The sequence below is a fragment of the Pholis gunnellus genome, assembly GCF_910591455.1.
Source record: "Pholis gunnellus genome assembly, chromosome: 13".
In the NCBI taxonomy this organism is placed as follows: Eukaryota; Metazoa; Chordata; class Actinopteri; order Perciformes; family Pholidae; genus Pholis; species Pholis gunnellus.
In genome coordinates, this window is record NC_136540.1 from 22236511 (window position 1) to 22380689 (window position 144179).

Here is a 144179-nt window from a genome sequence, read left to right on the forward strand (position 1 = left end):
GTTTATCAGTGGTGGGCCATCAGGGCCAGCAAAGCCTTCTCTAAACAGAATCACAAAATGATAGTTATTTTATAATGATTTGTACGAACGTTATTCCTGGCTAACAGCGTCGGAGAAGCGTTGCACATTTTATGGCTAAGAATGCGTTTTATTTACAACTGAGCGTCTTGGTGTTTGGTGCTGTTTGGAGCTACGCTACGCTAGCCTGAGGTGGCTAACCAAGCAACACCACACCACAGCACGACAGCACACTTACAAGCCATGGTGCTTTTGAAAACTTTTGCTCAGACCCGAGTGGATCTACAACTCAACGAACACGTTCGCAGGAGGACCTCTGGCTGGAACTGAACCGCAAGAAAGGAGGATGGATTTTGTCTTTAAGTGACCAGCATCTTTGGTAAGTGAAGTGCTTTTGTGTTATTACATCTGCAGTAGTGTTGCTGCTGTGTTAATTTGTCTATGGTGTCATTTTTATGATATGGTTAATATTGTTCCCTCTGATGTGAATAATATTTGAATGGCTCGTGCTCTTGAGTGTGCGGCAGAATATATTGATTTTGACTATATGCTTTGTCTGTTAATGACGAAGCATCCAGTCATGCGCGGGGTTAGGGTTGGACATTTGATTCTCTGTTTGGGCTGTTGTTTTCTTTTACAAAGCAGGAATTATGGTCTGAAGAAATGGGGATTGTATGGCGATTGCTTTAGCTCTGTTTGAATCAGTAGGGAACAGCTAAACGCTGCGGGGAGAGTTTGTAGCGTGTGTGCTGCTGTTGCTTTCCTGCTAAGCTAGTTTAGCGTCTCTTACGTGATGGGTTGTTTGAGCGAAGTCCACCGAAAACATATTTACCACAATTTAAGCTTCTGCATTTTCCAAATGCTCTAGTATTATTCAAACATATTGTTCGGTTTGTAAGCCTCGTACCGAACGGTTTAATACGAACAAATGTATTATTCGGTGGCGGGCCGTGCATTTTATACCTGGGCTTTCAGTGCTGTCCTACTACAGTTGAACCACCTCCTAATAACCTCATTATGACGCCACAGCTATTATTATTTGTTTCTAGGGGTGTAACAATACACGTATTCATATTACTTTTTGGGGCGACCGTGGCTCACTGTCACTGCCGTCTGACGGTTAGAGCCTTCGCTGGGACGTGTGTCCCTGAGCAAGACACTGAACCCCTAACGGCTCCCCGGGCGCCTGTCATTGGCATATCCTTAACGGGATAAATATAGTATAATAAAATAAAAAAAAAATAAAAAAATACTAAGTTCTGCTAGCCAGCTTTCTGCTTCACAAGAGTCACTGACCAATCCCGGTGCACGTTAATGCTGAGCTGCATGTAAATGCAGACGTACTTGTAGCAGGCTACTCTGACATGTCAAAGAATAATAGCTATAATTTTGTGATTCTGTTTAGGCCAGCAGAGAAGGCTTTGCTGGCCCTGACTGCCCATCACTGGTATTGTTACACCCCTAGAAACAAATAATAATAATAACCGTAGCTGTGGCATCATAATGAGGTTATTAGGAAGTGGTTCAACTGTAGTAGGACGGCACTAAAGGCCCAGGTATAAAATGCACGGCCCGCCACTGATAGATATAGATAAATATACTTAATGTCTAACAAAGAAAGTACAAACTGTTCTTTGGCTCCTTGTGAATGCAGAACTTTGCCAACCCACACAGAGGAATTCAAATGAAGTAAATCACATACATTTTCCACAACTACATTAAATTGTAAAGCATTATTTGGATGCTGTGGATGAAGATTCTTTCAAATAGTTTCCTCTTGAAGATAGATTATCTAAATGGAGAGATTCATCAGGAAAAACAATCCAAAAAATACTTAATGACATTAAAAGTCACGTTGCCGTACAGATCCAGAAGAACGTGGTTTAAGAAGAGGGTCACAAAGTAAGTATGTCCTTCTTTCCGCCTGTACAAGGAGACATGTCAGAATGAGCTTCATTACATGAGCAGTCACAGGACAGTCTCGGACAGTTTAATGATTGGGTTTTGAATGTCTTTTTGAGTAGGAATGGAGCCACAGAGTCCATTTTTTGTTGTTGTTTCAAACGCTCTGAATAGAAGTAGTGTTTTTTTCCTAAGATTGTTGAATGTGATTTGCACTTTCAATCCTGTCAGAGGGATAATCCCGCTGGGGGAAAATGGATTTCACACCAGTCATTTTATTGATGAAATCATTTGTGCTCATGCAAATCTGACTTTGAGTTGTGTAGGAACCTACAGGCAAAGAAAAGGCATCCATATAACCCACCTAGAGGTTTAGAGAGTAGCTAAGGTTTGGAGTTAGATACCGTGCTAAATCATATAAAATGACGTAAGAAGCTACTGTTGCTCAATAGCTGAGAAGCCAAATAGTTTACCCTTTTTAAGTATTTTCACATGTTAGTGCTGTTGTTATCTTACATTAGATTAAATTAAATGATAACGGTGAGGATGTGCTTTCTAGGAAAGAAGACTGGAGTTGGGTCAAAAATAGAAAAAAGATACCTGCTACACGCTGTCACAGCTGGTAAAAACTAATGAAAATGTCTGTTTTCCATTTAAAAAATTTAAATTTTCAGGAAGAACAAAAAACAACTTATTGTTTCTGATGATTAAAAATAAAAGTATTTCATGAAACTTAATTAAAGGAGAAAGTAGGAACGTTCAAGAAATGCTCTCCATTATTAAGTCGTTTTTCCAAAGTGACTTGTCATTTGCTTTCACGCTGCGTGTACATTTACATTAGATTATTCAATTTGCTGATTGCCTCACACAATCATGGATTAAAACCCTGTAGACTACAGCTTGATGCAGGTAAAACAGACCTTGACGTTATGGTGTTTGGGTTTTTCATTTTCCTTAACCACACGGTAAATATAAAGCCTGTTTGACTTACCAAACCGAACAAAACTAATCCATCTTCTTCTGACAGTTGGGGCTCAATCCTTTACCCTTATCATATTTTCTCCCTCAGTAATTGCCTTTTCTTTCTATTTCTCAGGCTTAGAAAAGGGAATTGATTAAATTGTGAGTCTCAGTGGCATAGAGGGGAAAAAAAGAAAAAGGATCATATAGTAAAGCCCCAGAGGCTAAGTAAGTCTGGCATATAATGTATCTTTATCTTTGACTAATGACACAACTTCTTTCTTTGGTGTTCTCATTACAGCTGAACCCCTCGCTGTCTCTCTCAGAGGACACTCGTTTGAATGAGATTGTATGAAAGACATCAGCTCAGGTCCAAAATTCATTTGACCTCAGGATGTCAAAGTTCAATCAGTGATGTTAATTGTCTGTCTTGTGACTGTGATGAAGCGGTTTCAAACAAATGAGGGAGGATATGGAAAACGAGAAACTGTCAGTTTCAGCTTCTTTACCGCGTTGTCCTCCTCTCTTCATCTTCCCTGACACCTTTCTTCAAACCCGACCCTCCTCCTCAGCCTCCTCTCCTCTGACACTTCACTGCCACCTTCTACTCTCAGAGGTTTTATAAACCAATTTCCCTGGGAAAAAATCAATTCATTAGAGGTGGACTCCCAAAGGGGCAGAAAATTAAATAATTAAAGTTGCAGCAGTGAAGCTATAGCTGCCGAAATGAGCCTGTCCAATCTGTTAACAAAGTGTCGTTTTAGGTGGCCTTAAAATGACTATTTACTTTTCACAATTATTGAGAACCACTGTATTAGCTGAATTACCATCTTTAAAGTGGACACGTTGGAAGAAAAGACATCTTACCTTTTTGCAATGAATCAGCCAAACTTTAAATTGGATAAGCAACAACTTCCTTGCAAAAATATTAATATTATTTAATCTCCTGTAAATCCAGACAGTGTTTGTTGAAACGACAATAAACAATTGTAACACACTGATATCTGTCGGACCAAATGATTTCATTTGAGTTAATCCTGTGAAATGAAAGCACTTCATTGGAAATGCCAGCAACTGACAGCATCTCAAAATCCATTCAGTGTGGGCTTGTATTTATTGACCTTTGAGTTAATAGGCAGGTGATTGTAGGAAAGGGGCACGTAGGCGTGTACATGCTGTCTGTGGGGCAGGTCGGCTTCTGAAATTGAAGTTCTCCTCCGTTTGTTGTATTATTAAGTACCTAGGTTGTGTCCAAAATCGCATACCATGCACTAAATACTCCAAATGTGTAAGTACGCAAAAAAGGATGTTGGTATATATAGATATAGATATCAACATCCTTTTTTGTGAATAAACACACTTCCTGCGAGCATCCTTGCCGGGGGACGGGTAACCATGGTAAGGCGTGCCAACTAATGATGAACTCAGAACTAATTTTAAAAAATATATTACGTCTAACAAAGTACTTACACTTATTGAAGCGTTATTGACATTACAGTGCTGTCTGCCATTGTCTGTTATAAACGTCTTCTTTACCGCATTGCATTGTGGGATATTAATGCCGGCATAGTGTCCTATGTTTGCATACTGTAATATTTGATAAGTGAAGCCAATGCGTCATGTCTTAATTAAAGCTACATTGTCTCTACTGTCCACCAGGGGGCGACTCCTCTGGTTGTATAGAAGTCTATGAGAAAATGACTCTACTTCTCTCTTGATTTATTACCTCAGTAAACATTGTAAACATGAGTTTATGATCTCCATCTCTAGTTTCAAGTCTTCTTCAATACAGCATGATGTTCATTTAGTAAATGATGGTCCATTTAGAGTCAAACAGACCATAAAGCAGGGTATGCTTTAGGGCGGGGCTACCTTGTGATTGACAGATCACCAGAGACGTCTACGGCATCTCTACGTCACTCCTCCTCAATCCAAATATGGTCACTTCTGTTCACCGGTTGCCAAGATGGCGACGAAAAAAATCCATAATGACGATGGCCAAAATGCCAAACTCGAGGCTTCAGAACGGCAGTCCACAAACCAATGGGTGATGTCACTGTAACTATGTCCACTTCTTCTAAACAGTCAATGCACGCGCCCCTCCACCTCCCCATCACCCACCCTGCCCCTCGATTGCAAATGTCCCCATAGAGTCTAAGTGCCAAAGACTTTCTGTCATTACTTTATTATCACACATATAATAAACAATTATCTTCCTTCATTCACTTGTCTCTCCTGATCAAACGTTTCTTCTATACAGGTGGCAGGCCAAAGATGGATCAAAGATTTCCTAAAGATGTCTACAATCCATGGCACCTGAAACATGAGCGAGGGAAATGGCTGCGTCGTTGACATCAGCCATCTATTCTGCCTGGCATCTTGACTGATGATATTAGCGGGGACCTGGGGAGATGATATCCATCTTAACATTCTTCAGGTGAAACAGAAAAAAATCAGAAATCATTCTCTTTCGTGTATTTATGTCCACTTGTATTTGTCTGTAAACTAACCAATCCTTACCATATTGGTGCCCTAGCCAGGATTTTATATGGTGCACCTTTCATGTCAGCGGATTGCACCCCCAATCATTGTGTTTATACTCTCACAATTAAAACTGCTTAGCTTAATGTCTTGGACAATAATATCTTCACATATACGTCTATATATATCCATATATGGATATATTGTTAAAAGTCAAAGTACAAAACTTAAAGTTCCCATGTGGGAGTCCAGGGGTTCTCCAGAAACAACACTACTGCTACTAGCAATAATACTCCATATAACAAAGTTGTTTGATACATTTGATGAAGGTGTAAAGTTGCAGCTGTAATATCATGTAACATGAATACTTTATTAAAACAGCACACATTAACTGTGTGTCAAAACAAATTCAGTGCAGGCTCAGCATCCTGTTTGTACTGAAGCCAACTGGGATGTGGACAAATCAAAGACTAATGAGCGGAGCAGAGGGCCGACATGGACAAACCACAGCATGACACCAACACTGGAGCGAGGAGCTTTAGGGCAGGCAAATGGGATTTTCTTTTTGCCTACTTATTAGGCACTGGGGAGAAACAACATGTGTGTGTTTCTAACAACAGCTTAGCCCTGCATTAGTACAGCTTTCACCACAGCTTCCCACCAGTAGAACCAGTGGGGAGCCCGAAAGCTTGTCCTTTAAATATTTCCAATAAAAATCCAGGGCTTCTACGCAGTGAACGTGTACTGTACTGATGGCCCTGAGGGCTTAATACACTGTAACTAAAGAAAACACTCGGAAACAGATAAAACACAAGGAAGAAAATACCTTCACGCATTCAACAACACAGCAATATATGGAAACATATAGATAAAGAAACACAGGAAAATAGAAAAAGCAAACCAAATACACAAACAGGATGTTTTCAGCCTGTTTTTTATGATGTATATGTGATTGATGAATGTGTTACTTTTGCCTGTTTAATTTCTTCTCAGCATTTTCTCCAAATGCTCCTCGTGTTGTCAAATTGGTGAAGATGTTTCCCTCATTTGCATGTCTCCTAAAGTTGCGGTGCAGGTCTCACGGGTTATTCCTGAATTTCCACACTGTAGCCAATTCAATGTGCCAATTATTGCTGACAGTTATTTGTATCTTTTCGTATTCAAGCAGATGTTTTTGTTTCTTTTTAGCTGAGAGGGCTCAACACAGAGATCTAAGAAGCTCCAGTCTGGACGCAGACATTTTTGAAAGATGCCCCAGATGTTTTTCAGACGGTTGCAGTTTTTCCTTGCTTTCATGATGCAGGCTTAATTGGAACAGACTGTCCTCCAGAGCTGAGTTTGAGGAGGAATCAATGAGCAAGCTCAAGACAGCAAAGAAAAAGAAGAGGGGAGAGGATGACAATACGAAAAAGATGTGTACATACTGTATAAAAATACATAGCCAGCCCTGAACAAATAGACCAAACATGACACATTGTGCTTATCTGCGAGTGTGTGTAGTAAATATCATAAGACATGTGGGAGCCCCCCTGCTTATATCCTGCTGCAGAGGGCTTTCCATCTCCAAGCAGATGAACTCCTCCTACCGGCTAATGAAGAGATCCTGGATTTAATGAAAAGGCAAAGTCATGGGACTGAGACCAAATCAAAGCTAGAAGCTCCATCAGGCGTTCCTATTCATAAACCAGAGGCCTCTTCACCTGATCCCTGAGCCGGAGCCGCCTCCCTCTATTCCCAGCTTATCCCCGTGTGTCTGCAACCTCAATGTCAGTCAGCCGAGTTATCCGCGCTGGATTGGGAGACGTATTCCCTTTGTGCCCTTCTGCCGCTGACTGTCTGCTGAAGCTCCACTGCACACTTTACACGTCACGAGGTTATCTATTCCTTTGTTTTGCTATTCAAGGTGCTGGGGACAGGATAACGTATACCTTTCATCTACAGTAGTCTGTGCCACCGCGTTAGCACCCGCACTGCAGGTAACGGAGCGATGATCTGAAGGAAAACATCGCTCAGTGTGTTCACGTGAACCTTCAAATCCTGCTGCCATTAATGAGCCAGATAACCAGCGTTTCACCGGGAACAGCAACAGTACTATTTACTACTCTTGTTTTTTGTGTGATGCTAGTATTGAAATAGTTAGTCATCCTGCCCTCTTCTTCTGTTTCATAGCAACATCTCTGACATTGTAATGAAACAGACGTCTTACAGCTGGAGCTCAGGTCTGCATGGTTAATGGAACAAACCTTTCACTGTCCCCCTGTTAATTAGTGAGCACCTAAAGCTAAAGAAAGGGAACTGTGTATTTGGCCTATCCTCTTTCTGTTACTGTCTGTGCCCTCCAGTGTTGCTCAGTAGTATTTGGACGTTTTGGAAAACATCTCAGTCGTTTTCAGAAATCCCAGTACAGATTACTTTTAAGTTCCCAGATTGTTACCCCCTTTATTCTCTAACTTCACATCTCGTTCCCTTGTACCTATCAGTACGTACTGTACTGGCACACAGTTCATTCCAAAATATTATACTGCACATTTTGGAAGAAATACCGGTTTGTAATTAGAACTTCTTTAAACTAAAGACCAGCTTCTGTATACAGAAGCTGGTCTTTATATATACACAGTATATGTATGTGTATATATGTATATATATGATGTAATCTACAGCATTGTTTTTGCATCTAAGTTTTGTTTTACCTTATCTGACAGGAGATGTCGTTGTTGTTGTCCAGCAGAACATTCAAACAAAGCGTTTTCAGTTTGAGACAGACAGTGAAGGGAACATGTGTGACTAATTCAAAGAAATATTGTCACCATGGGAATAACAAAACGCTGAAAGTAGACAAAAACGGAATAGTAGGCTGCAATGTCTTTACCTGCCCAGACTTGGTATTGTAACATCAAATACGCTCTTGAAAACTTCAGCTGTTAAATCTCAACTGGAGACAGTTGTTTTGCATCATACAGTCCAGTGAGTTATTCATGACAATGACCTACAAAACAGATCTTTATGAAGGAATATAAAACACATTGTTTCTTGTATTTGTTTTTTTGGTGAATCCATGCATCCTGTCCACCAGTTATTCACTGAATAGCAGTGGAGCTCAGGCTCCTCATTTCTTCATCCTGCCTCCATCTAGAGTTCAGCAGTGGAACTGCTCTGTGAATCCAAACAGATCAATAAAACAAGCTGCGTCTTGTCTCATCTCAAGAAAAGGGCAGCGGTAACACTTCATGAATGATTGAGTGGGGCAGAAGTTTTCTACATGAAGACACTAAGATTCTTCAGCTTGTGAACCTTAAACTGTGGCTTGAGTGGGTGTTGACAACATTCCATGTCAGTATTCCTTTTACATGTGGATGTAATTCAGTGGGATCAGTAAGTAAAACATGTGTTAGTGTCACTCCATCAGTTGATAACTTTGAGTGGAATCATATTATGATTATGTTACTTTGACAAGTTGACAAGTTGTTGAGGGAGACAGGAAACGTGGGGAGACAGAATGGCACTGGTCCGTTGTAGTTCTATGGAATATCCCTGATCTGTGAGGCTACCAAGCAACACAATCCTCATGTCATTGCACTATTTTTTTGTTTCGGAGTAAGCTTTAAAAAAAAACGAACAAAAATGATTTATCCATTTTTTTGTATGACTCACATGAAGAGACTATTGTCATGAAATGCATTACAACCAGTGGTGGCTGGTGGAAAATGTTCTAAGTAGGGCCATCCAATCAATTTCAGCAAACATCCCAGTATGATTTAATGCAAAAGAATTAAGGTATCAAGCATGCATTACTACTTTGCAGTTAAATATTTAACATTTATTCCAACACGAAAAAAAGCAGTAAATAACACTTTGATAAACACGTCAGGACATCTTATTTTAGTCACCCTCACAGGCAATTCAGTATAATATAATAATATATATACACACAGTATGATATATATCAAATAATAATATTCAGTATAGTATAAAACACACATACATATAGACATATATAGATATAGGCTATGATGAGTTTTCACTGTTAATTTACCATCTCAATTAAATGTTGATGCCTCCATGACCAAGTTCAGCAGATGAGACTGAGGACAACTATGTAGAAGAAAAGATGTTCACTTTGGCTAACATGTAGCTTTATAGAGTTCTCATGTGTGCCCTGGTGTTCTCATGTTTCCTTACCTCCTCCTCCCTCACTCCCTACCCTGGTGTTCTCATGTTTCCTTACCTACTCATCCCTCACTCCCTACCCTGGCGTTCTCATGTTTCCTTACCTCCTCATCCCTCACTCCCTAACTGTCCATGCTGGATCTGTCCCCTTTGTTTTAAAAAGCTAAATAAGTTATTAGCATGACTGCATCCAGCTAGCCAAACCTGTCTGGTACAGCTAATAGAGAAACTTCACACGTACTGCTTCCCTTTCCCGCTAGTCTGCTGTCTGATTGTGGGGTCAGGCTGATCTGGGATCAGCTCTTTGGCCTGCAGAATCTCCGCCAAAGTTCTCCTCTCAAACGGGCCTTGGAGGAGTAGTGCTCGCGCTGGCGCTCGCCTGTAGAGATTTCTCCTGACGAGAACGCGCAGCGTTGGGCCAAACGACTTTGGCCCCGAGCTGAATCTATTTGAGGACGCTGATTGGCTAAATTGTATGTCACTCATTTATATCTTTAATCAGCAATTGGCTAAACTGCTTCATAGACCCGCCTCTTTTGGGCCAATCCTCGATGGCCCCAGCGCTGCTGTGACGAGCAGACAGGCGGAGAGAACGAGCAGGAAAAGCATATATTTTGCGCTGATATCATATTTTACACATATTACTGGGTACCATGGCCCTCTAATGGCCAGCCACCACTGATTACAATGCTCCAACAAGGGCATGTTATAGCTTTGTTTGTTGGTTTGTCAAAAACTGATGTTCGTGAAACTCAGTGGAAGGGTTTAGCAAGAACTTTGGAGTAGATCCCAATCACAGGGCAGATACTCGCATTATGTTTCACTTCCGGAAACGTCCTTGGTGGAGTTCTGCCCCTCTTGTTTGATATGTAGATTGGCCATATTGTGTGTTCTGTTAGAATTAAAATAACATTATTTTATTGCCAAAGTTCTGCCAAAGTCCTGTTGTGTCTCAGACAGGAAGCAATAATTCAGGTTTAATGTGCTTGTTTGGAAATGACATGGGAACAAACAAAGTCACATCGTGTCCTCTGGCACCTTCACTCCCTTTACCTTCACCACTGATGTCACAAAAGTGTGTGTGTGTGTGTGTGTGTGTGTGTGTGTGTGTGTGTGTGCTCAGGGAGCAAGGAGTGGGCACAGTATGTAGAGCATCAACATGCATCTTCACTCTGAAGGCTGACTCATCCCCATATATCACGCAAACACACCCTCGCGTCTTGGAATCATTTCTCTCATGTATGCTTGTTTTCTTTTCCATCAGCTTGGCAGCGGAGGGTGTCGAGGAGGCCGAGCAGTCTGAATAAAAGATGCATCACTGACGGGCTCGCATGTCGGAGAAGTGAGGTAAATCCTCGAGTGAGTCACAGTTCAGCATGAGCGTTGACCAGTGAAAGGTTGTTGGATAATCTTATGACTCAAACTGATTTGGGTAAACAGCCTATAACAGACTATTTAAAACAGACTATTTAAATGATTTCACAGTAGGGCTCATGATTATTTTCAATATCGATTCATCTTATTTTCTTAATTAATTGTTTCGTCAAACATTTTAGGAAATTGTGGAAAATGTCCGTCACGGGTTCCCCGAGCACAAAGTGAACGTGTCTTCGGCCACACAGTCCAAAATGCAAAAGACATTCAGTCTACATCATATTAGAAAACAAAAAGCAGCAAAAGCTCACATTTTGCTTTTCTGAATGAAGTCCCTCTCCTTGTGTGTGTAATCAGAGCTTCTCCTAGCTTGTTGACATAGCGTGGCCGACCATGTATTCCTTTTAGTGCACGTGAGCGTGCCCCGCTGGTGTGCTCACGGCCGCCGCTCTGCCCTGCGTTTACACGGTATTTACAGCTGATTCAGCAGCGTCGCAGCGTGTAGCTCCCACCCTCTGGTATCCCTCGGGTAAACACTGTTAGCTCTGTCAGCACTGTTAGTGCCGTTATCACCATTAGCTGCTAGCGGCCGGCTCAGATGTCGACATGTTGAGAGCCATTCGGAGGCGATAGAAATGCTCTTATTGAGCACCTTTGAGTTTCATGGTGCAGATGCTGAATATAAAGTGACATTCACTAAATGTGTAATGGTGTTGCTTTTATCTTAACGGAGATATTATCACTTAATGTGATAACAGTTCTAATAAAATGTTTTTTTGTAAATGGGTTTTGTTAGCACGTGCATAAGTTCACAGGGAAAATACTTGTATAATAATAATAATTGTGTTGCTAACTTTTTTCTCAAAGAGCCGAGTCTTATTTACCTGCTGTGGAGTCTGATTTTCTTTCTGTAAGACAAACTAGCGACAGAACTAGAAACCAGTGAGGTCTCATCCCGCAGTACTGGCAGCCCCACTTTCACTGTGGAGTCTCTTGAGGACCCAGACAAGTAGATAAAGTGTCTGCCAGAGAGGGAGGAGGAAGAGACATGCCGTCACTGAGCGCTGTCAGCCACACTCGTCTTTCGCTGGTGAGTCAAAGTCTTCTGGTGATTCACGTCTGCAAACGACTGCCTCAAAGTAAAGCCACTCTCCCCCTTTTTTCTCACCTCACACATCCTCCTCTTCCTATTATTTCACTCCTCCTCTCCATTCATCTCTTTGTCCGTATAGTCCCTTTCCTTCCTGCCTGCTAATTGTTGCGGTACCACACCATTTATTTCTCCACCAAAGCCTGCAGTAGCTCTCCGGGTCGACTCTTTCCTGCGGCGTCTCGGGGCCCTTGTTAGGAGACCTCCGGGGTGTTCAAAAAAACTCTGCACACACCCAATCCCACCTGCGGGCCAGTGCAGCCCGACAGGGGATTTCACCGCGCTGATGACGGGGCACAGTCTTCCTTCCTCAGCCCACATAAATCTGTCGGTGGGCTCCGTCCTATAGTCTAATATTAAAGCTGTTTTCCATGACACGCTGCTCAGCAGGGGGGAGGGGCTGTTATTGACATGAGCTGAAATGTACTTCAGTGCAGGAAGCAAATAAGTCGGAATATAGCAAATAGCTAAAGATGCACGATGCAATTTTCATACCCCTGCATTGCTTATCGATTTTTAGCACAAACACTGTCAGTGTTGGTCTTCTCCCAGTTGGCCCAGGCTTTTATTCTGCTGTGTGTAAATAGCACCTTGACATCTCTTCCCCCGGAAAAAATTGACAAGAATGGACTTGTAAGGACATTTTTCAACTGAGTGAAGGACCTCTGTCATCTCAGACTTAGAGTGGTAGAGGCTACTGACCTTAGGCTATAAACAGACACAGGCACGCACACACAGACAAGCGTGCACACTAAAGCTGAATGTTGTGCTAGTGCCATGTCGAAGTCCTCAGTCAGAACCAATTTATTACAACCAAACCTTGTTGTTATGAAAGGAAGCGTGACAGCTGTCATATCATATGAACATTTAATTTGGAAAATTATGTACAAACTCTTTACAATTTGACAAACATTATCTCGTATGCAAGAGTATATTAAATACATTAGCAAATGATGAACTTTAGATTCAAATCTTAGTCACATTTTCTTAAGATGCCCTGCTTGATAGAAAACACATTGTAAGAACAAGTTACATAACAGTGTAGCACATATGTAAGCCGTGCCATGTGTGTTGATCAGTCCACTAATGGCATTTTGTGGTCTTACTCTTATGTTTCCTTTTAATATCATGCACTAAGTAATGTCACATCATTTACAATATTTCAGCTTCTGCTTAAGACCAAACAATGACAATGAGACAATCAGAACACAATTCCGTAGGTGAATTATCTACAGCAGACAGTGACACATTGTTTATAGTTAACATTTTTGAAATGCCAGGTCAAAACACACTTTGCAATATATACAACATTCTGTAGTCTGGATTGCCATTGCACTTTTATTTATATCTGTTAATTACATCACAATGACTCTGCTCTAAAATAAGAGACTGTAATACTGAGTTGATTGCAACAGCAGGAACACAACAACCTTTCTCTCCCTGAGGTCATTCAGTAGTCCACTGGAGTGATCAGCAGTTCAGGGCTCACAGTGGTGGGCGTCTCCGGTCACAGTATGTCAGAGCCCAGAGAGAGGCTGTGCTCCGGGTAGCTCACCTGCCAGGGAAGCCCCAGAGCTGGAGGAGGCTCCACAAAAGCGTCCATGTATTTCTGAGTGCAGGAGGCCCACACGCCCTGCTGGTAGCCCAACCCCTCACCCACCTGGGGGTACCGCAGAGGGCTGGGCGGATGGTCGTGGGGGCTGCCACAATGTCCATACGAGGCGTAAAGCTGTCCCTCGGTGGGATAACAAGGGTAGTGTGGAGACGGGGGACACGATGACGCGGTGTTATCCATGTAGACATGCGGCTCCGTGGGCAGTCGGTGCTCATGAGGCCCTTGTTGTGGCTGCATCTGGTGAGAGATGGACGTGTGCCAGGGGCCATAGCTCATGTGCTCCAGGCGAGGCACCGTCGCTCTGGTCGGCTCTAGTCGAGATGCTCCCATCGCAGCCGGCCCCGCTGACGACCTGTTGCACTCCCGGTGGGTGCAGGGTTTGCTCGTGGGGTTGGAGCTCAGGAATACCGAGAGAGCGGAGATGCGGTTGATGGCCCTCTGCAGCGTGGCGATCTTGGAGAGCCGTTTGCCAGTGAGGTCATGGTTCAGAGTGACTCGCAGGGCATTGAAGGCCTGGTTGTAGTCCATGATGCGCTTCCGCTCGCGGACGTTGGCGGCCATTCTTCGCGCCTTTGAGCGGACGGGACGATTGCGCTTCTTGGTCTGGCCGTCTTCGGGGTCGCTTGGGCTGCACGTTGAGCTCTCGCTGTCTTCGAAAGACGCCTTGGGACTTCCCTCGTCCTCCCCTTGGCACAGCACGCCAAGCTCAAGCTCTTCCTCAGAGAACTCCGATCCTGCAACGCTACTGCAGCTCATTGTGTCAAAAACCCAGACACTGGATGAGTGCGGGTAAAGTCTTCCTGCTTGTATTGTTTTTGTAGCGAAGAGGCTGCGTTTGCAGACTACTCAACACGCTCCCCGGGTGTTCCCCGGTTTGTTTTGTGGGGCTGTCGGTATTTGCTGCTGCGCCGACAGCCCAGGTATTCTCCTCCTCTGACTCCTCCGTTGCCTCTTGATTACTTGTGCCTCGACAAGACAGGTTGGCCTGCTTTTTAAAGCTCTTGAAGTCACATGGTACAGTCACCTTTGAGGAATGGTGCACTCTCTCTCCCTCTCCAGGTTTATGGGCGCCCTCCAGGCAAATGGCACTGTCACCTCCTCCTCCTCTGACTCTCCCTCACATCCCTTGCAGGTTCTTACAGAGGAGTTTCAACATTTCACGTCAGTGTAAAACGCACACAAAACATACTAATTATTTGGATAGCAATTAAGTTCACACTTCCTTTAACACCTTTATGGAGGATTTGATGCCACTGTTTTTGGCTCCCATAATCCCCGACTCTAGTTGCATGTTTTTACTTGAGACTTTCCATGAAGCTGTGGAGTTTTGAACAGCCAAGTATAGTCACGTGATCCAATCCCTGTCATTACAAATGAACACTGTATCGTGCCAAGATTACTTCTTTCTCTGCACACTACCATGTGTGCCTCTTACTTTCAACCATTGGTGCTCCGTGACTATTAGTCTCAGGGACGTTCAGGACAAATTGCGCATTTATCCAAGTGGCCCAATCCGTTATCCACGTTTCCCCTTTTCTCAGGTCTGGGAAGGGAGGAACCTTCTTATCTGGCGCAGGTTAGATTTGCCCCAGCAATTAGTTGTCTCTGGAGTGGCGATCCTCCGCTCGCTCTGTATCTCACCGCTCAGGTTTAAGGGCCATGTAATTTAGAGTAGCTTCCCTGGAACCCATCCCCATAAATCAGGCCCGAGCAGCACCTGAGGACAAGAGTGGAGCGAGCCCTCGACTTCAAAGAGAGGGAAAAAATAAGGGCAAATATTTTACAATTAGAACCTGCAATTGCTGCTGGTTAGGCTATCCATCATTAATAACCTTTTGCTATTGAAGATGTGGTTATGTTTTAATGAAATTGAAACTGTGACAATACTAAAATATTTCAGAAACAGTCTTTATTAATAACCCTGTAAGGTACGAATTCCTACTAGATACAGAATAGAAACAGACTCCCTTGTGTTTCGTTTACACCTCTCTCCTCTTGACACAAAATGACTTGCATCCATCTTAAACATCTGTGTGTCAGATACTGTAGTGGACAGTGAAAGGTGGTTGCACTGAAACTTAGCAGGGCTTCTGACCAAGTGCACCAGATCAGGTAACTAAAGGGTAACTAAAGGTAGGCCCTCAGACACTGAACTGGGGGTCATTGAGAAGCATTGCTTCCTTCCTGTCCTCTTCTTTTTATTGTACGTGTTGCATCTCTGAGACGCCAACCTTTAAAACAATTACAGCCCAGAGTTTCAGCTCTAAAAGCACGACTGTTGATTTGAGGCGGGAACGTTTAGTCTCACCTTTCTACCATCGAGTCTGTGAGATCAGCACGGATTGGACTTGGATTATTCTTTTATTAGATAAATCCAAGATGCAGTTCTGTGTATCAAATATTTCTCACTGACACAATGAAGCCCCAATGACCGACTTAATAACTTGAACTTAAAAAAATAATGTTCTTCTTACTTGCTTCTTATAGAAAAAACATTGTGCAAAATTCCAAACTTGAATATTGAGATATTAAGTATATCACTGTGTAGCGTCCTATTGAGGCTAAAGACGCACAGATGATGAAACACGATGATCATGTTTGAGCATTTTTCTCTTTGTTTTTGTTACAGATCCCATAAAGTAACCACTTCAACCACTGTACTTACCACACCTATAACCCAGCTAATCCTGTGCATACCTTTATGGCTAAAACTGTTTGAAATGTTGAGCCCAGGCCGCTCAGCTCCAATGAGTACGTAGGCTTTATCACTAGCTGTGATTTATGGCTTCACAAACATGTCAGATTTACTGCTGTGATGTAAAGAGCATGACGACTACAGCCTCGGACTCTCCCTGTCCATTCATTTTTGACAGGTGACAAGACACCAGTAATTATCAGCCGCCAGGAATAAATCACGAGATTTTATCACGCAGCTTGCCATGCCCTCCATGGAATAACCATTTTCCAGCAAAGGGAACCCGTCCAACACCGCTGAACCTTAGATTTGTAAATCTCCTGCTCAAGCCCCCATAATGACTGGTTGTTAGCCGGTTGTTATTAGAGGTCTGTGTGCCAAACGTTATAGATGTATATTTCCAAAGGGGTAGTTAGGGGTAATAAGTGAGTAAGGTCCAGGTTCGCTAACCTTGGCTTTGCAGTGGTATGTTAATGCATGTTGTTGGTGTCTGCCATGGAATTTTCTCACCTCAATAAAAGTCTGCAGTCTCCAGTACACTATTTGTCACACCACAATCCCTTAGGATAATGTCTGTAAGAATCAATGTTATCAACTGTACACTGCCAATCTGTGGTCATTTCATTGCAGTTATTTATTTTGCCGTACTCTAATCTCTTGTATTGCAAAAACACTGTGTTGCGTCTTCGGTCAAAGGAAGAAATGAAAATGTCAAACTTTATCATCATCATTTTGATTCATGATAATGTGTTCATACTAGACATACCTGAGCACATGACCTCATCCTTCCTTCCTTGTAAAGGATATGCTGCCCATGTTTACCTGATGAAGTATGATGATTGATTTTTGGTGCACCGATAACTTAATAAATGCAGTTTAAAGGGCATTTATTTTCCTGGCTTTAGCAAAAAGCAGTGATGTAGGTAATAAATAGTAAGATAATCAATAGAGTGCTGTGGGGTAGACGCATTTTTGTGTGCCAAACAGGAAGTTAGCGTCACACTGGTTCCCTCCACAAAGAGCCAATGGGATTTTTCCTTTGGATTTTAGGTTTTGGCAGAGCAAACAAATGTTTATGATACTTACATATCTCGCTGAATTTATTCAGCAAGATCATCTTCATAAATTAACACCACTTTTATGATTTTGAAGTGTGAATACAATCGCCAGATTTCAAAAGCGAAGGTGAGGCCGTAAACAAGCTACACCACGGTCACATGAGTGTTCTATGAACACGACGAGGCTGTAAAGGTGGACGACTTAGATGACTTTTAGTCGTCTCATTTAGCCACTCGTTAGCAACCGCCTTTTGTAAAAGCTTCAAAATCTACCTGAGGGGTATTTATGATGTGTTTTATGTCGTATAACTGACTCCAGAGTTCTATCAGGGTGTGAATTATGTGAACGCTACCACTAGCTGAGTAAACATTAGCTTTGCTAACTTTGAAAATAATTAGGAATTATGTGTCACTGAAGTGTCACTGATTTTTTAAAGTGGGGTTATATGTGTACTTCTGTGTTTTTTGAGGTTAAATGACTGTTTTCATAGTAAAAATGGTCAGACGGACAGACAGACCATTGTTGGGCAGACGGTTGTATTAAGATATACCGTATATTAAATATATATTATTACTGACCCATTTACTCTTACACTACGCATTTTAATATCACAGCTTGTTGACGTGCAGCTAATTAGAATCATTTTCTTTACTGCTGGGAAAGAGTCCATCGTGTTTTAGAAATAGAAATGTTTTCAAAATCATGATCTTGATTTGTAAAGTAACCGTTGCTCTTAATCCTCCTGTTAATTTTGGGGTCAAAGAGCTTTAGGGCCCTAACCTAACATCACTATAACTGTAGTAGTGCGAGAACCACTGCTAGTTCACACGACCTGGGAGTGGAGCAAACACGTGCACAGCAGCCTTCTAAACCACTTCTCTTGGTGCTCTTTCTGCCCTCTCTAAACTGAAAATGAATTGTAAGGAAAGGTTTCCTGTCAATGAGGTGTTGTCTCATCTCTTTGACCATGAAAGAGGAGAATGTGTCTGAGACAGAGCATGATGTTGAGGAGGACCCTGATTATGAGGCATCCTCCTCTGATGAGGATGAGACCCTCAGTGTTGACCCTCCTGTTGTCTCTCAACCACCAGCAAACGCACTCCCTTCCAAAAATAGAAAGTTATTATGGTCTGTCTCCCCACTTGAACAACAGGGTAGACTTAGTGCTGCTAATGTCATCAAAATGGTTCCAGGCCTCAGCCGTGTCCAAGACATACAATCAGCATCTGAGCTCTTCGTAACACCGTCAATGGAAAAGGATATACTTGAGATGACAAACTTAGAGGGGAGGCGCGTGTATGGGGACAGTTGGAAAGACTTGGATGTGACCCACTTGCAGGCCTACATTGGGTTGCTCATGTTGGCAGGAGTGTACAAGTCAAAAGACGAAGCAACAGCGAGCCTTTGGGCTGCTGACCCTGGAAGGGCAATATTTCCAGCCACCATGTCTCTAAACACATTCCATGTTTTCTCCCGTGTCGTACGCTTTGATGACAGAGAAACAAGGCAGGCCCGACGAGAGCCTGACAAACTCGCAGCAATACGGGATGTAAGGGACAAGTGGGTTCAGCGATTACCCTTTCTTTACAATCCAGGCCCTCACGTGACTGTGGATGAATGTCTGGTTGCATTTCATTGTGCGCTGTCCATTCAGTTTGTTTTTCCTGGAGTCAAATTGACCCCGAACATAATACATGTTACTATTCTTTATAACAGAAATTGCTTTTCATTCCAAATGTCATAGATAACAAAAATATGTACTTAGTGTAGTAGTGTAACAGGTATTCTGGATGTATAAGGGGGGTGGGTCGGGGGGTTGGTTTATTTAAAGGGCTATTTAGGTAGTCAACAAACAAATATAAAGTACCTGACACATAAACTTGGGTAACAATTTTGATTATAATCATTTTCTGGAGGTTTGAATTACTGGGGTCACATTGACCCCAAGCATAAAAGATGTTCGTACATTTGAAGGTAACAGGAGGGTTAAAAACATAAATATGCCTGTTCTTAAGTGCTATACTTGATTAAATGCACTTACTTTCTACCACTAATTAAATGGCAGAATTAGAATTTATTCACTGTACCAGCAGGTTCACTGAGCACTGTAGAAATCCAGGAGCTCAGGAATCCTCCGTCCACACACGTGAAACACACTTCTTACGTTGTGGCGACACGGTGAGAGAGCGTCTACATGTAGTGAGAGATCTTATCCAGCTCGTAAAAAACAAAACGTGAAAACAGCGAGCCCGCCGACACGACTATTGTGAATCATTCAGTCTGAAATTACTGGCAATTACGCGTAGCTGCTGCTGTAATCCTCTCAGCAGCTATAAAACCTCAGTTGTCGGATTGAAACAGTGCCTCGGGTATTCACAGCTCAAACATTGAAAGTGTTATTCACAGATCTGTCAGTGTTGGCTATTAATCATACAGGTGTGCTTATGCTGCAGCATTAGAGATGTTTCCAGTAGTTTAGTGATGTATAGGGGGGGGACTAGTAAAGCTGGTGGCTGCTTATGAAGAGAAGAATGTTGTGATCGAGGCCAATAAATGTTGTCATCCTTTTTCATAAAGCAGTTAATCATACAGGACACATTTTGCTGGCATCTTTCTGATTCATTCAATAATGTCTTGACTATTTATTAATCAAGTTAATATCTAGTATTATGTAAATATCTGATTTAGTTTGTTTGATTTGAACCCTGCTTTATTTGAATGGTAACCAGTTGATTAATGAGACATTTCTGTTTCAGTCGGGTCATAAAGGAAAGCTGGCTGCCATGCAGAGAACTAAACAGCACATCTAATGTTTGGGTCACTAAAACATCCTGCACTCTCTAATTTAGCCATTACTACAGCCTCCCTTCCTCCTGATTTATACTTTAACAAAACCATTCAAATCTGTCAGTACTGATGTCATGACATGTCTAACAGTTTCCTCCACATAGGAATGTCAGCGCACTTCCTCCCCTGCCCTGAATACTTGAATCATGATATGAATCACTTGTTTTTAACAGGACAGGATTTACGGTGATCACACAAGCTGCAAACTGAAGGCATTGCTGAAAAAGAGTTGTTTGGTATTAAACTCTTCATTTAAACTGTTTCATTTATGCTCATGTTGCGGTCATTGTGGCATAAAAAGTGTATAGACTAAAAAAGACCCCCCCCCCTCTCCCCAAAAAAAAGAAAAGAAAAGAAAAAGGCAGCGGTGTATATTCATAGTGCATTCCTTCCAAAGAGAAGTCAGTAATTACGCCTGGTTATCATTACAGGGTCCTTTTTGGAGTGTTGGAACATGTGGTCAAGGTTAACTGTCTGTAGGCTAGTTCCCACACAAACTCTCAGCAGTTAAAGTGATGCCCTCTGACCGCAGAGTGGAACAAAGCAGCAGCACTCTGGATGTACATGGATGTGTGTCTCAGCTCACAGGTTGACAGACACTTGTAAGAAACCAGAGGTTTGATGAATGAATGAGTGAAATGAAAGACTGACCGCTGAAAACAAAGAGCGTATTTCTTTAACAGTAAAGGAAAGTCACGATCGTCACATGGTCATCGATAATTGTAGATTGTCTTCATGTTGCCGGATAAACATGATCTGGTAATGATTCACAAATCATTTGTGATAAAAAAAAAAATTCAAAAAAACATTCTTTTGTGTCTGGGACCGCCGCTATAAAATCCAACCTGAACAACCACGTCATAGCCATCAGTCATACGTCTGTGTTAGAATAAAACATGTGGAGCTCCAGAACACTCTTTGGCCTGACTCCTTAAAAAAAAGATGACGTGCGTACCGGTTACTCCGGTTACCCGGTGTTTTTGGATGGAGACACCAGCTGAAGACTGGCAGCAACAAGCGGTCCTGAGGGAGTTATTTGGGGAGAGAGAAGCATTAAGTGACCCACAATTTTTCGTGGAGCTGTTTTCAGTGTAGTCTATGACAAAGACTATTCAACCAGTGACATCATTACTCCATTGGAGACTGCAGATGAACAGATCAGGTGCTGTAAGGAGTCAGTAAGGACATAAAAGTTCATACGTGTTTTCATCAAATAAAGTCAAAATATTACAGCTCGTAGTGCGCTGAGCCGTCGACCTGCTCTGGGCATGCTGGGGCGGCCGAGACACGCTCATCCTTGGCACCAAGATTGCAGTGTGCTACTAGATTGGCATCGCCACACCTTCTACACCACCCTTCACCTCCCATGCTGACGCACAGCAAGTCCTGATACCAAACCGGCACAGGCGAGGAAATAATCTCAGTGCAGCCAAATAGAGCCCTGAGAGTCAGTTTCAACAAAATAAGAAAACACTGGATTTAGAGGATACAAATGTAGACGCGCTCTTCCTACTGGAAACTTTTCCTTTGAGCCCTTTGTTGGTTTTGAATATTTTAAGTGAAGAAATATGCTATTTTATGGTATTTGTGAGCCCTTCTTTTTGCTATAACCAGTTATGTTGAGCAGCTCCACTAAACTTGAGATGAAGCGACCAGTCAACTCAGGACAGTAGAAAACAATGTATGTTCATCCTTCAAATGTGCCATATTTGTCATAGGCTTACTTGAATCACAACAGAATAAATACATCCCCAAGCAACAGAAACTGTTAAAATGATGTAACTAGTGTCTCAATGTGGCCAGCAGGGGGAGCTGCAGCCCTACATCCCCATCTATCCACAATAATCAGTTCTGTTTAAAGTCTTACACACACTGTATATAGGTTAGTGAGGCTACATTCTTTCCTTTTCGCAATGATACAACCAGTTCAGTAGCATTTCCCCTCGTTTCACTATTAATAGAGATGTTAAATAAAATACAACAATTACCCATTTTGATTTAGTTTGGCAGCGGAAAAGTTTACATTTCTATATAAAAAAATCATATATTTTGTTTTTGATGAACAGACTGTAAGTCAACAAATCTAAAACCAGTCTTTGAGTTAGTTGACTTGTTCTCCAAAGTATCAAGTTATTCAGTATATTCCAGTAAATTCTACATCTGGACCCAAAGCTTACAATTCATTGATGTAAATCTAAGCAGGATACTTTGTTATAAAATGATTTAACAGCCTTTAGAATTACATCAAACTATATTGAATCATTAGCACCAAAACAAGAGCTCCTACTGTAAAACATGTCGAGTCATTAGAGGTGCTGTCCTCTGGTGGAGGGACACTTTTTCTTGGAGGTCATTGCAGGTCATTGCAGGCCTCCCTCTGGAATGTGTTAGCGATGGCTGTAGCCGTACACACTTGAATTATTCAGATGTTGAGAAATACTCAAGTCAAAGATGATATTCTAATGGATTTATCGAATCAGATAATACTGCTACAACTACTTTGACAACTATCAGTCAGTTATGAAAGAAAGAAAAATCGATTTAAATTCCCACTTCCATGGTGGACGGTGATTCAACTTTGTTTTCCTTTGCAGAGCCAGCGTATTGTTTACTAGTTTAATATGTTATTTATTAACATTTATCATTCTCTGGGAAGAAACTGGAGTCCATAAAGGAAAATGACTCATCCTCCCATTAATGTGATCCCTCTCAACAGTCACTTCATGGATATCACTGAATCCTTACACAAGTCCTCAGGAGGACACGATGAACTTAACGCTGATTTAGTTAAAGATGGATGCTATGATCTATCCTTTGACTCGTGTTTGGTGGCATGTATCCATTCTAATTACCATCCAGCTCAATTCTTCCTCCTTTTTCCAAAATCGTATTCATGATTGTCAATGTGGCTTTCAAAAATCTTCCTTGGCAATATTGCGACCCACTCATACAAATACTGCTGTTGATGAAAATGTGAACATAGACACTCCATGAGAGGGCAGCATGAGACCATGTATGATTTGGCGTATTTTAAAGTCATCTGGTTTGAATAACCTGTGCCTGATGTGGTTTTTCCATTGAAGAAAAGTAAAATGTTCTCAATAAAGATTCTAGATCTACTCCTGCTTCATTGAAAGATCCATCTATGAATTCATCTATGAACATGCAAATGTTTTTCATTTTTTCCAAATGTTTTTCTGTATGTATATATACCGTATATCAGTGGAGGGCCGTGCATTTTATACCTGGGCCTTCACTGCTGTCCTCATTATGACGCCACAGCTACGGTTATTATTTGTTTCCTGTAAAAATGAAGCTCAACAGCTACAAATGCACAAACTGCAGAGTGCAGACCCATGGCTCATGGCAGCACCCGCTGCTCGTTCACGGCAGTAACTGTAGAACGGTACGTGCTTTCATGTCCCCCCCATCCAGTCCCCAGTGCTGCTGCACCCCCTGTAGATTGCCCCCCCTCCCCCCTCCTCCTCCACACCCTTCCCCACAACACTCGGCTCCCCCCAGATTCCTCAAACACTACACTCCATGACCAGCGCCCCACCCCCCCTCCAACAACCTACAGCACACAGCCCCCACCCCCCAGCTTGTCCTTCACAACTTACCAGGTGAGAAAAGAACTGAGAAAGATCAAGGTGAGAAAGGCCACGGGTCCTGACGGCATCAGCTCAAGGCTCCTCAGGTCCAGCGCAGACCAGCTGTGCGGGATAGTGGACCCAAGGACTTCATCAGGCCGGTGGCGTTAACATCCCACCTAATGAAGACACTAGAGAGGCTGGTCCTTGTCCATCTCCGCCCCCAGTGAGCTCATCTCTGGACCCACTTCAGTTCGCTTACCAATCTGGCATCGGGGTGGACCACCACCTCACTGCATGCATCTTGGACTATCTCACCAACCGTCCACAATATGTGCGGATACGGGAGAGTGAGTCTGACCTGGTGTCCTGCAGCATGGGGGCCCCACAAGGAACCGTTCTAGCTCCATTCCTCTTTACCATCTACACCTCGGACTTTAAATACGATTCTGCCAACTGCCACCTGCAAATGTTCTCTGACGACTCTGCAATCGTCGGCCTCATTTCTGCTGGTGATGACATGAGAATACAGAGAACTGAACCAGGAGTTCATAGGATGGTGCCAGTGGAACCGCCTCCAGATCAACTCTGGTAAAACCAAAGAGCTGGTGGTGGACTTCCGCCGGGGTAAACGCTCTCCTCCGGTACCAGTGAACATCCAGGGAATGGACATTGAGATCGTGAGCTCTTATAAGTACCTGGGTGTTCACTTGAACAATAAACTGGACTGGACTGATCACACACATGCACTATATAAAAAGGGTCAGAGCAGACTATCTGCTGAGGAGACTGAGGTCTTCAGGAGTGCAGGGAGCTCTCCTGAAGACCTTCTTCGACTCTGTGGTGACATCAGGCATTTTCTATGGAGTGGTCTGCTGGGGCGGCAGCATCTCGGCAGCCGATGGGAAGAGACTGAACAAACTTATCAAGAAGGCAGCAGTGTGCTGGGGTGTCCACTGGATACGGTGGAGGTGGTGGGAGACAGGAGGATGATGGCTAAACTATCATCCCTGATGAACAACACCTCCCACCCCATGCGGGACGCCCTGGCAGCTCTGTGCAGCTCCTTCAGCCACCGGCTGATTCACCCCCAGTGTGTGAAGGAGAGGTACCGCAGAAACACACTGTGCAATAAAATACCCTGTCTGTATATATAATATTTTAGTATTTATTTATACTTAGTTACTGTGGATTTTTTTTACTTAGTTGATATTCTTACTGTTTATTACTTATGTACTTATTTATATTACTTGTTGCTCTTGTTTTTTTACTCTGTATCTTGTGAGCACCGTCCACTTTGCTGCTGTGATCCTGTGAATTTCCCCACTGTGGGACTAATAAAGGATTATCTTATCTTAACTCAAGACAAATATCATCAACATCTCAGTCCCAAACTGTGATGTAATGACCACAGTGGTTATTGTGTTAAATACAATCCATTTTTAAAAAAGGACTCATCAAAATTAAAGTAAATCTCTGTGAAAATCATCTCAGTTCTCTTGACCACAAAATCTACCCACAAACATTTGGTTCACATCAACGGACAGAAAGTATGTGAAAGCATTCACAGTGAATCCACATCTATGGTTACTAGTAAATCCTTCTCATCAACAATGAGATGCTGCTCTTTAGCAGCATCAGTGTGTCGTTCACCAGCTTCTTCATGTGTGAGTCCACAAAGATTTGAGACTCGAGGTGAATCCTCATGTTAAGCTCAACTGTTACGATTCAGTTTGGATACAACTTGTTGTATTCTTTATTTCAACCACAAGACGGCGCCATGATATGTGAAGCATACACAGGTGACACGTTAATGCAGGTGATACATGTGATGGTTTGATCGCTAGTGATGTGATTCTATTATAGGATGCCTTGTTATGTGTCAACATGTTTTTGGAAATGTATAAAAAGTTGTTTGTAACTTAGATTTCTTGCTCGACCTCTGAAGAAGACTCATGTGGAAACGCCCAACATTGTGTTGGGCTTTTGATTCAACACAATGTTGTTGAAATAAATAGAGATTGATGAAGTGAACAGGTGTGTGTGCGGTCCTCCTCCTTCAGCCAGAGAAGAGTTCCAGCAGCAGCAGCTGTTCGATGAGGTTGAGTTGTTTCTTCGTTCAAAAATAATATTTGATTTCTTGCAAGACAAAAGACAAGAGAACAAGAAGAGGACAGAGTCTACAGACCAGTTAACATCAGTCAGTGGATGAGAGAACAGCTTCATGTTGATTTGTGTGTTTCATTTCCTGGCAGAGCAAAGAGCCTCTGTGTGTGTGTGTGTGTGTGTGTGTGTGTGTGTGTGTGTGTGTGTGTGTGTGTGTGTGTGTGTGTGTGTGTGTGTGTGTGTGTGTGTCTTCTCTTTCTCTCTGTCTCCCCTGTTTTCTCTGCAGCTGCTATAACGAGATGATTGGTTTCCACCTGTGAGGTCCAGTCATGCTGCTCATTGGTTCCCACAGACTGGCAGCTGGCCAATCATCAGTCGGGACCCTCCATTAAAGGAGCAAACATGAGGAGGATGTAGTTTGAAACTTTGGAAACAACATAGAGAAAGTCGAGTTTTCTTTTTTTGGGGAGTGTATTTGGATCATAGAGTAACATCATGAGAGCTTATATGTAGTTAACAAATGTAAAAAAAAAGTGATAAATGTTCTAAGGTGTCTTGCAGGATGGGAGTTGGGAGCTGATTTACCATCTTCATTATATTTATTATATGCATATTTAAGTGCTCTTAATAACTTTGGGAGTGTTTGTTACTCAGCTGTACGCTCTGGCTCTAAGAGTACGTTCATAGAGCAGCCAGGACTTCCCCACTGTGTGCTCTCCATGCTGAGGCAGGTGAAATAACGTGGTGACGGAGATAGCCGTCCATCAAAAAAGGATGGAGCAGACATGTTGGGAGAAGGAGAGGACACTAACAGGAAGGTTTAGCTGGACAGGAGAGGAAATGGAAAGAGAGTTGGAAGTATATGATGAGTTTAGTGCAACTGCTGTGTGGCCTCTTAGACCTGTCTGGGTATTAGAACATCTGTGTATACATCTGGAGTCACTTAAATTCATGCACAGGAATTAGACTGTTGACATTTTTAAAGATGGATCAGCAAACAGATGCAACAGGTTCTGATGTAGCCGATTTAACAAGAGAACAGCTCACTGCTTTAATGTGTATACTATTAAATTGGAATTCGACCAGAGGGAGCAAGTTAGTTGCAGCAATATTTTAGCAGCAATAATAGCAGATTTATACTCGAAAAATGATTACTACTACTTATTAGAGACTGTGGAGAGCAGGGTTGTCCTTCAATCAGAGGATAGGCGGTTCAATCCCTGGTCGCATGTCGATGTGTCCTTGAGCAAGACACTTAACCCACCAACTGCTCCTGTAGCTGTGCCTACGGTGTGAGAATGTGTGTAAATGTTAGACCGTCTGATGGGTGGCACCTAACCCCTGCCATCAGTGTATGAATGGGTGTGAATGGGGGAATGATGACAAGTAGTGTGAAAGAGCTTTGAGTGGTCTGAAATACTAGAAAAGCACAAGTACAGTTCATTTTCCCTATATTACTAAGTACAAACCCACCCTTGCTGTAGAGGGAGGACATCTCTTTCAGGGTGATGTGGTGGCTGAGGTGCGTTCCATTGATTAGCATCTCTGCTGCACACTTTTACAGTAATAAGCAGCAGGGGCAAGACGTGGAGCGTAGTCATTTCAGGGTTTCTTATATACCAACTGTGCCTTTATTATAATTCTCTAATGCTGATTCTGGCTCATCTCTTTTTGGGTGGTAGGCTGTGGAGTGAGTGTGTGTGTGTGTGTGTGGCTGGGCTGCTCAATAGAGTGTCCTCACAATTATAGGAGTACAGGGTTCTGTGTATGTGTGATGGAGAGAGTTAAGTAAAGCAAATTAGAAAGGCTTAGCGCTGAAGTCCACAGCTGGATCTGCGCTGGATTTCCTCACTCTTCTGCTAAAATGAGTTCCATGTGACTCAGGCTGAGATGATGATGATGATGATGACCGTACCTGCACCCTTCACTTGCAGAATTTGAAGATGATGGATTGAACCTGGTTCTGGCATTGAACCTACACGAGATCTGGCAGAACGAGTAGCTGCTGTTGGAGTTCCACTTGTAACTTAATAATAGCCAATCACATTAGTTCATGTTGTCCTCTTGAACACTTTAAGTAGACAGTTTAGCAGTTTAATGACCTGAGAGTAGGGATGCCCCCTGAAACCTGGTTGTAAACTGTTGATAAGGTTAGGGTTAGGGGTTAGGGTTAGTGTTGATAGGGTCCAGAGTTACCGGTTGTGCTATCGGTATTTTAAAAGGTATGGAGTGCGATGTCCCCGTCTCAAACGTCCTCTCTCTGTCTCTTTGTCTTTGTGCTTTACTCTGACACACACACACACACACACACACACTCTGGCTCTCTGGCTCAGTACAGCGTGAGACACACATCATGGCAGAGAGAATGGAAAGATCCAAAGTGTGGCTACATTTAACTCCAGTAGGTGCTGATCACTCTCGTTGCCACAAACACAATAAAACCCTCACAAGTAGGAGAGGAAACAGCAGCACTTTATCACAACATACATCTGCAGACTGTCATCCTCGTCCACTGCAGCAGACGTTAGTGATGCCATACGGAGTTTACTAATAACAATTAATAAATTAAAGCTAATCGCTAAACTAATTGTATAGACACAAAAGTATTTGAAAGATTTTGGAACTTTTTGTATTGCTGCTCAAGAAAGACCATTTGTTTACATACAAGAATAATAAAGCAATAGCGATTCTCTTCTTAATTGTATTTTTTTTCTCACAAAATATTAAAAAAGAACCAATAAGAGTTTCAATAAGGAGCCAAACAGATAAGCAGTAACGATAAGAGTACTACTACCTCAGAGGATAATGCAAGCTTGCTTTTTGGAGGGAATTGTTCTCCTGAAGCTGTACTTTTAGTTCAATATTATAGTTATTCATGTAGCCACAAGGTAGCAGTAACGTTTATGACAGCGTCACAGTTTCCCTCCCTTTATCTCAGCTCACCCTCCTTTTTAGAAGAATTATCTGCTGTTCTTAAAGAACGTCACGACAATGTTCTTTGATGCACAGATGAAGGAGCACATGTCATGACTGAAGTCAGTAGAGTTTAACGCTGAGGAGATAAAGGAGTCTCACCTCTGGAGAAAGACGTAGCGTCTCTACCCAGCAGCAATATCACTTACCTTTGTTATATTGACCTCAATTGAGCCTTAAACTGTGGAGCTCCATACTTGGGGCTCCAACCCACAACAGAATGTGCAAACCCGAATGAACTAAAGATTTGTAAAAGCCAGAGGTAAAGCTTAACAGATATCTGCAGTGAACTTGTCAAAAGAGAGACTGTCCTGTGCAAGCAAAGGCACTCCACCAGAGGGCCCCATGACAATACAAGTTAATAGTCATGTTTTGAGAACTGGTGTTTTTGCCCCACAATAGGGCAAATTAGTGACTTTTTACTTTTAAAATAAATATTGACAATGACACTGAGTTCTTTTTGAGAACCTATTTGTGCTGTTACGGTTTGTGGCAGTTTTTAACAGTAAAATTACTTTGAAGAAAAAACAAACTATAGCATAGGGCCATGACTGTAGACGGAGGACATCAAATATAACCTGTTAAATACACATTTAACAGCCATGAGCCCACAAAAATAACCTGGGAATGTAATTTTTCTATTTTTTAAATAGACACTTACATTTCACGAAACCCACGTGGATTTTCCCACAACTCAACCAACTTGTCTTCTACCTTCAAACAAACAGTTAAAATGAATGTAAAACCTGGAACCGTTTCTCTAGCAACAAAGTGAAATAGCACGGTATTGGTTTTACGCATGCTACCATTCACCTACCATGCAACTGAGAACACAGTGGTCCACGACTGGAAAATGACAAAAAAAGGTCTTTTGTGGTGTACGGGGATATTTTACAAGACGTGTGTATTTACCAAATTATATTTTACACCACAGGGTCCCAACACGGTCTACACTGCAAACCTCCATGTTGTTTGCACATAAACAGGAAGGCCCGATCCCAATCTCCATCCTTACGGACAAACTGTCAAATCATCGAGTGTTTGAGTCTCTCTGGCAGACAGTTTGAGCCCTTTATGAACCCAGTCAGCAATAGATGCAGACTTTGCCCAAGGGAATTACCCACAATTCATTGCAATGTGACGTTAAACACGGGGTAACCAGTGGACGCATGGAGACGTAAAAGCTTTCGGGGGACATTGGGATTGGGCCAATTCAGGACCATGATGCACTTGGAGGAGTAGCAATATCATCACTCAATGCTGCCACCTTCAGACAAAAGTCCGCAATAGCGTGTCACTAGGTTACAAGGTTTTTATTTGTCATTGTATGACAGGGTTGCACAAAATTTAGATTGTAGTCCCAATTTGCTACATAGGAAATAAAACGCAAAAAACGATATTGTATGGAGAGTGGACAATGAGTTATGGAGTCTCACAGCCAGAGGAAAGAAGCTGTTTTGAAGTCTGGTGGTTCTGCAGCTGATACTTCTGCATCTCTTTCAAGACGGCAGCAGCGTGAACAGGTTGTGGCTGGGTGGGTATTGTCTTTAATAGCCTTTGAGCTCTTCACAGGCTCCTCTTCTCACCAATAACACTGATGCTCAGTAGATGGGTACCAGTGATGTTCTGAGTGGTTTTAATCACCCACTGTAGAGCCCTCCTGTCCTGTGCCGTGCACATCTCATGCCAGTTTGTAATGTCTGCAGTCAGGATGCTTTCTATTGCTCCTTTGTAAAAGTTGACGAGAAGTTGGTTTAAGTTTCCTTTAAAAAATACAGTCCAAAAAAGTTGCTGTTTGAAACAGATTACAATCTTGTCAATTAAAACATTGCCAATTATTGCTAATTCTTACACATGAAAAATACAACTTAAAAACTCACCTTGGCTTGAATGCTCCAGATCAATGAATACACCACAAAACAAAAAAACATCCGGTGCTTTCTTCACCAGGATGGAAATGAGTGAGGACCATGATGCTGATTGCCAGGAACTTAAAGCTGCTAACTTGCTCCACCTCAGCTCCATTGATGTAGACAGGGATGTGGGTCTTCGCCTCCTTTTTTCTAAAATCAACAATCAGCTCTTTGGTTTTAGTGATGCTGAGCAGTAGGCTGTTCTCTGAGCAACACTCTGCAAGGTTGTTGATTTCCTCTCTATATGAAATATCATTGTTGTTTGTAATCCGGCCGATGACAGTAGTGTCATCTGCAAACTTCACAACAGAGTTCACGTCATGTTTGGAGTATAGTCTCGGGTGTACAGAGTGAACAGGAGGGGGCCGGGCACACAGGGGGCGGGGCACACAGCCCTGGGTGGCGCCGGTGTTCAACATTGTAGCGTACATACAATCTGCTTTACACTTTACTTAGACTAAAACAACGTTACACTCAAAAGATAACATCAAAGAATACATGCATTGCCATTTAATCAACTCTGAGAAGTATACTCAACCTAAGTGGTAAATTACATCTGAATAGATTCACCACGGACATACATATATATATATATATATATATATATATATATATATATATATATATATATATATAACACCCTCACGGTCACTCTGAGGTAGAGTCTTAAAATCCTCCGCTGTCTGTAGCTGCTCGTTCAGAACCTCACTGTACAAAGAAGGCTGAAGTCCCTATATTGTCTTGCTAGCAGTGAATTGTGACATCAACGGCTCTGCAGTAAAGACGGTTCATAGAGCACCCTTGCAAAGTTCCTCTCACAAATAATCTCAGCTGGTCACCCAACACCGGATCAAGAAAGCCCAACAGCGTGTCCACTTCCTGTGTCGCATGAGGGAAACCAGGCTTTCTTCCCCCCCACTCCCACCGTGGGCAGCAATATTGTTAGGAAGAAGAAGAAAATTTACATTAACAATTCCAAGAGGGGGATTTTAATTTTTTCACGCTTTTGCCACAGTCCACACTCCGTACTTAGTCCATGCGGGAACTTTAACCGGACACACTCTCCGGTTCCTAAGCCAAGTCCCCCAACAGGCAGAGCTACTGCAGACACACTCCTGCTTCAGCAACAAACTCATGACTTATACTATGTTGCTCATGGCTCTACCCCAGTGTTAGCATTGTTAGTATTTGTTTTATGTGCATATTAGAACTTCAGCAACTATACTTAAAAGTTTGTATCAGTAAGTCTCTCTACAGAAATCTCAGCCTATACGTGTTACCCGAGCTAGTAGCACAGGTAATAAATGACCATCCATCTCAAACATGGCATCCCATTGTCCACTGTACAGTTATTCATTCATTGGAAACGTCTGTATGGCATTAAGCCCTTTAAACATGAATTAGCAGCAGTGACAACAATTGTAGATATCAACAATTACTTTTTGACTAATTAGAATTACAACATACCTATAATGTCATTTTACATAGCAAATATAAATATAAGTAGAATTAATTTCTCACCAGTCCAAATCTTAATTCTTGATGTTGACAATGAATTTCTTACTAGCGGACATGTTCACTGTAGATATCTGTACCCTAAATACAACTAGTCAACGTTTACCATTGACAATTCAGGTTCAGATACAGATATCTGTCATTTAGTTTTGACGTATCATAATGTAACTTTGACTAGTTGCAATCCTCATTAATGATAACAACGAATGAATTGTCACTAGTCGAAATGTTGATTGTTGATATTAACAATTAAATTGTCACAAGTGGAATCAATTGTTGATATCTGTAATGGGAGTGTACATTTCCACAAGTCACAACCCTTTCTCAGCATGTAGAAATTCAGTTATAGATATGTGTTATTCTTACTACTGAAAAAGGAATTACTGATATACACAAGCAGCTTTGACTCATCAAAATTTAATTTCTACATATGATAATAATAATAATATATCAAACTTGTTTTACAAATATCTTAAATTAGCATTTTAACTAATAATTAAATGTAATTAAACATTTTGACATAACAAAATGTCGTGAAGACTAAATTGCTACTTGGCCCCTATCCCTACTGGTTAAATGTTGCCTTAACACCTGTTGATGTAATTCAATACAACAGCCCTTCATTAATAAAACCTGTCTTGCCAGCGTTGATTCAACAATGTGTGGTTGTTTTGGAGGCTGTAGTGTGTGGCCCCGTTGAATTACGTGCTCCTTAGAGGGGTTTATTACGGGAATGTATAGTACTGGCATCCAAAACAACAACAACAACAGTCCTACCTCCACTTGTTGAGAGCCTTCGGATTGAAAAGGCTGTGAGTCCTGGGCTGAGATTTATCTTCAGCAGCCAGAGCAATGTTCATCCATCAACGCTGACAGCCAAGCAGAAAGTGATAGCCACACTATTACAGCCAAAGCAAATAAATGGACTGATTACACTCTTATGAAAGCTGCCTTCAGGAGCGCATTTTTTCCTCCAGTTACTATCCAGCTCATACAGCCAAAACCGCATGATTAACACAACTTTTAAGTGTTGGTTATATTTCCTGTTAAGACATACAGTGACTTATTTCAGAACAGTGATACAATTGTAATTTTATTATTATTATTATTGTCACTCATAGAGAGACAAAAGTCCAGTGTTTTCTTACATTGTACAATAGTTCTGTTTAGAATATGTATTTGTATAAGACAAATGCCTGTGCTCATATAAGATATATTAAAAACAACTTTTCATATGCTGCTCATGCATTTAGTGGAGCACATATTTAGCTATATCTTGTTGAAAAATGAGTTCTGCATACTCAATCTGTTTCAGCTATCTCTCGTAGTATCTTATGCCAAAACAAATTCCCAGAGTGCACTGCAGTTTTCAGAAAACGGACCTTTTTAGGTGCCTTCCTTCCCTTGCGGAAAAAAAGAAATCACTGATACTTGAACTCCTTCACTTGGGGCAGTAATTCCCTCCCAAACTGGAGGGAGCAATCCACAGTTATCTGGCAGGGAACGAGGCCTCGGACTTGGAGGTGCTGCGAATAAGCCCCGGTGCATGATGGGTCTCTAATAGCCATGGTCTGATGAAGCGCGGAACCACATCATCTGCAAAGATTCTGAGGTCCCCAAAATGGGACAATCTCCTCCCCCTGGCTGCAACTTGAGATCACAAACAGAATTGGTGATTAGGGTCGATCCTGGCGGAGAACAACACCTGATGGAAATGTGCTTGACTTCCTGATTATTAACAGAGATCTCAGTCGGCTATATCAGGACCAAGCTCCCATGACCCCTCTAGGAACTTTGCAGGGGTGAAGAGTGGGTCCTTGGCCAGAAGGGAATCCCTACCACTCCTCCTGAGTCTCCTTTCAAGTACCCTGGCATGAGCTATGCGAGGGAGGATGAGCAGTGTGGTATGGACCACCCTGCGGTCCCCCTTCTTACAAAAGGGAACAACCCTATTCGGCTTGTTCACCACCCCATAATTTCCCTCGCTATGTTAGCAGTTCTCCTCCACTACTGAACACATCCTGAGCCAAAGCCCTGCTTCCATTTCCTGGGTCGTCTGGCGGATCGTAAGAACTTCACGGCCTCCTGAATTCCTTCTGGCCTCCCACCTTAGACAACGAGGACATCCTAGAACCAGTTGGGTCAGCATGCCATAGTTCCGCGCCCCAACCCAGTCCCACTGCCTATCCCCATGGGTGGTGGCTCCAGAGTTTAAGACCATGTCTACGTAATCACAGCATTCCTAAGAAGAGGAGACCAGCAAAGGACCTCTGTTGCATGTCATCCTCTGGTGTCACTACAAAAGCAATAACACGTATTTAATAAAAGTACACAGTAAATGTTTTTGTTTTTTTAATCATGTTTTTGAGATGTATTTTTCCACCATTTAAAAGAATGCCTGAATTATAGTAACATATAATATAATACAATGTAATTATAATATAATAAGTAACACATGGTCCTGGCCAAAAGCCACCAAACTGCCCCAAGGACGAGAAGCAGAAGAGCCAAGATGGAAGCTAAGGTAACTCAGCTGTAAGGTACTGCTGTTTTTGTTTTGTTTGTCATGTGTTTGTTGTGTTACAACTGAGCTACAACTGAATTTCGTTGTGCATCCCTGTAGCATGCCAATAAATGATCCTCGAATCCTTGAATTAATTAACACGAAGGTTATGGGAGCCATACAGATGACTCACCTCAGCAAGATAGAATATTACATTACATTACAGTCATTTAGCAGACGCTTTTATTTAGTTCAAAAACATTTGGATGGATTTTATTTCTTAAAATAAAGAAATATAACTATTTATGAGTGGCTTTAGGCTTCAGAGTAGCCTAAAGTCATTGTGTAAAGTGTGTAGCGAGCAGTTTGTGGTTTTACACACTCTCTCGCACACGCACACGCACACACACAGGCGCGCCTATAGAGAGAGAGAGAGAGAGAGAGAGAGAGAGAGAGAGAGAGAGAGAGAGAGAGAGAGCAGAGGTGGTCTGAGGGGTTTCCAGACTCGTTCAGTTCGCAGTCTTCTATTGCGCTGTTCTCTACATCAGGTTACAACTCGCGCATGTAATAACTTCAGTTAGTGTTCTATTTGTTTTTTCACTTTTTTCGGTGCGCGAGGTCTGGGGGAGCAGCGGAGCAGGAAACCTGGTGTGTGGATATCTGGACGGATGAATAGACCGGCGGAAAACTGACAGCACCGTGAAAACACCGTGAAGCGGACGTGGCGTTCGGCGCGACTTAGTCCGCCGTTGAACAGGTGGAGCTCGCGGGGAGTTGAACGAAGCGTCAACGGGGATGGTTCGGACACGTGCAGCTCCTCTTTGGTTTTCGGGGTGCGTTCAGCGGAGGATGGGATAAACGAAACACACGAAGTCTGGTCCGTTCCTTACAAACAGATATCCTCTCATTTACAGTTGCATTTAACAGGAATCTGGACATTAGAGACAGGAGCACTTCCCCACCTCTCAGTAACACAATTATTTCTTACACGAGTCTATGGGGAAACTTACTTTTATGCAACAATCATTTATGTGAAACTTTCAGAGAAGATGAAGGAAAAGTGCAAGAACGCGGCGAAGACGCGGCGGGAGAAAGAGAACGGAGAGTTTTACGAGCTGGCTAAGCTGCTGCCTCTGCCGGCGGCCATCACCTCCCAGCTTGACAAGGCCTCCATCATCCGACTGACCAGCAGCTACCTCAAGATGAGGGCAGTCTTCCCCGACGGTAGGAACAGCCAGTGAGCTGCCCGCAGAGGGACTGGGGTCGTTCATTCATTTCAGATTCTGAGGACCGAAAAGGAAAAAAGGAACGAACATGTATTATAGTGACATATTTAAGTGTTGACATATTTAAATGATTTATAATAGGATAGTCAATTCAGCCATTCTGTGTAAGAAATACATCAATTGTTATCCAATCCAATCCAATTGAAATATGAAAAGTAGCTCTTCAGTTTATTGCAGTTCTAATTGCACATGCTTTATTGTATAATATTTTTGCAACTATATGACCAACTATTTTTCAATATGTAGAAAATATAGCTGTTCCGTTGTGGTTTTAAATGTGTAAGAAGAGGAATTAGGAATTATGTAAGAAGAACCAACGTGCGGGACCTCTGTGTCGTATAAACATCCAACTAATATAGAATAGTTTGTTTCTATTAAATTGTCTGTATGAGAAGGAAAAATCAAAATGTGTATTATGGGAAGAAACAGATCCATACACTCCTTTTGGTAGGCTGTTTAATAAGGCGTCATCTGTAACGTGAAAGCATTGCTTTATTAATTTACTAATACTTTATATTTCATATTTAAAAGTGAGACGCTCATTCACCAACGCAAACCAGCATTTCTACTATATATTTCATATAAACCAGCCGAAGGTATTTTCACAACCAAGTAACCTAAATGTTCTTGTAAATAGATTATATATATAAAGCCAAAAGTTGTAAACCATAACGGGAGCCTGTATTTTTCTTTTTAGAGCTTTAAAAAACGCCGACCTGCTAATTAAGTTAAATAATGTAAGAGCCTTTTTTTTAACTAAAATGTTGCCTGAAAGCTATAATAGTATGTTAATAATATTATTAGTTTGTTTTGTTATTGGTATTGGTTATTATCAGGTCTACTTTTCCGCGACGTGTCAAATGCTATATTCTCCTCGCAGTAAAAAGAAAAAGAAAAAAAGTGAGAGTTAGCTCCTTCGCTCAATCATAATCTTCGTGGGCTGTTAAACCAATTTTGTGAATTAGGGTGTCATCGAAGTGTTGAGGTTGTTTTCCCACTCTGATTAAAAGCCGATGTCTCGTTTAAACGCCTCACTCATTCATCAAGGTGAATTATTTCATTAGGGCCGCATGCAGCTCCGCCGGGCGGGTTAGAGGGCAGGCAAACAGAACCCTTCCTCTCTGTCATCACTCATAAAGTCAGAGTGAACACACGGCCCTCTGTGGCCGGGCCACCCGCTCAGAGTCCAGCGAAGCCGCCGTCGCGACCTCTTTTGTCGGAGACGCAGTAAACGCCTCAGCGGCAACAGGCCCGCTGCAACGCTCACCCCGTGAGACGTTTAATGCCCGTAAATCCTACGGTGCGTTTAAAGAAGTCCAGAATCCCGACAAAGCTCCGCAGTGCAGAGTCGTGGGACACGGGGAACTTTGAGTTATCCAGAGGCGCGTGGAAGCTTCTAATGTGATGACTTTATGACTTCACCATCAGTGTTAATGCTCAGAAGAAAAAGAAGAGTAGACCTAGTTATCGTGTCAATGTAAACATAGACAGACAGGATCAGACCGAGTCACTTTTTCTCGATGATCTCCGGCTGCAAATATTATTATGTAGTCGCATCCTGAAGTGGAAAAGTAGGCTACGTGATAATAACTCATAAAATATAGCTTTTATTATTTTGGATACTTTTGAACTCCGCCCGAAGCACAGCAGCCTGGTTGTTGTGAGATCAGTAGCTTTACATCTGCTGCTCAGACATTTTCGTGCTATTTTTGTTCACATTGTGTCACAAATGATATCCAAACAAGCAAACTATATATAAGTATGAAGTGTGGACATACAGACCGAACGGCGACAGTTTGAACGTGTGCGGCTTCGGTTTTGCATCTTTTTTTGCTAATAATTTCGCATTTCATTTTATTTTATGTTGGTGCTAAGATTTAGGCTTTTTATTTTGGTAACGTTGTTAGTCTGAGTTATTATGGGAAGAAGAACATCGGGAATCCAGCAAGGTCACAAAAAACATGGGACGATTTGAGCTCATTACGCTCACATACGCTTCTGATATTTAGACACATTTATTTGGATTTAGACTACATTATTAATTTGTGTGTGCAAGTTTTACACTTTTTTTCAATACACAGCAATGATCTATTACGGAGAGCTTATAATTCAGTAAAAAAAAAATAGAGTAGTGTATTTATTCTCAAAGGAATTCATTTATTACGAAAGGAAAATAAATAAATGCCATAATTGTGCACATCATCATAGCCATCATAATGTAATTCTCAGAGATGAAAAGATAAGTATTATCTCAAACACAGTTTTAGTACAATTTAGAGGCACTGGTGCATCATTTCCATTTTACATATAAAATATATTTTGCATTAAAATAATATGTATCACTGCAGTTTAAATGATCCATGATGATCACACCTGAACCTGCCACACCTTCACCAAAACCTGAGCACATAAGATTGATAAGAAGTACTCTTTTACTTCTATAACATTGTCACTTACGCCCGTTTCTCGAACTAGTTTTGAAATAGAAAATAGTTGCATGTTGAGCTTTGGTGGTTTCATGTACTTTTTCTTTGCAACTTAGATATTCAGCATTTTGCATTCAGTATTTCCCTAGACCCATCAGTGCCAACATTCCTGCAGCTCTGGTATGAAATTACAAATGATGTGAAAAGCAGAATTGATTCTACAAACTGACCTGCGTGGCAGAAACACAGCTCTGCAGTTCTGTCAGGCTTTTAGCACAACTTTCTGCAGGAAACGATTCTGTAGAAATGAAATACATGCAAAAGACTCGGTCCTAATGCGGGGCATTTTTTATTCTAGATGTATGCAAATATGTGTTTATATAGCTTTTAAAGAAGTTAATTCGTTGTCTAGAATAATCTGATAATATTCCAGTTTCAGTTGAGCAATATACTCCACCACACGTTTATTTTTGAGCCCTTTCATCATCAGTACATTGTGTAATGGGTTTCTTTATATTATCAGTGTGAGAGGGACACTCTGATTGGAATCTGTGACATTGTGGGTCGGCCTCCACCTGATGAAAAGAAAATGTTTTTAACACTGAGATGTGGTGCGTAACACCTTGTACAGATCTCAAAAACATCGCCGATGGTTGCATTCTAAAAAGAGGAAGCACTGAGAAGTAGCTGGGGTCATGATACGTGAGGACAGCTGAGTGTTTGATTTTGTGTGAAGCAGCACAGCAGAGCACTGGAGTCTCTGAATGCCAGCCTGGATTATGGGAAAAAAAAGAGATTCAATTCGAACTGTCAGGCACTTAACATTTCAGTCCTTCCTGACCAGGTGATGACAGAACCCTCCACCTCCTCCAATGTTTTCCTTGTTTCTAGCTGTTCCCACACATAACTTTATGCAAATGCCTTGCCAGTTCTCGTCAAATACAGACGCTTTTTCACTTCTGATACAGACGCACAAGGCAACATTATTGTTAGACGCTCAGAGAAAATGCTCCAGAAGTGTGAGAGTAGTGAGTGTATAACCCAGGACGGGAGGGAGTGGAGGTGGATGGGTCAAATAAACACTCAACCTTTTAACAGCAGACCAGTGTTTGAGACTGATGATTATGTCTCAAAGTTAGGTTAGTGATATTTGTGACGTGTTTTCCATACTTATGTTACGTTTTTTACGTTTTACTTATTTTAAGCCCAAACATGACGTTTTTTCCTCAGTCTAACTAAGTGGTTTTGTTCTTAAACCCAAGAAAGGCTTTTTGATAGTAATTTGCAGCGTTGACCGCGTGTTTACTGCGACCGTAGTGGAGCATCAAAGTGACGCCAAGGGGTCTGACCGAGCATCATGTGACCAGTTGGAATGAGAAGGTGTTGTATGTTTACCTCAGCCTAAAGCACAAAGTGGAAAAGTGTCCCAAGAAATGGATTCTATTGGCATGTTTGACAGAGCATGTCTCAGTTCTGTGTCCCAAAGCAAGACTCCACGTCTAGAAGCAGAGGTAAGGATAAGGACATAGACATACACAGGAGTAATAACTTTAAACAACTAACACAAATACAACACACTTTCAATGAGCGAGACTGTAATCTGTTGATCCACAAAATGGTGGAATAAGAGCTCTAGTCCTCTGGACTGTGTGTGTCCACTCTTGTGCAAAATGTTGTGAGCAGTTGTTGAAATATTGTCTGAAAACAATGTTATTTTCAGAGACTGATGGCTTATCTGAAAATGGGCCAAAAAGGTTCGTTTGTTTGAATGTTTTGTTGCTGGCTATCTGATCTCTATGAACAGATTCTTCATTTATATGCAGAAGAAGCGTTTTGGTTTCCATCTGTAGTCCGAGTAGTATTGAGCAGGTTTAAGGGGCTTTGACTGCATGCAGGTAAACAAGTCAGTGTGGAGAGACAAAAGAGGCGGAACGCATCGGCCCAAATGCACAACCGGCTATCGTCTGATGATGATTTAGCTTTTTATTGTTTTAAAATTAGCTAGCAAACTGGCTACTTTCAAATCAATCCGGTTGTACAAGTTGTCCCTCAATTCCAACTCTGGTCTTGGATCTTAAGTTGCTTATCGGACTATAGACCAAAAAACAACAACGTGTATTGTCACTTCCCCGTGTCTCGCATGCAGATAGTTTTGGTTTCTTTTGTCCAGGTTTAGAGATATCTGCCCCCAACCCAATACAATGGAGGTGAATGGAAATTAATTTGTGTAGTACTTGAACAAGACTGTCTACAGCCATGCTAGCAGCTCTGTTAGGCTGTACAAAAGCACAGCACTTTAAACTAAATGCCAATGGCAGCGTGCTAACATGCTTACAATGACCGTGCTAACATGCTAACGCTAACTTGGTAAAATGTTTACCATGTTCACCATTTGGTAGTCAGCAATACAGTGAAAGTAGTTACAGCTGAGGCTGATGAGAATGTCAGTAGTTTTGTGGGCATTTACTGTTTTGAGTCATAAACCAAAGTGTTGAACAAAGCAAAGTTATTGATGGAGCAAGATGAAAAGTGAAGAGTTTACCAACGTTAGTAGAATTCCTGAAGGGGACATGAAAGTGTGTGCCAAATGTCACGGCGATCCACTCTGAATTTCTTAAGACATGGGCTAGTCAAAACCAAACATTTTCCATTAGCTAAAGTCATGGATGGTACCGAAACAACCAGGTAATTCTTGGTACCATCGAGCTCAGCCGATACTAGAAAGTGGAGTTCAAACACTGCCGACCATTGATTGGTCAGAGAGAATCGTCACTATAGCAGGACACGGGTCATCTGCCAAAACTTGCCATTTATAAATAATGATGATTACCAATGATTCAACAAGTGTCCCTTTGAAGTCGTATAGTTAATCAGTTGAAGAAAAGAAAAAATAGGGATATTTGTAATGATCCACAATCCAAGATATCGTGTATTTCAGCGACACTTTGCAGGTGAGCCACACTGCTAATTTTAAATGAAATGTATTTATTTATTTGTACCGTTACTGGAGAAAGTTTGTCTAAATCCCCACCCAGACCTTCTTCAACAACCGATCCGATATCCTCTGGGGACACCGAACAAAATCTGCTATTTAGCATACACATTGCTTTATTGACTTTAATGCAGGCCTATTGTAGGCTAAGTGTACACGTAAGCATTAAGATCAATACCATTGGATCGTAAAGCGTGATCAGGACATTTATATGCCAGGTACTGATAATAACTGCAAATCAGAGAGAAATGACAGCTTGTTGTTGGACACTGCATGTACAGAGAAACCTGAATAAGGAATACGGATCATTTCTTATGTTCCAGATCATATCCCTGAAGACTTATAAAAGGAATAGCATGCAAACACACTCACTGACAGACAAGACTATGTGTTGTTTATGACACAGACCAGAGGCTGAATAAAACTGAAATATGTATCATGTGCTCTGACGGCACATATTTGGGGTGTTCCCCGAGGACTTAAAGAACATACTCTCTGCTTGCTTGTTAACAGCTAAAGCAGACGTCTCTGGGTACAGTCAGGATAACATTTTTCGTAATGAAAAATCTGTCAATCAGGTCTTGTAAATTGGACAAATCTCAATTAATGTGTATTTTCTTCCTCTTTTTTTCCATCGCATGACTAATATATATAGATATAGGTATATACATTATATATATATATATATATATATATATATATATATATATTATATAAATACAAATATCTTTCCTCAGTCCACAGAGAGTTTAAAGTTTAAAGATGCACAAGATGGCGTCGTCATTCTTGTCAATGCAAGAATCTTACTGGGTTAGCGTTGTGGAAGTCAGCATATCAGGTGTCAAAGTTTAATTAAATTGCAAAATATTTTTTTGCAACCTCAGTGGAGCAAACTGGAAATGATGCCCTTCATCTACACAATGTCAAACGTGTTTGGTGTGAAAGCCCAGTGTCTTTATCTCCCTGAGTATTTGTCTCTTGCATGATAGATGGAGTGTCAGTCTTTGTCTCCCTGGCTGTCTTACCGTGTCCGTCTCTCTCTGTAGGTCTGGGTGATGGATGGGGTCGGTCAACAAGGCTCAGTCCTCTGGACAGCATGGCTAAAGAACTGGGCTCCCACCTTTTACAAGTCAGTACAGGAAACAACAAACTGTTCTTGCTCCGCAGTGTGCTCTCAGTGTGCACGACTATGCTATTATGTGCTGCATGAAACTGTACCAAGTTATATCTCTTTGTGCTAGTGTGTGCAGTGCTATTTAAAATGTTGCTTTGCTATGCTATGCTATGCTATGCTACATTAGAGTGGGGGTCAGCAAACAGCAGCAAGTAGCCTGACAACTAAATCTGACTTTACACCAAATTATCAAGGCCCACAAATACATTTGAAATTTGCAACACATCAAGGATGTTGGGCTTCTTTATTATTCCACCATAAATATAACAGTCAAATACCGTATTTACAATTAAATACTGTAAATACAGTTGGGACCAGCCAGTGGTGCTTTAGGTTTTTGTTTTATCAGGAGGTGCTGACTTTGAATATAGGCTCATGAATCTATCACAAAGTCCTTTTACCAACCTGGACTAGTCAGAACCTTTTGAGGTTTGTAGGGTTTTCCTCCCGTTGTATTTTCAATAAGGGGCGGCAGTGGGATCAGCAATGATTAAAGTGCTGCTGCCATTGTTACCAGTTTTAATTTAAATGTATCACTGCACATCGAACCACTTCATGGAAGCAAAAGCAGAATGCGTTATGTTAAATGAATCCGTCTCTGCCACGGATAATGAATAATCTCACATATATTTTAATATAGCCATGTTGCAAAGCTTTTGTTTACTGCAGGTAATTACACAGGTCAATATAATACGAACGTTCTTTGAAATCACAGGTTTTGCTCGTCTTCCCACTATGTTTTTTAATTAGAAATTCCAATTATGGCATTAATGCCAGTAAAACAGAATACAAAAATAGAGGGATTCTTTTCCCATTTTCAATTCTACTTAAATGTTATTAGCGGTGTTGGAGTGGTATTTAACTGGTGATGGTTATTATATGGATTATTGCACACTTTTACGCACGGAAACCATGCATGTTCTTCTTCAACGTGTCCAGAAAGGTGAATTCATCATCTGCTCTTGGCAGCTCCTGCATTGACTTTAAAACTCTTCAGTCCAAGACAGTAAAATGTTCCCTCTGAGGAAAACTCCTGACACTGTTATTGTGTCATGTCGGGGAGAGCCCCGCGTTTAAAGGGGATGATGACGGCGATGAGGTAGTGGATGTGATTGGCTACGATTGTAACAGCCTCTAAAATCATTCATGTGGGATGATGTTTGCTTTCTGATCCAAACCCTGTGCCTACAAATTACTGCCAATGCCACATTACTGTTATCACCACTGTAGCCTGTAACATACTTTAAATATTCATTTTATATATTTTAGTCATACCGATGCCACTAATCTGACAAAACTACGACTGCTAATACAATTAGTAGGCCAAGCATATACATTCCTCCTCTCTATGTTTAAAAAGGCTACAGATACTACCTCTGTCAGCTCTGCTGCTCATTATTTGTTATTTTATTTCATTGTTTTAATTTAATTTTGGCTCCGGCTTCTCCTGTGTTTGCTTTCACACACATATTTAACCCTTTTTATTTAGAATTGTATTTAAGCTCAATGCAAACATTTTCAGGTAATATGTTTCTAGGATAATATTATTATTATTATTATTATTATTATTATTATCATATAAAATGATATAAAAATAATTAATTAATCTTTTTTATAAATAACTAAATTGCTCACTATACATAGTATAGTGGTATATAGATATTGTTTTTTTGTAGGAAGGAGACATTTATAACAGCGATGTCACGGGCAACAGAAGCACCAACAAAGTAAATGGCTTGAACTTGACCTTTACTCAATAGTATGACATGATTTATGGTCCAGTTGACTTCTAATAGTTAATACTCAGTGCTGTCATTTTTTTCAATAAATGTACTCTTTGTGTAGTTATAAGCGTCGAGCATAACAGGTCTGCTGAAAAATGTGCAGCTGCTCTGAGGTCTGTGTGGACGGCTGAATACGAGTTTAGAGTTGGGCCTCTAATTTCCTCTGACCATAAATATTCTGTATAGAGCTCTGGGATGCATTGGACCTAACTTTTTAACTTTAAATAACATTCAATTGTTGTTTTCTTAATTCATATTTGCACCCTCTTAAATATTCCTGCACCCTTAAATGCTGCACATGCTACTATGCAGGCTGCTGGTTTAAAGTACTGACTGTTTCGATAGATTGATTCCAATTTAATAAGCACTGGATTAAATAAATGATGCTGTTACATATGAGGGGTATTTGGAGTAATGTAATGCCATTTGGATAATATAAGCTATCAGACACATTAGAATTGTCAATACAGCTGCTAAAAATGTTTTTTTCATTTATTTTTAAAAATGTTTTTATAAAGAAACTTATACTGTCCAATTATTTTCTTAATTAAAAAGTAATAATAAAGAAGCTTAAAAAAAGGTAGTCACGGGTAAAAGATAAGAAAAATGTCTACACTAACTAAACTGCTAATGCAGAAAGGCTGAATAAACTCTCAGAATAATGGCACCATTCTTACATCATATGGGTAAATATATTCGCACAGATCACTGTAAAAATAGTGAACATTACTAATTTGTGTTTAACAGCAAGTGTTTTGTTTCGCCTCCTCAGACTCTGGATGGCTTCGTGTTTGTCGTTGCCTCTGATGGCAAAATCATGTACATCTCTGAAACAGCATCAGTCCACCTCGGCCTGTCCCAGGTAAGACCCTCCTCCTTGACCTCGGCATGATAAAGCATAATAAGAGCAAGTGACATATAAATAGTAATGTGCACACACATATTTGGGATGTCACGTAAATGAAACAGTCTTCCATCTGCATGGATTCAACACATTTCTGTGTTTTGTCTTGGTGAGTTAGTTGCGATGTAGCTCGTCACTGCACATTTATGAGCGCATGCTGGAAATGTGTGTGCTACAGGTGGAGCTGACGGGAAACAGCATTTTTGAGTATATCCACCCATCAGACCACGATGAGATGACAGCAGTGCTGGGTCAGCCCCCACACCATCACTTCTCCCCAGGTACCTATAGAGCCTCAATCTCCAGGCTCTCGTGCACATGTCATGAATATACCCTGACTGTACATTCATCTCTACGGCATAGAGAACCAGTATTTGAAACAGGCTTATCTTAGGAACAGAAAACTTTGTTTGCTAATTTCCCATGTTACTAAACTATTACACGTGTACCTGTTGTCTTGATAAATTAAGTTAAATGCACATTTCCACAGTATTACAACAGAGTCGTATGGACATTTGTTTTTCTTACAGTCTCGGTGTTATTTTCATAGTTTTGCCACCATAACAATGTCTCGCCGTATGCTGCTTTGATATCGCCCATTGTTTTTTTTAAGCCTTGTGGGCCTTGCATAACCCATTATTTTACTTTACAAACAATATTCCTAGACTAGAAGACAGAGTGAGAGGCCTGTATCTTTAAAATGTTGTCTGTACGGTATTCTACAGATACCTTGAAAATGATCCTGGTAAATGTGCCGTGGTGCTGGAGAAGAGTGTCTGTCTGATAGTCCAAACTTAGACTCTGCCCTTGTCAGAAGCAGCTTTGTTTGCCTCTTATGTGGACTTGTGGCTTGAATTGTAGGACTGCTTCTTTTTTGTAGGTTTCCTCTGACAAAGTGCCAAATGAATACATGTTAATACATGTGTTAGAGTCATGAGGTGATTTGAATCATGTCTACCTACAACATATAGCTTTATGATAGAATGAAGGTGGTATTCTGTTGTTGGTCCCTCTTACTACACTGGTACAGGTTGAAGCTGCTAAGTAAGGCGCATATTTGAAAATACTGGTGTGTAAAAACAAAACCAAAAATATATATTTTATTTATTTATTCCCCGAATTTTAAAAAGTGTTACTGGTGACCACAGCACTGGGACATTGTATTGTAAAACACAACATAACATGCGGGTAATGTCTCTGTGATGTGTGTTTTGTGTGACAGAGTATGAAATGGAGCGCGCCTTCTTCTTGAGGATGAAGTGTGTTCTGGCTAAACGAAACGCAGGACTCACGTGTGGGGGATATAAGGTAGGTGCAGCCACTGGATGCTCATTTACTCCGACTCCGACACACACACACACACACACACACACACACACACACACACACACACACGATGACTTCATTTATGGTAACTTGGGGATCTGGAAGTGATTTCATTTCATAAAGTGATACAAGTCATTGGTCATTAGCTGGCTACACATTTTGGACATCCAGGAATATTCAGCTGCCCCTCAAAAGGTCTAAAGCTGCTGTCAGATCTTATACGATAACTTCAATGGATAGAGGCCCGCACACTGCACGCACACACGTGTGATGTACTGTGCTACAGGTGAGAGAGCAGCCGAGGACTAGAAAGCCGTCCTGAGGGGAGATAACCTATTTATAACAAACCAGTAGAGAAGTGGATGCATGCAGGATGTGGAAATATCTGACCCATTGTTTTCTTTATTATTGCTTTACTGGGCAAGTGGATAAAAAGATTACAGCAATGATATGATATGTTGATGGTCCCTTTATAAAGCTTCAATCAAAATGCATTACTAAAAATAATTTGTTTGTTTATGCTGTTAAATATAATTAACATCAATATGTGTAATGGTATTGGCATATATATAACCAAGTACTGGCTGTATTTAAACTTATAATTTATGTTGTAAAAAGCAATTCAGTCTTTCCACTAATCACAAAAAGGGTGACGTGACAGCTGTCTGTAGATGCACAATGTCCTTCTGCCATATGAAAGATATTGTTTGCTAACACTTTCCAAAACGCTTTAAATATCTTAGCCCTGTTTTACTGCAAGATTCAGAAAATAGAGGTTACAAACGTCATTATTCTTTTCGCATACTGCAGCTTTTCCTCTGCACTGAGACAGATCAATCATTCAGCACTAATTGGGTGGTAGCATGTCCTCTAAAGGAGTAGCTGCTTGACTACCCATGAACATAACAAACGCAACACAAGAGCCAGCTGGGTAAGCAGTGAGGGGGCTACACATGCACACATAGAACTGGAGTTACATCCAAATAACTGCTATTTCATCTTCATATGTGTGGGCCTCTAACAGGATTTGTTATTTGCATATACTAAAGGTTAAGGCTGTTAGGGATGAGTTACACTCCCAGTTGGTGATTATATGCCTAGGCCCTAGGCTCAGCTCCGGACTGGGCAGAGAAGATGATCAGACAACAGGGGAACCAGGGGCACAAAAACTGTAACAGCCAGCCTGAGCACTGCAGTGGTCCTACGACAGCTACACTGTACAGGCCCTGCACAGGTATGCGCTAAGCATCGCGGTGGAGCATGGCCCACTATCTAATATGCCTTCTAAAAAGATGCAGAAAGGTTAAGTTTACTTTGATGCTTCCAGCAAGAGCAGCAGAGCTATACGTTGGCAGCTTTGTATTGGGGTATCTGAGCAACAAAAGTTAAAAAAAGGTTAAGTTTGGTTCAAACCCTTTCAACTTTTTCTGTCACTCTGAATCCCTTTGATTGAGTACAACTATAACGGCATTCGTGTCATCTGTGGCTTCTCAGGTCATCCACTGCAGCGGTTACCTGAAAGTGCGTCAGTACATGATGGACATGGCGCCGTATGAATCCAGTTATCAGACTGTGGGTCTGGTGGCAGTCGGTCACTCCCTGCCCTCCAGTGGCATCACCGAGATCAAACTCCACAGCAACATGTTCATGTTCCGGGCCAGCCTGGACTTAAAACTAATCTTCCTGGACACAAGGTAGGACAGACCCTTTACTGAGCAAGAGGATAAAGAGATTAAAGCAATGTTATCATGATATGTTGATGGTCCCTGTATGGGATAAAACATCAATACAAATGTATTACTAAAAAGAATGAGTAATTACAAATATACCCGTTCTACAGCACATGCACAACATAACACAAAAGAATATTAAAATATATACATAATATAAAATAGTTGTGTAGACTGCTGGATTGTTAACTGGACATTGTGATGCACTTGAGCCCACGTGATCACAAAATCAACCCCCTGACTGGTAGCTTGTGCTCTCTCTCTCTTATGTGTGCTGGAGCTAGGGTGGCAGAGCTGACAGGCTATGAGCCTCAGGACCTGATAGAGAAGACTCTCTACCACCACGTCCACGCCTGTGACGTTTTCCATCTACGCTATGCTCACCATTTATGTGAGTCCTCCAAATCCTTCGTAAGACTTGGGTGGGAGAGTAAATAGAAGTTAAGTGACAAATCAGCAATGATGAATGAACAATGTAATGGCTCAGAAAAACAGCAAGCTTGAACCCCATAACATGACTCACAGGTCAAGATACAAAGTTTACTTGAAACCAAAAAACAGGCAAAGGTCAAAACCAGGTAGGCAGTCAGAACAGGCAAACTTATTCAGAAAGGGTTCGGTAGAAAATCATAAATCCATGGATCAGGCAGGCAGAATCAGGCAAGCAGAACAAAGTCTGGAATATATAACAGGTGAATAGGTAAGTGGGTGATGGGTATGGCAGGAACAGGGGTTACTGCAGGGCAGGAGGGAGTGGCTGGTTCTGAAATGACAGGAGAGTTAGTATAGCAGTGTAAACAGAGCAGGCAGCAGAAGGAATGATGCAAGCTCTCCTTGTCTGGCTTGAGCCGGAAGATGGAAGGTCAGGTGGATCCTCATGGAGCGAGGAAGGCAGAGGGGGAGTGCAGCTGGGTTGATGACCTTGGAGATGGGTAAAAGAGTCACGAACTATGGAGCCAACTTCCTGGGCTTCACTCTGAGTAAGTAAGTCCTGCATGGATAAACAGACATCCTTTACCGGGAGGTAGCAGGGAGCAGGAATGCGGGGTCTGTAGCCACTCTTCTGGTCGCGGTCAGAGGTACGAAGAAGAATAGAAAGGTTCTGCATCCATATGAAGCAACAGCAACCAATGAAAGCCTGGAATGAGTGAAAGCTGGCCATCCATTCCTGCTCAGGAAGGAAAGGATGTTGACAACCCCAAGAACACTGATGGGGGTAAGTCCAGTGGCAGAGCTGGGACGAGTGTTTTGGGCGTACCCAAAGCAGTTGTATGGCCTAGGAAGAGAAGTTGAGTGGGAGGAGAGGCAGTGCAGAGCCATCTCCATCTTCTGGTTCTTGCAATCCATTGAACTGAAGGTGGAAAGAAGATGACAGGCTGATGGTGGCTCCCAGGAGGGTGCAAAACTTATTTCAGAAATGAAAGGTGAAGTGCGGTCAGAGACAATATCCCTGGGGAAACTATAATCGCGAAATTCATAGTTTAACATAATTTCAGCTGTCTCTTTGGCAGAAGCGAATTTGGGGATAGGAATTAAGTGAGCAGGCTTGTAAAACCGGTCAACAATGGTGAAGATGGACCAGCAGGAACCCGACGGAGTTTTTGTGCTGAGAAAGGATCAGACAAGCAGCACCAACATCCCTGGTGTCTTGCTCTATTAAGACCCACCAGAAACATTGCTGTAGGAGAGCCAGCGTGGGTGTGACACTGGTATGGCATGCCGGCCAAGAAGAGTGACCCTATTGCAGATCCTGGGAGCGGACGTTAGCTGGCACAAAGAGATGGTTAGTGGGACAGGCACCGGGAGCAGAAAACCCAGCGTTTTATCTTGTCCTCTACTGCCCAGGTGATGGCAATGACAAAGCAAGTGGAGGGAAGGTTGGACAGCAGAACTTTCAGACTGGAACTAGTGAGAGAGGGATGAGGCTTAATGTTTTTGGACTGTGGGCGGAAGAAGAGTGAGAAGTTGATGAGGGCCATGAGAGGAGCCGCCACTGCACTGTACTTCCTGATAAATCGCCACTAGAAGTTGGCAAAGTGCAAGAATTGCTATAGTTCATTGTGAGAAAAGGGTATGGGCCAGTCCAAGACTGTCTTCACTTTGGAAGGATACACCTGGATAATCCCTGCGTTGACAAAACCCAAGAAATGACAACTCTGAGACATAATGATCACATTTCATGGCCTTGATGGCCTCTTCAGGAGCCTTTGGAGAACGCACCGCACATGTTGCACATGCTCCTGCTTGGACTTCAAGATAGACAAACACACAGAAGGGGCGTTTGCTGAAGCAAAAGGCATGATAAGGTACTCATCAATTCCATTGGGTGTGTTACATGCAGTCTTCCATTCATCCCCCTCCCTGATACGCACAGGATGGTAGGCATTTCTAAGGTCAAGCTTGGAAAACACGGTAGCCCATTGTAGCAGTTCAAAAGCAGAAGACGGACGGGCGACTGTGGCTAAGTGGAGAGCAGGGCCGTCCTTCAATCAGAGGATCGGCAGTTCGATCCCCGGCTCCACTAGTCGCATGTCGATGTGTCCTTGAGCAAGACACTTAACCCCAAAATTGCTCCCGTAGCTGTGCCTACGGTGTATGTGATAGAGTCTGAATTGTAAGTCGCTTTGGTTAAAAGCGTCTGCTAAATGACTGAAATGTAACGTAAAGAAGACCTTGACTGGCCGACAGAGAGGGCTCTTTCTCTTCTCCATTGCCAAAGAGGACTTTCCATGTGGATGGCGAGGGCGATCAGAGTGTCCAGGGAGGATCCCGGACAGCCAGTTTATTATGACATCTGACCATCTCACATGATAGAAAGAATAAGAATCACACTTACTCTCATGCTGCTGTGGTTCGGAATTCAATGGAATAGTCAGCAACCCTTCTCCCTCCTTGAACCAGGTTGAACAGACTTCAAGCTGCCTCTCTTCCCGGAGTAGCATAATCGAATACTTTCTAGAGTTCTGTGGTGAATCGGCAGTGGCCCAGTCCCTGGCCCAACTAGTAAGCACGGAGATGATGTAGGCCACCCTGGATCACTCAGATGGGAAGGAGGAAGGCTGGAGCTAGAACATGAGGCAGCATTGGTGGAGAAAAGACTAACAAGCCCTTGGAGCTCTTAAATAGGGCTTTGGAATTGAGAGCCGTGGTTCAGCCGCAGAAGGTGGATGGGCTGGAGTACTAAGTGGAGGAACCGCCACCAGGTCCTGTACCATCATGGAGAGCTGCTGAATCAGATCACAGATGGATTCCAGAACTTGTGGAAATGGCCTGGTATTTATATACTGCAAGACTAATGAAGGAAATGGGGAACAGTCAAGTGAGAAGGAGGGCGGGGATGGTCAGGTGAGTAGAATGGCAAAAAAAAACGGGTTACTGCAGGGCTGGAGCGAGTGGCTGGATATAAGTGACAGGATAGTTAGCATATTGCAGGTAAAACAGAGCAGGCAACATACATACAAGGAGCTGCGGAAGTCGTGACAGACGAAGTAAACTCGCAAGGGGCCTTAACAGAATATTGCAAACATTTGGGAAGATCTGAGCACAACCGAGGAAATAGATGCAAACATAGCTAAGCTGGTGCCGTCATCATGGCACATCTATACCACAACTATCATGTTTTATACTTAAAACACAGTTAATGTTGGCCGCATTGCATTGTGGTCTTCTAAAGCAGCTATAATTGATACTTCATGAAAGTGAAATGACCATGCAAGAAAAAATATAACTCATTGTTTAGCTTCATGTTGTTTTCGGCAACAGAGGAAAAGTTGTAAAAACCCACTACACACTACCTGCTGAGCACCAAACAGCAGACACAGCTAGAGACTAGCTGGTGAACATAATGGTGCATTTAAAGCCAGATATTTCCTTCAGGGGTTGGTAGAAAAATTAGAGTTAAAAGAGAGAGAGACTATTGGGCTTACATTTGCCAGGTGGCCAGAAACATGACTCTAAACGAATGATAATGCTGCACCGCAACTGCTGAATGTGTAAGTAAGCCACTGTTTGCTATCAAGTAGCCGTTTAAACTATAAAGATCATTTGGCAGTGTTTTGTTCACAGCTTATTTTTTCTGCCCCCAAGTGGCAAAAAAACTGTCATTGCAGGTTTTAAGTTACAGTCCGTTGAGAAATGTTTCTTTTGCTTCTTTTGAATGACTGATGCATAATGCTGGTTATAAAAAGAGGCCCTTCCTGTATATGTCTAAGGGGCTGATTTTTCTCTTTGATCCTGATCTATGTGTTCCCTGTAGTACTGGTGAAGGGGCAGGTCACCACTAAGTACTACCGCATGTTATCAAAGCATGGAGGCTGGGTGTGGGTGCAGAGCTACGCCACCATCGTCCACAACAGCCGCTCCTCCAGACCTCACTGTATCGTCAGTGTGAACTACGTCCTCACGTGAGTAGGTTGACTTCCCCCAGTGATTCTCCATGTAAAACCTCCAGTTAAACCAGTATGAAGATACACAGCGCCTTCCTGTTTGCACACAGTGACGTCGAGTGCAAGAATCTTCAGTTGTCTGAAGACCAGAGTCGAGCCACTAAGCCGGGTCTCAGTCTCACTTCAGTTCAGGACCACCGCAAACAACTCAGAACCAAAGCAGTCAAGATGAAGACCAAACTTAGAGCAGCTCACTATCCCGAGGTGGGCCTTCCACTTGGCTTACTGACGAAACAAAAGGTGAATGTTTTCACACTGGAAAATGTTTTGTGCCCTCATTTTAAAGAAAATGATATAATCCTAAGGATGTAATTTAGATCTTAAGGATTCCACTACTGCTGTAAATTGTATTTCTGTGCTTTTAGTAATTTCGGTTTTTGTTACCTTCTCTATGCTGTTTTGTGTTTGTTGATGGATAGCAGCAGGCTGCTAGCCTCTTCCAGCCAGACCACTCGAGCTGCTCCACACAGAGGGGGCTGTGGAAGGAGAGATCCCCGTACCCACTGACCTCCTGCAGGGAAAGGAGCTCCAGCTTGAGTCCTGAAGCAAGCCAGGTGTCCTGCGGCCCCACATACAACCTGACCCTGCACTACCCTTACAATCACCGGCATCTGGACGCTCAGAGCCAGCTTCCCAGCTCAGGTCCGTCCCCCCAGCTGGCTCAGCAGATCATCGGCTCCCTGCACAGCAGAGGGTCTGTTGGGTGGAACATCAGCAGCCCCCCAGCAACAAATAAGTACACAGGTACACTCTTTATATAACACAGTTGAGTTACCTCATGTGAGCCACATTAAAAGGTAGTTGGACATTCTGTACATGCGTTTCCTGGATTTGATCAAAAACACTGTTGGCTCCTGATGCTGCCCCTCCACTCTCTCTGCAAACGTTCTGGTGTAATTTCAGCTTCTGAGTATTGTTTTTCTTTATCAGTTCCTGTGCTGGCAGCTGACCGCAGGCACCCCGATGAGATCTACCATGATTGTTCCGGCAGCACAAACCCAAATTCTACCAGCAGGCTGAAGGAAGAACCCTACGAACATTACACGCTTGTCCACAGCGATCTGTCTGAGGTTTGTCTACACCCCCGTCCTCACGCTGCCAAGGACGGTAAGCGTTTTGGCCAGGAGGTCCGACAAAACACGAGAGGTGCCGAAGGACTTCGAGGTGACCGTGCCGTCGCCTGCCCTTCGCTCAGCGGCCTGGTACTGGGTAAAGCTGAGCAGGGTGGCTCGCTGCACGGCACAGGCCAGCCTCTCCCCGTGCAGATGGCGTTGGAGCAAAGGAGGCGGTGTATGATGGAGGCTCCCTACAGCCATCCGGCCACAGCATATCCACAACCTGCCGATGGCCTCCAGCAGCACGGAGCTGCTGCGGAGCTGCAGCCCATGTCTGCTGAGGAGGACAGGAGAATGTTGATCGGTATGGGCGTCGGGGTTGGACATCCAACCCAAGCCCCGTACGTGTCTTTGAACTTTCACAAGGTCCTGGGCAAACACGGTTCCATTAAAGCCCCCGCTTATACCACACTGAGACAGATAACCGACAGCCAATGTTACCACGGCAAAGAGACGGCCTCCTACAGCTGTAACAGCCAGAGCCCCAGCTCCGGCTCGTCACCTGAGAGCCACAGAGAAATCCCGCATTACATCGGCACATCCGTCATTATCACGAATGAGAGGTGACCCAGGACAGAAGCTCAGGAGTCTCTGAGTGCTTCAAAGACTCTAGCCAGGGTCTTTTCTCTTCGATGCATCCACTTTGCACTCCTGCAGGATAGTGTGACACACAATAGGACATTACAGCTGTGAGCTTTTTTTCTCCCATGTCGTCCGTCATATAAAAGATGTTTAGAATATATATGCAAAACAGCTTTCGCAGGAAATTTGATTAACTTTAACTTTTTATTATTATTACTATGATTAATAAACCCAAACGTTATACATGACATCAACCTGATTTTGTTCTCAAAGAATCTTTTAATTTACACATTTAATTTCTGTTAATTTAAACAAAATGTACACACAACCCATCTTAATTCAAATGTTAGTATCAGCGATGTTTTTTCATATATACATCAATAAAATCTCAAAATTTGGAAAATTATATTTTTTGGTAAACAATAGCTAACAGATTTGCAACTTCTGCACTAGAACCAGTGTAGTACAACTATGTGTATATGATGCAGCAACAGGCCTCTGGTACAGCAGCTCTTGAAACTAAAATCTACTTTTATTTAACAAGCAAAAATGATAAATTAGGGCAGGATTTTGTCTTTAAATTGCACTATTTATTCCCCATTATATATTTATTGCATAACTTAAATCACTTATCAGCCATTTCCACACTCAAAATATGGTGCAATAGAGTGGGAGGCTCGGGACTGTTCAGCATGATGTAAGCTAGCAGCTCCCAGAGGCTGAGACATTCATTACACTCAGCTCTGTGACTGAGAAGCTGGCATTTGGATAATGGAATTGGTGTCATGGAAACATGTCTGTAGACAATAAAATAAAGGTTATTTTAAAGGAAACAATGGTTTGTTGCAATTTGGGTTTTACTTCCATAGCTCTGGTGATGGATTATGATAACACTGCACTCACCAACATGAACATGAACATGAACACGGTGACATCACCAGGGGCGTAAATATGGACAATGCAAGCAGTGAGGTTGCAATGGGGCACAGCAGACCCTCCATGTTCAGTAAAGAACAGGTTTAATCAGATTCCCACCTTGGAAAAGTACCTGTGCTCAAAAAAGAACTAACATTACTGATCATCAGTGCATTTGCTTTCTACTCCTTTCAAAGTCAGGGAGTATTTTGGTCAAATAGTCTGTAGAGACAACAAAATGAAACACTACTTACCAAGACAGACGTGCCAAGACAGATACAGTATATTGTCGCTTTTATAATTATGTCAAAAACTGGTGAGAAAATAAATAAATGAATTTCCAGGAATAAACACTTTTATTTTGTTAAGCTCTTACTCTCACCACCAACAATCTATTGTCATGTTTTGCAGCTGTGAGCAGCTCATCCATTTCCTCTCGGCTTTGCTTTGGACAATATTGTACATTTACATCACAGTCAGAAATCAATGGGTGCCAACTTTGTATAGAATACTTTTTGTCACTGTGAACACCCTACAAAGCCTAATTCTAAGCAGATTGTGTTATATAGATTATGACATGGACATGGATGACCACTGGTGCAGGCAACCGTGTTTAAAGGTCACATACTTGGTTGAATGGAGATCGACTGTGTGCATATTTTATCCGTTATTTATTTCCATTTCATAATGTTCTAAAGATCCATATGTATTTTTGTTATAACTTTTATTCACTTTTTTGATCAGAATCAAAACCAATCCACTGTGAATCATTTAGTTAAATAATGAAAACTACAATAAAACAAGGGGGTGAATCATTTATCCTGCAACTGTAATAAATATCTGTAATATCTTTAAACTGGACTCATAAGAACAAACATGCCTACTTGCATTATACTACCTCAGTCATGTAATATAAGCCACCTTTACTTTGTAAATGGGCTTCTTTCTCTGAGTGTTTCACAAGAGAACCGGCCCGTGCGTGGTGTGAACACACTCACTGCAGAACATCCTGCTGGCGTGTTGTGTCTTACATACAGGGTTGAAGAGGAGGAGGAGGAGGCCCGAGGTTGTGATGAAGCACAGGGCCAGCTCCAGCAGTTCGGATGTCTCCTTTGACATTTTCACTTCATCTTGGTGGGACGAGCCAGGAGGCCCAGGTGCTGAAGACAAATGAACAAGTAGCTGTGGGACGGATCTCAGAGAAACAATCCCCCCCCACTCACACTGCCACTCACAGCACGGGGTCAAACTGCAGCTATCCTCTGCATTTAGATGAAGCACATTCTCCATGCCAGTGTCTTGCTCAAGGACTCGAACCACCGACTTTGAAGTTTGTAGACGACTCATTCTACCTGCTAAGCCACAGCCGCTGAATCAGAATTGTTACATTAACCTTTGACGGGTTATTAATGTACAGTAAAGAGTAACTTCCATATGTTTCAACTCAGGTCCTCTTGTCCCATGTCTTTGTGTCTAAGTGACTAACGGGGACCACCATGTGTGAAAATGGTCCAGTATTGAGAGAACGCTGCAGACTGCAGCAGCTGAACGCGCTGCAATGTAATTGCTGCAACTCCTCACCGTCAATGTACGTCCACTAAAGGTGCTCGTTTAACCGCTGACAGGCTCAGATTGTTATTAGAAGTGTCTGACAACATTACGGAAAGGAAAGAAAACTCACCTTTAACGGGTCTGGATGGGCGGCCATCTGCCTCGACCCGGGTTGGGTTGAGCGAGAGACAGAGACAGAGAGAGAGAGAGAGAGACAGCAACAATAGCACAACAGCTATAACAATAATAGAAATTGGACTAATTAGCAACAATAATAGTAGCATTTAGTAGAATGATAATAATAGCATAGCAGAAATAAAAGTAGGAATATGACGACTCTTACTAATACAGCATATTATATATAATAAAGTATTATAGCAGTGACTTTACTTGAGTATTTCCATTTTATGCTACTTAATACTTTTTACTCTTTCACTACACAGTTCAGAGGGATATATTGTTACTTTTACTGCACTACTGAGATATGAAAGGTTTTGAATTGGCCTGATTTGTTATCTGTCATCATTTAAAAAGAGCATTTATAGATCTAAATATAGCACAGAGTGTTTCATCAGCTCAAAGACTTCTCTTTGAGGCATCCCATTAGAAGCACACGACCCCGGGTTTAACCCACAGGACGTTTTACACACCGACACTCCTCTCCACCGATATCACACCACATGCAATACACACATGTTATAGGAGTCCATCAGAGGAAACCTGTGATGCATTCACTCAGTGGCCACTTTATTAGGTACACCAGTAATCCAATACAACAGCGTAGCCACACATTTTACCTTTACAAAGAGGGTAGTGTTGCGAATTAATACAACTTCCTGTTAAAATCTAAAAGCTACTATCTTCATCATTTTCATATTAGTTTTAGTTAGATTTTAAATGTCATTGTATTTTGTGACACATCACTGAGTGCTGATCTTTTTCTAGACAAGTTAGCGCTGTAACTTGTTCTTTGATAATCAGGACTTTGTAGACCAGGTAGGTCAACAGAAGCCGGTTAGTGAAAAGACATGAGCAACGTATTTCTGTGGAAATCTTTATTTTGCAGACATTAGCAACAGCAAAAGCCTCAATGATCCCCGTTCTCAACAGTGACATCAGGTGAAGTGTTCAGATGAGGGGTACAGGATCTAATGCTCCCAGAAAGTCAAGTTCTTAGACATTGGTTTGAACTGGTGGTCCCGATTCAGCAGGTCATAATCAACCTGATGTGTGTAGTGACCCATCACGCAGATATCACGAGCTGCCTTTAAACCCAGTTACAGCCACTGTTTGTCTTCCAGCAAATTACTCCGACTAGCTCAAATGGATGTCAGGTTAGCACACGAAGCTAACCAATACTCAGGAACATAGTAATGTATTAATCAACTATGAACACATTTATATAGTTACATAAAGTTGTTGAACAGACTAAATAACTCAGTTAGTGCTTGAGTCTGTTGGAAGAGATGCTGGATTTGGTCCTAACGCTGCTTGATGACCACCAGGTTCTTCAGCATGTCGAAGGAGTTGCCGTCGGGCTCCACGGAGACCACTCCCTGCTCCTTGTTGTGCACCTGGAGGAAGCCGTTGTGGTCCAGGCCCACCACCGCGGCCTCCAGTCCGTCCTCGCTCCAGAGACGCACCCGAGTCCCGCTGAGGTCAGAGCACAAGAGAGCCGATTCAGGGAAATTACAAAAAGCTGCGGCTGAAAGCGCTATCTGTTTCTCGGCTTTGACGAAGACCAAGAGCCTTAAAGACTGAGACGACTATCCACGGACGGGCATTTCAAGCAAAAATACGAATACTTCAATATTCACTAGTGCCTTTCCTTACCCCAATATAATACAAGCCAAACTCTGATGCCATGTTCTCCCTACTACTGACTGACATGTGTGTGTCATATGTTTCACTGCCTTGACTCCTCCCTTTCCTGTCCTTTGCAGAATTACGCAGACTCGGTTAGACAGCTTTGGGTTGTGTTTATTTACTCCTTCAACACAGCAATGGTCGGAGGTCTGCACTCTACTGAGTGCACCTTTCTAGTTTGTATTTAGGCACATCCAACACTAAACTCTGTCTGTGATGACTTTGTGCATGTGTATTGTGATAATAGCTGGATTATTGTCTGTGGCCTGTGCTCGAATTCAAACCTTCACTGTTCACTCTGAATGTGGAATAGTACTTTGAACACTAAATATGAGACTTCATTTCTAGTTTGGTTATTGGACCCTGTTCTCAGGGTGGTGCACCGTTATTATTGTTCATATTTTTATTGACATTAATAATTCTACTGATGTCAATAATTTAGTTTTTCATATGTGCTGATAACCAAACATGCTTCTGCCCGATCCCATCACATGCATATATGTTCGTTTTAGAAAGACTGTACTTTGTACATTCAACACATCTAACAGACACCTTCCTTTCCTGTCATTTCCGTTGCATGTTTTTGAGTATGTGCAGAGCATTCTTAGATATTTGTCATTGTTTCATGTGCAATGGAATTCTTATCTTATAGCTATTCATTTTTGTATTGACTAGGGATGCATTGATTTGATTCGTGGGATGGTTTTCAGATCCACATTTAAAACAGTTTCTTCATCAGAGTAATTATAAAATGCTGTGTTTCCTTTAGTCACAGCACCCTGGGCCTCAGCTTTGCTTACATAAAGGTGGGAACACATTTTAAATGTGGCAGAAGAGAGCACCGGCATACCATCTGTACTTGGTAACCTAAACAAAATTCCCTGCATGCGTGTACCAGCTAAAGGAAAGTTTCTGATTCGAAATGAAAAGTAAAACCCGCGCTCACCTGTGAAGCCATCTCTTGTAGTAGGTGGGCAGGATGGCGTCCGGGCCCCCCCGCTGGAAGCTGCCGATGAGGGTCTCCAGGCAGCCGACCGTGCGAGCTATGAGCTGGTCGCAGCGGAGCGGCTGCAGGCTGCAGTTGTGCCGCGCGTTGTGCTGCTGGATCAGGTCATTGATACACATCGTCGGGTTGCTGTTCGTCACATTGAACCCACAGCCTGTAGGGCACAAAGTGTTCAAGACATGTTACTGTGCAAACACTGTTTTTGACTGGTGCCTGATGGATAACTTATTGCAAAAGACTATTATTACCAATGGTGACTAATTATTTGTCCCAAAAATGAAAGGTTGTTACCTATGAGCAGGTGAAAGGTTGGTCCTATCACAGTGGAAGTCACCAGTACTCCCCCGAGCTTCATCAGGTTACCGTAATAGATGTCATTGGGCCACTTCACCCTCAAGTCTATGTCCTGACAAAGGTTGAAATACGTTCAAACGTCATCAACCATCAACATACGACATTTTCATAGAATACCCGATACTCACTTTGTGCTACAATGTGATATTCTGCTACCACGGACCACTATTTAAATGATGTTTGGATACAATATCAGGCCGATAATATTCTGTCCAGGAAGCCGGTGAAGGGAGGACGTGTGTGCTGGTACCTGGTATCCAGGAAGAGTGCGGACAGCCTCCACTGCCGCCAGGGCGACCAGATGCTGCAGGAAGGGGATCCTCTGTCCGAGCTTGGAGCTCAGCTCCACCTGGACCGTCAGAGTGAACATGGCGCAACCCAGAGGGCTGAGCCAGGCATTCCTGCCCCGACCTGCAGGAAACACAGGAGACATACGAGGGGACGATAAGTGGTACACACTTCTGACAAATAAGATGAATAAAATACAGAAAAACGGAATGCAACCGAAACTTCGGCATGTCAATACGATGGAGGCATGTGTGAGTGTTGCGTATGCAGGTGTGCAGTGTGCTGAAGCACTGACCTCTGCCCTGGCTTTGTCGAGCAGCGACCGCTATCAGACCCACTTCCTTTGGTAAGTGCAGAGTCAGCCTAGAGAGGGAGACAGAAATGTTAGAACCTTTAAAGAGTATTACAGGGAGCCCTGGTTTACCTCTTAAAACAGTCTCACCAGGGACTGTGAAGTTTAGTTAATGTGGCTTTTCTTAACATTTATTATTTCTACTGCACAATTTAAAATGGTCATCTCCAGCAGATTTGGTGCAGACGTTTTTTTTTGCGAATGTAAGAACTAAAGATACTTTCCAGAACACTGACTATTACGTAATCCTGATTATAAAATCAAAAGAAACTGACAGCTCTTTCTATATTATGTGGTCCAGCAGGTCACAAGTCGCTCACAATGCTGTGGTCCGTACATTACTTCAATAGAGGTGATGTTGAGAGCTGTTATTCCAGGAGACGTGGATTCATGCTTATTCATCTAAACGTCTGGATTTGTGTTGATTTCAGAATGTTTATCATGTTTAACGTTTATCGTTACAGACTAGCTTCTGTTAAACTCACTGACTGCTCTCTGACTGGGGCTCACGATGGCACACCTGAGTCTCAACCCGGCGTGGATCATTATGAGAAGAACATACACTACCGTTCAAAAGTTTGGGGTCACTTAGAAATGTCCTTATTTCTAAAGAAAAACACTGTTTCTTTCAATGAAGATAACATTAAATTAATCAGAAATACACTCTATACATTGTTAATGTGGTTAATGACTATTCTAGGTGGAAACGTCTGGTTTTAATGAAATATCTACATAGGAGTATCTGGAGCATCACATTTGTGGGTTGGATTATACTCTCAACATGGCCAGAAAAAGAGAACTTTCATGTGAAACTCGCCAGTCTATTCTTGTTCTTAGAAATGAAGCTATTCCATGCGAGAAATTGCGAAGAAACTGAAAATTGACACGAAATTGTCTGGGTGACCCCAAACTTTTGAACGGTAGTGTAAGCTACCTTCGTCCACGATTCACACGCAGCTGTTTGAGCATATGAGCCGGCCACAAAGAAAAACATGACAAAACAAAAACAGAAGCGCATTTCTGCAGTGCAAGTTTTGAATTTGGAATTGAAACAATTCTCTGGGCAATATGGCCGACATCTTAACGGTAACGTCAACTCTTTTTAAACCCACAAAAAAGACAAACCAATTACAAATGTTTTTCAACCATCAACCTGAGCGGCGCTTCTTTGTTGATCTTTGACTTGAGCCTAAAGAGCACACTCAACATGCAGAGAGCGTACTGACCAGACAGAAGCACTTTCATTTTTGACGACTCGTGGAATTCATTTGAAAAACTAAAAAACTTGCACTCTTAAAGCTTATGACGTTTCTAAATAAAGTTAATGCAAGTTATAGCTTGAAGTTGTATTTCCATGATCGTCCTGCGAGGTTGTAATTATTAGCACAGTGTGTCGGCATTCCATCAACGCTCGTTTGAGAGCCGGGCCTGCCTTACTACCAGAAAACCAAAAAGGGAAAATGTTTGCACATTCTCTCATCTCCAAATGCAATTAAAGCTGATCCAGCGGCCCAAGAAAAACTGCCCTCGATTGGCCGGCGAACAAAGATTGTGAGGGTGCAAAGCATGCGAGCAGGGCCTTTCTGCTTTTGTGATGCAAAGTTGGTCATCGGTAAATCAGCTTAAGGATGAGGGCACCCCCAACTCTTGCCAGATAGAGCTTTGTAACAGACTTCTCTAAGAGCTGTTTATCAAAGGGATAGATGGACGGCTCAATCTAGCTTCTGAGCTCAGGGAATGTTGATGTGACGGGCTGATGACTTTGTGCGGCGGACTGCATTAGCGAGGAGTTTATCAGCCGTTAGTCGAGTTAAGTACGACTGATTATGAAAAGAACGTTCACAATTCTTCTTCTCTGTTTTATAGAGCGCTGCAGGGATGACACATTTTTGTAGGCCAAACAGGAAGTTTGCATTACACTGGTTCCCAAAAAGCCAATGAGATGTTCCCATTGGATTATTGCAGAAAATAAACTATGTGGCAAACAAAAGGTTTATGACACATTTTATTCATCAAGATAATAAAAAAGCTAATGTTGGGCTATAAAGGAACTACATCACAGTCACATGACTTCACGTCACCACCACTGAGCTGAAGGAGGACCGGTGTTCCAGTGAGGACGCTTAGTCGTCTCATTTAGATACTTGTTAGCAAACACCTTTTTTAAGACATGTAGAAGCTTCAGAATTCATCTACTGTAGTATTTACCGATATATTTTAGATTGTAGTACAAAACGTTAAAATCTATTAAGCTTGTGTTAACCACAGACCTTATTTTAAGGCATGTAGCCAGAAACCTATTATTTTTTAAAACATTGACTTCGAGATCAGAGAACTTGCGGACTCATTTCGGGGTTTTAGGCAGGCGACAACCTCCGGTTCTGCCGAGTGAAGCCGATGCAGAAGTGCCTTAAAGCTGCATTCTCTCTAATGTCCACCAGGGGGCGACTCCTCTGGTTGTATAGAAGTCTATGAGAAAATGACTCTCTTGATTTATTACCTCAGTAAACATTGTAAACATGAGTTTATGGTCTCAATCTCTAGTTTCAAGTCTTCTTCAATACAGCATGATGTTCATTTAGTAAATGATGGTCCATTTAGAGTCAAACAGACCATAAAGCAGAGTATGCTTTAGGGCGGGTTTGTTGTGATTGACAGGTCGCTGACGCTACCAGAACCGCATATAACTTCTCTACTTCACTCCTCTGTATTCTAAATATGGTAACTTCTGTTCATTGGTTGCGGAAAAAACATGGCGACGGCGAAATCCAGGCTTCCTATCGGCAGTCCACAAACCAATGGGTGACGTCACGACGACTATGCCCCATTATTTAAAGTCTATGGTTTTAGGACTCATTTATGCAGCACTCCATAACAATAATCAGCTGCCCAACGCCCACATGCTACTTCCTAATGGCCTTACAATAATACAAAATCCACAGTCTTCATTCTGTTGCAAAAATGTACAATTTAAAAAAAAAGAAAGATCTGAAGCTAATCGGCCTCAGCCATCCAAGTTAGACGAATCGTGAGGATAAAACTGTTCCTCTCCTTCCTGCAGCTCAACGGAGAAAAGCAAAGAGGGGATTTTATACTAAAACGACCTTAACTTTGGAAGACACCCACTAGATGTGATGAAGTCAGACTGCTGAAGCCCATTACGAAAGGCTCCTTTAACGGCCAGTGTGAACAGGAGGAATGATCACAGCGAGCACTATCTGATTCAATCTTCATACGGACACCGAGCTGTTGTTTGACATGTGAACCTACCCTTTAAGTTCACCTGTGCAGTGGTTATTTCGTAACAACTCTATTTGCAAATCCTTTAATCTATGCAAATATGTCGGCCAGACGCACATAGCTTGGGGGCGAATGAAAACATGTGGGGGGGGGTTCTGAAAAAGCTCACAGCTTCAGGAATTCGTTCACTTAGCTGAAGCTGATCACAGTGGACATTTTGTGTGGTGCTTCTGCAGCCAAGTAACTGCCAACATGTGCTCACTAATGAGAGACAAAAACAAAAGATGTAAAAAACAAAACCCGGGGTCTCTGCTGTCTTTAGGCTCAGATGGAATCCTGAAAATGGAATAATAATAATAGATAATTATATATATATGCAGAAAACTGGGAGAGACAAGGCTGAAATGTATTCTTCTTTCTTATGTGATTGAATTATGTTGGAGCACATGCAATATTTCCATATGAACCGATAAACACACAGCGCTGGGAGGAGGGGTGGTACTCGGTGCAGCGCTCCCCGTGTGAGATCTTAATGTGTGCCGTGTTAGCTGGAGCATGACCCTGCTGAGGGTGAGGCTGGTTAGGAGGTGCTTAGTCCCTGCTGAGGCTGTAACTGGGGGGATGCTGCTGTTTGACAGGACCACCGGAGAATCGGCCCGGTCCGTGACTGACGGGTCTCTGCTGACAATCAGACCCACGTGGAGAACCGGACCGGGGGTCCAGCAGACTCTCTGGAGTCCTCTAGCTTCATAAAATGAGCTTTATCTGAGAGGAGCTGGACCTAACGAGACCAGTGAGTCCACCGCTGACCGTCTCTTCTGATAACGCAGTGGTGTCTGCACCAAGTGGGGCACACAGGACGAGGCTGGGACCGCACCACGTTCACTTTGTGAGGACTTGAACTATTAAAGTGGATATATTTCTACACCAAGTCGCTCAGTCCTGACTTATCTCTTTCCATCTGATCATCAACAATCATCCTCCTGTTTAAAATGTTGTGATTACGTTACGGATTGTGCAATGGACTTCCGTGTGCAATATGATCCAATAAGCATCTGTCCTGACTGAAACAGCGCAGGGATGTATTAAAGACACAGCATACATTTCTGTCGACTCCCATCCACCTTAGAGGCTTTCTTTTGAGTGACAACCAAGTGACATGAACGATGTTTGCACGAGTAACACAAGCAGTCAGACAATCACACAGCGTGTGAACAAACCTCCAAGTCACACCTTCTTTTCCAACTAAATTAGCATGAATGTGCAGTTTTTGTAAACGCGGATAGAGTTATGGTTAGTAAACAGTAGAAAGCAGCGTTGGTGATGGTTGGAACAGTGTAAAGACTAACGGAGACGGTCTTGATGAGTTTTACTTTGCTTCAGTTTAGTTTAAATGAAGCGTGCTTCAATGATCAGCGAGGTAAACTGGTCTGACTAGAGTCTAGTGGCTTCTAAAAGGCTGCAAATTAATTGCAAGTTTTGAACGTTGATAATTTATAATAATTGTCCAATTAGGCCCGCTGCAGAGTCTTTGTCCCGGGAATGAATGCTGATTGTAACCTTTCCCACTGAAGACAAAAGCCAGATGTTAGCAGGGTGTTTTTGTCCAGTCGGAAAAGGGTTTTAGTCAAACTTATACAAAGGAAAAAAATGAAGGACAACCGTAACATTTCTACCCAAAATATCCAGTCTAAACACCCACGTCCTGCTTCAGCTTCGACCTTACTGTACATATCAGTATTTGAAGCTTATCTTAATGGTTTTGAGTCGGGACCTTAAGATGGAAGCCAACTGAGGTGCTTTGTATTTCCGACTGCAGTTCTAGTTAACTCATGTCAACATTAGTGCTTGTGTAGTAGCACTGGTTTTAAATGACTAGTCCTGTGTGTATTATATCACTGCTCTGGTGGGTTTCTGCTCAGACTATTAGGACCAGATCCACAGCAGCGGGTCAGAAGACCAAATCCCCAACCCTTTACTTTGGAAAGTGCCTCATTCAGAGATGAAAATCCCCGCTCTATGTCCATCCCGACATGCAAAGAAGCACAAATTCATCTCTGGAACTCAATTATGAGATCAGTGACGAATCCTGTGTCTTAACACCTTAATGCTCTTACTCACTCAATGGGCGGTTGTCAATAGAGGAGGAGGAGTGTTGCGTACTCCAGCTTCTGGCTGGAAGGCAGGGGGCAATCGCATTCCTCTAGAAAGTTAATCTCATTTTGAAAGCACCTCCACTGAGGCCACCACGAGCTCGGAGAAAAGTCTCAAATGTATTACAAAAATGTGCATTCGTCTCCATAAAGGGATGCAAAAAAGTGGCAATAAGAAAAAGATTGCAGATGTGGGACGGAGTGAAAATGAATAGACTAGTCCAGACCATGTAGCGCTGGAGCTATTGTACCATGTTAAACTCACCCACAGAGACTCAGAGGAGACATCCCGACCCACGGATCCCACTGGTCCACATAGTACACAACAGAAAAAACACTATACAGTGACTTGAAGGAAACCATTGGTCATTCCGTTCATCAGGTCGCACAGTGGGAGAGCGCGCACGCGCGCACGCACGCACGCACACACACACTCTAGTGCCATATACTGTATATATCAAGAAGCCTAGTAGTATTATTATTATAATTATATTATTATTCTCAGTTTTCAAATTGAACTGGATGTATTATAAATAATCTTTTCTTTCCTTGGCTGGTGTGAACTTCAATTTCGTCAATCTCACTCGACTCACGATGCATTTTGGAACACACATATTTCGATTGGCTGGGTAGCATCACGTGAGATGATTTACGATGCATGCAATTGGTCGGTGTGTTTCCTGGACTGCTGACCGAGTCCCGTAAAGGCTAGAAAAGCTGCGCCAAAATGTATAACTCTCAATTATCCATCAGATATAAGTCCGGGTCCGGATAGGACCGCGTCTGGGTCCGTATCCGGACCACGGTCCACCTATTAGTGACCCCTGCACTAGAGCATCAAATGTGGATTAATCCACCACTGAAAATAGTCCCCTACAAATGCACTATTTCCCTCTGTTTGACGACCATGTGATGAAAACTACAGTGTCCAGCTAGTTTATAAAAGTGCAGTTCCATTTTTTTTAAATGAAACTTTATCTGTGGGATGCTTTTCAAGATCTACATCTTCAGTAGGAACCAGTGGACTTGAAGCCGAGGGCCACAGACAGAGCAGGGAAGTCAGAAGCACTGAGAGAAGGACGAACACGTTTACTGGCAAACACCTGGCAAAGACTTATTTTAGTTCAAAAGAGCAAAACCAGGTAAAACTCTCAGACACAATCAGTTACTGTTGAGTTAATTCTGAAGGACGTGTTGATCATCGGGTATTCTCTCATTAGGTAGTAGCATTGTTCAGGAACAGCAGTTAATGAATCCCGCTCAAAGCAGATCATGGTGAGGCCCTGCCAGATGTTGGTTCAGGCCTCTCCAGGTCTGGAACAAACCAGCAGGCTACTGGGAGCCACCTTTAAGATTACAGCCACGGTTACGTGTATAAATCTGAAAACATTGGATGTACTCTGTAAGCTTCCAGCCTGCTAATTCTCTTGAGGCTGTGCAATTAGGGTTGAGGGTTTGACAACAATAACGTTAATTAGCGACCTGCTGCCAACTGTGCATTGTTATTTAAGGGGCAAAGGTGCCGCTACCTGAACAAATCTATTTGCTAATAAGAAGTGGAGTGAGAGCCTGTAGCTAGAGCATCCTTTCTATTCATTACATCAAGAATCAGAATCAGAATAAAATCAAATTGAGAGATTCCCCAAGATGTCTACCTCTAGTCAACGTTTAAGTAGTAAATGGGTAAACTGTGATATATCTTTTGTATATATATGGGATTGTTTAAAATTACCAAAATAAGAGCTACGTTTTATTTGGGGCTATAATCGTTTTGTTGTTTGGTCCATAAAATGTCAAACAATTGTGAAAAATGTCTCTCAGAGTCCACGGTGACCTCTTCAAATGTCTTGTTTTGTTCAACTAAAAGTCTGTAACACAAAGATATTCAGTTTATTATTATAGAAAAGAAACAAATCAGCAAATTCAAGAAGCTGAAACCAACTAACTGACTAACTGATTATCATAATGATGATTCTAAGTGTTGCAGCTCTATTTGAAGCACAGGGTGTTCAATTGGGAAAAAGAAGAAGCGATACAGGCAGGTTATTTGAGAGAGAGAAGGTGATCCATTTCATCTCCTCAGATCACTCTGTGACCGTTGTCCTCGACTCATTCAAACAAGACCAGGAACAAAGACATACAAAGTAGCGTGTTTGCAGATAGAGAGCAGGAGGCATTGTCACAGGAGGAAGAGCATGGGCCCTCTAAATCCCCGCTCAGGACTCTTTGTTTTAAGGGGGCGGCTAAGCCACAGGGGTCACGCTCCGAGACGCGGCGGGTCAGGAGGATAAACGGCCACCAGCCGAGTCATCTGTGACAGAAGAAAGGTGAAAGAGGACCTGTGATCGCAAGCTACGGGCCACGACAGCGTCTTTCTCACACAGCGCAGCGACGCAGACGCCCAACATAAAGAGGGGGGGGGGCCTCCAGACGTTTTCCAACAGCACTGTGCAAGTAAAGGTGAGTTACTTTCACAGAAAGCTGTATACATACCAATCCAGTAAAGATTGAAGATAACAGATACATAATCAAACTAATTAAATGGGTGCATTTGATGTGGTCAGTTAAGATATCATCCTTCTGAAAGCCATTTATCTCCTTAACCATTCCCACAAAAAAAACCTAAAAAACCTCTCACTTCCCAGATTAAAATATCTCAGATTAAAAGATTATTTCTGCCGTCGATGCTCATTTTTGAAACAGGATTTGCCGTGCATAAGCGTGTTTGCATTGATCATCCCGCAGCATCAAAGGGATGATCAATAAGGGAGGACAAACTAATCTGTAAATGTGATTAATTGAGCTAATCCTGTTTACCGAGGGACAGCAGAAATTATCATTTCCAAATAGCACTATTGGAAGTGATCAATGAGAGAGGGCTGCTCCATTACCGCGGGGCAGCTGAGGCACCGATGGATGACCTTGCTCTTGCTGCCTGCTCGTCTGGTCCCCAGCCGCCTGGTCTGGCTGAGGTTCTGGGCAGCAATAAGCAATCGTCCATTAGACCGACAACATGACTTAAAAACGTCCACTTTTTGTGTTTTGTGGCCAAAGCAGGTGTCCCTCTCATGGATGTCCTGCAGTTGACTTCCCAGCCTCTAACAGCTAGCGGGCAGAAAACATTGAAACATGAAACAATTTCACCTGAGATAGTCCTATGAAAGTCTATTCTAACTGGGCTAGACACAAGCAAAACAACTGCGGAAGCACCAATTCTAGTTAGATTTCATCTGATTTTCGATCAATAAAGATCACAGAGATTGATGGATGTCAGCCGTCGCCAGTTGTAGGAGAAGAAATGTACAGGAGAAGAGATCAGTGTTGTGGCGACGCTTGGAGTCCTCAGAGTTTGCGTTGTGTTATAAACGATAACTTTCATATTTGTAATGTCAATACAACGGGTTGGAAAACAAAGGCACGCTAAAAACAGGCTGTGCAGCAGTGGTCATTGAGCTCACTGTGTGGGACACCGCTGGACGAGAGGTTTTCATTTCTTATATTAATGACATCATTTTGCACTGTAGCGGTGTTCATTTCACTGACAAAAAATATGACTAAAATAAAAGATTTTTTCTCTCCATGACGACGAGACAATGGCGAGACACTCACTGTGACTATATCTGCTGGCAAAAAGACGAGACAAAAATGTAGTTCGGAAAGATATGAACTTCACCAAACTCTAGAAATATTCTAGATTGTGGTGTCCGTATCAGGACGAGAGCGGCAGCACGTGATGAGCAGTCAGTAGGACGAACAGTAACTTACCTCCTCAGTTAAAGTTGATAACGGCTCGGGAGAAAGAAACCAGCTGATATTTAGCTTGACCTAGCTTTAGAAAATTAAACACCAAAGTACGGGTAACATTTTGTTCTACCATGTGATTTTCAAGGGCCTTCATCATTTCAAGCAAAACATAAATAAAGTTAAATGTAAGAAGATTGGTGCCCAGTCCCACCTTTTTGCCATATGAAGCCTTTTATTGTTTGTATCTTATGCTGTTCTCCACTGGTGGACATTCCAATCTATAGAATCACCTGACAGTGATTGACACAAGGCATTCATGGAGCGTTCGTTGGCCCCTGAGGGTCCTATTTCTTGTCCCATCAGACCTTATCAGTGATGTCATCATGTTTCCAGTGAGTGCAATGTTATTATTACTGATAGAAACAATGGCCACACCTTAAAATAATATCCACGTTGTACTGAACAAGAGTGATCCTTCAAGGCAGCTCGTGCAGGGACAATTTTCTCACAGCGTAAGTAATGTGAAGTTTTTAAGAGGGTACGTATCAGTATAAAACTAGTAATATAAATATGACAAACCACTCCCTCCTCACACTACACATAGTCTTTGAAAGCGAACAGGTTGGAGTAGTCTTGGTGAAGCTGAAATGAAGACCTTCATGCGACTCCATGACCCCCTCACCACCACGGGGCTCCAGAGTAGAACATACCTTCCACTGGACATGAAAAGTTCAAGTCAAACACTGCACCATATGTTCCACAGAATAAGAAACGGGGACGTTTAGGCATCTGCTTACAATCTTTTATAATTGCAGGTGGAGCATGCAAGGTCAATTGGGCCAATTTGATTTTTATGGTGGAACCTATTGCCGCAGTTATGAGGAATCCATTTTCTCTGCTCCAAACCCCCCCATGAGTGTTCTGCGGTTTGGTTGGATTTTCACAGGAAACAGGACTCTAATTCCATACAGTGTCAGTTTGGATATTGGATTGCTTGTCAAAACAAACAGCGACTGCCAGGGTTGTTGTTTTTTTTATGCCCGACAACTGGAACAGCTTTAAGTAGAAGAATCCGTTGTTCGGGTTGTTTTTCTATTCAGATTTCCAGAGTATGAAGGCGCTACGCTGCGGTAACTCGTTCTGTTCATGCGACTCTCGGTCGTGACTGTGACATTACGACAGTGTTTAAAGTCAAATGTAAAAAAAATAGCGTCTAAACGTGCGGACAGCACGGAAAACAGAATTTTCTTATGAGCAGAAGTAGAAGGGAAAATAATCAGAATTACATTTACACCCATCGCTGCCTCTCTTGGTTTATGCATAGGGGGAAAATAAAAGGGGTGGTCGGGGAGGAAAGAACACAAAAGTAAAAGTGGGCCCTTGGGTTTTCATGTCTGAGCCTGAAGCTCTTACAAGAAAAAGTCAACAAGTAGGAAGTGTGTTGCTCCAGGCGCAGGGATCAAGTTCAGCCGAGCAGGAAAAGAATCATTATGCTCTCTGGAGCGGCCAAGTGGTGTTAGAAAACCCCTGTAGTCTCTTCTCCCAGCGTTTCACAAATAAACACTTCCACGCTGTTAACTAGCCTTAACCAAACACCAACAGCTTGTTGCTGACACACACTCTCACACACAAACAGGGCCGAAACTATTAGTAGATAAATCGATTAGTCAACTGGCAAGAACAAATGAAGCGTCGGCGGTTGTGATGAGCGATTAATCGTCGAGGTTAAAGTGCTAAACATCCTCTGGGTCCAGCTCCTCTAAAGTGAGGATTTATCATCATTGTCAACTCAATGTGTTTGATTTGGACAACCTATGTTCTAAAGACACTCGAAGACAATTAGATTTTTCCGTCAATTCAAACTAATTAGATCAATAAAGAATGAAAATTAAATAAAAAATAATATTTGAGTTGAGACTGTTAGACTGTACCTTGTAGGACTACTTCTGTTGTTATTGAAGGTATTATATATGTTAAAAACGGCATTGTTTTAAATTCCCACTGTGAAAAGTCTTTGTGCTAAGCTAAGCTAACCAGCCGCTGGCTGTAGTCTGCATTAAACAGACAGGTGTAGCATCTTCTCCAAGAGAAAGCGGAAATGACAAAAACATTCTTTTAACAAAGTATAGACAAGCATTCATCCTGCTGCACTGAAAGGTCTTCACTGTAGCGTCCACCCTGTGCTAGCTGTTGGACTGAGACGTCACCGTGAAGCTGCTCTTTAAAAAGCATTGAGATTCCAGCTGGGTGTGACCTTGTGAGAACACTATCCCGTGCCTCCGTACCGGCTATTATTAGCCGCCTCCTGCCAAACAAAGCGTTAATACCCTGGACAAACACGCGGTCCGCCGGCCATTGAGCCTCGGCTTCCAGCCTCTGCACTCAAACGGCACCAAAGCCGTGTTTTCATCAGCTCCTCAATTTTGGGCAGCGCTGACCTGTGGGCACTTCGCCTTCAAACCAATTCCCTCTCTGGCCATTAGGCCCTCTCATCCTTTATTTGTACTGCAGATATAAAGAAAAGCCACAGTCATTGTCCTCTCAAAGGACTCGAATAACTGACTCGTCTGGAATTCATCATCCGTTTCACTGTTTGCTTATTTGATTAACAATATATCGCTAATTTATCAAATGAGGTACGATTCCATTAACGTCCTCGGGACTTTTAACGGTAATAAGAGGTCCGTTTATCAGCATGTGCAGCATCAAGAACAACAACCTCCACCAACTAACTCTAATCTAAGAGAGTAGGAATATGTGTGCTTGAAGTCAGTGGAATGCCGAAGACAAGTGAAGGGCTTTCACCCTCTGGAACCATTGACTCAGCAGTTTACATGTTTTAACATTGTACACAAATGAGCTGGTTGTAACTTATCTATTTTTAAATCATTCTAACATAATATAACACAATATATTTGTATTGTATTTGATGTATTTCTAACATCTCTGATATAGAGTGCTGCAGGGATGACTGGTTCCCTCCACAAAAAGAGGATTTTGGATTATTGCATAAAATAAGCTCTGCGACAAACAAACATTTATTATAGTTAGTTATAATTCGTATACTTACGTTTAATATATTATATTATATTGTTCAGCAAGATAATCTTCAGAAATCACTTTCACGATTTTTGAAGCATAAACACGATCGGCGGAGCTAAAAAGTTAACGTTTATATTAACGAACTACACCGCGGTCACATGACTTCACGCCATTGACTTTGAGACAGGCAACAGGAAATGCAAAAACGCTGACTCATTTCCTGTTTTGGACTCGTTCCTGCAGCACTCTGCTGTGTGAGTGTTTTGATTGTGATGAATTCATATATACTCACACAAGAGCTTTCTTGCAAGTTTTAAAACATCTTCTTAGAAAATTGTGAATAAAAGTGTAGAGATGGAGAGGCTATTTTTTACTTCATCTTTTAATATTCCTTTAGATTAACAAATAAAATCTGTTTCTTCTTGTTACATTTATTCAATTAAGATGAGAGAAACATCGTGTCCAATCCAGTGGTGCTGAGGTAATACATGTGTGTCAAGGCAAAAGTTCACTGTAATTTAAATTATATTCTATTCATTTACCGTACGCACCGATAACTAATTTACCAACATCTGTATTGTGCTGTATTTTGACCTTATATCTAATGTAGGGATGTATTTGTAAAATCATAATTTTAAACAAAATCAAATCACTTTTATCCATAAAAGAAATGTACCATTCTGTCAATAAAAAAGTCTGACAAATGAGAAACATTGCAAGGCCTATTGTGTCTCAAACTGAGATTATTCACATTTATGTCTCCTCATCCCAACTCTTCACATCTCTGCAACGCTCACAGGGACTCAAAAAGCACTGCTGAGCTTCCTCTATCAGCAGCAGGGCTGTGCTAATGCAGAGACTCTCTGGTCTAACAGACGGTGGAACTCTCTCCCTGTGGACGATGAGGACCCAACCGGTTTACACTTTCTGTTTTATCCATTTCTATTTTTATTCTTTTACATTTTGTGGTGTTTTTACTCTTAAGTCTGTTGCCTTATTGACTTTTTTTCTTTCAATTGTGCTCTCTGTGACGAACATTTGAATTCATCCATTAAGTTGGGGGACTTGCAAAAGATTGATAAAAAAAAAAGTAGAAATTGGCGCATCAGAAGCTGAGATATCCCGACTTTAGTTCTTTACACGGTTCAAACTCCCATAACAATAAATCCTACAATGCAGGTTTCCATTAATTAATACATTAAAAACTGAAAAAAAATGTTGTCCAACAGAAACGAAGCATCGGTGGGCACCGAGCTAAAACTCTCCGTTAGCGTCCCTCTAAAACCGTTTACAACTGTCAGGCCTACGAGGCCGATTCTCTCTGAAAGTATTCAGTATCACACTGAACGCTTAATAAACACCAACGCTCGAAGAAATAAAACAGACATTCCTTAATAATAACATTAATCAAGGCTGCACCGGGGGGACATCTGGAAACTCAGACGTTAGCGGTGAAATCAAACTGCAGCAGCGGGTCTGGGGTTGCGCGGCCCGCTCGCTCACCCTGCATTAGTTTTTGTATAACCTTAATGACAACATTGTCTGTTCCAATCAGCTCACTGCGGCTCCGCCGTCCATTTTTCAAACTTTATGACAGTTTTAATTGCTCCCACCTGCAGCCTGATCGACCCGCTCAACAGCCACTCTTGCTCATGTGGACGCAGACAAAGAAGTCTATTAGGTGCAACTTGCCTTCGCTGCAGTGAGGTCACTTAGGTATTAAATTCGTTCCAGCACGTCTCTCTCTCTCTCTCTCTCTCTCTCTCTCTCTCTCTCTCTCTCTCTCTCTCTCTCTCTCTCTCTCTCTCTCTCTCTCTCTCTCTCTCTCTCTCTCTCTCTCTCTCTCTCTCTCTCTCTCACACACGCGCACACGCACACACACACACGCCGTATCGCTGTCTTTTCTTTCCTTGGCTGGTGTGAACTTCAATTTCGTGACTGAGCATCTCAAACTGCTCCATTGTTTTTCATCATTGTCTGTCTCATTCAACGCAGCCTTTTAATCACTCTTTGGTTGCCTTCTTGAAGCCACACGGCTCACCTGAAAGCTATGCTGCTGCCTGCTACTAGGCCCACCGGTGCCACTGCTGCTGTGTGTTGACACAGCTGATCAAAAGGCCCCCCCTCCACCTGTAGGCTCAGTCTACCTTCTATTGAGAGGGAAGTTGGCATTGTCGAGGTTATTTCAAATTTCATAGTATCAGTATAGTTGGCTGACTGAACTCATTTAAATTGTGTTTTAGACATGCAATATGCCGCTCCTCATTTATTATTTTGATGGTGGAGGTTAAAGGCAGTGTTGCATTCAATACCACATAAACAGAGATTAAGGAATAGCCGAGACCAGAGTGTACCAAGACCGAGACCAAGACTTTCACGGGTTGGGACCAATCAAGACCGGACCAGTGCGAGTCCCACACTGTATGACACACTTTCAGATAGAATGTGGAACATGCAAACCATATAGGCAAACCTCGCACTGATCTGAAAGATCCACATACAAACTGTATGTGTGTGTATGTAGAAGTGAAGCACGAGAAAAGTCTTGATAAAATACTCAAAAGGCACTGCAGAGGTGAATTTTAAACGCGTGAATGTTTCTTTGTTTTTCTATGAGCAATCACCGTGCTGATTGAACAAATGAATTAGACAATGTAGTTGTAATAGAGTTCAGTGATTTCTCCTCGGTCGTGGTCTTGACCCGTCTTGCAATAAAATCCAGAGTCCTCTTTCTCTGAAAACAAGACGAGAACAAGTCAAAATGCTGTCGATTCAGAGAAGAGACAGACCTTCAAAAAGGGGTCTTAAGACCAAGATCGATCTTAAGTACTACAACACTGGGTTAAGGTGCTGGTGTGTGTGTGTGTGTGTGTGTGTGTGTGTGTCTGTGTGTGTGTGTGTGTGTGTGGGGAAGAAAAGAGTCATCTCACTACCACATACACACGTCCGTGCACGTTCTTTGCAGGCTGGAATGCCACACCTCACACACGTACATTCATCTGCCGCCATTCTTTTTTTCCCCCCATCAACACATGTACAGTACGTGCACAACCCTTTGCTGCTTCAAACACACTTAACATGCGAGTGTTCGTGCATGTGTGACTGAATATCTCAGACTGGGAGGTTGGTGGTTTCCTGCGCAGGAGGGTTTATTTGTTAATTTATTCAAAATCTGTTTGGATTCAGCACAAATCTTTTTCATGAAGATTGTCAATAAAACACTGCACTGTCTGCAGTGTGACGAGTATATTTAGTGGATATCATAATGTCACCGAGCATATCAACACTGAACTTACATTGATCAAACTGTTGCCCCTCAGCACTGGCAGGCCGTTCAGGTTTAGTTCTAAACTAATGGAAAAATGAATCATATTCAAGTATTCATAGATCTCTTTCAAGTTAGAAATGTTACACTCACGCAAGATTCCTGTTTAGATAAGGATAAGGATAAGGATAAAAATGAATAAATAATCAAAACTATCCCAATCCACATTTTTGCAGATGGCTTTTCCACATGAAGAGCTCTTTCACAACTGTAAAGATACGCAGAGCAGCCCGACACACGTACAGAGCATACGAGAGAAACGATAATGCACTAACTTAAAACTCACATGTGGTTTAAAAGGAATGCTTCACCACACGTGATTGGTCGCACACACACTTCAGCCGACTGCCGAGCAGTGAGGTCTGAACAAATGGATGGAACAGGAGAAAATGAAGAGAAAGGCGTACATGGCGACCTTTACTGACTGATTTAAAAAACAAATATAAGTAATCTACACAAAGTAGGAGATGGATTCGCATGGAAATAATATTTAAATCAAGGCTCAGAGCTACCAGAGCGTCATGATGATCAACACACGTCCAGTCAGGGTTTTGAGGAAACATAAGGTGCAAACTCCAAAAAACTCCAAAAGTGCACAAAACTATATATACTTTAATTATGGAAAAGCAATTGACCAACACTGAAGACACTTGGCTGTTTTTTGAAGTTTTTTTTCTCAGCCTTTTTTTGTGTGTGGTTATAAAACTAAAAGACATGTTCCTGGCATTGACAGTAATTCTTTGCCTTTAGTGAATGTGTGGAGAATGTGTGTGTCTGAGGTTGGTGCCAGAATCACGGTGTGAATTATTATCCCAGTCGACAACTCACAAGATCCATACTGCATCTTGTGAGCATATGATATATTTAATTTCATCTGGACTTTTGGGAGGCTCTGAACAATCAAGTGTAACAATTGCAAGAAAGCCAACTAGTTTATTTGACTAGTTGCAGGGAACTGTGCTTTAGAGTGATGAAAGGCGCCATGTAAGGCTACAGCTGGTTAGCCCGTGCACATTGCAGCAATCAAAAACCAAGTGTTGCATGTCCATTCGGCCACAAAGCCGCCATTTTGCCCGTGAAAATACACAGCTGCCAGCCTAAGTGCACATTCCCAACATTAAGCAGGCTCATAGGAGCATGTGTTACCCTTGTAGCAGGTCCATGGTGGACGTGGCGACCTCAGCGTACAGCAGGGTGTGCCCCAGTAGGCTGGTCTTCAGGTTCTCTCTGTAGGTCTCCATGCTGAACTGCGGCCAGCTCTGGGACTCTAAGGAGTTGGTGACCAGGGCCACAGAGCCCTCAGGAAGCGAAGGACCGTCCTGGAGCTCAGAACTGGACACCAAGGAGAAGGAGGCCTTGGGCAATGTGAGAAGGCCATTTTGATCCGCACGTGTCCGCAGCCAATCCACGAAGGTGGTCTTGGCCTCCTGTGAGGAGCAGAGAAGGACAATGACACCATCTTTTATAAGAATTATCGCAGCCATTTCTCTATAGACACAAAACTAAATCCATCTTTCATGTTATTGGACAAACCACCTGAAAGCCTCTTAGATATGGTCTACTAATATGGCAGTAAAACTTTGTTTTACTTGGGCTAGGTATGTCAGTACTTTCTGATTTCCTTACTCTGTGGCTCTCAGCTACAAGCCTGTTGGTTCCTACTGAAGACGTTAATCTTTTTGTGTAATTACATAGTTAAGATCGTACTATTATTACTTAGTCTTTGTTTTTAGTGTTCATGGCAATGAAGGGACTTAAATATTGGCATTACTCAGTCAATAATTATGGATCTTCTGAAGCTGCAGCGAGTTTAGACACTTATTTAACTAGTTGACTGGGTTGTCATATCAGGCACCGTCCCCCAGTCCAAGCTTTTAGAGAGACATTTCATATCCAGAATCAGCTGGCCAAAATAAGAGTTGGATTTGATGGATTTTCCTTTTGAAATAAATGTGCTGAATGAGTTAATCAGTGTGTGTGGCTAATCAATGACACGGTGTAATTAGGCAGCAGTCCCAGTCTGCTCTGTTCCAGTCACTTCCTATTAATCAGACTTCTCTCCTGTGTACTTACACACACAAAACTTGTCTTAATGTTTACTCTGGTCTTTAGAATGATGAATATATCATTGTATGTACTTCCTTCACCTCTCTTATTAGATTTTACTTTAGAAAAGATGATTTCCTTTAAATTTGATTTGACATCAACGTGAAGTCATCCCCATAAGACATAACAGGGTATGATTTGCACTCAGTATGATACTGACAGATGGATCAGAAACTCATTGTAGATAAACATACCCTGCCACATGAATGGCTGAGCATGACAGATTGGTCCCAGTGCCACACATGTCTGCCAGTCTGAAACATGACAAGGTTTGTTTCAACTAAATTTAGGGTTCATCCCAATATCCCTCCTTGACTCCTCTATCCTCGATCACTTGACCCGGAAATTGATGGAAATCTGGCATGTTGAGGGATGTCCCAATTTCAGAAAATGAGTTCAAAGAATAGAGAAGGCCTCCAGCTGGCAGAATTTAAACATGCCAGGGAAGGAAAAGCATCAGAGCAAAACACAATTTTTAAGGGTATATAGTAATTACTTCAGGCAGATAAATACTATCCGAACACACATTTTGTTAAAAGATGATGTCATGTGAAGCTGTTTCAAAATCCTACATTGAATCCCAGCTAGTTACAAGCTAGCTAGCTAGGTAACTAGCCAGCTCAGGATATGGACAAGAGATGGTATTTATGTTATGTAACGTTTTTTTTCCTTTACATAATTTGCATCGTTTACAACTTACAGACCTCATTGTGCGCAGTTTAATGTAGGAACTATTTTCCTTCAATCATAGTCCCAACATGAAACTGCTCACAACGAGGTCCGTGGACTATCTTCAGTAACCGGGTCATGATTTCTGGAAACATGATATGGAAAATGTCATCCTGCAATAACACTCAATGTTATTGAGTGCCAGAGTCGATATCACATATATTTGAGATGATGAACTGTGACCACCATGGTCACTTCCATGCTAACTTTACACTGGTTAAAGAAAATCACCCCAACAGCAGGGTGGTGGCTGACGGTCCCTCACTTCTTGACGCTAGGAGACTACTTTGCCGGGAGAAGAGCAGGAATGAGCTCAGGAGACTAGTTAGCTAACTAGCCAGCTTTAGAGATAGACAAGCTAGCTAGGTAACATTACAATACAGTCATTTAGCAGAAGCTTTTATCCAAAGCGACTCACACACCATAGGCTACACAGCTACAGGAGCAATTTTGGGATTAAGTGTGTTGCTCAAGGACACATCGACATGCGACCATCCTTCAATCCCTCTGATTGAAGGACGGCCCTGCTCTCCACTTAGCCACAGTCGCCACCTAGCTAGCCAGCTCTGGAGATGGACAAGCTAGCTTGCTAGCTATCTAGCTAACCAGCTCTGGAGATGGACAAGCTAGCTATCTAGCTAGCCAGCTCTGGAGATGGACAAGCTAGCTTGCTAGATAACTAGCCAGCTGTCCTCTCCGTAGCTCCCGTCCGCTCTCCTCCCGGCAAAGTAGTCTCACAGCGGCGTAGTCCCGTTGGTTAATGTTAGCTTTCTCACTTAGCATAGGGATCAAGGATGCTTGAAAAGGTCAGAGAATGGTGTGACATTTGTTCTCATATAACTAGTCACTACTTGTAAGACTAGTGGCGCTAGATAAAGTGTTGGCTGGACAACTGAGCGTGCCGTGGTAGCTTAGCCTAAACACCTATAATGTAGATGTATAGGACTGCTGAGTGTCTGCTCTTTGCTTGGGTGCGAGTAGGAGTTAAAGCCAGCTCAAAGGTTAGTTAGGTCAGGGTGAGAGATGGGTGTCGGCTGTCAGCGGTCCCATTAGATATATGACAGCCTAACACCCACTGCAGGGCCTAATTAATGATAGGCCTACACATTAGTTAACATAAATACTGGGCTTCCATTGGAATGCTCACCCAACTTTCACACTCTATTGATGACTGTAAATAAAGAAAATAACATCTGACAACTTTGACACACAATAGGCCTCAGCACTTCTGAATGAATTCTATAATATAAAGGCAAATCCATGCCTGTCCTGATTCTATTTAACTCAAGAGCCCACTTCATTTCCATACGGAGGGAAATGGTGATTTTCCACCTCATGGCGGAGAACAGGAACACCCACTGAGCAGCGGTGGAAGTCAGTCACACTGATCACCACCACACTGAATGAATTAGTGTGTGCTGGAGAGACTTTTCATCACCTGCAAAGAGTCCTGCTACTACACTGACTACAACAAGTGTGTCAACCTTACAGCTGTTGCAGTGGCATGATGTAGTGACTGTTACCCTGGCCCCACACAGGTTTAAAACTACACAACCCATTTGTTTCTTTCGAGTTGTGGAGAGACACTGGTAAAATGACCCAAGTGAGATTTATGCACAATTATGCCTGTAGATAGTGTATATGATTTAATTCTTATCATCTGCCGTATTTATACATCTGTAGACAAGTGTCTTTTTTGGTACATTTTTGACATTTCTCGTTACTTATCAGCAGATATGTATACATCGATAGTAATAATTGGCGTAATGTGTAATGTGTGTATATATCTATATAGATATATACACACACACACAGATAAATAGAGAGAGAGAGAGATAAAAAAGTAGGGCTGTGTATTGGCCAGAATCTGGCAATCATGATAGTGATATTATGATTAAATATATTGTGATATAGTGCGCTACATTAAGCATATGTTAAGATATGTGATCTTTTAAATCTAATTTTAGAAAAACTGTCAAAGTATAAAGAACAGACCACCATTATGCATAAAGTCTGAGAAAAAAGGTATTCTTGAAGTAATAAATTAAGTAAATAAAAAATATAAACAGACAGTGTTACAAACACATAACATGCATTATATCCATTTTTAAATCATTAATTAAAAATTGACCATATTTTTGAGAATCTTCTTAGTATCACAAAACATAGTATCAATATAAGTGTATCGATATTGGCGGATAATGTTACCCACACCAATGTATTGTTCAGGTTCTACCACTTACGCTTGTTGAAAGGATGTAATATGTGACACAGAGAGGAGGTGATGTCTGTCTGCCAAAACAGATAAATAACAGTGGTTTGATTTCTGTGCTCCAAATACGTCAATTTCAAAGTCCTGGTGAGAATATTACTAATATTTGGCCCAGGAATGGGAAGAAATCTGTGAAATTCTACTTATTCAGGGAAGAACTTCCAACCTGTTGAGAGCGGGCAGCAATGCCTGACAACAAGCGCAAATGGAAACCTCCACCGCTCAGACTTAGGACCAAAACACCAGGGCACAAAAACAACCGTAGGACTGAATAGAAGCTACTGGAACCGATGCAACGTAGTGCACCAAGAGCAGGGAGGCCGCTCTACAGACATGTTGAGGTTCACATCTCTCCTCCACAACAATCTGGAAACGATTCTGCAGCCCCCAATTTCCATAAGCCTGCTTCTTGTTGGGACTGTGGGGGGAGTGGCTGGGGCAGCAGGGTTAAAGGTCACACAGCAATCCAAATATACAGCAATGAAGACCAAAACGACTACAATACTAAAGCAACTACTGCCAATATTAATGTAATACTATTTCTAGTGTTTTTAAGGGAGTGACCAAGTAGGACATCTCACTTCAATGATACCAGCCAGTGGAACTAAAGGTCACATTAGAAAATGTGACCAGGTTCTTGATTTCTGTTTCTCAGCAACCCCGGAGCTCTGACTCCCCCTAGTGGTTCGTCTTGAGGACATGCAACACCAAAACGCATTGTGCGTTTCAACACCCACACTATCTTACTATTTAGTATGCCAGAAAAAGATTTAGTTTGTCCCAATACATAGTTTGTCAAATTCAGTATGCCAAAAAGTACCAGGATGCTTTTCCCCACTATTCTGACCTACAATTCTCAGTGGATGTATGAGCAAGAGGGATAAAGATCAAGGAGCAATGTTTATGTCCCAATGGAATGCATACTGCATGCAATAGTATGTACTTTGTAAGGGCAGCTGCAGTACGTACTAAAAGTAAAAACATATTGCGATTCTTCATGATGACCACACCGTTCCTGACAAACGCCCTCAATCTCCTGAGACAAAAGGGCAAAAGTAATGCTGCTATTCTTGTCCTTTTCTTACACATCTGCACAAATATTTAAATAAAATGTAAATAAGGACAAATCTGTGTTGATTGTTTTGGTATATTGTTTTGCTTTAAATTAATTGGGCCTTCGCTGTGCAGAATGATGTCTGTGCAGAGTTTGTTGTTTTTTTCGTTGTTGATTTTGTGACACTATTTTGGAGGCAAATCGCAGTCCAACATGATGTGATGAAGTGATGTGGAAACTTAAAATCTCCAGTGGACATGCACCTTTTATGGTTATTATCAGTGCAGTGTGTTTTTTGGGCTATTTTAAAGGGATAGTTTGGATGTTTTGAGGTTGTATGAGGTACAATGTACTGCGGTGGACGTATTTTAGACACCTTAAAAAAAATCTAGATTTATATAGAATTCAGATTTGCTATATATTATACCTACACATTTGAAATGACAATTGTTCAAACATTCCAAATCTTTTCTTTGAGCTTTTTATTAATCTGACTGCAGTCATTAGACATATCTTCATGATAAAGCAAACTGAAATGTTTTTCCAAAAATCAAACCGTATGGTACCCAAACCGAGTGTCACTCGCCACACAGCCAGTCACTGCGATGGCTGATCAAAGACTGATTACTGCCCTGTTTGTACTGGCCCTCTGTACACAGACCTTCTGTGGGCCAGCTGCATATATGCTCAGACATTTGCATACATTAAGGACGCCAAATTGTTTCCACATGCGTAGTACGCCGGGTATCTGTGCTGCTGCTCATACAATTAACTTTAACAAAAAAAATCTGGTGCTTGCTTTGTGTGTGTGTGTGTGTGTGTGTGTGTGTGTGTATGTGTGTGTGTGTGTGTGTGTACGTATGAATGAATGATGATGATGATGATGATGGATGAATAGACATAGACTTAACTGTGTTTTTACATTGCTGAAAACACTGATAGACCATAGACACACAAAACAGTTTTTTCTACTCTTGTATTGGTACTTGATGTTGCAGAGAATAACGGGCCTTGTTATGTGGACAAACTCTGTTGGTCTGGACACAACCGTATCTTAACGTACCGATGGCGAGCAGCGGGGGTCTTACCTGAGACGTGGCCAGCAGGTGGACTGGGCTTGGAGCTGGAGTCTGGTTTAGCTCGCAGCTGAGGCCCAGAGAGGTGAGGATCTCCGTCAAGACTTCATAACGCAGCGCGTTGCTGACCTTCAGTTCATCAAAACCTTTGGCCGTCAAATTCTGGGGGTCGGGAGCAATTTCCAGGTGGGCCTGCAGACAGGGGAACACAAAGCATGTCTGACAAGCTTTGAGATACTTCGACTTCCCTAACAGACTGTCCCAAAAAGTATTTTGCTATTGCAAATATCAAAATGCATTTCAACAAACAGCAATTTAGACATATCCTCACAATACATCTCAGAAATTGCAGTCTTCTTCATCATATAGAAATATAAATTAAGTAGGACTACGACTCAATTCTTTTTGTTGTGGATTATTTTCGATTAGTTGCTGGGTCTGTAAAACGTTACTGTAAGAGAGCAGAACATACTTAGATCTAAGAAGCTGCAACCAGAGTATTTTGACTTTTTCTTTACCACGTTTGAGTTGTTATATTTGTTTTGATCAATAGTCTAAATAGTTTTCCATTTTCCGACTAATCGATACAGCTTGAAAGCAAAGGACAATACGAGGAGCTGCAGTGAGGACAGAGGTGACTGAGTTATGTTCCAATCCACCTCAACAGCAGCGGCAAGCCTCATAGCCAACGCCGGACAACATTAACTCTGGTGACGGTCATATCTGAACGTGGGTTGCTGGATGATACCCAGGACTCCTGGAGGAATATCAGGCACCGTCTTACAGGATGTTCTGATAATAATGTTCATGACTGAGGTGAAATTGTTAGTTGTACTTGACCGCATTATATTGAAATATGTTTTTAACATTTGTCCCCTCTCATGCAGTCCAGTGCATCACCACTGCCAACTACAACCACACATTTACCTCTCTGGAAGTGTCAATCAAAACTAAACATCACAATCTTCATAATGGTAGAATACATGGCAAAGCTGTTGTTTTGGATTGCAATAAAAAAAATGAGCAGGTCTCCCTAAAAGAATAAGTGTCCACTGAGCTGTTTGAGTATGAGACGAATAAGACTCTTCAAAGACTCAGCCCTTTAAACCACTGCAATCATCCCCTTTAGCGATGTCATGTGTCTTTACCTGGCAGAGGACAGCCTCCCCGCCGTCCTCTCCGTGGGTCACCCTGACTACAACCATGTCCCTCTGATGGGGCGCGTCCCCCTTCAGCTCCCCCCAGAGCTCCACTTCCCCTCCTCCCTGCGTGTCCCTGACGTAGACCTTCCCACTCGACAACACGCTCAGCTCCAGCTCCGTGCTGTCCTCCCTGGTGAAGCTCAGCCTGCCGACCCGACTGCGTCGCTCCTCCCTGGCCTCCAGGCAGAGGCCCGCCGGGCACAGGGTGGAGGCCAGCCCCAGCACCCTGCCCCCCTGACTAAGGTAGGTGAGAAAACGGGTCTGAAGCTGGGGGGTCAGGGGTTCCTTCTCTGCCAGGATGAGGAGCTTGGCATTGTCCAGCCAAGGGTCGCTCAGAGCCTGCTGTGGTTGGAGGGAATATATTACATTGTCTTCCATGTTGATACACTCTGATAAAATCTGCCGGACATACTGAAAACGCTCCTGGCAGCCGCCAGTGTACAGCAGAACATTTGGCGGCTTGATATTACAGTCCAGTCCACCGCTCTGCCCAGAAAACCCTTTGGCATCGTGGACGTCATCCAGGGTCTCAGCTCCACTGTCCAGCCCTGCTGAGTTATCATCGGGAAGGTCTGGAATGTTCTCAGCCGACGCGTACTTCACTGAGAGGATGGTGCTGTTCTCTAGCTCCAAGCACTCGTTGCAGCTGGACAGATGGAGGTGGTGTCTGTGGCCCTCCATGTGGTGATGGTTCCCCAAGGAGCGGTCCTCCGAGTCGCAAATGGGTCCTGGGTCCTTAGTGCCGCAGAGCGGCTCCGACCCTCGCCGCTCCTCCAACCTCCTCCTGACCTCCGGGGTGAGGAGGAGGCTGCCTTTGCGGCACGTCGGGTGCTGGCGGTCGGCTGGCAGGTGATGGCGCGAAGGCTCAGCAACGCCCTGTCCAGCCCGGGCGTCGCAGAGACATGGAGGTGTCTCGGTCTTTGGACACTGCTTCTCCAGCAGCTCGCTGAGGGCGGATTCTTTGAGGAGGACAGCTACGGGAAGGTCATAACAATTTAGCAAAACATCAGAGCAATCTGGTGACTTAAATTTAGTAAAAATAAATATATATATAATACATGTATTTAAGTTTACAAGCTAAGCCAAGACACAAAGTCGAAACGCGTTGTCTATTTTTCCAGCAGATAGCTTTCGCACTTATTTGCAGTCACGATGAAAGAAAGTTTCAAGTTTCCATCGACTCCTGAAAATGTCTGTCTCTGCAGTTGCTAGAAGCTCCACCATGTTCACCAGCTAACTGTGTCGGTTTGTAGTTTGGTGCTGAGCAGGTAGTGAGGGTGAATATATTGAATGTGTAGTTTTTTAAGTTTACAATGCAAAAAAAAAGGTGTCTGTATTTGCTGCTCTTACATTTTATTTAAATGTATTTAAACTAATACACTTCATGGCTTAAATATTCAGTAATAATAGATATATTAACAGTTACGATGTTATTATTGTTTATTGTTATGCACCATTCACAGAGTCAAATTCATTGTATGTGTAACGTACTTGGCAATAAACAGTTCTGATTCTGAAAATATGTAAATCTTGAAGTCAATTAAAACGAGCATAAATTGCTGAATAGCGGTTTCTGTTCACAGCCAAAGGGTCCGCTCAAAGATTATGATGATATGATAAATGTAAGATGTAAGATGTAAACGTGTAAGTGTAATGTTAAGATGTAACAAACAGAAATGGTAAAATATAGTTTCAGAGGTTACCAAAAATAATATCACAAAATGTAGCCGACATCTAGTGTATGAATGAGGATGAACAATGCACATACAGTGCAATTTATTAGAAATGTGCTCAAGCCATATTCTGGTTTATTAAACCGTGACTTTACAAAAGGGAGGATGCACAGCTCATTAAAAGAAATAAGTATTGAAAGAGATATATTGCCGCATCAGTAAGGTGTTCTGAGGCAGTGATATGAAAAGGGGAAATATGAAAATGAACTGAAGGCGACATACGGATTATCTTTGATGGCCTAAGTCCATTGTCCAGCTGAAGGCGATCTTCGATGAAAGCCACCCCCAGCCGGCTGAAGTTGTCCACGCTGGCCTGAGCCACGGCCCTGAAGGGCTGGCCGGGACAGCGGGCCAGAGGGAGGCAGTAGTCAGACCACTTCAGCACCTGCACACAACACACATCACCGGTTAGCTGACACCCAGGACCGATCCACTAGAGTTCATCAGAGACGGACTCTGGGCAGAGCAACCAGGCGGCTACATGTTAAAGAAATAACACTGATGCGGAAATGCATGGGAGCTGTTTGCTAAACCATGAGCAACTAAAAGTTACTACTTAACTAAAGTAACATTTCTTTCGATGCAATTGTCAAACCCACAAAAGATGAATAAATAATTTGAAGATCAATAATCTGAATTATACTGTAAGTAATACTAATGAAATATTGTAGCTAGCAACTAGTGGCAACTCTGTGTATATACTAATATAATAAAGGCATACAGTATGTAGTAATGGTGCACCATTGTAGTTTAACAGGTTAATACACTAAAATTAGTATTGTACGATATTGTTTCAACAAGAAACAGTGGAAGAGGTTCACTGAAGGAAATGCCAACTTCAAATAGGAAACTGTAACAAAAGGGTAGAAACATTTTGTCCGAGGATTATTACATTTAAAACGAGCCAAGTGTGTGAAATAGATTTCTGCTCATCTAAAAGTTTCCTCCTTTGTTGGAGCTCTCGCACCGCGGTCCACAATCTCACATTGTCTAGCTGCGGGGAGCTGCTTCTAGGAGAAAGTATGAAAAAGTCGTACCTCAGAGGAGAACAGAGTTACTGATGACGCTTCCCACACTAACTTGATGTTTACCCCAAACACTCTCAGTCGCTAAGCATACATTAGGATGGTGTGCAGAGGTTTTCTCACAGTGGCAGTTTGGAAAATTAGAAAATAGAAAGAAAAAGAATACTATAAATAAGTTATATATGCATATATTTAACCATACTAAGAAATACATTTGAACACTCTAAAATACTATAATCAGGAAGCCACTTGTGTGAAATAAACACAAATGTACACAGATTAATAGAGCAGGTATAGCTACCGGCTACTGACAGCGTTAGAAATGCAAAGTGAAATGAGTAAATCAAAGTGAAAACATGGCAGGGCAGAAACACAACATCCAGTCAGTGCGTGGAGCGCACAAGGCCGAGCGGTGTGAAGACAAATGGACAGCACTGGAGAAAGAAAGGAGAAACAGAAAAGTGGAGGAGAGAGGGAGCGCATCAAAAGAAGAGAAGCCCTGCGGGGAAGTGCAACCAAATGCCTCACGAGCACAGCATGCGGTTAGTGGTTTATAAAAATGAAAATAAAAACCCAGCATGCTAAAGAAAAAAAAACGTACGGAGTTGATGAAAATAAATAAATGGCATCACTTAACCATGCTCTGTAGGAAAGCAGGCAGCGGATGCATGGAGATCATATGTTCTGTCAGGTGGAAGCGCCTCCAGTTACACAGAGCTACCAGAGCTTCATGACGATCAACACCAGTCCAGTCAGAGGTTGCCCTGCCTGCTCTTTTAATTTGGCACACCGGTTCCCCCTCTGCATATGCTCAACATATGCATGTTAACACCACCATGTGGGCAGTTAATACAGCACTGTCATAACTCTGCAATGCATCATCCAACCAAATATGGAAGGCCTGTTCATATGTGAACATCCAACAGTTCTGCTAGGTTTGATGGCATTTCACCGATTGGTGGTTTTCAGTGTGATTAATAAATGACTAGATCAACAGAGCTGTATCAGTATGTATTTTTGATTCTGGAAGCGATTGGCCACCAGAGGATGCTAAATGCAATCTGATTTTTGAAAAGGTAAAAGCTGGTCTTAACTTATTGTCTTAAAGTTAACTCTCAGGATGTTACAGACTCTTTCCTTGGTAGACAGTATAAACCATTTACAATAACCTAAACAGGTAATACACACAGTGCTACTGTGTTACTGAGCAAAGGTACATCTGCCTGTTTTCCTTACACACAGTTTATCTAAACAATTTTATTTATACAAGCTTATATGTAGATAACAGCTATGAATTAAATCTGAAAAAATTGACATAGAATACAACAGATATGAACTATAGATTCATGTGATTTGGGTTTAATGAAGTTGGGTGTTGGGGCAAAAATAAATCAGATTTACTAAATTAGAACGGTGCTCTTGAGGATACTACTTGTTAGACAATGTGTGGTGCCTACTTTCTTATTGGACGTGTGAGGAGAATGGTAGCCCACTCTGTGTCCTGCAGCTTCTATGATGAATGAAATGCTCTCTATTCGCGGACCGCAAACCAGAGAGGACCCCAACAGCACGGTCCATTTGCTGAGGTCGTCGCACGCCTGGGGACAGCACAGAGAAGAATAACTCCAAACACTACCAGGCTGTTACACAGTGATTAGTAGTTAGTGACGGGGGAGGCTTCTAAAATGATTTGACTATAAAAGGCACAGAATGACATCAAGGCATGTAGACAGTGACACAGTGACATCCAGGCTCATATCAAGTTAGGTCTTCAAGCAGTGAAGTCTCAAGCAAGTCAAAAGTCCAAGATTAGTCTAAAAAATGAGGACTCCTCCTGAGTTAAGTCTGACTTGGGTCTGTAAATCTTAGTTTTTGTGATTTAGGGCTATGTATGTAAACCTGGTTCTGTTTACAGTAAGTTACCAACCAAACACTGCTGATTTGTTTTCCTTTTTCATTCAATTTCCTTAATTTAAGTAGCTCTAGAGCTGAACGACAAAATGTAAACAAGGCGGTGACAGGCCCAGCCGGATCCAGTCAACACAGACTGCTGTGCGATATCATGCCATTTTAAAGCTAGCTCAAGCATCTAACCTGAGGCTCCGTGACATAGACGGCCTTGTCTCCCAGCTGGAGGAAAACGTTGTCCTCGGCTGGAAGCGGACCGGGCTGCCGGTGCGCAGCTGTGTGGCACCCGGTCGGCGACGCTGTGGCCGGTGCTGAGGCCGAGCTAGAGCAGACTCCGAAGCTGAAGCTGAAGCTGCCGCTGCTCAGTCGGGACAGGCTGTTTCGTATCAAAACCGAGTAGCACTTGTGAAAGCGCACCCAAAGATAGACGTAGCACACCGTTATTAACATCTTAACCGGCCAACACAAAGGGGGGACATCGTGACCGTTCTTCTCGCCATGTATGTTATGTTGATGTTGTTCACAGCGGTCACAACATGACTGCTGACTGTAACGTCAAACTGGCTGCTACGACTCTTCGTCTCTCTATTTAACAGCGGGTAGAGTAACAAGCGTTAAGGCGCATTACCGCCACCTATGTTGGAGTGTGTGCCAGTGCTCTTGGGCTAGCTACAAACAAGATGGCGGAGGTCAACGTCATTACGTTTTTTTCAGGCAGGATATTAAAAAGAAAGGAGGGAATATTATTCCCCAGTATTTTTGAACTTTTTGAAAAAAATATAGGCCGATAAAACACAAACCTTACCTCAACACAACATTTTTATTTATTTAAATATTTATATCATACCGTGTTATTTTAAATTTGGCTGAGTTTCTGTTTGCTCTTTTAACACTGCAATTGGCCACTGAAGTAATGTATGAAAAGAGTGTTAGCATGGATGGACCAGCTAACAGTCAAGGTGACTCTTTGATTGGCTGAGAGGCATGAGAGGCGGGTCAGATACCCGGTCCCTCCGCCACCATAAGGCACAGCTTAGCTGGTGCTATAAGAAACTGAACTCATCTGTTACCTGTATGTAAGTCTGAGTTTTACTACTCAATATTGATCAGGCATCTATATGGATACACTTTGAGTGTTTTTAGGAGCTATTTATTTTATGGGTGTTCTTTTTAGAAGCTAACGTTTTATCAAAAAATAGTTAATGTAAGCTAGCATTTTATTAGCAGTTTTGCTAATTTGCCATATGATATGGATAAAGAGAAATGTCTTAAGGAGAACTAGTGATAAGTTATAAACTGAAAAAAAGAAGAAGAATTTTTAAAGTTACGCAAGGTGAAGTCTTGCATTCTAATACATTATATGGGAACTTTGTATGTTAGATTTTACAGAACAACTCACAGAGAGATGATGTCACAAGTAACATTAACGTTAGAAATAAATTATAAAACGAACGAATAAAGGGGTGAATTCTAAATGTATTAAGTAAAAGTACTAATTCTTAATACTAGTTAGAAAGGGTTATATATTATTCCCTTCTTGCTGAGAGGCAAAGGTGCTAGGCTGAATTATTTTGCATAATTACATAGATCACTGGTGTTTGACCTGCACCAAACATGTTAGGTGTTCATCCATAAGGTCAAACGGGCTTCAACAAGTCTGACTTCACTGCAACTGTCAGCTGGGTCGACCAGAAACAGGATGAGCACGCTGCCATTCCCCTGCCCTGTGCATGTGGGTGTTGTTACCACTGGAGGTGTACACGCTCAACTGCACAAATACACTTTGATGGGAAACCTCACCAAGTTGGAGAAACTTCTGAATCAGGGTATGTCACGTGGTTGCTGTAATAGCACCAGTATTGTTTATAATTGTACCAGTAATACGTCCAGGTTGGCATCATGCATAAAGATGAATCCAATACTAGTCTTAAGTCAGACACCCAGTGCTTGACATAAAGAGACGCTTGCGCTCCGTGTTTCCTGATGTGTTCCAGGTGTTGATGTGGACTGTGTGAATCACTTGGGTCAGACTCCACTGTTCCGTGCCGCCCTGTCGGGCCGAGCAAAGGTGACGGAGCTGCTCCTGCGTCACGGGGCTGACCCCAACCAGTAAGTCTGGGCCTGGCACTCACTCTAAGGATACTTGTAGCTCATGTATTCTCATAAAGCTTACCTCTAAAGTCCTGGTCGCGCTGATAGAATGATTTAGACTTTAACACCAATGACTTGTGTCTTGACTCAAACTTTAGGCCTCTGGCCTGGAATGACTAAATTCCGCCACAAACCCAAAGATTCAAGGTGATGTCGTGTAAAAGTGCGCCGTATTAACTCTTCATATTTCTACGGACATACTTTGAATACATCCAACACGAGCCCTTTGCGCAAGCGGAAGGGACAGATGTTTGCTTAGAACTTGACCCGGAACTTCCCAGCCAAGACTTAGTTGGGACTTGCAAAACAATGTCTCTGTCACAGTTTTACAACATAGCATATTGATTACATTATCGACTCTCTTCTAGTCGCTGTATGGACCGGAGCACCCCGGTTCACGCGGGCATACTCTCCTGTAGCCCTTCAATGGTTAGCGGCTTGCTAGATGCTGGAGGAGATCTGAGGTTTCACGACTGGGAGGGCAGGACGCCCTTTGACTGGCTCAGGACTGTGAAGCAGGAGGGCAGAGCCAGGGTAAGCCGTTCAGTTATTCAGCTCGCAGCGTCTCTCTCACCGGACGCTGGTGACGTGCGACATGCAATAGCTGCAACACCAGCTTGAGCATACGTAACTTAAAATAAGTGGACTGATAAAAGAGCAACTCCAGTGATTTAGCATTGCACTTCCATAAAGTTGAGGGACAGACGAGAGATTTATCCAGAAGGAAGGAAGAGAGCAAGGAAAAATATTGGCTGTGGTAAATAAGAATTTCAGGCCACAGGCCACCACATTTCTTTAAAAGCAACACCTTAGTTAGAATGCTCAAGATGCACATCTCTCTCTCTCTCTCTCTCTCTCTCTGTCTCTGTCTCTCTGCATGTTTAAGCTTGAGCTGCTGCGTCCTTTATGTTTAGGTCCAACCTGTAACATTCTCCCGGTTAACTCCCAACATGTTAAATTACACCCGTGCTTCTGTCTCATCAGATGCAAGACTTCCTGGAGAGCTGCATGTCCTCCATGCAGCAGCTGTGTCCGAGCCCAGCCGGGACGTCCCGCACGTCTACATCCATCTTATCACACCCTGCGTCTCCGATGGATCGCATAAAAGCATGGTACGGCGCACAAAACGCCACGTTGATCACACACTTATCCAACATGATATTGTTTTCATTGAACATATAAGAGAAACTAACATCAGGAAATTAGAATAGCGTTCACACAGCTCTGTCGTTGGTTGTGTAATGTATAATCAACCGTTTCTGCGTTTCTGCTCCTTTTCAGTGGAATTGACAGGCAGTTCAATAAGAGGACAAACAGCAAGTCTTCCTGTACAGCTGCCTGCTGTGTAGGCTTTGGAAAGGTATATCACTCCATACAGCATTTAGTCGATGCTGATTTGTTACGTATGTGTTCTGTGTTGGATGGAGTGACACTATATGTTTCAGAAACAGTTTGAAGCAAATTAAACGTGAACAAACCGGCTGCACAGCTTTCGCCTCACGGCTCAAATGTGTCTGAACGTTTCAGTTCAGACTACTTTTTAGACTTCTGGAACTTCCTGTTCGTGTAAATTGGAGGTGGACTTTGGCTGGTGGTGGAGGAAAAAAAGGTGTATTGATATTGCTGTCTTAAATAACAAATAATACAAAGAAATAAGAGAATTTGGGCCTTTTACTTCATAACTAGCTGACATAAATTAGAAACCTTCTTCCGAATTACAAGACATTTGATTTTAATTAGATTTGATGTTTTCCTTTTATCATTCATTGCAGCTTTAGAGATGTTAATGGTTATGTGTCGGGGTGGCTGTGGCTCAGGGGGAAAGTGGGTCTTACTTTAATCAAAAGGTCCGGCTCCTCCTGTCGGCAGGTGCTTCACAGCAGCTCACTGCTCCCAATGCTTAGGATGGGTTAGGTTTCATGTATGTATACTATGTGACGACTGAAATAAAGTCAGTGTTTAAGACCCGCCTAAGCTCAAACTTTGTTTGCCGGTTTGAATTTTTTTCACATGTGGAGAATAGTTCAAAAGATTTGATTGTATTACATGTACAATGTCTCCCTGTTATCTGGATGTGTGGATGGGACATACAGGCTGACAGTCTCTGTGACTGTACGGTCTGCACTGGGTGTTCTCCTGAAGTAATGATTGTTTGTCTAGGTGTGTGTTAACAAGCCGTGCCAGGCACTGGCTGTGCCAGCATCTGTCCCACTGATCAGAGACAGTGATCTGACCCAGGCTGATGAACCTCTGCCCTCCTTCTCCTGTGGCTCTTTGACCTCTATGACCAAGTAAGACCGTTACTCAGTCACACAGAACCACAGTCACAGAAATACAAGTGTGTCGACACACACCGGGAGTCTCAATGTTCTCACACACCGAGAACCAGTAGTGAGGGAAGAGGGGGCTGCAGCTCCCCCTTTTGGTTAGAGTGAAAACATACATAGCATCATACGTTTTAAATCATCAACCAATCATCAGAGTTTTTAGCAAACCATAATTGGAGAATATCTATCAAGTAATTCACACCATTTTTCCTGATTTCTAATACACAGCAGAAAGTCATACCAATGACTGTACGATTTACATTCACACTGTTTATCTACACACTAAAATAAAATAACATTATCATGAGAGAAACAGCAGGAATTGGGCAGGGCTAATATTATATGAAAGTAATGACTTGTTCTTGAAGCCAGAGCTATTTGATCACATTGAAGACCAAATGGTGTGTTTCAGTTACAGCTGGAGGGGCTCCAGGGTGACAGTAAAAACAATGAGGGACAGTCAGACAGCCTATCTAGACCTGCTCCTCATGGAACAAGACTACTGCAGGTGAGGGGGTGAAGGGGTGAGGGGGTGCGGTCTTCAGACATTGTTTTGGTTGTTGACTTGTGGAATTTCTAAAGAAAGCTCTAAAGTAATATTTATAGATCACCGATACCGACATCGAGTCCAGAATAACCTTTTTCTCCAAGAAATACGGGAATATGTATTCCTAGGTGGAAAGCATCATGTTTTTAATTAATATCTGGTTTTCATATCCATTTGTATTAAAGGTAACAACCCTAAGCTAAGGTAACCTCAATCCAAAGAGCTGTATGAACAGGCTTGGCTTAACACAGAATTGAGCAAAGCAACTCTTGACAGTAACCTTTATTAATGTGAGCAGAAACACAAGTTATTTTTGAGTTTGGATTGTTTTATTTATGAGCTAACATTGGCCAGACCTAAATGTGCTGAACCAAAATCACTGCAGGCGACCGGATCAACCAACAGACGACTGAGACGCACCGTCTGGGTGTGATCAGTGTGACAATTCAAGTGTGTCTTGACCTTCGCCACTTCTACATAGAGATTATGAAACAGAGTCCACTCCCCGAGTTTTCCTTCCTCAACAATCCTCTCAGTTTCAACCAAGTCCGGCTGACTTGAGGCCGGTCTGGGGAGCATATCAGCTGTGGCGAACCAACATTCATTTCACGACTAACTTAAAGACCAACATTTTATTTGTATTTGTGTGTGTGTGTGTGTGTGTGTGTGTGTGTGTGTGTGTGTGTGTGTGTGTGTGTGTGTGTGTGTGTGTGTGTGTGTGTGTGTGTGTGTGTGTGTGTGTGTGTCAGCCAGCTGTTCCACCCGCAGCTGCTGCAGCTGATGGCGGTGAGTCTGTCTGATGACCTCCAGAGGACCAGTCTGGTGTTTGAACCGGTCGACGTCGGCACGCTGCACACCCTGCTGCACATCAGGGTAACAAAGACACACCTGGAGGATTACTTTATGCTGCTACCTGACACATAGAGTACATGAGATTCATGGAGGCTTTTCTAAAGGTTCTGGGGGCCTTGTTGCCTTTGCTTGATAGCTGAGAGTGTAGAGATAGAGAGATGGACAAGAAGCGTTCTCAGATTCAGCTTTATTTTTTTCCCAAATTCCCTGTTTTACATTTACATTTTTCTGAATTCTGGAAATTCAAAATTGAAATGGAACATTTTAAAGTATATATAGACATTTTTGTTTCTGACTTTTCTCCTGTACTTGCTTTCTCATTGTGAAGAACTGGATACTTAAACCTCTTCAGGACAAAGAACCTGAGAAGTAAAAAAGCCCTCCTTGTCTGAACTGATTACATAGGTTTAAAGGGTTACAAGCCAAAAGAGTTGAAAAAGGTCATCTTGTTCAGATGTTACAGAAACATGAATCACCAAGTTTCAAACAGGTCTGGAGTTGCAGTTTGTGCCTCCGTTTTATTAATGAAAGGAAAACTGCAGCATTCCATCTCCTGCTTCACTCAAAGAAGTGACAGAAACAAACATGGAAGACCTCATAAAGGCATTTCATATGTCAAGCAAAAGCCAATATCAAACCAAATGCACCATTAAATGTCATTTTTAAATAAATGTAGGCATTTATGCACATTCACAAATACATTTAAAAAAATAAATATGGCACAGAAAAACATTAGAGTGAGAGCCGTGAGGGTTTGTCCCTGTCCAGTGGACAGACTCAAAAGATGGACACATCAACCACTATCTGAACACTAACTAGTGAAAAAGTTTCATTCTAAATGATAAGCAAATGGTATGTTGTGTAAGTCGCACTGTATTGCTGCCCTTTCAAACCGTGGGCAGTAAACAGTACTGTACTGTGTGTGTGTGTGTATTGTCTACTCCCTGTCCGTGCAGCGTGCAGAGTTTCCAATGCTGCAGGACAGGTGGCTGCTGTCAGTGATGTTGCAGGTGTGTGAGGGTCTGCGGTACATCCACAGGGGGGGCCTGGTGATGAGGGCCCTGTCCTCCCACAGCGTGGTCCTCACCAAGTTCGCAGTAGTCAAACTGACTGGTTTCGGCTTCATGGTCCCCAGGTAATGCAGGCCCAGACCTACACCAGACTTACACCAGACCTACACCAGACCTACACCAGACCTACACCAGACCTACACCAGACCTTCACCAGACCTTCACCAGACCTACACCAGGCCTACACCAGACCTTCACCAGACCTTCACCAGACCTTCACCATACCTACACCAGACCTACACCAGACTTACACCAGACCTTCACCATACCTACACCAGACCTACACCAGAACTTCACCAGACCTACACCAGACCTTCACCAGACCTTCACCAGACCTTCACCAGACCTTCACCATACCTACACCAGACCTACACCAGAACTTCACCAGACCTACACCAGACCTTCACCAGACCTTCACCAGACCTTCACCAGACCTTCACCAGACCTTCACCAGACCTACACCAGAACTTCACCAGACCTACACCAGACCTTCACCAGACCTACACCAGACCTACACCAGACCTACACCAGACCTACACCAGAACTTCACCAGACCTACACCAGACCTTCACCAGACCTTCACCAGACCTACACCAGACCTTCACCATACCTTCACCAGACCTACACCAGACCTACACCAGACCTATGTATGCTTGATGGAGGAGGCACGGATTAAACTTGATGATGAAGCAGTTTTGAAATGAGTATCTGAGAAAATAGAAAGAAAAAAAGGTCTGTTGTCAGTAGGCTGATTCAGACTGAATGGCCATTTCATCACCACCTTGAAATAAATAATATACACTGTAATAAATGTGTAATAAAATGTGTAATCTGTAACCATTTACAGTATGAGTAACTCATACTGTAAATACTTGTCAATCATTTCTGGCAGCCATGGGCTCTACTTAAATCGATGCTCGACACTACAAAGTACTCAGATCTTTTACTTCAGTCCTGCATTCAAAATCTCACTTCAGTGAAAGTACAAACGTTTTGACCTCAAAACATACTTAAAATGGCAATCTTGAACACTTTTATTTTAATAAATATCTGTTAAGTCACTATCTGTAGCCGAAGGAAGTAACGCAATAGTGAATGGGCTTAAGTCCCACTGATGAAAGTATTGAAATAATTACATATTTGCAGTATTACGAAGTGGATGTCTGTGGCGACATTCCCAGAAAACGAAATGCTTTATTACAGTTTTTACCTTTGTATACACACAACATATTTGAATTATGAAAACTTGAAGCTAATGTATCAATAACAAGACTCCACACTACTAAACACAAAGCACATGAAAATAAATTCTAAAACAAGCAGGCCTGGAATCTGAAGGACTACTCATGGTGCAGAACCATATATGAACATTACCTTTAATGTTCAGCTGGTAAAAGTCGCTGCTGGGTACCTTAACTTATAACAATATACCATTATTTTGGAGTTGATTCATATTTTTTCTATTAATATTCTAAATCTGTATAATCTAATAATATTCAGTCATTTATAACTGATGTTTTCAGATAAATGTGGTGGAATAAAAAGTACTGTTTGCCTCTGAAATGCGTTGGAGTAGAAGCATCATAAAAATGAAAAACTCAAGTAAAGTGCAAGTACTTGAAAATTGTAATTAAGTGCAGTACTTGACACATAGTTTAATATCAGTTCCAAGTAGTTGTTGTTATGCAGTAAAGACAAGGTGGGTACCGTGAATGGAAACACATTAACGAGGTAGATCAACTGGATGGCAGTGTCAACATGATTAATATTCCTAAACAGTAGAGTATGGGGAGTATATTTAGCAATAATGGTAAATATACTGTGTGTCATTACACTTCTGGTTATAATCATGTTCCGTGTGTGTGTGTGTGTGTCTGTGTCCAGCAGTCAAAGTACATGTGTCAAACCCCCCGCACACATGGACCTCCCACACAGCCTTCACAGATGGGCCGCTCCAGAGGTCATTAAACAGCGACCGTGCACATCGCAGGCCGACATCTACAGTCTGTGTGCTCTGATCCAGGAACTCTACACAGGTAGCGCTCACATCCCGGCTTCTCGTGCTGGACTAAAGGAACAGTGTGTGGCATTTAGAGGGGTATCTATTGGCAGAAATGAAATAGAATATGAATCCTTTTCTTTATTGTGTAAGCAGCTGAAGATAAGAATCAATGTGTTTTTGTTACCTTAGGCTTAGGGTGAGCTTTCTAAAGATGAAAGCACTTCCTGTAGTGTGAGGGTTTGCAGTAGGTGACAGACAGTTTTGTCAAATGGAATAACGTCACTCTCCAACGCTTCATACATTGTTTTAGACAGTGAACCGTGGGGCACCGTGGACCTGGACTGGATCAAACAGGCGATGGATGCAGGACAGGCCCTGGCAGTGGACAGCAGCATTCCACAGCCTTACTATGATGTGGTCCTGAGGGGCCTGCAGCACCACCCACAGGGCCGCACATGCAGCCTGCAGGGCCTGTGCTACACCCTACAGCAGGACATCAAGGTGTGCCTCACTCTATAGGCTTTGGCCTCTGCAATGTCACCGTCATATTTATGTTGATACTGTTTCAAATGATTATTTCTAGAATGCACACAGGTGCATCCTGAGGAGTCCTTCTGGGCCTGAAAATGAGCGTTTACATGATAAACTTGTTTGTATGTGTGTGCTGCAGAGGTTCTCCCTGGAGGAACGGATGACTGGTGGGCTGTGTGAACAAGATCTGGGGCCCGAGGTCCAGACCACAGCACAGCAGACCATTGTGGGGGAACCAGTACAGAGTGGTACAGAACACAACACACAAACATGTAGGGTCCTCATGTGTCCTGGAAAAGATAAAAGCTACTGCGAGGAACTTTCGGCAGTGTTTCCAAGCACCAGACTCCCTCTAGCAAACATCTCATTCTACTGCAGCAGGATCTCACAGTCTGCTACGTGCAGTCCTGGTTCTGGTCCTCCCGTGCCTCCCTTCCCTCCCACAGGCCCAGCAGTACAGCCTGAGCCAATCTTCTCTCTGGTGGTCTCAAGGATCAGTTTTACACTGAGACTTTTTAATAACCAGTTAAAAGTTCCTCACAGTAACTTTACCTCTTAATGCCATGTGCATTTACAAAGCTAATGGTTTGGAAATGTGTAAATGTGTTTACTGCATGTGCTTCAGGCATGCAATCCAACACAAATGTATTATGAAATTCTTCTGTCCAAATCAGTTGTCTATAGAACTGTCAGACCAGTCACAATCAAGGCAGACGCTGTTGCAGACAGACATGTCCACAAACAGCTGGACAATCAGCTGTACAGAGGAGCAAAGCTAGAGCTGGGGAAAGAAAGAGAAGAACGTACGGAGGGACAACCCACGCTCCACCAACTGTACCCTTATGCAGGCATGCTTCCTCTGCTCGGTGAGTTTGACTCAGTTAGCGACGAGGAAGAGTCGGACATAGACGGGGAGATAGTGGAGCAGCTGGATGGCCTGAAAGTAGCAATGGATCAGCAGATCAGCACCATTGCGGTGAACCTCAAAGTGTCCCGGGAGCTGCTGCAGCAGGCCAACAGGAGCCTAGACACAGTGGAACATAGAGCGGAGGATCAAGTGGGCTGGCTCAGAGATGCTCCCCCCTGTCGCCACACCAACTCCTCTCGTGCCTCCTCCGTCTCATCCTTCTCTACGTCCTCTGCAAATCTTTCAGGAGTGAGCGCTGCTGTTGGACCGCTTTCGAAGCAGTACAGTCCCTTTCCGCACAGGGGAGATGATTGGGGAAAGAACCTGGAGGCTCAGCTTCTGAGCGGAGATTGGGAACTGCTGAGCCAGGAGGAGCTGGCTCTATGGCTGAGGCGCTACCCAGCCGAGCAGCAGCAGGACGAGGAGGGCTGCCCGCTGGCTTCTCTTTCCTTGGGTCGCTACATGACAGGGAGCCGGCCAGCGGGAGCTGATCACAGTGACGAGGAGCCGAGTCAGTACAGATCAGCTCTGGACAGCAGCCTTCTCAACGTCCACTCTGAGAAGAATCAGCAGGTACATGGCTTTAGCCAGCAAGACTCTTTACACTCGTTTTTTCTTTTGTTGCGTTGACACAAAATGCAGAGTGTTATACTTCTCCTCCAGACATCCAGTTCAGCAGAAAATGCAGACGTTTCAATGGAGGTGTGCAGGCCAGCAGCTAGAGGGAGTCTACTGTCAGATACTCACAGCACCAGTAAGTCACTGAGACTTCCTCACATTGAAGTGTGGGGGAAAATGTGTTTGCAAACCGTAACTTTCAGTTTCTCTGTTTGCCCAACCAGAATATAAGTGCTTCTCAAACAGTGATGAGAAAATGGATCCTCAGTGTACAGCCAACGCCGACATGTAAGGACCCTGGCATGAACCTATGTGCTTCATTCTGTAAAGTGGGGTGGCAGAGTGTGGGATGGGGGGATGTATTAGGGCTCACGTACAGCAAGATAGAGCCAAAGACAAGTTTACCCAGAGGTAAAGGGACAGTTCATTTAATGGGACTATATGGCACTCGGTTTCTCTTTCCAGAGATAATGACCCGGGTTACTCAAGATGATCCACAGACCTTGTTGTGAGCAGTTTCGTGTCGGAACTATTTTCTTTAAATTCCACTGAACTGCGGCAGCATCTGCTCATGGACGTGAAGCTCATGCTCGTGACAGCGCGAGATGTAGACAGTGTTTGTGTCCTCCTTGGCTAAGCTGTGACGTTAGCTAGCTCAGTGGTGCTAGGTGAGCTAGCAGCATCGGCTAGCAATATGTAGACGGTCCCTCAATGATTCAGAACAGAATATACTGAAATTGAAGACAGATATATGTATGTATGTTGTATTTGTCAACTATAACTTCTCCTGTGGACACCCCTAGGTTGAAGCTAGGGGTCTGTTTTTTGGGTCTGTTTATAACTACATTATAGTGTGTTAGGGTTATACGCTTCATCCCTGAGCAATATTTATCCTTAAAGGCTGATCTTTCTGTGCGTGTGTGTGTGTTTGTGTGTGTGTGTGCAGGGCTCTGCTGGCTGAACTCTCCAGCATCACAGACTCTCCAGCTCAGCCTCTGAAGAAGCTCCACGGTATCTCTGGGAGCAGAACAGCCCTGCCCTGTTATAGTACCCCACGCAGCCCAGGTAAGACAGCACACAATGCAACTATTTCAATTGGGTGCTGTCACCATGGATGTTTAAGCTGTTCCCCCAAGACCGACTAATAATATAATATTAATACCAGGTGGAGACTGATCAAATCTCGAGATTTAAATACACCTAAGGAATGCAGGGCTGTGGCCCTTTAACCTGGTTATCACATTGCACTGTGCTGTCGGGTTATCAATGCTTCTTGTATACATGACATCACTAGGGACATTTTGAGTTTTTAATAAGTTTATAATAAACTGTGTAGCCAAAATACAGACACTCTATGAAAGTCCCTATTGAAAACACAAACATCATGCACTCTATTATGTCAGGTTGTCAGTCTAGAGCCCTGGCTTCTAAATTGTGGTTTTTAGTATTTTCTACCAGTTTTCATATTTTTCTCATGTTTGCCATACGTGGAAAAACATATTTACCTGGTTTCCACTCCCAATGCCCCAATGTTGTTACTAATTGTTGACACATCCCAGACTGTGAAAAATAAAAATAAAAATCCCCCGTTAGCATTTAGAGAATGAAATAGTTATTCATAAAAAAAAAACTGAAATATGTAAACAAAATTCTGGAAATGAATGAATATTTGGTCATAATCAGAACTGATGTTGGTTCAAAACTGTGACTCAGGTAAAAATCTATATATTATTGTTTATGGCAGTTTCAAGGACATTTTTGACATCAGAGCAATTATTTTAAAGAGTGAAGAGGTCAGCTACTGATGGACAAATATAAAAATAACCTTCCAGTAAAGGAGAACACGAGTGTCATAGCTGCTGCTCGTGTTGTGTTTTGACAGACGTACGCCGGCGCGTGATGACGGGCGTTAGAGAGGCCGATTTCCCAGAATCCCCTGTCTGCAGGACTGAGAGCTTCACCACACCAAGAGACGGCTCAGTGACGGTGAGTCATCTCCTGCACCAGTATGGGCTCCTTCAGAGGACTCTGGCTTGATGATCACAGTTAGTCAAGTTAATACACTGAAATATTCTTGCTTATATCATATGAATCCGATTTCCTGATCAGATACAAGCTCCTTTTTTTGAAAGAGTGTTTTCTGTATTGGCTGTAAAAGTCCTGGACTGTTTCAGCAGGCTGATCATTCATCAAAACATCCTTAGTTTTCCTTTTATTAAAATGACTGATTAACTGTGTCCCTCGTCTGCATCACACCAACCAGCACCCGCTCATCAGCATGTTCATACATTGGCAGTTTGCTTTTGTATTCAGAATAACTGTGTCAGAGGTCTACAGCTCCAACACCGTCACATGTGCGTCGTTATCTGTCCGTTTGTTCAGTCTCCCCCTTTCAAGGTAGAATCTGCCAGCAGTCCAGAGGCCTTCATCACGGCCATCCAGGAAGAAGAGCTGTCAGACGCTGGATCCCACTGCTTCACGGTCCACAGAGGCTGCAGCGACGAGGAAGAGGAAGGAGAGATGGAGGGAGCGTGCGAACAGGAGCAGAGCGAAGAGAGGAAGGACGGAAGCAGTCAAAGTCATCTGAGGGCGTATGTGGAGGAAGAGGAGGAGGACAGTGCACAAGAGGAGCTCGAGGAAATGCAGAGAGAATTACAGATGGAGGGCAAGACGGGAGGAGAAAACATGGAAGACGAGGAGGAGGGAGGCGAGCATGTTGAGGAAGAGGAGCAGCAGGCGTGGTGCGACCAGCAGAGCGGTGAGAACCAACAGACCATCAAAAACTGGGTCTGATGTTATGAAAATCCTAACATGAAAACTTCACCAAGTATATTTATGGGTTCATTATCAGCTATAATGTAAAATGCATACATCCCTGTCACCACTGGAGAGATGCTTTATGCATTTGACTTTGTTTTAAAGGTGTGGGGTCAGAGGGGGAGGAAGAGGATGGTATTGATGACAGGAGGGAGGAAATTACATTTGGCAACGCTGAAGAAACAGCAGGTGACGCCTTGGTTAAGATCGGTAAGCAAACAGACATGACGGTGTGACAAATACTCCACCACCTGTAGTTTGATTGGGAGCGGTATTGCAGTGTGATGACTTACAATCATTCCAACAGTCTCGGATCGGTTTGTCCACCCAGACGAGCTCGGTGCTGACACAGTGACTGCAGATCAGAAGGAAGAGCTCAGGGTGTCTCCAGGGTCCCAGCAAAGTCCCAGTTCACTGGAGGACACCAACAGGTGGGGGGGGGGCAGCAGTCTCTATGATGTCAATCTGCTCGGCTTCTGACCTCATCGACACAAAAGTTCCACGATTACAGCTGCAGAGTCGGACGCTGTCGCTGAGTCATAGCGATGCAACTACCGTCTGCGCGTGTTCTCCTTTTTCAGAGCCAACTCGACACTAGACGACGTGCTGCTGGCCTTAGGAAAGAGCACCGGGAGGAGCCCGGGGGTCCGCACACTGTGAGCATCAAGTGCTGCTGAAAGTTAACATTTCAAATGCAATTTCAATGCATATACTAACCGTTTGTTTTGCAGGTTAAAGACAGCAAAGAAAATCATGCAGTTAGTTATTTTCTCTGCCAGAAAAATATAAAAGTAAATATAGTGCCTCTGGTGTTTAGGTGTCAGCTGTTTGAAGCGCAGCATGATGACGATAAAGGACACCCAGCACACACTCAGTCAGCTCCAGTGGTGACTCATCCTCCACTGGTGAGCAAGCACGCACGCACACACACACACACGCTTGTGAAATGCATTTGAAAAGTCAAATTGAGAGTTCATGTACGTTTGTGAATACAGGAGGATTCTGTTGGCGCAGGACCAGACTCCCCATGAGCCAGATCAACAAGGGAAGCCTTCTGTTATGTGCATTTGTTATTTGTTATGTTACCCGTTAACTTTTGTCCAGTTAGTGGTTAGCTGTGTTTATTAAGCAAGGTTTGTTATTCTGGAACGTTTTCGTGACTTTAACAGCTGTCGATGCTGTGAACGAACGGACTTTTCCATGTTTGAAGTCAGAGCTGGAATAATTTGTATCGTTTAAAGAGTTGTTCCGAAATTCTTTTTGATGCCGGTAGAAAAGAAGTCCCCATCGAGTCATCAGGTTTCCGACATTTATTTAACATTTTCTCTGTTTCAGGAAATAAAAATCATAAACAAAAACACCGTCTGGTTTTACAACAGTCCACTGAAAGAAGCATCAAAACACATTCTCCATTTCAGTTCACGCACCGAAACACAATAGTGGAAAATGTTAAATGTCCATTAAATAACACTCCTTTGGGTTCCATCTTAGTCACAGAAACGTTGACTGATTGATACAATCAGACAGTACAGGAATATCAATAACCCTCATATTCAGACGTATGAAGACAATTATCAACAACTGACATCACTGGACGTCCATGCATTTATCACAACTCAAATTAACGACTTAAGTTTTAGAGTCGTGTGTGTCAGCTCTAGGAGAGAAGAAGACGTCAATAACAACAATCCTCCAGGTGGGACGGGTGGAGCCCCCCCCCCCCCCACCACCACAGCAGTCTCCGGTTGAGGATTCTCCTCACACGACAAGGCGAACGTGGCCCTTCCTGTCCAACTCCACCAACGAGAGGTGCTGCAGCACCTTCAGCTTGGCATCGCTCCCCTTCATCTTCAACTGCTTCATCTTCTGCTCGCTGAGGGAGCCGCTGCAGAGGACGAGAGGACACCCGTCGGTCAAATGATGCAGCAAGACGTCCCAAATCTTTCTGCTAGTTGTTTATAAAGGACTGTTGGGTTGTTCATTGTTTGTAAAGGACGTAGAGACAGAACCAGTGTAAATATGAACATGTTGTGCATAGACATATAGAATAATGGTCGTAGTTGCTCTCCTACCCGTCTTTGCCGAGGTGCTGCTGCAGCTGCTGGTAGAACACGTTGAGGTCAGCCAGCTTGACGTTGGAGCGTACACTGAGAGGAACAGACTCCAACATGGCGGCGCTCAGCTCCTCGTACTCGCAGCCTGTGGACACACAGAAGGAGACGTGAGTCTCAAAGATAACCTCAGTCACCTGATGGAGGAGTATGGAAACTACAGAGAGGCGTTCCAACTGGTCGGAATTGAGACTCCACAAGGGTCCGTTCAGCTGAACTACAAAGACTTTGAAAAGCTTTGGATTTATTTGTCAAAGTTTCAAGATATCAGTCTGGGGGTGAATTTTAAAAGTCCACACCTCTAAACCAGGGGGCAACCTCCGGTTCTGAAGAAGCCAAAGCTTCATGTGTTAAAGCTGCATTCTCTCTACTGACCATCAGGGGGCGACTCCTCTGGTTGTATAGAAGTCTATGAGAAAATGACTCTACTTCTCTCTTGATTTATTACCTCAGTAAACATTGTAAACATCAGTTTATGGTCTCAATCTCTAGTTTCAAGTCTTCTTCAATACAGCATGATGTTCATTTAGTAAATGATGGTCCATTTAGAGTCAGACAGACCATAAAGCAGAGTATGCTTTAAGGCGGGACTACTGTGATTGACAGGTCTCTACCACGGTGTTGTCTGGTCTGGGAGTTGTTCGTGTTAGAACAATAAACATTTCAGTGTGTTTTCCCTTCCTGGACGTTAGTTCCAACACTTTGGTCAGCGTTCAGCTGTAATTAGCCCCTCCCTCTTGTGACAGCTTCAAAACCTCCACAAACCAATGGGTGACGTCACGGTGACCACTTCTTATAAAGTCTATGCTCTGTATCTGTATGATGGACACCGCTAGACGGATGTTCGTCCCTTTAACATTTCAGTGTTAATATTAATACACATCTAATAACTTATTTTGACTCATTTGCTAGACAAACATTAAGTTACATTGCTTTGTATGCATTGGAGTCTTTTTTTCAGAACTCCACAGATCTCATGGAAGAACATGTTGGTCTTCTTATCTTAACTTTCTCTTACTTTTTTTCCGGAGATTCAGCAAACGTTCGCTCCAGGCCGGTGTGAATACGGTGTCAATACCGTTTCCCCCCCAATAACACCAGAACCCAATCTTAACCCGAACCACTGAGGGGGCAGCTACCGTGTTAACAGGAGGGAAACACTGTTCTACACAACACCGGATCTGTCAGGCTCCACAGATTAATTGGCCATAAAGCAAACATCTCGAGCTGGTGATGACACTGGAGAAGAAGTCAGAGGATCGATCACCAATCATCCAACGTTTCAGTCTGGACTACAGTGGTGGACGGACCAACGGACTCACTCAGTGACTGCTGGTGTTCAGAAGCTGCTACAGGAGGAGGAACCTGAAAGACAAAGAAACAGCAGAAACCATCATGTGACCACAACGCAAGATTGTTGCTTTGCTGTGACTTAAGGCTGCTGATTGTGGAGCAGGTCTGGTCTGGTGCTGATCTACATTCATCTTTAAATCCACATGACAGGCAGGGTTAGCATAGCGATCACATTATACCGACTTAATGAGTCCACATTGCTCGCGTTGCTTAAGGCCGTAGGTTTCCCCAAATCATAGAATCCCGATGAACAAATCCAACATAAAAAAAATATGATTTACATTTAAATTCTATACAACAGCTGTGTTTCAAAATAAAAGCTGGTATTTAAAACCATGGCTGAGTCTCCTATAGTAGCCAGAGGCATGGACGCGTTTGGTGTTCAGCTTCAGATGTTTAAAGTCTACTAGAAAGGGGAGGAGTGTTGCCTTTGAACAACAGGAAGGCTTTACAGTAGAAGCATCTGCTGGGCCATGACAGACGTTTTGGAGGCGATGCATCGGCCCTGAAATCAAGGAGGGCTTTAAGAAAAATGTATTGTAATCCTCCAGCACATGAGGGGAAACTTCCCTCCAGCTTAAGAAAAGGCAGAAAGAGTCAAGTGATAAAAAGGGCTTTGAAAACAAAGGCCCAGTCCACTGTAACACCTATCATGTTAAACAGCTCCGTTTGTCAAAGTCTCCTGTTAAGCTGAACTGGAGACAGACAAATCCTGGATGAGCACAAAAGACAGTAAATAATCATAAAACCGTTCAGCTTTACTGAATACAGCCATGTTTTCTGATTCATAGTTGGAAGCCCTACATTTAAAACGGAGCGTTCCTGCGAGGAAGTGGGACTTTGTCCCGAAGGTCGGCAACATGCAGATTGCTTTCTGGGAGCTTGGTGCCTCTCACCTCTGCTGTGGTCTCACTGACGGCTAAACCCAGGAGCTCTGCTGACTCTCGCTCGGACTCCGTCAGCGGCTGAACCTGCAGCCGGGTAACAAGGACACAGTCAACAGTTTGAACCCAGAGCTGCAACACGTGTGTAGAATGAAATGCCATGCATGGGGGCTTTTCCCTGTGACATCAAATTTCTTGTATATTACGTTCATTGTGTCATGTTTTTGGTTTCTAGGTCTGTTAAATTGAGATGCAAAAAGCCATTAGGCCTCCTTTATGTAACACAATGTCTTTATTAAGATACACAAGATGATTTCCACATGTTTGTAATCACAACAAACCACTATCTACTTCTCAAAGGCTTTTGCCCCACCTCCACGTCAGTAGTCTGCTGGAAGCGCTGCACCAGCTCCATGGCACTGCCCAGGTTGTTTCTCATGGAGTCCATGGATTCTTTCTGCGCCGCCGCAATCTCCTTCACCTGCGAGCACAGCGCCGCGTGCTTGGCCTTGATGGCCCTCAGATTCTCCAGCATCACCGCCGGGTTCTCCTGCGGGCACAGAGTCGGTCATTTGGACTCCCAGGACCCCGTCCAGCCTCACGCTTACAGGGATGTGTGGAGCTAAAGGACTGTGGTCTCGTGTCAAGATGTGGGATTTCCAATACTAACAGTGATGAGGATCTTTATTATCATCATCTTTATTATGATAAGCTTTTATTTAAAACAGGACTCGTGGATGATTTCTGTTGGAAGAGGGAAAACACTTCTCATTTAATGTGGGAATCATGCGGAATCATTGTTTTCCTCTTTTTTATGGGAAAGTGATTGTAAAACATAGCCAGGAGGCCCCAGTTGTGTTTATTAGGAGCTTCAATGATAGTTCTCCATCACTGGAAGAGTCACACAAAAGGTTGACTCAAATGTATGAAGGTCTTTGCCTCTTTGGAGTCTCTGATCTCAAGAACTTATTATTACCAAGGAGGCTTTTATGAAGTTTGGTCTGATACCTTTTTAACAGATATAGAGAGAGAAACTAAACGGGAGCTAAATATTCATACTCATTCGATTATGAAAATGTGCTATCCCATTTTGTCTTGTGTCGCATCATTGTGTCTTAATGCATGAGGAAAATGTACAGTTACATTTGTTTATATTTGGAGGAGAAATGGGGAGAAACCCCACAAGTGACTTAATATGAGGTGTTTTCTAAATGAATGGAAGAACACTCGGTGAACTGTGTTTACAGTGGAGGCCACCATAACCCATATATATTGCACCTAATCTACGGTAGCTACGTCTTCAGCTGTGTGAAGTTGTAATGGTAAAATAACAGCTGGTATTTCAGTTATCACCTCAGCGGGACATCCATTCTCTGCTGCGTCTTTGATGAAGTCCAGCTTCAGCCGCCTCTCGATGTACTCCAGGTCGGCCTCGGACTTCAGGAACTGCAAAGACACTCATCGTTACGTTCAAACTGACCCGGCTTCCATCTGCTCAGAAGTAGGGCTGGCTTTTTGTTAAAGTTTTAAAAATGAGAATAACACAACCACTGTCTGTGGATAAAAAAAGAGGAGTTTTGAAGCAGGAAATGCGATACAGTAATATGGCATTAGTGTTGTCTTCTCCTGCTTTTAAAGGCTGTATTACAGTAAAGTCATGTCATATTCGGAACTTACCAAACTGTTCTAGCTCTTCTATTATTTGCCTTTTCCTAAATAATTCATTAAATCCACATCACTGATAATTATTTATCAAAAATACTTTGTGAAAGCACCAAAAGTCAACCCTGCAATATCCAAGCATTTGGTCAAACAGACTGCACTTGATACCGTGTAGAAGTGTACGTAGTGGGTGCAGCTGGTCTCTGCAGTTTTCAGATGCTTTGACAATACTATTGCACTGCTAGCTGTCTTCATACAGTAGTGCAATGAAGTCAGAGCACCTGCCAACAGCCGCAGCTTCTGAGTTTGGAAGCGCTTCCCGTCGCTTGCAACCATTCCTGGCCAATGCCCTTTTAACATTGCACTGCTTTTTCTAGCAGGGTCACCAGTAGTACAACATAAAAGGGGCACTGGACAGACAGCACGTGAGCTCATGCGAGTGTGTCAATGTGAGGAAGTATCTCACCGGGTCAGATAGAGCGAGGCTTAATGTTGGGACATTTATTGTCCCCAGAGGATACATCCTGGTGACTTTGCTGAACCCCTGCCAGCGAGTAAAGGGTTTCAACTTATCTAGTCAAACATTCTACATGGATCGACTCAAAGATCATTTCCTTTAGTGCAACCAATGAGGTACACCTGTGTGGTTGAGTGAAAGGTCTCAACAGCTGCTGGACACTACCACTAAACTTTGTTTTGGATGTTTTCTAGTGTGAACGCTGCCACATGCTGAAAAACCTGCTTAGAATCCGCCCGTGTTATGGATTTGAAGTGGGATGCTGTAGAAAGCTCTAGGAAAAAAAGCTAGTCAGTGGACCCTTGAGTGGATGTATTTTGGTGGAACATTGCGCACCCGTTTTTTAGCGGCTCTTTGGATACAATTCATGTCAGCTGCTCCAGATAAAGCTGTCCTCCACTGCCTCCCATTAAACACGTACAGAGGAGGAACCTACGGGCGTTCTTAAACGGATGTGCTGAATAAACCAATTGTCTTGTGAGGCTACTATGAGTCTAAAACAACACGGAAACATGTTCGAGCTGTAGCGAAAATGACAATTGTCCACCTAACGTTACCCTGATGCGAGTGTCGGCGTCCTGCTGAACTGTGGCCCAGCTATGTCGACCGACGACTAGCTCGTTAAAATGCTACATTAACCTGAATACTTTACAAAAAGAACATGTTTTAACGGGGCCATGTTATTACATTTGGAGGAAAGCAGGAAGCGGCTTTCTAGAGAGCGGCACGTAACGTCTGAACTGGCCGTACGTAGTAGTCGATGTTTATAATATGAATAGTTACATAAGCTCGAGGGATATAAACCCGGTCGTAATATTTACGGTAACGTTACGTAGACGGGCCTGCTGAGGGGCGCACAGGAGTTTGAATTGCTTATCAAGCAAAGAGGAAATCATGAGCTGGCTGCTCTTCCTGTGAAAGGATGAATAACTCGTCCATAATTAATGAGCAGCTAATGTCTGTGGAATCCTTCAACAAGAGTAAAACAACATTATCGGAGGATGAATATGGCAGAAAATAGGACAGTTTTACACTGGGCTTACCATCGCCTCGAGCTTTTCAACTGTTGTCTCCATGTTGAATAGTTTTCAGCCCGATGCGGGCGCTGCTATTGGCCAGCTGTCAGGAAGAGAGAAAGCCGATTGGACCGCAGTGAGAGGCCATCGTGCGCCATATTGGATTACTGCCCGTCTCGTTTTGTGGAATGGCTGCATTCTTTCCCCAGAAAATACTTTATTTACAGTTTATTCCTTCACTACAGCATTTTACACAGTTCACTTTAGAAATGTCTTCCATTACATTGTCTAATACCATTTTAAAAAACATTTCTGACACATTTATTTGAAAAATGTTAATCTCAAGTTAACATTTTCTTTCAACTCTATATTATGGGCCAAATGACAAGACAGTGTTACATCACCAGTCACTTTGTTTATGATGCTGGGGTTCGAGTTTTGTGTCATTTCTTCCTCTTCATGCTCTATCAATGCTATAAGGGTGCACTTTGTTATGTTCACAGTCAGAGTGTGCAGGTTTCAGGACTTGGACTTCCTGTTGGGCACCTGAGACTTAGGCCCGGTCCCAATGCCCCCCTAAAGCCTCAAACCCTGAACCCCCAGGGACTTACTGAAATTGTGAGGGCTTGAAATGGTGTAAATATGAATGGGACAGCACTTTGCTGCAAAATATCACGTTACTATGACAACGATATACTTTTTACTTCCTAATTTGAACGTCTTCCAGACTCTCCTCACATGATGAGAAGCAATTTCAAATGATCTATTTACTTTTGTCAAAACAGTTTCAAATTAAATATTTGATGAAATGTTTTTGTTCCATCTTTAACCCTTAATGTTTGTGTAAATGTAATATGACAGGCTGAACACACATGTGACGTCCTCTTTGTTGACCTTTATTACGTCTCCATGCCTCCACTGGTTACCCCGTGTTTAACGGCACATGCAATGAATTGTGGGTAATTCCCTTGGGCAAAGTCAGCATATAATGCTGATTTACGGAAAGGGTTCATAAAAGTGTCTGCTAGAGAGCCCTCTGATTATACACAGGGGCATTCTCTTGTTGAATGAATAACTCCATGTGCTAGGTATTTTTTTTAATACTAATTATCAATAATTCCCCCCTCAAATTAGACTACCATTTTGTTTAAATCCCAATTCCTATTTAAAAATCGGATCACCACGGTCACTGCTGGTGTTGTGAAACAACTCAGCATTTATCTGGGATGAAATTTGATTTCCATTGAGTGTAAGTAAACCGCCATGAACACCAGATAGCTACATTTGCACAAACACAATTTATTTGGCCATATTGAAGACATATTCACACAGATTGTGGAGGTGTCCGACTTGCAAATGGAAAACAAGTTATTTCACCTTCCATAAGTAACCGTAGAAAATAAAGTAGACATATTTACAGACATGTTTTGATGACTTTTGACTTCAGAAAATACAGTGCTGTTTAGTGTAGTTTTTGTTTTTCTACAAACACACTATTGATGCACTAATATTACAAGCATGGACACAGCTACCCTACCGAGTCTTTCACGTGGAAAAAATGCCTCATAAAACAAAATCAGTTCAAATATGAACAGAGCCAGAAGCTAGACCGAACTGGGGTTAACGTTTCTCTGATATTACAGTGCGTAGAGCTGCACCGGGAACACACGGAAACTGTCGTGAGAGTTTTAAGAACACATGATCTTAGTGGTCACATATAAAAACTATTCCTGTACACAGGTATTTGAAGGGGAAACCAATGGTTGTTATGTTACTGTGGTTGAATGTGGTTTAAGACTACGATTCCCATTTTTTTTCTTCATGCAACACGTGGATGTGGACACGTCGGTGTGGCGGTCACTGAAGCACGTCGTTGACAGCTGTCTCAGTCTGCATCGCAGGAAGCTCCAGCCTCTCGCTTTCTGTCAGCTTCAGGGTTAAATGCTGGGCGATCTCATTAGGATCCGTGTACAGGGCGGCGGGTACATCCTGAAGAGAAACACATGCAGTACATCACAGGAGTTTTACTGCACGTTCTGCTAACGGAGGCTTTACATGCAATCTGGTTTAATGCATAATTATAGTCATTAAACAAAATGACAGTTTTTATTCAAACACATGGTGATATAGAAATGCAAATGTCTACGATATACATTTTCTATTCTTAGGTACACTTCAATGAATTTTGTGCGTTTATGTGTAAATAAATAGTAATGTTGGGATTGTTTTTTAAATGAAAAACATTGGTAATATACAAATGTTTTATGGAAATATTGGTGACGGAGAGTAGACCACTATGATCAAATGCATTTGTTAACTTGTTTTTTCATGAGAGAGACGGCAAAAACAGACTTTATATAAGAAAGAGACTAAATCCTGTCATGTGTGAAAAGGTAATAGGAAAAAAATATATCTTTGAATTTGAGGTGTACTGTCCCTTTCAGGTCAAGACTTTTTAGCTCAAAAACATGAAACGTGTCTTGTGTCTTGTTATCGGTGCGTGACGTGTCACGGCTCACCTTCAGCTCTGCTACTTTGCTTTCCCTCGTGCTGAACTCTCGCAGCATGAAGTCCTTTCCGGCCTGGAATCAAAAACAGCAGCGCGGATAACTTCAGATAACATTCACATCACATGACTTGCTCATTGTTAAACCACACACTGTACATTTCGTCCTGCCTGGAGGCCACCAACTTGCCTCGTGATATAGTCGCGTGTCATTTATTCGAATCAGCACCCCGTCCACTCGTAGGAAGAAGCGCAGCAACACGAAAAAACTGGTGGGCATCACCCTCTGCATCAGACACACAGCGACATGTTACTTAAAATGTGTTGCACGCAACGCGAGCAGCTGCCAAGGTCGATTAGGCACCGATTACACAGACTGAGTCCTCTCAAACGTGACTGAATCTGCTCCTCGTTTTGATCATCAGCATTGGCTGCTTAGCATCAACGCACTCACAATTTTGACGCTGATCATCGAGACGCCGTGGTCGTGCAGCTCGTCCTCGAACAGCAGCACCTCGTCGAAGAACATTATCTGTTCCCGGGCTTTCAGCTTCTCCATGTCGATCCGTTCCGCCGTCTTGGTCGCCTTCACATGAACAACAGGGAGAGGTGAAAACACAGGTAATGTGTAACAAAAAGGTTGTGGATGAAACGGTGTTACAACCCATCCCTGAAAAAAAGACCCACCTTCATCTGCAAGCTCTCTCCTATGAGGGTGCCTCTGTAGTCCGTGGTGTATGTCCAGTCGTAAGGTCTCACCACCTCTTTGGAGTGTTCAGAATCCGCTCTGGAAGGAGATCACAGACATTACTGTTCACTACGCAGGTGGCATTGTTTCTCTGGTAATGAGTGGCTTTTTAAAATCATTTTTTCAACACAACACTCCAGAAAGGAGAGTTTTGCTTCTTTAAGTTGTTCTGAAACGGACAACACTTTATTCAAACTCAAAAACAAGCGAGGATGTACGAAGTCAATCGGTTCAAAGTCGTGGTTTAATACACTTTATAATATCTTGCCAAAAAACAAATTAAACTCACCAAGCTGTCTGCCCGCATAGCGACTCGAAATATCATGCGGTTTGAATGAAGTCAGAATGCGAGATTAGTCGTGGACAGACGTGGGGATGCACACTCACTCACTCACTCACTCACTCACAAGCAATCGCATGATTCTCCTGGCGTAGATGATAATGACAAATTACAATCTGTAACCTAACTAACTAAACGGTATGCATTACTGCTTGAAAACTCCCAACAGGATTTTGAGAACAGGTGAAAAGGCCACAGATTACTGTTTGCTGTTTACCGAATCAGAAAAAACAACAACATATCCCACGTTAACCAAACAACCCTCCAGCTGGGACGCTCGTCTTGCCTGCTCTCCTGCCACTCCTGTGCACAGGCCACCTTGACGGCGTCCTCCATGTTGTTGACTCTCCTCAGGGCATCGATGGCGTTGAATTCGATGCCGTAGCCGTCTGTGTGCTGGATGCGCAGGACGTTGTCCCCGAACAGCATCTCCGGAAGGGAGGGCAAGTTCATCTCCTCAGCTAACCTGGAGAGGCAAACAGCAAACAGCGAAAGAAAAGATGACACCTATTCATACATTTAGTTGCCCTAACTGTATGTAATGATGCTTACAGTGAGTGTCAACCTGCAGAGGGAAATGCTATACTGAGCTCTGCAGGTGTATGGGCCTATAGTGCCATGTTCTTTTGGCTGCACAACTGTTTTATACACACTTCAATAATAAAAAATGATGATCTGCTGTGTTGAACGCACACAGGCTGCATAACCCGAGTAAAAGCCGAACCCTCCGGAGGGCCCTGACAGAGACTTTTAGAGTGAAAGGGCAAAAGACAAACACTGTAAGAAGTGCCATCTCACCGTTCAATGTCTTTGGATTTCATGATGTGGTTTCTGGCAGCAGTCACTCTCCAAGGTCCGAAGGTGAAGTCCTGCTTGCTGCTCTTGAAGCCATGCGACATCATCGTGGACAGTGAGGCCAACATCAACTAGACAAAATAGATCGGCAGCAGGCATTTCAAAGGGGCTGTCTGTTAGTTGTCTGTCAACACTGGTGGCTACTTCTCCACTTTTGTCAGGATGCAAAAGCACAAGTTCTGCACCTGCACCCTCCAAAGGGTCTGGGGGTGACCTGAAAACAGGTCTAATAGTATACCAAATACGAGTGTTTACAAAGAAATGGGAGGTAGGGAGAAACTGTATACAAATTAAAAATTAAAAAAGTGAAATGAAAGTGATTCAGCCATCTAACACCCAATGCTTGACACACACGCACACACACACACACACACACACACACACACACTGATGTATCAACACACCTCCACCTGCACCAGCCCAACTTGCTTTGTAACTCAACTCAAATTGAACCTACACTGACTCAGAATGAGTCTGGTGTTGGTGAATGGAGGTCGGGATTTGTCTTCCTCTCCAATCTGTGTCTTCCTGAACACACACCTCATGTTTCGTGTGTACTTTGTTGATTTGCACTGATACAAAATATATAAATGAATTGTTTGCACCATTAATGGCCATTGTAACTATCTACACATCTTTAAACCCGCCGTTTTAAATTGAGTTATTCTTCTGGGTTCATAAATAGTTTTGTATAAAGCTCTCTTCAGTTACGGCGGAAAAAGACACAAAGCTTTAACCATTTATTCATTAATAACGTTAATATTAGCTGGTTAGCTTCGTCAAACAACGCATATATTAATGATAACCCTCATCAAACTTTTGAAAGAATTACTTCGGCTGCTAGTGTTTCTACTCATAGTACAATTTGTCAAATATCAGAATATTAAATTATTGGACCCGTTGTATGGATAACGTTACACTAGTTTCGGCAAACATAACTATACAAATCTGGTTAAACATTAAAACCAGCCGTCCCTGACCAGAAATGGTTGAAGTCACCACGACTGTGTGTTACAACGTGAGTTAACAGAGAGAAAATCTGTTTACCTTGGTGTTGTAGTCTACTGTTAGCTGTCATGGAAGCTACGTGAGTGCGCCGCTATAAACTGTCCGGTTACTTTTGCTACACTCACGCTGTGGTTCCGTTATCCGTGGTGTTCGTTTCCTGGTGTTACCGTCTGTCCCACAGCACAGACTCAAGCTGTGTTGCGCGTTCTGGGTGTATCCATGGCGGGCTTGTTGTGATTTTGTTATTGCCCATTTTATTTTGTAATTAACAACTTCATCATGCGGTAACGTATTTTCTTTAGCAGTAAATTTGCGTGGGAATAATACTACAGCAGAATAAAATTGAGCATGTAGATGAGTCAGCGGCTGGTGTTGCTGGTGTTGCTGACTGGGCATGTCTGCGCAACAGTGTTGATCTCAGAGGTTAAGCTCATTGGAATAACATCACACTCACCCATCCTAGTGTCATGTAGATCTGTGCTGTTTGGACATCAACCAAAATAATGAGTACACATACTATTTGGCTTCTTATAATGTATATAGTTTTTGATATGTGTTGCCTACAATGTTTATTTTTTTCCACCTGATCACCAAGGCCCAGAATAACTTTCATAAGCCAAAAGTCCTGTTCACTGTTGTGATTTATGTTATTTCAATAAATATCTGAGATTCAATTTCCATTTTTGTTTTTGTTTTGTATTTATGGTGATGTAACTATTGATACATTCAAGACATTTGTGTTGCCTACCTCTTCTGTTTGTCCTGAGAATAATGTAACATGTATTTTGAGGTTATACTATGTAATATTAGAAAACCAGACCATAGCTTAAAACCAACATGAAGTGTCTTAGTATGGAGTCAGTCTCGCCTGAGATATAAATAAAGGTATGGATGTTGGAATGGTGTTTGTAGCTCATTTAATTTGTATGTATTTATTTGTTTCTTATAATTCTCATCTTGTAAATTGTATCAAAGTACATGAGAATAAATTGAGAGTACGGAATTGAGAATAACTTAAAAACTAAAAAGAATATAAAAAAATCAGTATAAAATCCTAAAAGGGAAGCCAAAGTTTGACTTGATGGCAGCACTGAAGGGAAGTGCGCGGAGACACCAAAATCACTTGGTGTCTTTCTTTAACCATGAAAATGCTCAGAACATTTTTTTCTCTTTGTCTTTTGTATCTGAAATGATCCTTTTTGCATAACATCCTACAAAAAATGTTTTACCAGCCAGTTTTAGTGTTTCAGAAAAGAAAAGTGACACATTGACTATTGGTCATTTGGTTTGTTCGAGAGGCATGAGACAGGAACAGAAGTTGGGTGAGATATATTTTCAATAGAAAAATGTAGGTTTGAAAACAGCATTGTAACCCCATTCATGCAGTTGAAAATAGAATACAAAATGCTCTACCCGTGGCAGTTAGAGGCAACAGTCTAACTTTTGGCATATGAGGAAGTAAACGGAGTGATGTGCCAGAAAAGGTTGAAAGATCCCTGTGGAGCCTGTGGTGTTGAGAAAATGCTCACTCTCCCCTGTAGGTGGTGTGAGTAAGCTGCACTCACTTTCATATTTAAAAGATATGAGAGATTATTCTACGGAATCTTTATCTGCAGGTAAAATAAGAAATGGCGTGTGAAGCACTTCATTAATGTTGACCTGTAAGCAGCTAAGCGTTTGCAACAGCAAATCAGCGGCTGAGCAGATAGCAGCTAGTCTTTTAAACATCTATTCCTCCCTCTTTTACCTTTTTTCTGAATGAATTAAAAAAAATGTAATTATATAAATGCCGTATAAAGTCAATTTACCAACCCCTTCTATTTCTGTCTCCTCAAAAAAGCTGCTAAACACATACAGCCTCACACAAACTGCACACTGCACATTCTATTCCTCAGTGTGCTAACACACGTTTCTCAAAAAGGCACACATAGGCTTCTCTCTTTCACTGACGTCTCTCCAGACATAATTTGATGGCTTCTTCTCAAATGTGCAACTCAAAATAAAGCCCAACTCTGAGCCTCTTTTTGTGTTGATCATTTGTTGATGTCTGATACTAGTTGTGTCATCATGAGAGCAGGTTTTCTCCCTGTCTTCAGGTCTGGCTTTACCACCACTGCTGCAAAGAGGCCAAAATGTATCCAAACTTTGAACTTGGTAAAGATTTGTAACTGGTTAATTTAATCCGGTATTTGTTTCTTAAAGCCAGACTTAGGTTTGAATTCAGTGAGCTACGTGAGTGCCACTGACTTTTCAAAAATTGCTTCTTCTATGACTGAAACAATTTGTGTATTCAGCACACTTTATAATTGTATCTATTTCAATAATACATCACCCATGATGCCATCATCCAGCACCATGAGACACAACCCTGCAGCCATACAGCGCTTGTGAGCCTCTTTTAGCTTCTTGGAGTGGTTTTAATATCCGCCCGCTTGTTTAAATGTTTTTCAACCAAAAACCGGATTTCTAAACACTTAAAACATTTAAAAAAAAAAATGGAATACTCTTTCCACACCAGAGCAAACAACAGTAGGTCTCTGCAATATGCTTGCAATCAGTATCATAATATTAACACATATTGTTTTAGGCATCAACTAAAACATTACCTGTCATAATTAAAAGACACTGAAAGTTATGGCTGACCAATGAGCTCTTTTCTCATTTTTACTGTGGCTCCTTTACTGTGTTTCTTTAAATGAACTAAATTGTATTTCCTTTTGAATTGTGTGGACACTATTGAAACTGTAAACCCCACAGCAAAACAGATGGGGAAATGTTGGAGGCATTGAACAATAGAATGACAAACTTTACATCCAATTATAACATTTAATTATGATTTGAAGACAGATTTGAAATACAAGTCCAATAAAATGATATCTATATACAAGAGTAACACCTGAGCACCATCAGTTCTATTCTGCGCTTATCATTAGCTGTGAGCTAATGCTATACGGGGTGACTGTGGCTCAGTGGTAGAGCAGGGTCGTCCTTCAATCAGAGCTAGTCCATGTAGAGACACGGTGTGTGAATGATTAGTCAGAGTCCTGATGGCAGGTGCCTAGTACCCCCTGCCATGTATGAATGGGTGTGACTGGTGTTAAAGCGCTTTGAGTGGTCAGAAGACTAGAAAAGCGCTATACAAGTACAGTCCATTTACCATATGTGATGACATTATATTTACCGTTCAGGCTGGAAATGCTGAAAAAAAACCTATTCAGTATTGGTCATTTGATGCCCAAGTGATGACGGCACCTCCCTCAAGTGGGCAAGAAAACCCCAAACTAACCCTTTAACAGGAGAGGCTGGAAGAAACCTTGGGAAGGATCACACAAGAGGGAACCCCCTTCAGAGATAGTTTAGTGTCATTTGGGCAGAATAACAAAAGTGCTCTTTAAACCTGTATGTCCTCCTCCTCTCTGGGTAACAGCTAAACATTATAAAGAGTAAATGTTTTTTCTAGTTCCATCTGTGCAGGCTACTAATGACCGACCAAACCTTATGATGTCACTCTGGGCTGTGAATCTGTTGTCCGAATCCTTCGCCGCGTTGTCTCCCCCGTCCTTCGTTACTCTGGCTCCGTCGTCCTACCTCATCTGGGCTTTGCCGTCCTACGTCCCTCTGGCTCCATCGTCAGTTGTCACTCTGGCTGCGTCGTTCTACGTCACTCTCGGTTGTGTCATCCTATGTCTATCTCGGTTATGCTGTCCTATGTCACTCTGGTCCATCGTCCTTTGTCACTCTCTGTTCTGTCGTCCTACGTCACTCGCCGTTCTATCGTCAAGGTCACTCTGGCTGTGTCGTCTTACTTCACTCTCCGCTCTGTAGTTCTATGTCACTTTGGCTCTGTCCCCCTTCATCCTTCTCGGTTCTGTCATACCATGTCACTGCCGGTTCTGTCGTCCTATATCACTCTGGGTTCTGTTGTGCTATGCCACTATAGCTTTGTCGTCGTCTCAGTTCTGTCATACCACGTGTTGGGACTTCACCATGCGGTTTGAACAAAGGGAGTTGGGTCTACATGGGCCTGCATGGTAGTCAACAGCGTGATTTGGGTTAAAGTCACACCAAGCGCCGTGAGACGTTAAGTCTCACGTACGTCTGATTCTTGGTCCAAACTCAACACTGAGGTCTCATTGGACGAGGGCCACAGGCACCACAGGCGGCTCCCTGTGCTTCAGCCCTGCTGTCCCTGAGACTATAAAACTCTGCGTCAACTCCAGCTCTGTGCCATCCTATGCGATTCGATTTGCATGAAAGGAGGTGTAGAAAACCCCAGGTCATAGTCTTAACTTCGCTGAACGAACAATAGACTGTAGAAGAGAACGGATAACCTCAGTGCCCCGTTCTCTCCCCATTAACGTCGATATGTTGCCGGTCATAAGGATAGTTAAAAGACCAGAACTGCGGCTGGCCGAATCTGAGTTCTGTGTGTTTGATAGAGAAACTGTTCCTGTATTTTACGGCGGCGGTGAGGATCTGCCTTGTTTTGAGTGTTCTTTTCTTTCTCTTCCTTTCTTCGCCTTTTTCTTTAACTTACCTACACACACTCACACACACATATAGGTTGCTACCCATCTCAGACGCACGTGGTGTATAAACACGGCCTCTATCGTGGCTCCGCCACCATTTTGTAGTTTTGCGTGGCGTGGTCACGTACAAGACTACACCCGCCATTTTGATAGTCTTATCTATCTTCCGCCATATTGTTTTGCAGTCCCACGTGGCGTGATCACGTACGAGACTACATCCACCATTTTGGGTAGTTTTCTCGCATCTCCCTCTACACACACACACGCGCTCTCTCACCACAGACTGTTTGTTGATTTTAGATAGTACACTCGTAATTGTATAGTAGTTGTTGTTAGGTTTAGATATTATTTGACTTGATCAATATTATTGGAATCTAATAAACTCTCTTATACTTTTAAAGCAGCTTTCTGTGATGACTTTGTGCATGTGTATTGATGTAATAGTTGGATATGTGGCCTGTGCTCGAATTCAAACCTTCACTGTTCACTCTGAATGTGGAATAGTACTTTGGCTGTTGACATTGTGAGTGAACAATAATTATGAGACTTAGTTTATAGTTTGGTTATTGGTCCCTGTTCTCAGGGTGGTGCCCCGTTAGTATTAATAATCTTACTGACATTAATAATTCTATTGATGTCAATAATTTTGTTTTTAATTTTTGCTGATAACTCAAACATGTACTTTTTGTTTCTAACAGCACCGATGTGACTTTTTCAGTCCTGATACCGATACGGATACCTGGACTTTGGGTATTGGCCTATACCGAGTACCGATCCGACGCCATTGTTTGATTAAAAAGGTGTGTGGGAGTGACTGGGATCGGCTAACCTGCAGCATACAGTGCAGCAGTCACAAGTCCACAAGTTTCTTTGTGGACCTAATCCGTGACATCCCAGAGCTCAGACCAGGAAGCAGAGTTGCAGTCTTACACATTTCTCTGCGCTTCCATTGGAGCAGTTACCCACCCACAACCATATAGAGACTGTGTCTGCCCCACGGCCACTTATATTTATTCAATTAAAAGTAAACAGTCGAGAAGTTAAACACAATAACCTAATCCAAGTTAATAACAATGCAACAACGCAACAAAATAGGATAATTAAATGTGGACTCTTAAATATCAGATCTCTGTCATCTAAAGCTGTATTAGTAAATTATTTAATATCAGATAATCATATTGATTTATTTCGTCTTACTGAAACCCGGCTATGTAAAGAAGAATATGTCAGCCTAAATGAATCAACTCCTCCAAGTCATATTATATTCACATTCCTCGAGGCACTGTCCGAGGAGGTGGGGTAGCAGCCATCTTTGACTCAAGCCTATTGTTAAACCCTCAACCTAAACTAAATGAGAACTAATTTGAAAGCTTTCACACCCAACCTGGAAAACAATACAGCCAATTATATTTGTTATAGTGTACCGTGCCCCAGGTCCGTATTCTGAATTCCTATCGGAAATCTAGTCCTTAAAACAGATAAAGTAATTATTGTAGGTATTCATGTGGATGTCGCTAATGATAGCCTTAGTACTGCGTTTATCTCTTTATTAGATTCGATTGGCTTCTGTCAGAGTGTACAGAAACCAGTGGTGGGCCTTCAGGGCCAGCTAAGCCTTCTCTGCTGGCCTAAACAGAATCACAAAGTTATAGCTATTTTATAATTTAATAATTTTTCACAAATACACTACATGTATTATCATTTTTTTTCCCCATTAGCTTATTTCCTCTGTTGCTCTGCTTCCAACCTGCAACGCTGCTTCCAGCACAGCTTGTTTTAAGGAGAGCTTTTATCCAATCAGATTCAACCCCAATGTCTCTATGTAAGAAGAGAGGCCCGATGCCCTCTAGAGAGCCTTTGCAGTTTAGGTAAATGGGGACGATATTGTTGATTGTGTCAAGGAAGTTCAGGACAAGACCCAATAGCAGACCACGAGACAGGATTCAGGTACAGAACACTTTATTTTTACGCTGTGCAGAAGGCAGGATTGACGGTGTGGTTACCCGTGGACCGACACCGGAATGCAAGCAGGAGACAGAAGGCAGGATCCACGATGTGGTTTCCCGTAGACCGACACCGGAGTGCAGGCAGGATCACCTGTGTGGATCCCTTGGTCCAACAGAATGACTGGAAGGAATGACCGTGGTAGACGGTACCGGGTGGAAGATGGCACGTTGTTGAAGCGGGTCCGGGAATGAAGCCTGTGTGACGACTGTTCCGGCATGAAGACTGTACGGACTGACCACGCAGGTCTGAAGAACCAGGGTTCAAATACTGCCCAGATCTCATTAGTGGGATCTGGGTCTGGTGTGTCAGCCCGCAGGAGGTAATAGCTGAAGTGTCTGCAGCTGTGTGGCCGTGGGAGGTGTCTGGTCTGACAGAGATCCTGACAGATTGTCATAGTCTTCAACCAATCAGATCTTTAGTTTGACATGTTGGGCGTATTCTTTGACGTGCCAGTGGTACTCAGGTAGCCTGCTAAGTACGTCTGCATTAACGTGCGCCGTGATTGGTCAGTGGGCCAGCGTGACCTTTGTCAAACAGAAAGCTAGCTAGCAGATCTTAGTATTTAGTATGTGTTGAAACATATGTAAGAGAGAATATGAATGGCTCGTGCTCTAGCGCTGCAGTGTTGCTGGGTTGATTCGTCATGCTTTGTTGTCATATAAATGTGACTGGTTCTTGTGGGTTTTTTCTTGTCATTGTGTTAATTACATTAATTCTGACTTGTCCGTTAATGACGAAGCATCCCGTCATCGCGGGGTTAGGTTCATTTGATTCTGTTTGGGCTGTTGTTTTCTTTTACAAAGCAAGAATGATGGTCTGGAGAAATGGGGATTGTGTGGCGATTGCTTTAGCCCTGTTTGAATCAGTAGCTGCTGTTGTTTCCCCGCTAAGCTAGTTTAGCTTAGCCTCCCTGAAGACACGTGTGGTGACTCAGCTGTTTCTTGTTATTGTTCCGTGTTCAAAAGGTCACACAGCCCGCTGTCTCCTACGTGAGCGCAGTCCACCGAAAACATTATATTTCCCACAATTTAAGCTTCTGCATTTTCCAAATGCACTAGTATTATTCCAACGTATTGTTCGGTTCAATACGAATACGTGTATTGTTACACCCCTAGAAAAAAATAACCGTAGCTGTGGTGTCATGAGATTATTAGGAGATGGTTCAAGTGTAGTAGGACAGCACAGAAGGCCCAGGTATAAAATGCACGGCCCGCCACTGACAGAAACCCACTCACTGTTTTAACCACACTCTTGATTCCGATTCCGTCTGTATTTAACTCAACACCATGCCTCAATATAACAGAGGACTCCTGTGCTAACTTTCGTCCGTCCCAGGTTGATGATCTTGTCGATAGTGCTACAGGCTCCTTGAGAATGACACTAGACTCTATTGCTCCTCTAAAAAAGAAGTTAGTAAAACAAAGGAGGTTTGCTCCTTGGTATAACCCTCAAACTCACAAATTAAAGCAAACATTGCAAAAACTTGAAAGAACATGGCGTTCCACCAATTTGGAAGAATATTGGTTAGTCTGGCAAAACAGTCTTAAGACATATAAGAAGGCCCTCCGTAATGACAGAGCAGCCTATTACTCATCATTAATAGAGAAAAATAAGAACAACCCCAGGTTTCTCTTCAGCACTGAGGCCAGGCTGACAGAGAGCTACAGCTCTGTTGAGCCGAGTATTCCTATAGACCTCAGTAGTTATGACTTCATGAACTTCTTTAATGATAAGAAATATAACTATTAGAGAGAAAATTAATAATCTTCTGACCTCAACCAGTACTGATCTATCCTCAAATAGAGTAACCTTGTAAACAGCTCTAACCCTGATATATATTTAGATGGCTTTACTCCCAGTGACCATGACAAATTGACTTAAAAAATGTCTACGTCGAAACCATCTACCTGTCTTTTAGACTCTATCCCGACTAGGCTGCTTAAATAAGTTTTACCATTAATTAGCACGTCTTTACTAGATATTATCAATCTGTCTTTACTAACAGACCATGTACCACAGTCCTTCAAAGTAGCTTTAATTAAACCTCTTCTTAAGAAGCCCAATCTCGATCCAGAGGTGTTGGCTAACTATAGACCGATCTCTAACCTTCCCTTCCTCTCTAAGATCCTTGAGAAAGCAGTTGCGAATCACTTTCTACATAACAATAGTTTATTTGAGGATTTTCAGTCAGGATTTAGAAGCATCATAGCACACAGAGACAGCTCTGGTAAAAATAACAAAGGACTTTATACCTGGACCCTGGTCTTGCCTCCTGCCGTGGTTCTGTCATATGCTTTGAATGTGCTGTAACCCTGTTATGTTGTTCATTCTGTACACATGACATCTATTGTACTTCTGTCCATCCTGATAGAGGATCCCTCCTCTGTGGATCTCTCTCCGGTTTCTTCCTCTTTTCTCCCCGTTAAAGGTTTTTTTTGGGGGAATTTTTCCTGTTCGAAGTTGAGGGTTCCGGGACAGAGGATGTCGTATGTATACAGATTGTAAAGCCCTCTGAGGAGAATTTGTAATTTGTGTTTTTGGGCTATACAAAAATATTTTTTTTTGTGTAAGGCAACATCAGGCTTGATTTAAAGATTGCTTACATAACTTTTTAAAAACAAAATGTAACAAATAAATATATGAATATAAATGTACTGAATTGTTATTTAATAAAATAATGGTATCCAATACCAGATGGGCCTATTGTCACAGATACCCAATCCAGCTATTTGAGTCAGCATCAGACCAATATCTGTATATGTATCTGTGGATCTCTAATTTTAAGTCACAGTTTAATCAGTATAGATAAGTTAAATGACACCAACCTTAACCCACTGTGTGAGGCTACAAAAGGGGCCCATGTCCTTATCCTTTGTGGTTTAATTGTATGCTCACTGGACGGAACTTTGACTGGATGAAGACGCAGCTGGAGCATCTTTAGAAAAAAAGAAAGAAAAATATGATGTTATAATGCAGCCAAAGTTAAGGAAAGCTATGGTTCATGTTCACCAAATAAATACTGATTTAATTTTACCTCCGTAGATCATAAATTTCACCCTCCCACTTTCCCAGCATGATAACGTCTTGAAAAACATTACTACTTTATTTCAGATCAGACTTAAATACACTGAAGTGATTTAAAAATGAACTTGCAGGCTGTTGCACCAGCTGTGTGTAAATTCAAACGTATTCATGACCTTACTGTGCTGCTATAATTGAGCCTACCTGGGTCGTGAGTCTCGATGAAATCCGTCTCCATCTTCTTTTCCGGGCTTCTGCAAAGGCCAAATAATGTCTGACTCTCTTCAATCTTAACAGCAAAATATCAGATAATATAGTGTATAATCAGTACAGGTTACCACTTACCTGTCACCACTATCAGGTAAGTGGCAAGTTACACGTCAAAGAATACGCCCAACATGTCAAACTAAAGATCTGATTGGTTGAACACTATGACAATCAACAATATCGTCCCCATTCACTTAAACTGTACATGGATTCACAGTCTGCAGGCCTCGGGCCTCTCTTCTTACCTAAAATCTGATTGGATAAAAGCTCTACTTAAAACAAGCTGCACTGGAAGCAGAGCAACTGAGGAAGACAGTAGCTGTGCAATGAGAAAATAAAATAATGGGGAAAATATTTTTTTAAATTATAATACATGTAGTGTATTTAAGAAAAATTATTAAATGATAAAATAGCTATAACTTTGTGATTCTGTTTAGGCCAGCAGAGAAGGCTTTGCAGGCCCTGACGGCCCACCACTGCTTGTTTCTTTGTAGGGCTCGTATAAAGGCAATACAGTAGTCCATGAATATGAGATGAGTTTACAGATAATTACAATCCCCCCTCGGCATTGTGGAGGTTTGTTTAAGATACACTCATCTTTTTGATTCTTCACAGTTCATTTAGTTTGCCTATGATAGCTTGGTTAAGAGCTGCTAGCGATACTTGTAGTTTTAGCCAACAAATCAATGGTCGTCAGCTAAAAGAAAAACAGTAGACCATTTTTGCCCATTGTTTCAAAAGCTATTAAGAATTTCAAGTAATTCTGTCAATGTGCCCTACAAGAATAGAAAAAGTAACAGTGCCAGGACTTGATGAATGGTCCACCTCCTATTTGCCTTTCACATAAAATCCTCTTGTGATACAGACTACCTGGTGCAGGATTTGGCGGATTTCCTTCACAGAGAGGAAGCAGGATGGTCTCTCCTCTACGTAATGAAACGGATTAATGTCCAGCATATCGAACTGGAGACAAACATGCTGTCAGTCAATAAAAGCGTCTTTGAATCTGACAAAGTTGAATCTCTCATGTTAGATTAAAGGCAAAGGGTTTATGTTTTGAAGCACAAATGAAGCCTTTGACACTTCTGTTCTACCTCATTCTGTGCCTCATACGTGAAGTAGTTGCTCTTCATTATCTTCACAGGCACCGTTTCCTTTGTGGCTGACTTTACGCGCTTGGTGACTTTTCCAAAGACGCCCTCCCCCATACAAGACACAACCAAGACCTCAGAGGGGGATAACAGGACGCCTTGGACGACCTGGGGCTCATCTCCTGAAGAGGAAGAAGAGGATGTGGTCTCTTCCTCTTCAGATGCAGACAAAACTGAGCTTGGTCTTGGTAATATATACACTGTGAGGGACACATTATTAACTCACTTTTTGTCCCATGCAATAGAACAATGCAAAAAAGACAGTGAAAACTGGTATATTCAGGAAAATAATGTTTTTTTTGTACTCAAATACAAACATGTTCTAGTAGAAATGTGAAACACAAGAATGAACCTGATAATGAGCATATGTCTCCTTGAAGTATAGAGCGAAATTCAAGCTCATATTTTCAGTGTGCTAGTGCCCCTGCATTGATTTCACAATAGAATTCTGAGCACAGCATCGTGAAATATCACAGTTAAAGCCTGTGAAGTAAAAATAGTGTAATTTATTGTGAAATATTAAGGTTAAATAATTTACAGTGTAACTTTGCTGGTCCCTTCTCGTGTCATCTTGCGCAGTCATCAGGTCAAAATGTGAGTTTGTCCAATACTTTGGTTTACAATCAAATATCATGAAGAGTTAATGACATTCCCCTCATCCTCAGCTGTACTTATTGCTATTTAGCAACACACAACTAAATAACAAATGTTATCTTGCCAGCATTCTAAACTAAGATGGTTAACATGGTAAATATTACCATTGTGAGCATGTTGATGCTGATGTTAACATATAGGTCAAAGCACCAGTGTCGTAAAATAGCAAACTGGAGAATTTGTTGCCTAACCCTGAGGAAATGTCTGGTAGAGAGGCCTCCCAATGTCATCAGCTGTCAGACATGTTTTGTTCGATTGACCTGTAAGAATTGGACAAACCTGGACAGCAGATTTGATCCCACAATGGCTCAACTAAGCTTCATTGAGATTGGCTTGTGTCAGAGTGCATTCACACCCAGTTTAAATATGGCTTTTAATCTTGCCCTCTATGGCTGTATTTTGTCAAAACTCACAACGCCTCTCTCACTCACATTTGGATTTTATCCAGAATGTCTAATGTTTTTGAAGTTTGCAGATGACACTACTGTCATCAGACAGATTACAAACAACAATGATACTTCATATAGAGAGGAAATCAACAACCTTGCAGAGTGTTGCTCAGAGAACAGCCTACTGCTCAGCATCACTAAAACCAAAGAGCTGATTGTTGATTTTAGAAAAAAGCAGGCGAAGACCCACATCCCTGTCTACATCAATGGAGCTGAGGTGGAGCAAGTTAGCAGCTTTAAGTTCCTGGGAATCAGCACCATGGTCCTCACTCATTTCCATCCTGGTGAAGAAAGCTCATGAACGTCTGTAATTCTTAAGGAAACTTGAGAAGGCAAAATTCCCGTGACCAAGTTATTGTCAACAAAGGTTACAAAGGAGCAATAGAAAGCATCCTGACGGCAGACATTACAAACTGGCATGGGATGTGCACGGCACAGGACAGGAGGGCTCTACAGTGGGTGCTTAAAACCACTCAGAACATCACTGGTACCCATCTACTGAGCTCAAAGAATATTAAAGACAATACCCACCCAGCCACAACATTACTTTACATTACATTACAGTCATTTAGCAGACGCTTTTATCCAAAGCGATTTACAATAAGTGTATTCAACATAGGTATTCAAGAGAACTACTAGTCACCAGAAGTCATAAGTGCATCTCCTTTTTAAACAATCATCTAAGAGCATAAACCAGAGCAAACGTACAGTGCAGAAACAAACGAATACAATAAGTGCAACAAACTAGTATGAATACAATAAGTGCTGAGTGGAAGGTTCAGGGTAGTACTTCTTGAAGAGGTGAGTTTTCAGCCTGATGAAAGATGGGCAGCGACTCTGCTGTCCTGACGTCAGTGGGGAGTTCATTCCACCATTGTGGGGACAGAAAATAGCTGTGACCGCAACGGGGCAACCAATCGCCCCGAGGCAGCAGAGCGAAGTGGTCGGGCGGGGGTGTAGGGTTTGACCATGGCCTGGAGATAGGAAGGAGCTGTTCCTTTCACTGCCCTGTAGGCTAGCACCAGAGTCTTAAACTGGATGTGAGCTCTTACAGGGAAGGGAGCCAGTGTAGAGAACGGAGAAGGGAAGTTGTGTGGGAGAACTTGGGGCGATTGAACACCAGGCGAGCTGCAGCTTTCTGGACAAGCTCCAGCGGTCTGATGGCCGACGCCGGGGCTCCGGCAAGTAGAGAGTTGCATTAGTCCAGGCGAGAGATGACCAGAGCCTAGATTAGCACCTGTGCCGTCTCCTCAGTGAGGAAGGGGCGAATCCTCCTGATGTTGTAGACCAGGAATCTGCAGGAGCATGTAACCGATGAGATGTTTGCTGAGAACGACAGTTGGTCATCCAGGGTCACACCCAGGTTCCTCGCAGTCCGAGTTGGCGTCACCACGGTATCGTCAATGGTGATGGACAGGTCTCGGTGCGGGCAACTCTTCCCCGGGAGGAACAGTAGCTCGGTTTTGTCCAGGTTGAGCTTGAGGTGGTGTGTCGTCATCCACTTCGAGATGTCAGCCAAGCACGCAGCAATGCGTGCCTCCACTTGAGTGTCACCGGGGGGAAATGACAAGACCAGGTTCGGCACCAGGTTCACGCTGCTGCCGTCTTGAAAGAGATGCAGAAGTATCAGCTGCAGAACCACCAGACTTCAAAACAGCTTCTTTCCTCTGGCTGTGAGACTCCATAACTCATTGTCCACTCTCCATACAATATCGTTTTTTTGTTGTTGCTTTTCTTTCCTATGTAGCAAATTGGGACTACAATCAAAATTGCGTTGTGCAACCCTGTCATACAATGACAAATAAAAACCTTGTAACCTTGTAAAACTCTTAATGTGAGCTTTAGCACTTTGTATCTGATTTTGGAAACTCAATAAATCTTTTTAATGCAGTGAATGGTGTAATCTAATAAAGAATGGTTTACATTTTTTTTAACAGAATCAAAACCTGCAATCACTCTCAAAAGGGTTGACAGCCCTTAATTACACTAAGAGACAAGTAATGTCAATAATTAACGTTTTATAATGCTGTAAATGTCTCTGTGCATTCAGTAATATTTGAAAACATGGGAAGGCTTGCATTTTCAAATATGATGAGAGCATTTTTTTACTTTCACATTTAGAGCCAAATGCTTCAGTAACACTATTAATATTATTATTTGTGATATATGTAATTTATTGGGTCTGCTGAGGTCTGATCCTGCTGTAAACCAAAGATGTAAGATTTGTTGGTTCAATAAAGTGCATCTATTAACTAATACAAAAATACACACAACCAGCTTGAACAACAAAACTTGGTAGTTTTGGGTAGTGCTCCACTTCACTCTTATGAAACTTTAATCACCTCTGGTTGCTGTGACGATTCAATCTTGATAAAAATTGGTATTTTTAAAGGACAGTACAAAAATAAAAATAACATATGTTTCTGATGCTGCAGCCCGGGCGTGGACTAAACATTAGAAGTGAATAGAACACATTTTTTTGACAACGTAAAAATCGTCTCGCTTATCTATAATTCAGATCAGGGGGAGCGGCGTTAAGCACAGTAAAGCGTGTGCACCCTCTGCACCCGAAGGACACAGAATTTGCAGCAGGAAGAATCGCATGCAGGTGCCCTTAAAGAGGGAGCGTGAACGGTTATCCGAATCAGTCGGCTGCACCATGGACCATGTGTGCATGCATCCTCCCTTCCCTCCCATTCAGCGGTTTTAAAAACGACACCCCCCTCCCCCTCCCCAAATCCTGCTCCCGCTCTGAGTGCAGTCATTTCTAGTGCAGAGAAATGTCCCTGGTGACACTGAGGGATGACGCAGGCTCTCTCTTCCTTTCTCTGTTCCACTACACCCCCCACCCCCTTCTCACCAACACCATCTTTTCCCTCTTTTCACTTGCTCTCCCCTTCTTCTTCTGCTTCTTTTTTTTTTTTGCTCTGGCGCTCCCCCTTTCTCCATTTCCTCTCACTCTCCCCCTCCTCCTCTCTCCCTTCATTCCTTCTCGCTCTCTCTCCCTCTCTCTCTACTCCGGCACTGCAGTGCTGATTGTGATTGCACACACACACATACACTCGTGCAAGCACACACACACACACACACACACACACACACACACACACACACACACACAGGAGCTGAGAGGCAAGGACTGCAGCAGCATGCACCAACCGCGGCTGAGCTGTTCGGGGACACAAGGAAGGGGGAACTGAGGAGAGGAAATAGTGTGCTATCTCACACCAGCCTACGTGGGCATCTTTGCAGCGACTGGGAGCGATGCATTTCAAGAGCGGATAGCTTATGTTATCCGGCCTTCCCCCCCTGCACTGCCTCTGCATCCCGTTCACCCTGCTCCTCCCACTCCAAGTCTTCCTCCTCCTCCTGTCTACAGCATCATTACACCGGACTACAGATTGACCGGGACTGGTCGAGCGGCGGATGGTCAGGTTTTCCCCGGCTGGAAGACACCTCTGTGGCTAAGCTAGATCTACACCTCCACTGACGGCTGGATTGTAATCGACATCTGGAGCTGGAAGACGAACCGCAAGCCGAAAGGAGCCTCGGATGTGTTGTGTCATTTCTTTTACCAGCATTGTCATTTGGCGCATTTGCTCTATTTCGCTGCTTGTTTTTTGCCTTCTCTGAGACTGGCTAGCAGGCACTGCAGCATCAGGACCGCAAGACCCATGAAACAGTAGGGCATGAGGACCCAGGGGCAACCTAAAGGAAGGGCTTGAGTGCTTCCATTGCTACCACTGCTGCTGAGGTGCTTATCTTGATTTTTTTTTTCTCCAGAACAGGGTGTCTGGTGGGGGTTGGGGTGAGTGGTACAGGTACCCAGGCCCCTGCAGAGGAGAGCAGAGCAGAGCGGGTGGCTCTTGCATAGAGGAGGCAGGCAGGACGTCCTGTGGGAAAGAGGGGGGAGAAGAAGGGCCGGCTCGAGCGTTGGGCTCCTGATGGTGGCTATTTTTGTCTCCCCTAGCTGAGTGATTGGGACAGCGGGTGGAAGAGAAGATGCTTATGGCCCGAGACACGGCGCGGGACGAGGCTCAAAAGCTACACAGGAAGTGGCTGAAGCACCAGGCCTTTATGGCAGAACTGGCCCGCAATAAGGAATGGCTTGCCAAGATCGAGCAGGTGAGTGGAGGTGACCAGGGCATGATGATGGAGGGAGGGAGGGATGGAGAGGGAGGTCGGATGGGCCGGAGCAGGTGAGAGCATGACATGAGTGACAGTGGGTGTGGTGGCACTGAAATGGTAATAGGTGAGAGTGTGAGAGATGTCATCACTCAGCTTTCCATTTCATCACTTTGCTCGGGGACATTCTGAATTACGTTCTCAAGGTTACGTCGCCATGGTGGCGGTGTTGTTCCGGTTCACAAGTGGTACACCCCCCCCCGTGGTTCTCTGGTGTCTCTGCCCAGAGGTGAGATCACCTGGATTTCATGGCTCCGTTATGGAGGTTACAGTGAATCACACAGAGGACACTTAAAGCTCTGCAGTAATGGAGGCCAAACATACAGAGGATACAGGTTCCTTTCATGTCCATGTATATACAAAAGGTGTCACATATACATAGTCAGCTCACATCATGAACACATTTTCAGGTTAGCCTTTTTTTTTTTGGCCCCACATTCCCATCATGCTTTGCTCCCCTGACAGAGCAACCGTCCCATCCACACAGAATGTTCTCCATGCCCTCTGCCTCGGTGAAGCTCAGCTGGGCTCTTTAGTCAATGAGACTCCCTCCATCTCTGCTAAAGTCAAACATATCGCTGCTGTCGCTCAGTAAGCCGTGATGATCGGCTCTGTCACACGTAAAGCTCCTGCTGCTGAGGAGGACATGTGGACAAGACCCACAAGATCCAAGTGGGTTTAGCTCTTAGTGGAAATGTTTGCATCAGTCAATACTATATCATATTATCATGTAGAAATCTGCATCGTTTATCATGGTGTAACCTCCTTTGATGCTTTTAAACAATTTAAACAGAATCGCTGACTTTAGCGATGCACTGTTTTATAACTGATTCAGATTGATGACATCTTTGGGATTTGGTTAAACCAGGAAGTGCTTCAGTGTAAAGCGTGTGCGTTCTTTGAATATTGGATACTCAATTCACTAATCTAGAAGCGAATGAGTTCCTGCTGTCTGTCCTCTACCTGCACCAGTCACACGGTGTGACTGAAATACATGACAAGTGGCTCCTGGACCCATGTTTGAAAGAAAAATGCTGAATAATGCGATAGTGCTGGTGAGGTTTATCAGACTGTGACCTTGCTAAAATGTATTTACATCTCTGATAACATCCTGAGAGGTTTTGTTGACATTTCCAAACGTTTTAATTATTAATTCTTTATTGAATACATTAAGAAATTCATTAGACTGTATAGATTTTTACACATTCATGTTTTCATAGTATATACGGTGATTATTAAATATTCATACGATAGCGGCGTAACAAATTACAACCACGGTCCATGAAGATGAGGCCTACTGCTGCATATGACGGCTAATGAGGAAGTCCTCATTAGCCGTCACTAAGTTCATCACAGTCTAGACCCTCCCAATCGGGCCGGCAGACACCTCCTCTTAGTTCAATCACGATGCAATAGAGAGAAAAGATTCCTCGTGCATACCGCTCAATGTGTGCAGATGGGTTTGTCCTTTCAGTAGATGACTCTTTCTTTATTTTGTCTTTGCTACAGACTGTTCCCAGGTTTAGACTCTGTGCAGCCTTTCATACGTGTTCTCAACAGTGTTACGTCCTGTGGCTTAGTAGTTCAGGATATTACGACATTAAAGTTGTTTTTATTCACAGTGGGCACACAAGATGTTATTTTTACAACGTCAAAAGTAAAGCGACTCGTATGTGGGAAAGTTAATAATCAAATGTAGTAACATTGCTCAAATGGACATATAAAAGATGTGATGTCGTCAAACAGAAACATGTTTGGAGCTCACTATGAGTGCTACTCCATGTGACATTAATGCCATAATAACTCCAATTTGAGCATTCACTATGAATTAAAAAAATACAGGCTACAAGACTCTGGATGGAACTCGTTACCTGAACCTAACGTGGTTTGCCAGATCTATTTTTAGACTTACGTTTTCGGTTTTGGTTTTTCCAGCGCTGAAACGATTAATCAATTTAAGGATTAGTCAATTGATAGAAAATTAAGCTGTAACTGTTTTGATCACGGATTAATCGTGTTTCGCGTGCAAAAGTACGACCATTCTCTGGTTCCAGCGGCTTTTCAAATGCTGCTTCTCTCTGTTTTATAGCATTGTAAACTAAACAGCTTTGGGTTTGAGAAAAAAACAAGTCATTTGAAGCTGTAGGATTCAGGCTTTAGGGAATGGTGACAGCCTTTTATCCCTGATTTTTGACATTTTATAGACCAAGCAATTTATATCAATAATCAAGAAAATATCAAGCAGATTAATCAATAATGAAACGTGTTTGTTGCAACCCCGATTTAATGTGTGGCTCTACAGCCAAAACAGATAATCAAATGGTGGAACAATGAAATTTGCATAAAGCCGACTTAGTGGGACCGCTGTTAACATCCTCATCCTCATTATTATCTTCATCACTGGTGAAATAGAATGAAATGATTCATTCAACAGAAGCTGGACTCGAGTTGAGGACACTTGAGTTGGTGTCTGCTCAGCACACATGATTTTATTATCACAGATAACTATAATAAACACTATATAGTATATGTGACTGGGTTTGAAACATTTCTTCATTTAATTAAATTAACAGCTATATTCTGTGTTGTTTTAAAGACAAATATGTTATTACCTGCTCCTGATGTTCAATAGTGCAGTTTATATGCAGGAGTCAAACTCAAATTATCTCTACTGTCCACCAGGGGGCGACTCCTCTGGTTGTATAGAAGTCTATGAGAAAACGACTCTACTTCTCTCTTGATTTATTACCTCAATAAACATTGTAAACATAAGTTTATGGTCTCAATCTCTAGTTTCAAGTCTTCTTCAATACAGCATGATGTTCATTTAGTAAATGATGGTCCATTTAGAGTCAAACAGACCATAAAGCAGGGTATGATTTAGGGCGGGGCTACACAGTGATTGACAGATCTCCACCCTACCAGAGCCGTAGACTGCGTCTCTACATCCCTCCTCCACAGTCCAAATATGGTCCCTTACGTTTACTGGTTGCAGAAAGTCAAGATGGCAACGACCGTAATCCAAGATGGCGTCGGTCAAAACTCGAGGCTTCAAAGTGCATGGACACTAACCAATGGGTGACGCCACGATGACGAATGCCACTTCTTATATCTATCGTTATATGGGATGCATCTCAAACCACTAGGCACCATGACAACTTCTAACCAATAACCAGTTGCCTTTAATAGATGTTCACAATATTTTAATATTTTCCATAATAATAAAAAGTTATCACGCCTATAACAAGACTCTGATCAGAGAGACACAGAGAGCTCCTCTAACTAGAACCACATCTCAGCTTGAAATGAAAATGAAGTGAAACAGGATACTGCTTTATTTCTGAATCATCAGCGTATTTGAATAACCTTTAACTCCAAATACTAGATAAAACCAAAAGATTGACAGAAGACGACCGCTCCACAGAGGTTGTCTCTGACGTGCTGACCAACACAATTTCCCATAGTTCCTGTGTATGTAGTCACGTACAGACGGTACCAGAGACACTCATGTCTCCGCCACCCTGCTAGCATCCCATAATCTACCCCCATGTCTTTCTCTATCTCTGTCTGTCCGTTGTTTCCTGAGAGACGGAGAGAAAAGATGACGCCGCGAGCTGCCATGATCGGAGAACTCCGCGTCCTTTTTTGGAAGGGTTCCCGCCTCCGCCCCTCACCTCTGTTCTCTTAGTACTTACTCAGCACATGAAGCCAGGAGCGCACAGCTCCGGGCCGACTCATGTGTGCGTGCGTGAGCGTGTGCGTGTGTGTGTGTGTGGAGGATCTGTGGGTGCTTCTCTGTTACAGTGAGAGGACTCACAGCCGACCTTGTGCCGAGCCTCAGCGTGGGCTCAGGGGTCAACGCACATGGGCCTGTCCGCCTGGAGCACAGGGATCAGTGACTGACTGATAAACACTGCACCTCTTACATATTTACACATGCCGAAATATTAGGGGCGTCTTAATATTTAGTTGCTGCCTTTATATGTGACTGGAGACAGTGAAGGTATGATGGTGTCTCCTTGAGACATACATTCAGCATATATTTCAATATATGCTTGAATTATCTATATTCTTATTATTATGATCAAATAATAAATCCCAGAGAGCCCAAACTAAGAATGCATCACTGAGAACTTTTGCAACCCAGCCGGAATAAAACATTGTCATTCTACGTTTCTGCAAACGAGTGATACGTTAAATCTGGACGTCCAAAAACACGCTTCATATCGACATTTTTACATATGTATTCTACATATGTAAAAGCACCACCTCTCGTGGCGCTTTTGAAGCTGCAGTCTTAATTACGTTCCGGTCTAGGGAACAAGACTACTTGGTTAGGTTTAGCAAAAGAGCATGTTTTGGGTTAAAATGAAGTAGGTTACTTTTGGTTTTAGACAGGACACGAATACCAGTCTTCTGGATGAGAGTCCCGTCTTTCCTCCCTACGCAGACTTAAGCAGACTTTATTTTAACATATCAACATATCCTTATACAATGGTTCCTATGATATCTTAAAAAAAGTTACTCTTCATTGTTTATGCATTTTCCTGTGAAAGCCAGCAACACGTGTGATTTTTCCGCTCGTTACATGCATTCGTTCTTTTCAAAATAAACTTCCGCCTGCACAGGAAACAACAAACCTACTTAGTTAGATTAAGGTAAAGATCATTGTTTGGGATCAAATAAAAATGGAAGTGCCGTTACTTGAGTACGCAAGTTACGTGACAGATAAATCAACTGTGACATCTAGTTTCACATGTCTTGGCTGAAAGATTGCTGTTTGTTGGACCCATCAACCACCCCACCTGCCCTGTGTGGGCTTTTATACTTCTTCGCTCATAATTACGTGGATAACATACTTAATTATTTTGTGGGATATCTAGTAATTACGGCACATTATTTTTTGTACGATGGTGTCATGTTCACTTTAATGAAGGCTTTGGCTACTAATAATCAGTAGGCTGTGTGGTATTTGCTTTACATTTTCCTCAATCATTTGTATCTCTTATCATAAAAGTAATGATGAACGTCACACATTTTATAATGTCAGGCAGGAATTTCAACACTGAACAGCAGGGTTTATACCCTGCAGAGTTTGGTGGACTTTTTTGGTAGATCATTTTCTCCATTTAAAATTAGTGCCATCTAATATGCAATATCATAAAGTAAATATTGAGCATAAAGATGTGATTTCAGACTAGTTTGGTTGTTTTTAACTATGTATCCCAGCGAGCATTTTTCTCGTTGAAAATACATCTAAAAGACGACTATGGTCACCGTTGAAAAGACATTTCAACATTGGTTCAAATTTATTTGCAATACTAACATTTTTTGTCTACTTTGTGCTAATAATAGTATATCATCATTTTAGAGGTTTACTAAGAAACCAGATACACATTTCTCAGCTGAAAGCCAGTATTGCAAATCCCGGTGAAATCTGGTGTAAACGTGAACATTTAATGAACGTCTTCAAATAGTTGGTGAAAAGACTTTCACTTCTGAACCACTTTTAAACATCTTTTAAACATCACCATGTTTTAAACGTCTTTTAACGTCAAAGTGCTCACAGTAAAATATGTAGCAATTAAATACTTAGTCATGGTATGGATATAGATGGTCTGCCATACTTTCAAGGTGGACATCTGTAAAAAAAAAACAAGTATTCACTTCACATAATATTCACTTTTGGACCAGTTGTGAACGTCTTTTCACCGGACACAATCGTTTTTTAAATGTCTTTTCAACGGAAAGATGCTCACTTGGATATTGCACAGTATAATACTTTATATTGTTTGTATATTGCTATAAGCCGAACAACAATGTGTTGACCGTCTTCTTATTTGTACATCACTTTGTTTTACTCACTTCCCCCCCATTTAAACTGTGTACAGCCCCACTCGCTTTCTGTCGTGTATTTTACATCTAAAATGTCCTAAAAACTCAATTTCATAATGTTGGGCTACAGCGACAGCCCATAAAGAAAGTCGCCAACATTAACTTACAGTCACACATGTTTGTGTTTACTGTTGGTCCATGATGCAGTACACTACAAGCTAACGCTACCAGCTAAAATGCTAACGCTACAAGCTAGCAGCCTCGACTGTATTGTGAACAGCATAAAATGATAATAGTGGTGCCAATTGTGGTTTGCAATATTGGAATCAAGTATTTCAAGTACTTACAAAGTATGTCGTTAGCGTGAAGCCTCACGTTTATTCTGTTAGCTCGTTCATTTTGCCCCGCAAGTCCCGTGCTGAGTTTCCAGACCTGTGCAACTTTCACATTTTTAGAAGAAGTTTACTGCGCATGCGTGTTCCAGCAGTAAAACACACTCGTATTTTACATGAACATACTGACAGAATGTACTCTGCTCTCATTACGATGTCCTGGGAGCATCTTGTTGACAGCACAGTCTATAGTTCCATATTTATGACGTTTTATATGCAACATGAAATGCGTTGAAATCACGTCTTTGTGTAGACCACATTTCACCGACCAGTGTATTATGACTTTGGAGAAATACGTTAATAGTAGCCATTATTATCTCTCTGTCAACCTACAACTGAACAAACATCAACATTTTAAACTTTTTTAGTGTTATACCTGTACAATCTCCATTTAAACACTACGAGTTATGAACCCAGTCCAGTCACTATTACACTGCTATAAAACAGCATTGTGCAAACACTACAGCATGCAACATATTTGCAGTCCACTAGAAATGCACCTGCAGTTGACATCGTCTCTCCAAAACGTACACTAGTGTTATCGATGTTACACTGGGATTTTATAAATTACTTATGTTATATTTATTGTCTTGATGCTCTTTAAAAGTCTTGTATTTCCAAAACTCTCTTTATTCAAAACGGTTTAAAATCACTATACTTTCAACATCCAACGATAACTTTCAGAGGTTTAAACTTGTCGTAGTACATTTTCAATAAAACGGGTACAATTAAGTAACGGTTTGTCACGTCTTTAATGCAGTATAGATCATTTACATTTACATGACTTACATACATGACTTATTAGTCATGACAGCATGTTTAAACAACTGCTTTAATGGACAATACGTTTCTATCTTGATGCCAATGGTACTTTCATATAGAAAATGCCACTCATGCATTCACCCTCTTTAGCATATGGATTTTAGAAATAGTGGAATTTTTAGTGTATGCCACATCTGAAAGTTTGTATCAAGCGGGAATAATCCAGAATTGTAAAATTGCCGGTTGGACATCGCCGTAATTGTCAGTGTTGCATTGTGGGTTGGGCAGAAGGGAAGACATGGCATCAAAGAAGGATGCTGCCATCTACATGAAGTGATATTTGCAGCATTATAACTCCGTTCAGTGTTTTGGAGGTAACGGCATATGTTGCATAGTGTTACTTTGATGCATCCAGTGGGTGGGAACACATTGTTGTTTGTGCCAGTAGTATAAAACAAGCACCATAATCCCACCCACTATTTCACTATGCTGCATCAGCATCACAAGAAAAGCCTGCAGAATTCGGCAACACCACTCCGCTGCTGTAATTGCGCGATTCATCCGTGGTAGCTATTCAAATATCGCACTGTGTCAGTCGCGACTGCCTCAAACATTTGCTTTCGCAGATGCCCTTTGGATCCGACTGTGCCCAGGCTGTAGCACACACCCGCAGCCTCATTCCGGCCCCACAAACCTTTGATTCTCTCTCCTTATGCCTCCCTCCTTCCTTTTTACTCTGCCTTTCTCCTCTCCTCTCTCTCTACACCCCCCCACCCCCTCCCCCTCTGATTTCTTCTCCCTCTGCCTCACTGTGTGTGTCAGTAAAGCCAAGGGAGAGGGAGAGAGATAGAGAGACCTGCTTTCTGCTGGCTCTGCATTATGAGAGGGGGAGCGAGTCTGTGGGAAGATAGGAGTGAGAGCACGCGCGAGAGAGATGGATGTGAGCGAGTGAGCGCTAGCAGCAGTTAAGCAGAGAGCCGGTGCCAAGAGGAGGAATGCAGCACTGCATTATGAAAGCCATAGGATATAGGTCCAGCTCCCCGCGAAAAAAGATGAAGGAGGGGAAGCAGAATTTAGAAGATCGAATCCATCATGTCCATGGTTGTTATTACAACACGAGCTGAGTAAATGATGAAAACATCAACCACGATCGTATGCAGCAGAGTAATGTGGAGCAGAAATGCTCGCTTCTTAGAATATGAATCAAATCTGCAGAGATTTGAAGTCACAATGCTGTGAATGCAAAAAAACATATCCAAAGATCTTGTTGAAACACCTCCAACTCCCTTAAGGAGACCGGCGATAAAATATGTTTCAGGGGAGAGCTTCATTGACACAAAGGGGAATGTGCCACAAGCTTTGATCTCCCTGCATCTCCTCATCCACATCACGTCATGAACAAAGCCCAAGATTTAGGGGGGGGGGGAGGAGCAGAGGAGCACAGAGCAGGCGTTTATTAGACTTACCACGCATGATTTTTTAGGTCAGCCCGAGGCCAAACTTTGCCCCACACACCTGCCTATGCTTGCATTGGCATGGAGCTGTGTTGTCCCGAGCTATTTTTGGGGACAAAACTGAATTTAGCCACTCTCTTTCAGCGCCATGAAATGTTACTCTCACAGTAACATTTTGCAATAATGTAATCCAAACAAGATCCACAGGTTCATGGTAAAGAATAGCATGTTGTGCTTTTTTCTTTGAACACTAAGTCCCTTTGGTAGAGGCAATGCATCAAAGGATATCAATTACCTAAAACCGTTGGTCGTGTGAAAAAATATGAATTTAGAATGAACACATTTCGATTTCAGAAATAGATTTTCTTTGAGCTTGAAATCTAAAATGGTGAACAGATATGTGCAGTGCAGTTCAATGATTTGTGGTAGCAGGAGTAGCAGCAATCATCTCAGCCCATATAGGAAGCAAAAGCTGACATCAAAGGAGCGTACGAGTCACTCAGCCAAGAAAAGACAGTCCAACACAAAATGTCATTTCTTTTTTTTTAATGTTTTTTTAAAAATCGGATAGGTTTAACACCTGGGAAAACACACATTGACCTAAATTGATGTCATGGTTTTTAACAATTGGTCCATAACAGTTATCACTTCCTGTGTCCAGGAGGGTCAGGAGCTGATCCAGGAGAAGCCGGAGCTGCGTCCCGTAGTTCAGCAGAAACTGGAGGAGATCAGAGAGTGCTGGTCCGACCTGGAGAGCACGACCAAGGCCAAGGCCCGCCAGCTCTTCGAAAACAACAAGCCCGAGCCGGCAATGAAGAGCTACTCGGACCTGGACAACCAGCTCTCCCACCTAGAGCAGCAGCCCCCCCAGCTGGAGCAGGTGCACCATCTGCCCACCTTCAACGAGCAGCTCCAGAAATTCCAGGCAAGTCTCGGAGCTCTCGCTGGCACCATCTCTTGTAATTCACTAAGTGTCACCGAAACCCAAATGATTCTTTCACGTGTGAAACACTTTCACTTGTAAACCGGAGCTGCTCTCCAGCCACGAATGATTTATGTTGCTGGTTACCACCATCAATTGGTCATCCCCAGCTTATGTAGGCTACTGCCCAGCACATTTTCATATTGGCACTAAAATGTCTACGAATGTATTTCACTGCGCACAGTATGAGAATGTGACAGGTAAAACCATAATATCTGGAATCTTAAACCTGTGAGAAATAGTTTTTTAATGACATGGAAATACTCAAGAACTTAGGTAGAGTTTTTATTCTACTTCTCTTTCTACTGGGCTTGACTTAAAATAATAAAAACAACAACCAGGCCTTGGTTCATACATGTGTCATGCAACTTATCTTACCTCCACAGCACCTTTGCCCATGAGAAACGTTGTAGAACTAAAACTCTCTAATCTGCCTTGATGTGGCTAATGCTTTTGACTGACTGCGTACTTCAGCTCGCTGTTGTTTATGTCATTTTCCCCGGCTCCGATATGTGTCCACCCAGGCCGCGGTTGTGGCGTGTTCTTAAACACGAGTTTCGGTGGCATGAAAAAATGCACCGCATGTTTTTTTTTTCTTTTTTCTCAAAGTGAGACGGTCAGTTATGTAACCCTGACCTGTTCCGATAGGAAAATAACTGATGTGCAGAGTTTGTCAGTCCGTCATGTGGCTGTAACATGACCTCCCCCCTTCCCCTCCGGTACAGGCTATGGAGTCTCAGATTGGGGACTTTTACAAGGATGTGGGAGACCTGGGTAGTTTGCAGGGGGTCTGCCTACCCCAGCGAGGGCTGATGGCAGGTGACAGGGAAGGCGGCGAGCAGTCGGGCATGGTGGAGACCCGCATCGTCCGCCTCATTGAGCCGCTGAAGGAGAGACGCCGCATTCTGCTGGCTTCCAAAGAGATGCACCAGGTCGCCCAGGACCTGGAGGACGAGATAGTGAGTGCACACTTCTTTTCTCTGTTCCCTATCCTTTTCCTTCCACATACTTCATTTTCCGTATACACTGTTTTTAATTCCCTTTTGAACATCCGTCAGTATATGGTATGATGGTGATGACCTGATTGTGGTTACTTGATAGCTGTGGATTCAGGAGAGGCTTCCCCTGGCCTCCTGTAAGGAGTATGGGACTAACCTTCAGAGTGTACAGCAGCATGTAAAAAAGAACCAGGTAAGTGTCAACGACAACGTTTGGTGGGCTGAAATGTGACCCCACCACGCTCAGTCTGAGAACTCAGCTCTGATTGGTCCTTCAGACACTCCAGAGGGAGCTGACAGGGCGGCGGGCTCGCGTGGAGGAGGTTCTGGACCGCGCAGGGATCATCGCTTCGCTGAGGACTCCCGAGGTGGAGTTTGTGCGCGAAGGGGCCGGGCACGTGCGCCAGCTGTGGGAGGTTTTGCAGCTGGAGACGGAGCGCCGGTGCATGATGCTGGATGCCACGCTGCAGGCTCAGCAGTACTATAGCGAGGCGGCTAAAGTGGAGTCCTGGCTGTCAGGTCAGAAGCTCCATCTGGTCAACGAAGAGAGAGGCACGGTACGGGCAGGGCTGTCGCTCATACTGTTTTTTTTTTTTTTCTTGCCACGAATGTGAAAGTGAATCCTGACGTCGTTCTGATCATCGTTTTCAGGACGAGGTGAGCACCCTGCAGCTGCTGAAGGCCCACCTGGCTCTGGAGCAAACGGTGGAAACATACGCAGAGACAGTAGGCATGCTATCCCAGCAGTGCCAGCGTCTACTGGAACTTGGACACCCAGAAAGGTGTGGCTCACGTGCACCCACAAAGCAGCACATACTGTATGGCCCAAGGAAAGAGTAAAGCTTGATCTTAGCATGTTCCATGTGCCATGTAGGATAACACAATTACGAAATTGTCAATGCTCGTCTTGCCGGCAGCTGTAACGTTTCGTTTTTCCCTCTATTTTCAACAGTGAGCAGCTCACCAAGCAGCAGTCACACATAGACCGGCTGTATGTGTCTCTGAAGGACATGGTGGAGCACAGGAAGACCAAGCTGGAGCAGCAGTACTGGCTCTATCAGCTCAACAAGGACGTGGAGGAGTTAGAGAAGTGGATCA

The 144179-nt window shown here is 42.7% G+C and overlaps 5 protein-coding genes across 7 annotated transcripts; 1 reads left to right on the forward strand and 4 right to left on the reverse strand.

Moving 5' to 3' along the window:
* Nucleotides 1-13559: 13559 nt before the first annotated feature.
* Nucleotides 13560-14423, reverse strand: bhlha9 (basic helix-loop-helix family, member a9; the record flags this gene model as incomplete). The annotated part of the gene is made up of 1 exon (XM_079172049.1): nucleotides 13560-14423. The coding sequence occupies one exon, from the start codon at nucleotides 14421-14423 to the stop codon at nucleotides 13560-13562; it is 864 nt and encodes a 287-aa protein (XP_079028175.1).
* A 21494-nt stretch (nucleotides 14424-35917) lies between these two features.
* Nucleotides 35918-54617, forward strand: sim2 (SIM bHLH transcription factor 2; the record flags this gene model as incomplete). The annotated part of the gene is made up of 11 exons (XM_079171555.1): nucleotides 35918-36092; nucleotides 42619-42701; nucleotides 45303-45392; nucleotides 45613-45715; nucleotides 46657-46742; nucleotides 48255-48454; nucleotides 48775-48881; nucleotides 52746-52893; nucleotides 52986-53139; nucleotides 53358-53679; nucleotides 53866-54617. The coding sequence occupies 11 exons, from the start codon at nucleotides 35918-35920 to the stop codon at nucleotides 54615-54617; spliced, it is 2220 nt and encodes a 739-aa protein (XP_079027681.1).
* Nucleotides 54618-58147: 3530 nt separating this feature from the next.
* Nucleotides 58148-90108, reverse strand: hlcs (holocarboxylase synthetase (biotin-(proprionyl-CoA-carboxylase (ATP-hydrolysing)) ligase)). 2 transcript variants are annotated; one of them, XM_079172160.1, is made up of 11 exons: nucleotides 89760-90108; nucleotides 89123-89263; nucleotides 86863-87025; nucleotides 84854-85881; nucleotides 83718-83897; nucleotides 77615-77895; nucleotides 60908-60975; nucleotides 60575-60735; nucleotides 60262-60376; nucleotides 59911-60124; nucleotides 58148-58751 (listed from the first exon to the last, which is right to left on the reverse strand). In XM_079172160.1, the coding sequence occupies exons 1-11, from the start codon at nucleotides 90021-90023 to the stop codon at nucleotides 58580-58582; spliced, it is 2787 nt and encodes a 928-aa protein (XP_079028286.1). In that variant the 5' UTR covers nucleotides 90024-90108; the 3' UTR covers nucleotides 58148-58579. The 2 variants fall into 2 exon arrangements, with proteins under 2 accessions (XP_079028286.1, XP_079028287.1); XM_079172161.1 differs by lacking the exon at nucleotides 89123-89263.
* A 14588-nt stretch (nucleotides 90109-104696) lies between these two features.
* Nucleotides 104697-111002, reverse strand: ska2 (spindle and kinetochore associated complex subunit 2). The gene is made up of 7 exons (XM_079172274.1): nucleotides 110966-111002; nucleotides 109097-109189; nucleotides 108117-108293; nucleotides 107756-107830; nucleotides 106829-106871; nucleotides 105468-105594; nucleotides 104697-105280 (listed from the first exon to the last, which is right to left on the reverse strand). Exons 1-7 carry the CDS (start codon nucleotides 110996-110998, stop codon nucleotides 105154-105156), a joined length of 675 nt encoding a protein of 224 aa, XP_079028400.1. The 5' UTR covers nucleotides 110999-111002; the 3' UTR covers nucleotides 104697-105153.
* A 1215-nt stretch (nucleotides 111003-112217) lies between these two features.
* On the reverse strand, nucleotides 112218-116644 carry tiprl (TIP41, TOR signaling pathway regulator-like). Of its 2 annotated transcripts, none has more exons than XM_079172219.1 (8): nucleotides 116521-116644; nucleotides 115331-115458; nucleotides 114819-114998; nucleotides 114132-114231; nucleotides 113899-114030; nucleotides 113635-113730; nucleotides 113458-113520; nucleotides 112218-112927 (listed from the first exon to the last, which is right to left on the reverse strand). In XM_079172219.1, exons 2-8 carry the CDS (start codon nucleotides 115453-115455, stop codon nucleotides 112796-112798), a joined length of 828 nt encoding a protein of 275 aa, XP_079028345.1. In that variant the 5' UTR covers nucleotides 115456-115458; nucleotides 116521-116644; the 3' UTR covers nucleotides 112218-112795. The 2 variants fall into 2 exon arrangements, with proteins under 2 accessions (XP_079028345.1, XP_079028344.1); XM_079172218.1 differs by lacking the exon at nucleotides 116521-116644 and adding an exon at nucleotides 116435-116479.
* Between the last annotated feature and the right edge of the window lie 27535 nt (nucleotides 116645-144179).

What these genes read in the sequence shown, in the direction of transcription:
- hlcs (XM_079172160.1), bottom strand. Translation starts at nt 90,023, where the DNA reads ATGTTAATAACGGTGTGCTACGTCTATCTTTGGGTGCGCTTTCACAAG. An exon ending in ACCATGGACCTGCTACAAGG is followed by an intron (nt 60,976 to 77,614) that starts GTAACACATGCT and finishes CTCCCTCTCTAG; the next exon opens with GCTGACTCTGCACTTACCAA. An exon ending in TCGACAAAGCCAGGGCAGAG is followed by an intron (nt 60,736 to 60,907) that starts GTCAGTGCTTCA and finishes TGTTTCCTGCAG; the next exon opens with GTCGGGGCAGGAATGCCTGG.
- tiprl (XM_079172219.1), bottom strand. Translation starts at nt 115,455, where the DNA reads ATGTTGGCCTCACTGTCCACGATGATGTCGCATGGCTTCAAGAGCAGC. An exon ending in GAGAGAGCTTGCAGATGAAG is followed by an intron (nt 114,031 to 114,131) that starts GTGGGTCTTTTT and finishes GTTCATGTGAAG; the next exon opens with GCGACCAAGACGGCGGAACG. An exon ending in CGATGATCAGCGTCAAAATT is followed by an intron (nt 113,731 to 113,898) that starts GTGAGTGCGTTG and finishes TGTCTGATGCAG; the next exon opens with AGGGTGATGCCCACCAGTTT.
- ska2 (XM_079172274.1), bottom strand. Translation starts at nt 110,998, where the DNA reads ATGGAGACAACAGTTGAAAAGCTCGAGGCGATG. An exon ending in TCAGTGAGACCACAGCAGAG is followed by an intron (nt 106,872 to 107,755) that starts GTGAGAGGCACC and finishes TTTGTCTTTCAG; the next exon opens with GTTCCTCCTCCTGTAGCAGC. An exon ending in TGAACACCAGCAGTCACTGA is followed by an intron (nt 105,595 to 106,828) that starts GTGAGTCCGTTG and finishes GTGTGTCCACAG; the next exon opens with GCTGCGAGTACGAGGAGCTG.